General features: G+C 44.5%; 5 protein-coding genes and 1 long non-coding RNA gene across 8 annotated transcripts in view; 4 read left to right on the top strand and 2 right to left on the bottom strand.

The window, feature by feature from the left end:
• The window catches only part of SYPL2 (synaptophysin like 2), a 14,197-nt gene extending 3,976 nt beyond the window's left edge, over positions 1-10,221 (bottom strand). The window contains exons 1-5 of the mRNA XM_037500399.2: positions 9,940-10,221; positions 9,696-9,770; positions 2,365-2,489; positions 1,148-1,349; positions 79-270 (exon numbers count right to left, since the gene is read on the bottom strand). Coding sequence (XP_037356296.1) covers positions 79-270; positions 1,148-1,349; positions 2,365-2,489; positions 9,696-9,770; positions 9,940-9,993 — 648 coding nt within the window. The 5' untranslated portion in view covers positions 9,994-10,221. The remainder of the gene's footprint in view (positions 1-78; positions 271-1,147; positions 1,350-2,364; positions 2,490-9,695; positions 9,771-9,939) is intronic.
• Positions 10,222-22,710: 12,489 nt separating this feature from the next.
• On the bottom strand, positions 22,711-31,027 carry LOC119236566 (uncharacterized). The gene is made up of 3 exons (XR_005123098.2): positions 30,941-31,027; positions 23,597-23,689; positions 22,711-22,991 (listed from the first exon to the last, which is right to left on the bottom strand). It is a non-coding gene; the product is annotated as an uncharacterized LOC119236566 (long non-coding RNA).
• Positions 31,028-31,163: 136 nt separating this feature from the next.
• PSMA5 (proteasome 20S subunit alpha 5) lies at positions 31,164-49,612 on the top strand. Its single transcript, XM_037499197.2, has 9 exons — positions 31,164-31,291; positions 34,406-34,472; positions 40,931-41,057; positions 43,262-43,329; positions 44,261-44,368; positions 44,502-44,560; positions 45,122-45,224; positions 46,197-46,283; positions 49,371-49,612. The coding sequence occupies exons 1-9, from the start codon at positions 31,263-31,265 to the stop codon at positions 49,446-49,448; spliced, it is 726 nt and encodes a 241-aa protein (XP_037355094.1). The 5' UTR covers positions 31,164-31,262; the 3' UTR covers positions 49,449-49,612.
• A 3,873-nt stretch (positions 49,613-53,485) lies between these two features.
• Positions 53,486-114,203, top strand: SORT1 (sortilin 1). Of its 3 annotated transcripts, none has more exons than XM_037501457.1 (20): positions 53,486-53,837; positions 75,688-75,747; positions 77,393-77,466; positions 84,728-84,830; positions 85,610-85,774; positions 89,210-89,283; positions 92,111-92,160; positions 93,590-93,720; positions 96,344-96,488; positions 97,588-97,743; positions 99,566-99,672; positions 102,794-102,896; positions 103,199-103,367; positions 103,926-104,116; positions 107,912-108,101; positions 111,306-111,422; positions 112,027-112,135; positions 113,400-113,506; positions 113,776-113,899; positions 114,088-114,203. In XM_037501457.1, exons 1-20 carry the CDS (start codon positions 53,529-53,531, stop codon positions 114,100-114,102), a joined length of 2,499 nt encoding a protein of 832 aa, XP_037357354.1. In that variant the 5' UTR covers positions 53,486-53,528; the 3' UTR covers positions 114,103-114,203. The 3 variants fall into 3 exon arrangements, with proteins under 3 accessions (XP_037357354.1, XP_054546849.1, XP_037357355.1); XM_054690874.1 differs by lacking the exon at positions 53,486-53,837 and adding an exon at positions 54,217-54,265; XM_037501458.2 differs by lacking the exon at positions 53,486-53,837 and adding an exon at positions 54,566-54,584 and having other exon boundaries at positions 93,593-93,720.
• Positions 114,204-121,633: 7,430 nt separating this feature from the next.
• On the top strand, positions 121,634-134,922 carry MYBPHL (myosin binding protein H like). The gene is made up of 10 exons (XM_037499539.1): positions 121,634-121,638; positions 122,016-122,176; positions 129,594-129,682; positions 130,175-130,370; positions 130,595-130,734; positions 130,873-131,032; positions 131,133-131,269; positions 132,150-132,336; positions 133,119-133,164; positions 134,841-134,922. Exons 2-9 carry the CDS (start codon positions 122,032-122,034, stop codon positions 133,127-133,129), a joined length of 1,065 nt encoding a protein of 354 aa, XP_037355436.1. The 5' UTR covers positions 121,634-121,638; positions 122,016-122,031; the 3' UTR covers positions 133,130-133,164; positions 134,841-134,922.
• Positions 134,923-137,550: 2,628 nt separating this feature from the next.
• On the top strand, positions 137,551-140,669 carry PSRC1 (proline and serine rich coiled-coil 1). Its single transcript, XM_037500309.2, has 7 exons — positions 137,551-137,654; positions 138,004-138,061; positions 138,151-138,208; positions 138,648-139,089; positions 139,428-139,614; positions 139,705-139,953; positions 140,572-140,669. The coding sequence occupies exons 2-7, from the start codon at positions 138,043-138,045 to the stop codon at positions 140,667-140,669; spliced, it is 1,053 nt and encodes a 350-aa protein (XP_037356206.1). The 5' UTR covers positions 137,551-137,654; positions 138,004-138,042.
• Positions 140,670-141,795: the final 1,126 nt, after the last annotated feature.

Raw genomic sequence — 141,795 nt, 5'->3', positions numbered from 1 at the left:
ACCTGCTAATCGGGACAGGACTGAGCAGCCAGAACAGCGCAGCCTCCCCCAGACCCCTTCCGTGGACACAGGTCTCACCACGGAGATGTTGGCCAGCCCCATGGAGGGCGTGGCCCCAGCACTGCACACGGCTTCCTCTCCATGGCACACGGACATGGCTGCAGTCAGGCTGGATGGCCGCGTGGCCCCCTTGATGTCACTGAGGCCCTTGCCCCAGGCAGCTGCAGCTACCAGCCAGAAGAAGGTGAAGGAGACTGTCACACAGAAGTCCTGGGGGGAGCGGAGGGACAGGAAATACTCTCAGCGAGGGTCCCATGATTCCTCTTTTCTTTTCTCCTGTCATGTGCTGTGATTCTGGGGTCCCAGGAAAGCTGCTTCTTCCCATTGTATCCCACACATAGTGCTCAGGAAGTCTAGCTCACCCTGGGGATTCTGCGCATTACCACCAAAGGGATCTTGCCTTCTGGGTTACCCCTGCCCGTGCCTTTTGAACTGAGGACAGGAGACAGCATCTGCAGATCAGTGTCACCCCAAACCCAAGTGACACTTAAGCTTCCACTTCTCACCTGCACCCCCCAGCCTTTCCATTGTTCATCATTGCTCAGCTACAACTGGTTTACAGAGTGAGGGTAGACTGTTAGATACATGAGGTCCCCTATAGCACCCCTTCTACTTTGTATGCCTGGGGTAGGGAAAGAGTAAAGGGGAGACATATTAACAATAGCTAACACTTATTCTGGCGCACATGTACCAGATATCTTACAGGCATTTTCATTTTTTTTTCCTAAAATGCTATGAGATAGGTATGATCCCCATTTTATAGCTGAGAAAACTGAGGGTTCCAGAGGGTAAGTTACTTGTCCAAGAGCACACAGCTGGTAGGGAGCAGTGCAGGGATTTGAACCTGGGCAGTCTGACTGCAGAGCCTGCTTCCTGATCCTGCCGTTGTGCTTCTGAGAGCAGGGACGGTGGTGGGAGGCTGTCAGAGGCAGGGCCCTGATAGTGAAGGGAGGAAGGGAGATTCTGGAGGTCCCACGGGTGGGTGTCAGGGATCCAGGAAAGCCCCCATGACTGTTGTCCCCTCTAGCTCAGCCCCAGAACCTGCGTCTCCTCAGCTTCTCCACCCCACCTTCCTGGGCCCACTCACCACCAGCGGGAAGCGCTTGTTCTCCGCGTAGAGCATGTGGAAGCGCAGGTAGAGGACCAGCGCGGCCATGGTGTAGAAGAAGGAAAAGATGCCCAGGGTCACGAAGAACTCCGCGGGGGCAGAGAAGTCCCCCATGAGGTTCATGGTCTTGGAGGTGGAGTCCTCGTCACAGAGGGGCATCTCATATTGGACCCGGTTCAACCTGCAGGTGGCAGGAGAGGCCATCTTGAGCTGGGGCATCCTTTCCCTGGGGAAGCAGGGGGTTGCCCCTGCCCCGGAAGTAGTCTGGTGTTAGCTCTCACTCTGGGACTCTTGCTGAGACAAAAGGGGGCGTGTTGGGGGGGGTGGAAATTGTATCTGGAGATAACCCCAAAGTCAAGAGAGGAGCTTCCCTAGAATTCTGGTCACACTCTCTGTCCCATTCAACCATGACCCCGCATTCATCCACCCTGCTCAGAGACAGTGATGATGTATGTCCAAGGAGCTCCAGGGCCCCTTAGGTCACAGCCACTCTGTCCAGCCATTTCTGGCAGCCAATCCAGCAGATGAGCTTCATTCAGCCCTGGGAAAACACAGGCCCACAGTGACCAGGTTAAGGTTGGAACCCCAGTGAGACCATATTGGACAAAATAAAGAGAGAAAAGCAAACAGCTTCTGCCACTAGGAATTTCTGGAAAGTTGAGCATTATTCCCTTTCCCTGAACACTTGGACTTCCCCCTCCCTAAGCTCCTGTAGGAGCTAGGAAAAATGAACCTTCTTCCTCCTGGTCAGGTGAGCCTCCTTATGTTCTGGTGGTACCAGGTAAGCACCCCACATCCAACCTTTAGGATCTTAGTGATAACAAACTTCCTTACCTCCAAGGCAGGGAGGAGGCTGAGAGACCTGCCCAACCTGCCCTGACTCCTTGCCTCCATCCCACATTGCCTGGGTTCCTTCTCTAGGAGCTGTAGTTAGCTAGCGGTTACATGGACTGGGACATTAACATAATGACTAGCTGAGCTTCTTGTATGTTTTTCTCTCGTCAGGGTGTCTGGGATTCCTAAAGGGCAGAACAGACCCCAGTCTTGCAGTTCTATTTGAATCTGGAGTAACACATACAACACATGGTCTATAGGTGTCTGGAAGAGAAAGAGACCAAGCAGGTCCTGCTAGTCCAGTGGGAGGTGGGGGGGAGCGGGGGTGGAGGTTGGGAGGGGCAGAACCAACTCCTGCTCACCTGAAGGGATAGCCGAACAAAACAATGATGGAGCTCACATCCTTGGCTTCGTTGTTGCAGCGGACCATTGCTCCTGTCTCCCCGCTGTAGGAGCCGCAGGACCCGAAGGCGAAAATAGCAAAGAGCTGAGGGAGAGTGAAGCTTTGTTGAGTGTGAGAAGGCCTCAAATGGCCCAGCTAAATCCCTTTCAAATTGTCCTCTGACACTCAGCCCATGCAGTTATGAGTCGGGGACATGATTCCCTTTAATCAGTTTCCTCCTGGGCCTCCCCGGTGGCGCAGAGGGTTGAGTGCAGTGCTATGAAGCTGTCAGCAGCCTCTGCAGTGTGGGTTCAATTCCTGGCCAGCCAGGGAGAAACCCACACGGCACGGCAGACCTCTCCTGCCTTGCCCACTGCTCCCCTGAGCAGTGTATTTCGGTCAATCTGCCTGTTCTGTTCCCCACTCTGTCTCTGGTGAATCCTCTCGCCCCCCAACACCTCTGGCCTGCATTCCAGCTCTTGTATGCATAAATAAATAAATCTAAAAAAAAATCAGGTTCCTCCTGGGCAGGCGCCCAGCCTCAGGGTGCTGTGTCCACTGCACAAGTTGCTGTGTCCACTGCACAGGACCTAATAGCCAAGTGCATAAAGTAAGGTTGACTTTGAGCGGTGCCTGGGGAGGAAGATGAAGAGAGGAGACAGGAGACAGTCTCCTTGTTGGGTGCAGCATGGGGGACCACAGAAAACCTCCTTAAGGTGGTAACTGACACAGAGCAATTTAAGCTTCTGGAAACTCCGATCTCAACGCTGGACTTGCATTTCCTCCCCAAGGGAGAGGCACCCTAGAAATACATTCCCCTACATCAACCTAGATCAGGCACACAAGGAATTCTTTCTATTTTCCTTTTGAAGCAGTCACTTTATTGCTAATTTCCAGTGGCTTCTGCCTCAGTGGAGATGTAGCTGGAGGGGCAACTCCTAACAAGCTCTCAAAGGGGCCACGCAGGCAGAGGCCACACTGCTGCCCTAAGGTGCTGCCAGCCTCACTCCTCTTCCCCCAGAGGCACGTGTCCTTTCAGCCTCAGTCCGGGCAGGGTTGATGCTGACAGATCTGGCTCAAGCCCAGAGGAAAATGCCCCCGACTTGTCTTATCAGCCTCTGCTATTTCCCCAGTGGTGTTTTCCTTTGTGAGCTGTGGATGCTGCCATCTCTCAGTGTTAAGAAGCAGAAGCATTTCAGATCACTTGAATTGCTTTCCCCTCCACCTTTCATCATATTTTGCTAAAGCTCCTGTCTTGAGTGAAATGAAATTCCTTCATCCTATGATTTTCAAATATCTTTCTGGGGAAACATACTTCTGTTCAAAAAGGAGGTGAGAAACCGGAATCTCTTCTCCTCCCACACCATCCTGTTCAGGTCCAGTTTCCCGTGCACTTCCCAGGGGCTTGTACATGCTGTGCTCATTCTTACTAAGCAGTGAGCTTTTCTGTGAGGTTTCTCTCCGGCTTGGACATTAAGCACCTATGAGACTGCTAATCTATGTCCCAGTCCTGCAGCCAGAGTTTAGAACAGTTGGAGGCATGTTATTTTGCTAATGCTTGATATGAAAAGGGACCTGGACTAGTGTCTAGAAATCTGGGTTCTAGTCCTGGCCCTGTCACTCATTAGCTAGGTGACCTCTAATAAGTCACTCGCGCTCTTGAGTCTCAGTTTTCTTCTCATCTGAGAAATGAGGGGTTTGGAGGAGATCTCTAGAGGCCTTTTCCAGCTCCCTAATTCCCTCCCTCTGAGGATAATGCCAGCAGCCTTCTCTTGGCTGGGCTGGCCAGCAGCTGCGCTCTGCCCCTGAGTGGTATCCGGTGCCACTACCCCGCCTTGCTTTGCCTGGCCTGGCAGATCTTCTTCATCCTGCAGTTATCGACCCCTGTCTAAAGGTCATAATGGACACCTGTCTGTTTCCAGGAGGTTTCGTTCAGACAAATGAGACTGTCTCCATTTAAAAAACATCCAGGAAAGGAATGGTATAATTTCTCTAGAACCTCCCCTGGGGAAACACCTAGTGTTTCCAATATCCATTCCCAGATCCCCACCTCTGGGACTGATTTAGGCCATCCCTGTGGAGCCTGGGAATTTGCATTTCAACACCTTCCCTGATTTACTTGGACATGGAACCAGAGTTAAGAGCCACCAGTGTAGGGCCTCCCTGGTGGAGCAGGCAGTTGAGTGCCACACTGTGAAGCTGTCCGAAGCCTCTGCAGCGCGGGTTCGATCCCGGCTGGTGAGAATCCCACATGGCGAAGCAGACCTCTCCTGTCTTGCCCGCTCCTCCCCTCAGCAGTGTATTTCAGTCAGTCTGCCTGTTGTGTTCCCTGCTCTGTCTCCAGTGAATCCTCTCACCATCCCACACATCTGGCCTGTACCCCGGTTCTTGTATAAAAATAAATAAATCTTTAAAAAAAATAAAAGAGGGCCTCCCCTGGTGGTGCAGAGGTTGAGCGCTGGGCTGCGAGGCTGCCCGCAGCCTCTGCAGTGCTGGTTGGTTCCCCGGCCACCGGCGAGGGCCCCCCCCACACACACACACACAAAAAGAAAAAAAAAAAAGAGCCAACAGTGTAGTTGTTCATAATTATTGTCTTCCTTCTCCAGCTCCAAGAGTCAGTAACCTTAGACCAGTTTGGCTTGACCCCTGTGCCTTGGTCCCCAGGCTGGGGTTGCCACCTTGCTCTGATTGGAAGTAGTTGTGAGAGGTTTCTATGTGCTAGGCACTGTTCTAGGCACTATTATCTACCAGTGAACAGAAGCAAAAAAAATCTCTGCCTTCAAAGGGCTCATCCTCTGGAGTTGCACTAGCCATCACTTAGCTGTAGGCAACTGTGGCTATTTGCACTTAAATTAACTAAAATTAAATACAATTTTAAATTTAGTTGGTCAGTCACCCTAGCCATGTTTCACATGCTCAAGAGTCGCTTGTGACAAGCAGGTATCATATTGGAGGACACAATTTTAGAACTTTTCCATCATTGCTGAAAGTTCTGCTTTGTCTTGATGATAACCTTGAGCTTCGGAAACTCTTAACCTTTGCTTTGTGATTCCTCAGAGGATAAACTATACCCACCATAACTTCGATATTAACTGTTTTCTCTTCTCTTCTGATTCTTTTAACATCAGGAACCTTTAAATACCTTCCATAATTCATTAGCCAGAATATATGATTAAATTTGGACTTCACACAGTCAGACTTTTCCAAGGTCACTTTTAGCCACTGTGAAAACCAGGCTGAGCATTAATGTCTCCTGATTCCCTGTCCGGTGCTCTTTCTCCTCTACTCACTCATTAATTAACAAATTGTTGGGCCTCCCCTGGTGGCGCAGGCGGTTGAGCACAGCATTGTGAAGCTGTTCGAAGCCTCTGCAGCACCAGTTCGATATCGGCCAGCCAGGGAGCAGCCCACATGGCGCGGCAGCCCTCTCCTGCCTCGCCCACTGCACCCCTCAGCAGTGTATTTCAGTCTGCCTGTTCTGTTCCCTGCTCTGTCTCTGGTGAATCCTCTCACCCTCCCTCGCATCTGGCCTGTACCCTGGTTCTTGTTAATTAAAAAAAATAGTTATTGCCCAGTTATTTTGTGCCAGGTGCTAGAGACTTGAAGATGTGTAAGACCCATTGCCTGCTCTCAAGAGTTTACATCCTGAGAGAAGCATGTCATGCTCAAAAAGCAAAATAAAACACGTCATCACAGAAGCTGAAAAAAAAAGAAAAGAAAATCTACTGTTTGCAGGGAGTATTGTAAGAAGGAAGGAAGTTGCCCACACCTTTATATAGGAGCAGAAAAAGACACCCTCTTTCAGTCCCCTCCATCTTTCTGCACCAGATGTGCTTTCTTCCCTAACTTTGCCAGGTGACTGAGCCCCAGGGAAGAGCAGGGAAAAACTGAAGCCACCCCTCTCACCACGCACCAGACTCTGAGTTGAGTAAACTGGCCATAAAGAACAGGAGCCGAGAAGTGAAGGAATGCTGCTGCCTTTCTAGGCCTTTCTTCTTCTGGAGCTGATTTCTAGGGACAGTGAGTGGTCATAGACTGTCCCCCGTCGCTGCCTCCTCCAGCCTCTGTAACTCTTTTGGAAAGATGCTAGAATAACCTTGCCAGTGGAGGGATGAGGTTGGCGCTGACTTGTTTGTTGGTGATAATCCCGTGTCGGTCCGGAGAACATTACCATCCCCAGTTAAAGTGCAGGGCACAAAGAAGACAAATTCTGCCCCCCAAATCCTACTTCCACAAGCATGTCATGGCTTGTATGGACTCTGAGGGCTTGTGTGGACTCGTTTGCATTCCCCACACTTGTTAAAATAGCTTGTTTTCATTACAGAGGCCCCCGGGCCAAATAAGTGACTTGGACACTCTGAAGATTAATTAATGATCAGGGGCACACCCAGTTACCGATAATATGACTTCTTATGGGAACAGGGTTTGAATAATCTAGTCCCTTATCCTTAAAGTGAGGAGTTGGCAGTGATACTTGAATAATCTCACCAAAGGACGAGTCTCGCTGACAGTCTGTGTAAGGGGGAAAGTTAGGGGAGAGAGGAGGTTCAGAAATAGGAGCAAAGGGAGCCACACTCACTGAATTCCTTCTGGACTGTGAGTCTCACCGTGGCCTGTGGTCTTCCTCAATGCTTGGATGCTTTACAGATGCTCTCTCCGTAATCCTCCCAGTGAGCCCTGACGCAGGTCTGACCCTCATTTACAGAAGTGGAGCATGCAAATAAAGATTTTGTCCCCTGCCCTAGGTTTCACAGCTAGAAAGCAGAGGAGACTGAATTTTAACCAAAGCCATGTAACCTCCAATTCTCCCTTTTTTCCTGCATTTCAAAAAGTTAGTTATCCAGTAATTCATCTATGCCCATGATATTTCACTGGGTTAATGGAGACTTAACAAGACTCCAGAATTGGAATTGAGGTAAGATTACTTAATGGCTGAGTTTTCAAAAGACACTCTAAGCCAAGCTCCTGATTAGTAACAGAATGACATTACTTTCTGCTCAGCAGGGTTCCAGTAAAATCATTGCCTTTTGGAAATAATGACAATGAAAGTTTTCAATGATCATTACAGTAACTGCAAGATTTGTGGTCCCCACTCCACTTTGTTTTCAGGAGGTTTTGATCCCTCCAAGCAGAAAATAAGTGACAGTCCCAAATGACATTTTCCCTGTTATTTTGGGTGCCAGCTCCTGCATACTTTCATATCAGCTCATCTACAGAGGCTCAGGGCAAGTAAAGCTCACACTCTGAATCAGGCCAGCAGGATGGCAGTAACACGTCTCCTTAGGATGCTACCATTTCAATGGAAGCTGAGTTCATACTCTAGCTCCGGCCTGTGGAATGATGAGAGAAAGACATAACCCCTCTGTAAGAAGGTGAGGATCAAAAAGCCAAACGGTCTTAATTCTTAGGCTATCAATGCTGACCTTTGGAGGAGACCGAATAATTTCCCTAGATATTGCTTTGTGCAGTCTTTGTAGAAACATCGAGGGCATCGGGGGTGGGAAGGTTGAGGAGAGCGTTGAAGACCGCACTTTCTAGAGTCCCCCCCAAAAAAGGTGATTCCATGATCTAATAACTTCAATAACTTCATTGTGTCCCTCGTCTCTTAACAGTCTCTCTCAGATATCTCTTACATCCATTTGTCTGGTTTAATGATAAAACAGTACTTCCACATTTCAGGTTCTGCTCCTCTGGATAACTCGAAATAGCTCCCTAGTTCTGGATTGCAGTCCCATGGAGTCTTAATATCAGTGCTATGTGGGCCCCTCTGGTACTCAAGGAGTGAGTCAAAATGGGGAAGTGAGGGTATTTGAGAGAGCTATGTCAGCACTTGGTACTACTGCTCTTGAGGCAGTAGGGAGAGTGGAAAGTCCCCACCAGGTGCCAGAATTTGCACATGGGTGCTCCCTAGGCTGGCCTGTAACCCCAGTCAGGGTCTCAGATATCCAGAGATAACCTCAAATGAATTATTGTCCCTGAATTCCAGATTTATTGATTCTCATTCAAACAGTGATTTAGAAATTTGTGACAGTGCTAACTCCTATCTCCAGTGAGTTACAAATCCTTTAGAACACAGTCCTTGGTATTATGGTGACTTAGTCCCTAGCTGGATTTTGTGCTGAGAGCACATGAATTAAGTGCTCACTTAATTTGATATGTGAATTGTCTAACTTAAATTTATTTTATGATGGTGCTCTAAACGCATTATGACTTAAATTATTTGAGAGTGACTGCCCCTGTCTACAACCCTAACTTTTACGCAGCTTACTGGGGTATGGGAAGGACAGAGACTATATCAATGTCTCAATGTACCAGTGAGGCAAGATGATATTTCACCCACATCATTAAAGGGGAAACTGAGGCCATGGCAGAGTGATTTCTTCAAGGCTCCAGGGTAAGTCTATTGAAAAGTGATATTCTAGCATTTCCAACAGGCATGGGTCAACCTACTTGGAGCATAAAATGACCCTGGGGTGATCTGATCAACATTTGACTAATATTGGAAACTACCCTTTAAAGAAGTGACTGGCTGAAGGTCACATAGCTGGAAAAGGCAGATCCAGGGTTGGAACCAGGGCTCCAGCTTCCCACTTCGATGTTCTACCTTATTCCACAGGACACATTTTAGCCACGCTAATTTTTATTCTGTCTTGATAGTTTTTCTTTTATTGAATCTCAGAGTCTTGAACTTCATTCATTCACCCTCCATCTCCCTCCCTGCAGCCACCCACCCAGTCCCAGTCTCAGTTACAGGAATCTACATTATTACTCCAATGACCTCAACAGGGGTACTGCCAGCCAGGACCCTGTTCCCTGAGTTCACATGTAGGATAGGATCAGTCAGGTTCCGGTGGTTTGGGGGAGCACCATGATTTCCATCGCCTGCTGCCTCCTTTCCTTTGCCCTCTGCGGCTTTGCTAGTGGTGGAGAGCGGACCTCGTCCCTCTTGTCCTACCCCCCCCCCCCCCCCCCCGCCCCGCGGCCAAGGAGTGGTATGTGCAGGATCAGAGTTCTGGAAAGGTTACACCCGGGTCCGCTTGCCCGGATGAAATGTGAGCGCCCTGGGCAAAGGCTCCTTGCACATAGAAGGGCCGAATCCGGGCCTCCACATGCCTTGGTCCTCACCCTCTTGCCATCAAAGGCTGGAGAAGCCACCCAGCGCTCCCCTCCCCCGCCCACCTGTTGCGGGGGGGGGGGGCCACCCTTCCGTGGTGGCAGCACCTCCCCACCCCCCACCCCGGCCAAGATTGCTTGGGGTCAGCGTCACAGCCTAGGTTCCCGAAATAGCCGGCGGTCGGGGCAGCTACTCACCCACTGGAGAACTTTGATGAAGCCCAGCGGCTCCTCCAGCCGCCGCCAGCGCAGCCCCACGAGCAGGCGGTCCACCTGCGGGGAGAGCGGGCGGGGGTCAGGGCGGCGCGGGGGGCGGGAGAGCGCCCCGGCCTTGGTCTCCTCACTCACAGGGGCACAGGGGGCGGGTAGGGCCGGCCCCGGCGCGCAGGTGGAGCGCGCAGGTGGAGACCCTCGGGGGAGCGCGTCGGGGCGCGGGGCGTACCTGCTGGCGCGGCGACTTGTCCGCGGCGCGGCCCGCGCTCTCCGTCGAGGACATGCTGGCGCGGCGCGGCCGGGGCGCGGCGCGGGGTCTCGGCTCCCGGGCCGGGCGGCTGCAGCGACCGCGGGGGCGCTGGGGGCTGCGCAGCCGCGCGGGGCGAGGCGAGCGGTCCCGGGGCGCTGGCGGCCCGCGGCGGCGCGGGATCCAGGCTGGCGGGCCGGGGCGCGGGCGCGCTGCTGCTCGGGCTGGCGGAGGCCGCGGCCGCCGCGCTGCCCAGCTGGCCGCAGAAAGCCCCCGAGTCCGCTGCAAACTCCTGTCAAACTCGCCAGCGAACTTGGCAGCCGAGTCACGTGGCGGCGCGGGCGCGGGCGCTGCCTCCCGCCCCCTGCGCGCGGGGCTCGGCCGCGGGGCTCCTTAAAGGGCCCCGGGGCGTCCACCCCAGGCCGCCGCGAGGGGGCTCCGGGCGCGGCCGGACGCCGCCGGGGCCCGTCCCGAGGGAGACGCCGCCCAAGAAGGGAAGGCGAACCTGGTGCGCTGGGACGCACCGGCTCCTGGTTTATCTTTCGCGGCGGTCCCTTTCCACACCCTGATACCCAGAACCTGGGAGGATTTTCGCCAGGCACTGTCGTCGGTGCTGAAATGAGGTTCCCAAGTTTATTGTTCGCAAACTACTTCCAAAATCTTCAGAGGAATGGAAGGCAGTAGAATACAAATTGCTCACTTTTTATTCTTTCTAGTTAGGTGCCGCCTTCCTTTTTTTTTTTTTTTTAATAATAACAAAAAGTATTTGCATGTTAGTGATTTAAAAGTTACTAATCTTTAAAAGCACAAACTCAATCTCTTTTACAATTGCCATTGCCAAGTACGTGAGCGTGAAAACAGTATTTGAGGACTGGGGAGGGAGGTTCAGAAGAAATTTGTACCTGAAAAGCTGATGTTGTTGCCTTATAACTGACCTTAAATAGATCCTTAATTTTCAAAGAGTATTTGGCAGGAGCCCTAAGTGAACAGTCATGAAAATCCCTCATTCTGCTTACTGGAATGCAAATGTAAGTCGTGAGAGGTTAAGTGATTTGTCCAAGGTCACTGAGTCAGCCAGCTTGGGGGTGGCCAGGAGGACAGACCTGTGCTTCCAAAGAAATGGCTTGCAAATTGGTATCCACTTAGTTACAAAAACCACTGACATTCCCTCTGGTGCTTCAGCTTGACAGCTTTTAGAACAAACATTTAGCTAGTAACACCATTCACTCCTCCATTGAGTAACTGGCTTCCCAGCATAGGGATGGGGAGAGTGGCTGGGGTCAGGGCACTTGAACTTGAAGGAAACTTCTAAAGTGGATTTCCATGCAAGTCTAGGCTAAGCAAAGAACAAGTATGAGTCATTCCCTATCAGTCCTTAAGAAATTGTTCAACTGTCTTAGGTTCCTTTTCCATGGAACAGGGATAATAATTTCTGTCCCACTAACTTCAACTAACTTCTCCATGACCATTCAGGGGTGCAATATAGGTAAATACCCAACTACATAAAATGAAATCACACTATTACTAATGTCTACATCAATAAGCATAGAACATACTCAGACAAGAATGAGAATAATAAAGCAAAAATCCACCTTATTAAATTTTTTTTAAAAGATTTATTTATTTATTTATACAAGCACTGGGTACAGTCAGAAGTGCAGGAGGGTGAGAGAATTCACCAGAGCCAGAGCAGGGAGCAGAGCAGGCAGAAGGACCCAAGTACACTGCTGAGGGGAGCAGCGGGCGGCAGGAGAGGTCTGCGCGCCATGTGGGACCCTCCTCCAGTGGCCGGGGAGCAGCCGGGGATCGAACTGGCGCTGCAGAGGCTGCGGGCAGCTTCGCAACCCAGCACTCAACCGCTGCGCCACCGGGGAGGCCTGTCACAAATATATTTTAAAACAAAATGAAGACCGCATATAAACTCAAAGCCCTGTGTATGTGTGTCCCCTACATCATTCCCTTTCGCTCTCCTTCCTCCCCAGAAGTAATCACTATCTTATCCTGAATTTATTCTTTGACTCATACATAATTTAATACTTGTACTATATCTGTGACTATATCTAGAGGCAATACATAGAAATCCACCAGACATAGTAATGTCTTTCAATTTTTTTAAAAACTTTATTTAAAGAATATTATGTTTTAGGTAAACTTCTTTAGGTTGCTTTTTTACATAATGTGTTTATGAGAGTTATCTAGCCTGAGGCATGCACTTTTAGTTCATTTATTTTTGCTATATAATTCTACAACATATATATATATATATATATATAAACACACTATATAAACACACACATTCGCACACACATACACACATACCCCACAGTGCATTTATTGTCATATTGATGGGCATATTGGTTATTTCCAAATATTTACTCTTACAGTGTTGCACTGAATGTGTATACATTTCTCTGTGCGCAAGTTCATAGATGACATTCACAATGAATGTCCTACTTTTTTTTTTCTTAAATACAAACCCTAATAGGAAAGAAACTTTTATGCCATGATCCGTTTATAAACTGAAACAAAAGTTTCACAAATCATTCTCATAGTTTCTATTTCACTTAAAAAAAACAAATATCCAGAGGCAGATCCACATTTTGTGGGACCTAAAGTGGATACAATTTGGAAACTCCCTCTGGAAAAAGAATACAGGATTACATGATTAGTAACCAGGTCTTAGAAGAAGCTTTACAAGTCAGGGGGCCTGAAGCTTAAGCTTCATTAATTTTAGGATAAATACCCCTCTGGGTAGATATGAGACTGATTTCATGACTCCCTAGTAATGGGCCCCTCTCAGCAGTTTGATATATACATCACACTATACCCAATAGTGAAATAGGTTAGGTTGTAAGATGTGAACATTGAGTTTTGATAATATACCCACAAAACTACCACCATGATCAAGATATAGAACATTTTCATCATTCCAAAGAGATCCCTTCTGCCCTGATCTCCTTTCTGATCCTCTGCTCTCCTTTTTGTCTTTATAAATGAATAATGGCTATTCCAGAAGTTCAAATAAATGGAATTAGGTAGTGTGTATCCTTTTGTGTCTGACTTCTTTCACTCATTATAATGTTTTTGAGATTCATCCACAATCATATGAAATATGATTCATTGTTGTTTATCTACCTACTGGCCAAAGTATATTTAGGATGTTTCCCTTTTTTTTGTTCTTTTCTTTTCCTCTTATGAGTAGAGCTGCTAAAAACTTTCTCGTGCAGGTTTTTGAGTGAACATATATATTTATTTCTAGAGTAAATTCCCAGAAGTAGAATTTCTAGGTTATACATAAATAAATGTTTAACTTTACATGAAACTACTAACCTGTTTTTCAAGAGTGATTGCACCATTTTGCTTTCCCACCAACAATGTATTCCAGTTACTTTGCATCTTCCCCAGCACTTGGTATTGCTATTTTTTTCCCCTAGACATTCTAGAAGGTATGTAGCAACATCCCCTTGTGGTTTCAATGTGCATTTCCTCAATGGCTAATGATATTGAATGTGTTTTAATGTCCATATTTGCCATCTGTGTATCTTTGATGAAGTGTTTGTTCAAGTCCTGTTTTTTAATTGGATTGTTTGTTTCTTACAATTAAGTTTTGAGAAGTCTTTATATATTCTGAATGCAGAATATTTGTTGGATATGAAATGTGCAAAATTTTCTCTCCCTCTGCAGTTTGTTTTTCCATTCTCTTAACAGTGTCTTTTGCAGAGCAAAAGTTTTGTTTTGGTGAAGTTTAATTTATATCTTTTTAAAAAATGAATCATATCAATATTTTAGGCATTGTGTCTAAAATCTCCTTGTCTAATGCTTGGTCAGAAACATTTTCTTCTATTTTTTATTCCAAATATTTTATAATTTTATGCTTTACATTTAGATATCTTTGAGTTATTTTTTATATAAGGTGTGAGATTTAGGTCAAGGTTCTTTTCTGAGGGGTATGAGAGGGGAATGTAGATATCCAATTGTTCTGACATCAGTTTTTGGAAAGACTATTCTTTCTTCATTTAACTGCTCCTGCACTTTTGTAAAAAAAAAAAAAAATCAATTGGCCATAATTGTGTGAGTCTATTTCTGGACTCTTTAATCTATGGGTCTGTACCTTTGCCAATATCACATTATATTGGATATAGTAGTTTTAATAGTAAATCTGAAAATAGGGTAATATGATTCCTCAAACTTTGGTTGTCTTCAAAATTCTTTTAGCCATTCTAGTTCCTTTGCTATTCAGAATAAATCTTAGGATCAGTTTATATCTACAAAAAGCTCTGTTGGGATATTAAAATTATATTAAACCTACAGATCAATTTAGGCAAAATTGACATCATTTACTATGCTGAATTTCCCAATCCATGAACACAGTATATCTCCCCATTTGTTTAGGTCTTCTTTGATTTATTTCATGAGCATTTGTAGTTTTAAGCATACAGATCATATACCTGTTTTTGTAGACATATCTGAACATTTAATTTTGGGGTAGCCATTATAAATGTGTTATACAATTAAGTTTTCATGTGACAACTACCAGTACCTAGAAATACAATTGATTTTTTTCTGTTGACTCTGTACCTGGTGGCCTTTCTAAATAATCACGTTTTAGTTCCACAATATTTTTACAGATTCCTTGGAATTTTCCATGTAGGCGACTGTCATTTGCAAATAAGGAGTTTTCTTTCTTTCTTCATAACCTGTATGTGTTTTATATGTCTTCTTGGGGTTAATGATAGTACCTACTACTACAAAGGGCTATTATGAAGGTTAAATAAGATAATGTATGTACAACCTCATGCCTGGCGCATAGCAAATATTCAATAAATATTAAATAACTACCTGGTCAGAGCTATGCTTCAGGAATATTAATCGGTTTTCAGTGTTTAAATGATACAGGCACATGGCTTTCCTTTTAAAATAGAATCAGAGTCTTCCAAGGCATGTGCCAAGAATATTTCAGAAAGCAGCAGCTCTAGGTGGAATGGCATGTCTCTGAAATGGAATTAACACAAATTAGAGGCTACTCTAAGTGAAGGTCAGGGAAGAGGGAGTTGTGATTGCATTGCTGATTTTTATATTCCAGTATTCCCTTATACTGGGCTATTTTGAAGCACTGAAATTCAGGTCTTTATGTTGGTGTAATATGTAATTTTAGACATTGACCATCAGCTTCACTTACTCTCCTTACCTCTCTTCAAACCCTCCTTTCTTCTGCTGTCCAAACACCCTCCCCATCACTATCAGTACAAGCCCTTCCATCCCTTCTGTACCAGTCAGTTCCAGAAACTCCCTATTTCTTCCAAACACCTTCATCCTCTACTACATCCTCTTAAATGCAGAGGGAGGACTAGGCAGAAGTAGGAAATCTATTGTGGCTTCTAATTTGCTTGAACCAGAAAGCAGATGAGGTAACACTGGTTTACCTTGGTTAATATTGTTAAGATTTTCTGGGTAGACACCCAATTCAAATAAGCTTAAGCAAAACAAAAAGTAATTCATTGTATCCTATAACTGAAAAGTGAAAGTGTTTTACTCATGACAGATTCCAGTGGCCCAATGGTAACGTCAGAAGTGGGTTTTGTCTATGTCTCTGTCTGCCCATGTCTGCTCTGCTTTCCTCTACTTTATTTCCCTGCTGGATTCTCCCCCATGACAGTCCACAGCAGTCTGGGTTTACATCTTAACAACCTAGCACAAACCCACAAGAGTTGCAGGCAAAGTAGAGCTCTCAATACCCTAGCTTGGGCCTCATTCCCATCTCAGAAACGGCCACTGTGGCCCAGGACTGGCCACATCTTGGTCATGTGGCCATTCTCACACTATGTGGGCAGTATCAATCCCACTGAAACCACAAAAGTGGAAGTGAGAGAGAACTAATATCCAGAAAGGAAAATAAAGGTACTTGCCGAAAGAACAGCCAGTGAACAAGCAAAACCAGCATATGTTCACAACATCAGATAACTAAACCTGTTAGAACTCTAGAATCATGGCAAATTGGCTCTAAGTGAAGATCTAAGAATGTTTCCCATAAATAAAGCCCATAAACTCTGATGCATAAACTCTGTGACATCTGTTTTGGTAGTTCTGCATGGTTTTGCATAACTGAGGGCATAGAGACATACTTTTGTAGGATCATCTCCCTCTGTCAGCTCTTTAAGTGTGGGCATTTCTTAGGGTTTTATATCTGAATAATTAAGTTGTCACATCAATGATCTCTAGAGAAGATGACTTGTTACTATTATCTGAAAAGCTATATTTCTCTTTTGGAACTGCACTAGCAAATCATTAGGTTGCAAAGAGAATCTCACAGGATACTTAAGCTATCTCAAGTATATAGATAGAACAACTCTTAAGTATAGAATTATGAACTAAAGGACTATGAGATTATTTTCCAGAATGAAGCTAATTTTCAAAATGAGGAATAAATTTGTAAATAACAACTGAACATTCTAGTGGGCATTACTGAATTGCTTCCATAGTATTCACTTCCCCATTTTCCCAACAACAGCACCAGATTTTGCTTAAGGCAAGGCATTCACAGATAAATGATTAGGAAAAAATAAATCCTACCTCTAGTTTTAGAAATCTGATTTATGGCAATACTCCTGGTCATGAGGAGTCATTCAAAGATGGGCATGTGACCCAACTCTGGCTAATTATACTCAATTCTTATACATCTATTTGAGTGGATGAGTTTCTCTTCTTTCTCCCTCCCACCTCCCCCTTAATTGGATATAAATCCATAAGCACAGCAGGAGGTACTGGCAGCCATCCTGTACCAGGAAGGGAGTTTACTGAGAATGATGTCAGTCTTAAGAAAAACTAAAAGAAAGAAACCAGGTCCTGGTCACATTATTTGAGTTGCTGGATCAAGCCATACCTGAAGTCATATACCTTGGACTTCTCAGTAAGGTATATTAATAAATTCCCTTCACTATTTAAAGTTAGTTTAACTAGGATTCTCTGTTACTGTAACTTTGACATCAGCCTCAGCTGCAATACAATTCTGGCACTAACTACCTGGGGTTAACTATTCTATACATTTGAGGGCATAGTCTTCAGCCATTCTGCCCTTACTTTAGACATTAGACAAACTTTGGGAGTCCCTAAGCCACTCCCACTGGCAAAAATTCAGGGATTCTCATTGCTCAATTATTGAACTTGTTCAAGTTCATAACTTACAAAAAAAAAAACTGAAAAGAAATCAGGAACATTTATAATTTCAGTTTTATTTGAAAGACACAAATAATTGCCAACCAGATGAAGACTGCCAACAGGGCAAAGTCTGGGAGGGTCTTGAGAATGCAACCTCCCTGTGGGGCTGGGAGGTGTCACTTTCTGAGCACACAGTGTTCACAAACCAGGAATTCCTCTAAGCTTCTGAGTCCAGAGATTTTATTGGGATTCCACCACATAAGTATGGATTCACTGGATCACTGCTGTGATTGAACACAATCTTCAGTGTAACAGATTTCCTCAAATTCTCCCTCCCCTCCTTCCCTTTTTTAAAATTATTTATTTATTTATTCATTTTTTTCCCTCCTTCCCTTCTAATTGCATTAGTTTAATCCCTCATCAGCTCATTTGAACTTTTATTATCACCTCTTTGTTCCCCCAACAGGGGAAAAGAAAAGAACCAAAGCGTCTAAGGCCCTTCTTTTTTTCTGAAAAGTAGTCTAAAAATAGAAAATTTGATTGCATTTTTTAATTTACATTTTTTTTTTGTGTACATATTATTAGGGGTCAGTTATTTCTAATAATCTCAGATGACCAAACCAATCTTTGGAGTGTTCTCTGCTCTACTTCTGACTTTACTTGTGGTGTTACCATGCTTGTTATAATCTCAGAGTTGGAGAAAAATCTTGTAAAAGAGTAAAAAGCAAAACAACAACAGAAAAACTTATTCCTAGCACTCCTGCAACTTTTCGTGTATGTTCTGAGCTGTAGCACAGGTAGTTTGTTTGTGTGAGGTGTTTTAAAAGGCCAAAGATAAAAGGTTTCCTTTTTTTGTGTATAAAGTTGCTGTTTATTTTATTTTGGGGCCTGTTTGACGTATGTTGTCTAAAATGTTGTCTAATAATAAACTGGATTTTATTTTGCTGTGTTGTTCTAAAATAAATAAAATGAACGAAACCTATTTTTAAAAGTTTGGCTTTGGACATGCTTGGTTTGGAATATTTTAGGCATCTGAGTGGAGCAACTAATGGAGAAATGCATGTAGAGTTCAGGAGAGAGGTTGAGGCTGACATTGTTAGCACTTAAGTTTTTTACATAGATGGTATTTTAAATGATAGCATTGGTTAATATTTTCTAAGACGCGTGTTAGTAAAATCTGAGTAGAAGCCCAAGGGTAGAACACAAAAATATTTTAATACTTAACGGTTGAGTAAAGTAAAGGTTGAGAAAAGATCCAACAAAGAGGCTGAGACAAGCAGCCAGGATGCTGAGAAAAAAAATCACTAAAGGGTGGAAGTCAGATAAACATTGCCTTTAAAGAAGAAGTAATGATCAACTGGTCAGAAGCTACTTAGGTCAAGTAAGGGGAGAATTGGATTTGGTAATTTGAAGGCTATTGTTAACCTTGATAAGAAAAGTCTCAGAAGCAGATAAAAGAATCATGAGAGGTCTTTTGTATCCTAAAAAGTTAAGATACAGTAAATGGAAAGAGAGTGAGAAGTTTCATCACATAAAGAAAGCAAAGAAGTGGTATCCTAGCTGGAGAGACATTCGATTCGGGTTGCAGCCTCTAGAGGGAGAATACTCAAGATCCTGAGTAGGTGAGTTTTGTAGATATTGGAGTATTTAGGCCTGGAGTTCAAGAGTGAAAAGCCTGGAGATACTGATTTTGAAATAACTAATTATATATGATTCGAACAAATATGGGAGTAGATGAAATTGCTTAGAGACAATGAAAACGAGAGGAGTCAAAAGATGTAATGGAAGAAGATCCAGTAAGGAAGACTAAGTACTGGCCTCTATTTCCCAGTTATTTTTATCCCCATAGCACATGGCACATGGTTTCACCTCTCATATTGGGAAAGCGTTCCTTTCCTGGATCCTTCCTCATTTCTCACAGTACTTTATGCATATCTTTATTAGCACTTATTTCCCTGCATTTACATTATATGCCTGCTTCTTCCAACAACCTGAAAGCTCCCTCTGCCAAAACCTTTTTCATCTTTGTGTCTACAACTCTTAACATAGTACATAGTAGGTGCTAAATGAATGATGCATGGAAGAGGGGGAGGCTAAGCTACAAATAGAGTGTGTAATATATAACCATTAGAAAGTGTGAATACGCCTTTCTAAAAGCAATATACATGTTGGAAAGAATTCACCAGTGAAGCCATCTGGAGTTTTCTTGTAGGAAGGTTTTTTATTATGAATTCAATTTCTTTAAGATATAAAAATATAGATTTTTCCGTTTATCATTGTTTCAGTCTTGGTAAGTTTTGTTTTTCAATAAAAATTTTCCATTTTATCTGAATTGTCAAATTTATTGGTATAAAGTTAGTTGGAGGATCCTGTTACATTTTTAATGTCTATAGGGCCTGTAGTGATGTTCAATTTTTTATTGCTGATATTAGTAATGTGTGTTCTTATACTTTTCCTTGATTTGTCCTGCTAGGAGTGGACTGATTTTAAACTTTCTGAAGAGCAGTAAATTTTGGCTTTGATAATTTTCTTTCACATCTCTGCTTTCTGTTTCACTGATTTCTGATTTTATCGTACTTTTTTTAAATTTGAATTAAATTTGCTTGTTACTTTCTCTAAATTTTCCTTTGAAACTCTGAATCCTGTGGGTGAGTTCTGTAACCAAAGTGGCTCATTAGAGAAGTCTCAACTCTTAAAAGAATACACCTTCCTTAATACACTACCATGTTCTGTCACTGGCTGGAAACAGTTTATAGGAAGTTGTGAACACATCAGTGGATCCAGAAGGCCAGTAGCTGGGCTCATCAGTTAACTATGCTCTGCAGAGCAGGAAATCCAAGGGGCCCATTTTCAGAACCACAGACCATTTTTGGTCTTACAGGTCTACTTCTTCAGGCAGTTTTGGAAAGAAGGTTTTCCATAGTTCCTATGGGTCTCTCTTCTTGAAGGGAAACTTAGAAGGGGAAGCTTAGTGGAATGAAGTACATTTGGTCTGGAGGCCACAACTGATACTCACCCTCTCCTTTCCACTATCCACTCTAAGTCACCCTTATCCTCAGTGATTAGTTTAGTAGGTCTTGGGGGCTTGTATGGTTGTATGAGCCAAACCTTAATTCTTGAGGCTTCTGAGCTCCTGGTAATCATACCTTTCTTGAGCCAGTGTTATTGTGTTCATTCACAGTTTCAGGGGGGCAAGAGAGTAACAAAAGATGCTTAAGTGGACCACATGGGTTCTGTAAAAGGCAGTGCTATCTCCTCCTACTGATCAGGTTAATTGTCCCTCTCATAATGGTGACACCTCCTTTGGCCTACCAATCCCTGGACATAGGAATCTAAAATACCCCAGCAGCAGTCAGAGCTTATAGCTCACAGCACCTTTATGGGAGTACAAACCTTTTGGGGACAGTACCTTCAGTCTTACAGATCCCAGATATGAGTATGGGAAGCACAATAAGCTTTAATGGGTCATTAGGAGTGAACCTAAGTGGGGCTACCCTGCATCCACTCCTTGGTTAGTGGACCATGTAGTGTTACTACTGGGGTCATAAACACCTTTGCTTTAATGTCTCTAACACATCCAGACTGATAGCACCCAATTCACTCAGAGTGTTACTTCTAAGTGCTGTTTCACCTGTGCCTTTGGAAAGTAATTTAACTCTATGTTTTTCTGGATGATGTGAATCCCATAGCCATGGGTTCACTTCCATACCTCTTTTAATGTGAAGCACCCTGGTCAGGTGCTATTTTATGTAGTATCCTATGCTCATGGACCAGGTATTTCATAAACACACATAGTAGTGCTGGTTGAGGATCCGTGAGTAGAATGGAAAACCCATGGACAAAATTGGTATCTACCACTGTGAGAATGAACTATTGGTCCCTCCAGAATGGATGACTTCACTGAGTTAACTTGTCACCAAGTAGCAAGTTGGTCTTTTTGATTAACAGTATCATATTGGGGGCACAGCATTGGTCTCTGTTGTTCACAGTTTGGATAGTCATGTATCAGTAGCTAGATTAGCATGGAAGGTTGGAGTTCATTCTTTTTGGGCCCATATATCACCTCCATCTCTGCCACTATGGCTTCTCCATGGATGTGCCTGGATTCATTTCTTAGAGATGTCTTCAAGTTCTACACATTTGGTCATTAAAACAACAGAAATTTATTGTCTCACAGTTCTGGAGGTTAGATGTCTGAGATTAAGGTGTTGGCAGGCTTGATTCCTTCTGAGGACTATGAAGGAAAATCTATTTCAATTTCTTCTCTAGCTTCTGGTAGTTTGTTGGCAATCTTTGGATTTCTTAGTTTCTGCTGCATCACCCTAATCTGTTTTTATCTTCACACGTATTCTCTCTACATATCTGTCTTCACCTGGCTGTCTGTTTTTAAGGACCAGTCATACTGAATTAGGAGTCTACTTTATTCCACTATGAACCCATCTTAACTAACTACATCTACAATAACCTTATTTCCAAATGAAGTTACATTCTGAGTTATTGGAGTTAGAACTTCAACCTGTGGATGGGAGTGGGGAGACATAATGCAATCCATTAAGAGTGGCCATCACACTGGTTTTGGGGTGGCCAGTTTTTCAGGCTGATAATGACAACTGGATGAATCATTTGTCTTCTTGATTATTTAGTGCCTCTTTGCTGGAGGATGCAAGTGTGCTACAAAAATCTTCACCATTTATGCCCACTTCTATACATTCATCCACATGAGTCTACCTCAGAACTCCTTATCTTTGGCCTTCCAGTCCATAGGCCTCTTACCAGAGGGTCAGGCCTTTGATACCTGCCCAAGTAGCTATCTCTTATACTGATCGGCTTCTCCTTACACACAAAGTAGACTATCAGGGATGATGCTTGCAGCCCCACCCACTGGGAAGGTTTTCCCTTTCTGATGTTTTTCAAAGCTCCTCAAGAATGTGGCTATAGGACCTCCTCCATGGTGGCACAGTGGGTTGAGTGCAGCGCGTTGAGCGCAGCGCTGCGCAGCTGTCCGTAGCCTCCGTGGAGCCGGTTCCACTCCTGGCCGGCCAGGGAGATTCCCACATGGCAAAGCAGACCTCCCCTGTCTCGCCCCCTGTTCCCCTCAGCAGTGTATTTTGGTCCTTCTGCTTATTCTGCTCCTTGCTCTGTCTCTGGTGGATTCTCTTACCCTCCCACGCCTCTGGCCTGTATACCAGTTCTTGTATAAATAAAAAAATCTTTAAAAAAAAAAAAAAGAATGTGGCTGTAGTGCAGCTGCCATTTAATTTTGCCTTGCACCCACATACTAAGCTGACTCATTCATAAACCAAACTCAGACTTTCCTCTTTTCCTTCAGCAGGTCATGATACTGATACAGCTATGTTGGGTGAAATGGGGGGCCTGGGCTACTTGGTGGTGCAGTTTACAAGTATCCTCACCACATTTGCACTCCATCCCAGGCACCCCATATTATAGTAGATGGTGCGTGGTCCAGCTGCACCAACAGAAACCAGTCTATAAAAGGTAGTTCTGGATACTTGGTCACTTGGTGTCCTGTGGCGAAGTCTTCTGTCTCCACCAAGGACCAGTGTCACACGAGTAGGTTTCTAAAATGTGTATAACTCTGCTGCAGGTGGTGTGGCTCACTCCAGAGTCCCAGAGACTGCACTGTGATTTTTCCACTGGGGTTTGCCATAAGCTCTGTGTGCTCTGCTGCCATACAAAACACCATAGACTGGGTTGCTTAAACAATAGAAATTTATTTTCCCACAGTTCTGGAGGTTGGAAGTTTGAGATCAGAGCACTAGCCTGGTAAACCTCTGGAGTTAGTGCTCTTCCTGACTTGGAGAGAGCCACCTTCTCGCTGTGTCCTCCCAAGGCGGTTCAAATTGGAGGTGTTTCTGCTCCTGTAATCCAATAAATTTTTTATCAAGTGATAACTCAGTCACAGCCTTGGTGTTCTCCTCAGAACCTGCCTTCTTACTTTTTTGAAATATGGGTAGGCTGAGAATTTTCTGAATGATCAAGCTGTGATTGATCAATTGCTTAACAATTTTTCAATTCATCTTTCTTCTTTCACATTTTATGGAAGGATTCAGGAAGAACAAACCTCATTCTTCAAAACTTTGCTGAGACATCTGAGCTAAACAGGCAAGTCCATCACTCACAATTTCCACCTCCCACAAAATACTAGAAAACACAGTTCAAACAAGTTCTTTGCCACTTTATAACAAGGGTTACCTTCCCTCCAGTTTCTGATAACACTCCTCATTTCTGTCTGCAACCTCACTACAGTATCCCTTAATGTCCATATTCCTAGCACTCACTAAAACTCTTCCAGCCTCAACCCATTAGTCAGTTACAAATCCATATTCAGTTTTAGCTGTCACAGCAGTACTCCACTGACAGCACCAAAATCGGCATTAGTCAGAATTCATAACCAATAGCAGAGAGACATAGATACAGATACTGATATAGGCACAGGTAGGTTTAGTATAAAGAACTGGCTCACATGATTATGGAAGCAGAGAAGTCCTGAGATCTGCAGTCAGCAAGCCGGAGGCCCAGGAAAGCCATGGTGTACTTCCAGGCTGAGCTTGAAGGCCTGAGAACCAGAAGAGCAGATGGTATAAATCAGTCTGAAAGTTGGCAGCCTCAAGAAGCAAGAAGAGCTAATGTCTGAAGACCAGAAAAGACCAGCGTCCTAGCCGATCAATCAGGCAGGGGAAGTTCCTTTGTGCTCAGTATTTTTATTCTACTTCAGATCTCCACTTGATTGGATGCAGCCCCTCACATTAGGGAGGGTGATCTGTTTTATTTAGTTTACCAATCCAAATGTTAATCAATGTCATCCAGAAATACTCTCATAGACACACCCACAATAATGTTTGACCAATTATCTGGGTATCCCCATGGCCCAGTCAACGTAAAATTCACCACCACAAAGCTCCAGCCTGCATTTTCCTCATCTGACACCTCCAACCCCAAAGGCTCCTGGAATATAAGGTTAAAGTGGCACAGATGATTATTCTGTAGACCGACCCTTTTCCTGTTCTGAACCCCAAAGTTGGAAATCTTCAGTGTTACTTGGTGTATGGGCTGGAGCAGTATTTCTAGATGTAGAATGTGATGCCCAGGTCATAAACACACCAAGTCCTATGCATCCTTCTCCATGGTAGGGGGTAGAAGATGCAACAGCTTGACTCTTACTTTATTTTTTTTTAAAGATTTATTTATTTATGCATTCAAGAACTGGGGTACAGGCCAGAGGTGTGGGGGGTGAGAGGAGTCACCAGAGATAGAGTAGGGAACAGAACAGGTGGACTGACTGAAATACACTGCTAAGGGGCACAGCGGGCAAGGCAGAAGAGGTCTGCTGTGCCATGTGGGTCACCTCCATGGCTGGGGATCGAACTCGTGCTGCAATGGCTGCCATTAGCTTCACAATGTTGATGTCTAAGCTCTTGCGCCACCAGGGAGGCCCCTTGACTCTTACTTTAAAAGGATATGCTGCACACCTCTGACCACCGGACCCTTAAAAACTTTACTGAAGTGACAAGTCCTTGAATCTTTATAGCAATTTCCTTCTACTCTCTGGGTCTTCCCAATGCCTCCAGCCTACTAGCCACCACTTACTTGTGCTGTCTGACCAGCCTTTAGTATTTTTGATGTAATGGATCAATGAATGTGACATTCTATGAGATGTTCTGGACTATATTATGGACCATATTAGGACAGATCTCTTTGGACTATATTATGACAGGGGGCAGAGAGTTAACCATCCAAAACTGTAAATGAATATTGTTATCTATCCCACATGTATGGGAACCATTTCTGATGATTCTATCTAGTCAGAATGGAAAATTCATTCAACAAATCACTCAACACATGCCCTGTCTCACTGGCCTCTTAATTTGCCCCAGCTCCAATGCTACACCCAGGACGGCAGGTGCCATTACAGCTGTTACTTGCTGAAGCCTGGCCTAGTCTACAGCCATTCTCCAGAATCTGCCTAGTTTCTGCAGGGGCCATACTGGCTGATTAAATGGAGATGTGAGAGGAATTATCCTTCCTTCTCCCACATCCTTTGGGTCTCTAATAGTGGTGCTCATTTCCATCATGTTCCTTGTATGTGATTTTTATGTTAGAGGGTTTGAAGGGTCATTTTCAGATATTTCCACTTGTCCTTTTCCACTATGATAGCTCTTACACAGGTCAAGGATTTAATTTGGGTATTACTCCAACTGCCAAGTATATTAATTCCAATTATACACTTAGGAACTAGAAGTATGACCACTTGTGGGTTCACAGACACAATAAACCTGTGATCTGGACTTTAGCCAGGACTCCATTTATTACTTGACCCTGTAAGAACCCACTCTAACCAGGTGCCAGGACAACACCTTGAATCTAAGAATGTTGACATCTTCTGAGTTCCTGAGTTTAACAGTTCTCAAATTTTCTGGTTATACCTCTTCCCCAATGTGTACAGTCATCCAAGGAATGGCAACAGATAGGGGAATAATATGTATACTTGCTACAGTGTTGCAGAATCTGCTGCAACACTAGGTCACAGACTGTTACAATGGGTTACAGACCTGAAAAATGGCTTAAGTCTGGCCCTTGAACAAAGGATAATGACTTTTTAAAAAAAATTTATTTATTTATTCATACAAGCACTGGGTACAGTCAGAAGCACAGGAGGGTGAGAGAATTCACCACAGATAGAGGGGGGAACAGAACAGGCAGAGTGAAGAAGTACACTGCTGAGGGGATTAGCGGGCACGGCAAGAGAGGTCTGTCACGCCATGTGGGACCCTTGCTGGAGGCCAGGGATGGAACCAGCACTGCAGAGGCTGTGGGCAGCTTTGCAGCCCAGCGCTCAACCGCTGCACCACCAGGGGAGGCCCAAGGATAATGACTTTTTGAGGGTGATGTTTCTCAGTCTCTTGCTCCTCACTTTTGGCTGCCTTTTTTGTTTTGTTTCTAGATGTTAATAGGCCTTGCTGACTCTTTTTTCCCCTGGAGAAGCTAAGATCTACATCCATCCCCACAATTCCCTATGTGTCAAACCTCCTTGGCTGCCACTCTTGTCAGATGTTGATCTTCAGAGCATTATGACCTCCTGGCTTCTGGTGACTAAAAGCACTGTCTGGCCTCTATTATTTGGGGGGGGGGGAGAAGGACATTATTCTCATGGTTATTAAGAGCCCCAGCTCTATGTCCAAATTTCCTTTTTATAAGGACACCAGACAGATAGGATTAAAATCCTACCTACTTCATTTTAACTTACATACCTCCTTAAAAACCCTATTTTCAGGGCCTCCCCTGGTGACGCAGTGGTTGAGCTCTGCCCGCAGTCTCTGCAGCACCAGTTCGATCCCCGGCCACTGGCGAGGGTCCCACAAAAAACAAAACAAAACAAAAAAACTCTATTTTCAAATATAGTCACATTCTGGGGAAGCCTTCAGAATGGTTTAGGGCTTCAACATGAAGTGAGGAGGGCACAGTTTAGCCCATAACAATATGTAAGAGATTCATTTGGGGAAATATCTGTGAGAGACAAAAGAGAAGGGAGCAGAGGTGGGAGAGTCTGTAAATTGTGACACAGGTATGATAACATGTTGAAGCAGGAAAAGAAAGGAGGGATACACAGTGTCTCAGACCACAGCATGGTTCTAAGGTTTCAACTAGGCTTATGGGTAGTTCTCAAGTCAAAGCTGCCTGTCAGAGGGGTCCCCAATACTGCAGCAGTGAAACTGCATTAGTTCTCCTGCCATGCTGTCATTGGCCAGGACTGGCCAATTACTATTTCTAGAAAGACTTGCAACAATCAAAGCTAGTTAAACATCCCAATTACAAAACAATGGAAATCAAATAAATCATATACAAGGTGAAGCAGGCAAATATAAAATATTTTTTATGTAAATAAACTGTACCTTTTAAGTAGTCAGATGGATGTGGGGGACATAACATTTAGGACAAGCAGAGACCTAGATTAGACTGATTTGAAATCACTTATGAAATTCTCCATACATTTTCTACGAATTGTCCAGGAATGTCTGACACAAAGTGACCAGAGATGACATCTGCTAACAAATTGAGTATGTTCAATACTTATTAAATATACGCCAAACTATGTCATTTACTTCCAGTAGACTGGCAAGGAAATTATCATGCTTTGTTGTAATATAATTTAAAGCTCTAAAATAATTACGGCACGTTTCAATTCTGTATCATTTTCCTTTCTTTGAAAAAAAAAAAACCAAACCTACAACACAAAACAGTGCCAAAATATCTGACAGCGCTCACACTGTGGGTGAATGGAGAACTTTCACAATGTCCAAATGATGTGCATTTCTATAGGACAAAACATTCCTTCTCATCAATCAGTATTTTACAGAAAAATGTGTGAAAACAAACATTTCTCTATTTTATGACTTCCCCTCCAAAAACAAAAGAAATAAAAGAAAATGAAAAGTGCCAGTTTTAAATTAAATTTTAAGAGTGGCAATTTGAGATTGAGATTGAATTTTTTACTTACTCTATTTCTCCAAGTGACACATAAATTAACCTAGGATGTTTAAAGCAATCAATACTTGTCTACTAACTCTACAAATATCTCCAAAGCATCTGCTACATGCCAAATACTGTAAGTCACAGTTCTGGTCCCCAAAGAACTCATTTTTCAATTGCTTTCATGTTTTAAAATGTATTTATTTTTACTGTGACAAAATACAGATAATATGAAATTTATACTTTAGCCATCTTTTTCTTTCCTTTATTGTTTTTTCCATTCTAACCACTTTAAAGTGTATAGTTCAGTGGCATGAAGTACATTCATTGTTGTGCAATTGCCAGAACTTGTCATCATTCCATTCTGAAATTAAACAATAATTCTTCAACCCTCATTTTGCCTCCTGCAGGTAATCACTATTCTACTTTGTGTTTCTATGAATTTGACTATTCTAGGTACTTCATGTAAGTAGAATTATACAATATTTGTCCTTTTTTGTTCAGCTTGTTTAACTTAGCATAATGTGTTCAAGTTTCAAGCATGTTGTAGCATGTATCCAAATTTCCTTTCATTTAAAAACAGAATGTTACAGGGCCTCCCCGGTGGCGCGGCGGTTGAGCGCTGGGTTGCGAAGCTGCCCGCGGCCTCTGCAGCGCCGGTTCGATCCCTGGCTGCTCCTCGGCCACCGGAGGAGGGTCCCACATGGCGCGCAGACCCCTCCTGCCGCCCGCTGCTCCCCTCAGCAGTGTGCTTCGGTCCTTCTGCCTGCTCTGCTCCCCGCTCTGGCTCTGGTGAATTCTCTCACCCTCCCGTGCTTCTGACTGTACCCAGTGCATGTATAAACAAAACAAACAAACAAACCAGCAAACAAATAAATAAAGCATGCCTCTATAAAAAAAAAAAAAAATTGCATTAAAAACAGAATGTTACATATTATACATACACTATATGTATTATACATATATATACACCACATTTTGTTTGCCTTCAATTAATTTACTTTTTATTAAATAATCTCTCATTTTATTTCTTCCAAAGAGCTACCACTAAGCTTTTTAAATTAATTTTTTTTATGATAGTGTCTAGAGCATCACAGTCACTTTCCAGATGCCAGTTTCTTGTTTTTGCTGCCAATACCCAAAATATGAGATGCCTTCTTTTATGGGTAGGGTCCTGCAAAAAAAAACCCTTTTCTTCTGTATTTCTCTTAATAAGTTATCAGGGCAATTTTACATATTTTCAAGTATCTTTTTCTTAAGTAATAATTTCTAGTTTATGTACAGTCAGAAGTATCTGCAGTCAGGTAATGACCTAAAGAATTTACTTTGGATATCATCAATTTTTGGTTTCTTTATTTGGGTAGTATCTCCAGTTCACCTTGACTAATCTGCAAGTTTATTTTGCTCCAGGATCCATGTGCCTAGCTTGCCCAGATATTTACATACCTTTCTTAATCTAGCTCATTCTCTCATGTTTTACTGTATTCCTTTCCTTTCTGTTTTCTATGGCTACTTTATTATTTGTCTTAAAAGGACACCTAGTTCAGTTTTTAATGAACCAGTTACTACTAAATTGAACAGATTATAGGCAAGAAACTATACTGGGTACTGACTATTTATGCCATCATGATCCATTTTCTTTCAAGAAACAAGAGTTCCTTACCCAAATTAGTTATCTGTGCCTACCCCTCATTTAATACAGGGTACAAATATTTATAAGGAGATTTGACATTCATGACCATATCTGATATTAGTAGTCTGCAGAGCACTTTGCAACACCAGATGTTCAGGAAATATTATTATGCTCTAGTATAGAGGTAACATAGGCATGGAGGCAGTTACTAGATAGTAATTTCAAAAGAACTTTGAAGGAGTAAGCATAGTGAATTTAATCAACATTTTTTCAGTTGAAAAGCCACATTAGCTGATCAGAAACCTGAAGGATACCACTTTTTTTTCCCTCAGAAATCTAACATACCCAGGGATTGCTATGGTATTCTCCCCAGTTTTACTTGGGTGTCAAACATCTGATGTGGCTAAGCACTACAAAATGAAATTCCTATTGAATTAATGAAGGCAGAAAAAGAAATGATGGGAAAGTTATCAACACCCATCAGGCATGTTTCCACATGTCCTCCACCACAGATACGGTCCTCCACCATTTTTTCCACTCTAGGGTCAGATATAAACTTGAGAGATAAAGGTCTGGTGACCGATGGTGTCATATTAACTGAAAATAGAAATGCGGTATTTCCCTTTCAGTCATATACTACCCATTAAACGACTTAACTGTTTTTTTAATTTTATATATTTTTTACATCATTTTTCAGTTTTGCACAATGTATGCATTTTCATCTTGGTTACAGTCCCCATACAATTCCCACCCCCCTTGTTTTGATCCTACTCCCTCTTCCCTCCCCCCACCCCCAGTGTATCTCTGGTTTATAGTTGCTTATTGATTTTGATTTTTACTTTATTATAATTAATCTTTTTCCTCGTCCCTTATTCAGGTTTTCTAAATTCCTGCTATGACTGAGACCATCAAGTATTTTTCTTTTTCTTTCTGGCTTATTTCGCTGAGCACTATTTACACTAGCTAAGCTATGAAAACAACCCAAATGCCCAAAAATAGATGACTGGATCAAGAAGATGTGGTACATACCCACAATGGAATATTACTCAGCAGTCAAAAAAGATAAACTCATGCAATGTGCAGCAACATGGATGGAGCTGGAAGGGATCATGCTTAACTGGTCATTTTTCTTGAAAAAAACAATTCATTTACAGTGTTTCCATGAAGCTGTGAAGTTGCTTTTCTACTTCACAGTGAGGGAAGCAAGATGCACAGCAAAAAGCGTCACCATCAGCTAATTCCTCACCAACAATGGAAAAAGCCGCGAACAACATGAATTCCGAACCCACTTCGGGGGACAAAATTGCGGGGGGGGAGGGTGGAAGGACGTACAGGCAAAATTACCTTAATTAGGCCGAAACTTCAAGACTTTCCTACAGCCTAAAACCCACCAATTTTCTGAACAAAGAAGTCACGCAGGGGTGGGCTGAAGCGAATGGCCTCGCCCACCGCGCGGCTGAGACCACTGAGCGCACCCCATCACCGCCTAAGTCAGTCTTGGGGGGTCCTGCACCCGGCCCCTGGGCACTGACGGCTCCGGGGCCGGTAGAGCTGCAAGTTCCGCCAGGCGCTCGGAGGGCGGAGAGAGTGGAGGAAACCGGACCTACGAGCTCTGGCGGGATTACGAGAGCGGGCGAGGAGCCTATCACGTCAGCCCAACTCTCCGTACACGCTCTCCCAGGCGCCCAACTAGGCTCCGGCCCATACCTTCCGCCCAGGTGAATCCCCACGGCCAGCGCCGGGCTCCGAGCGCCCCTAGCAACCACCTGTAATTCAAAGCGGAAGGACGGCCCTTGTCCCGCCCTCCCTGGCCCGAGGGGCCAGCACGTTGGCCCAATCACCTCGGCGGGAACTACGGCCAACCAATAGGAGGCAGGCGCGGAAGGGCGGGCCGAAGGGGTCGCGGCGGGCGCACGCGCAGTCGGGAGCAGGGCCTGGGGAGTGTGGCGGGCGGCCGAGTGAGCGCTGCTGGACTCGTGTGGCCCTCGGACGCCTGGTGTAGCGGCTCCCGCCTTCGCCAGCCCTCGCCATGTTCCTCACCCGGTCTGAGTACGACAGGTCTGTGCGGCTGGCGGGGAGAGGGTCGGTGTTCTGTGTGGGCAGGCCCGGGGCCCGGCCGCGGCCCGGGTTCTGCCGTGTCATGGGGCGCCCCGAAACCCGAGTCCGGCCCGGCCCGGGGCGCCCCTGCCCCCCCGCAGCCGCCCGCCGGGAGCCCCTGAGCCAGGCTAGCGCCTTGTCGGCCCCTCAGCCTGCCGCTGAGTCACCGCCGGGCCCTGACTCGGTGCGGAAGCGAGGAGCTCCGTTTTGTGCGGGGGAACCCGGGCGCCCGAGGGGCCGGACTCCGACCTTTAACCCGGGCCAGGCCGGGGGTCAGCCCTTCCCCGCCCATCCTTGCGTGCTGTCTGGCTGCCTTTCAGAAGATGTAAACGTCCACCGGGGAGGAGGAAACAACTGGAGATTGGGGGCTTGGGCATTTCCACTCCCTTTTAGGAGAACAACCTCGTTTCCCACCCCTTAGGCGGGGGCTGGGGGAACCTTCCCTTGGAGATGTACTTGGGCGTGCTGGGATGTGTGGTTCCTGCAGAAGTGCAGAGGCAGCCTCGGGTATGCCGGAGAGAGAGTCTGGGGTCTGACTGTAGGAGCTGGAATTTAGAGTAAGACTCAGGAGTTTGCCAGTCACGCTGATTTCCACTAGACCGGAGCTTTTTCAAAAAGTTTGAAGCAAGTTAATTACAGTGTGTGTTGAAGGCCAGATCTAATGTTTTCGAAAATCAGGATTGGTGATTGTAGTATTTATTTTAAAGAAAAGCTTTTCAAGGCTTCGGGGTATTAAGTGATATTAAATTGTACAGATTCATGCTGTAGACATTTTTATTTTCAGTTTCAGTTTTGGTCAGTTAAATTTGCACATGGCTGTTAAGTCCTCCCCCTCCCAGTTAGGAAAGGCAGATGTTTTCTTTGAACTACATAGCTTAAGAAGCTGCATTTGGCAAGCATATGTTGAGCTTGTGAAAAGTTTGATCACTGGGAACTACCGCTTTTTTACTTGTTTGCTGACTTAGAGAGGCTGTATGTGGCATTTTAAAACTGGCATTTTCCTCTACTGCCTTACAAATAACTTTGTTAGTCAGTATTTAGCTTCCAAAGCGTGGAATATAATTTTGAGCTAGAGTATTTATTATGATGGAAATTGCTATTCTTATCAGAAAGCCTTCATTCCATTTTTGTGTTCGTTTACTCAGCATCTTTATTGATTTGTGTTTTCAATTTTTGCCTAAGAATGCCTTATATACGGCCCTTTTTATTAGCTGATGTGCTTGAATGCCTGCTGTGTATAGGCACTGTTTTAGGTGCTGGACACACAGCAGTGAACAAAGTGAGGACCCTTATTCTGATATGGGAAGCTGACTTACAGAAATAACTAGTATGTTTTAGTGTCACCAGAAAAACTTAAATCAACTCTATGGGAGTTTAGATGAAAGGTTGCACTTAATATCAGGGGAGTGTGGAAAACTTCACTGGAGCTGATATTTTAAACTGAGTTTTGAGAAAGAATAAGATTTTAATAAACATGTATAACGATGGTCAGTAGTTTTGAGGCGTAGAATATAGACTGAACAACGATGGGGCAGTGGGACAGCACAGTATATGGAAAATTCTGGTCTGGTTGGTACATGTGATACACATATATGGGAACAGAAAAAAAATAATATGTGAGAAACAGGATAGCATTAAATATTGGGTGGTTTTTAATATGTTGTTAAGGAGTTTGGGTCTTAGGTAGGTAAGTTTGGGTCTTACTCTGTAGGTAACTGAGTGCCATTAATTTTCATTTTTAGAAGTTACGTAATCATAAGTGTGTTCTATAGAGATTGATGAGATTAGAGCAAAGAGCATGTCAATACCAGGCAGGCTGTTATAACGGGTGAAAGGTAATGAGGACATTGAGAATGGAAGGAAGAGAATGCTAAGTTACTGTGGAGGGGAAGTTGATATGAATTGCTCTGATTTGGTATATGATTAATATGGGCGAAGTCGGAGTAGAATGAATCAGATCATTCAGAACTTTGTAGCTTGGGGAATTGGAGGGGCTAGAGGGCTTTTAAAAACAAAGTAAAAATGGCAGGTGGTAAAGCTGATTTTGAAACTGTTGAGTGTTCAGTGCTTGTGGGGTATCTTATAATAAGTGGAAATGCTCAGGAGACTGTATAGATAGGAAAGATGTCAGGTTGGTAATAAGTATTTGGAAGTAGTTGGCCTCAACTTTCTCGTCTGTAAAATAGTATCTGTGTTAGAGTACTATCTTATTTAGGTGTGTTTTGAGGATTTGTGAGTTAAATTATTTAAGAGTTTTTAACAGTACCAGGAATATCATAGATATGTAATATGTGTTAATTTTTATTTTCTGTTCTGTATTTTGATAAGTTTTTTTAAACAAATTTGAAAACCCTGTACTATATCTAATGTTACATGTTATAAAATCTACACTCCATAAACCAAGAATCATAACTTTCACTCACTTTTTCAAATATTTTTAGCTGAAAGCTTTTATAACACAGGCCATGATTAGTGCTGCCAAGAGATTTCCAGCACAGTGGAACAAGGAAAAGTGGGGAAGTATTTTAGAGAGAAAAGCATTGTGATGTGTAATTGGTATAAATACGTATTGGGTGAGTGAACCAGGTAACCAGGTTAAGTTTGAAGAACTACACAGATGTCAGCGTATTGTTAAAAATAACAATACTAATTCATACAAAGAAATAGAGAATTATACCCATAAATGACTTTTCCTAAAAAGTAAGTTATTAACATCAGATTCACCTATGGTAATGTAATAAGGGAAATGCACATTGGAGGGGGGAGGGTTGCCTGATAGTTTGGGAGCATGAATTTGCCAAAAGAATTCTAGATTGAATTGGGATTGAGACAGAAAGTCATCAGCTATCACTTAAATAGTTTGAAGTCTTCCTGGGGAAAGTATGTCATGTATAGCTTCCATTTCCTTGAAAAACTGTTAATGTACCAAAAAATAGCTACAGATTATTGTGGGCAAAGGAGGATAATATCAACTTACACATCTTATAGCCATCTGAGCTGGATATTAAGGAATTTGAGTTTAGTGTCTCTGATTTTTTTCTGGAAAAAAAATTATGTATTTTTTCTAAATTATAGGGGCGTGAATACGTTTTCTCCTGAAGGACGGTTATTTCAAGTGGAGTATGCCATTGAGGCTATCAAGGTATCGTATCAAGTGGCATCGTTCATGAAATTCTGTGACAACATAATGCTTTATTGACAGACTATTTGGATTCAGTGTGCTTTAACCATTCTCTTAGGAAATGTATTTATCGCTTTAAGCAACCATTTTCCATCATCTTTATAACAATTTCAGTTCCATTCCTAATATGTTTTAAAACTTTTTGAACAGATAGCTGCTTCATAATTTTGTAAGTAGCTTTTTTCTCAGTGTTATTGGAGGGACAAGTTTATGTTCATAATCTTCTTGGCTATAAGAGAAGAATATGGAAGTCCAGAGTTAATACCTGAGAGATATTTTGTGGTCTTGAACAAATCATTTAACTGATCACCTTTATTCTTGTTGGTAAGTTGTGAATTTGTACTAGACACTTTCAGGACTGAATAAGAGATGTGTTCTGTAATCTAGTAATAAAATGGAATAGTTCATACCAATGTTCAAAAAATAAGTTAAAAGTAAGATATCTGTACTTAAAGTTACTTGTCATGTAGGAGCTATAGTTGCTGAATTATGGGCAGTCTAATTTAAGTTGTCTATGATAGTTCCAGGCATCTGTATTTTTAAGGAGTCCCCCGGTGATTCTCGTGTCTAATAAGAGGTGAAAATTACTGATCTTGTCCAGACCGTCTCTCTATGCTTCAGTCTCTTCTGAATTTCCAAACAACCTTTTATTACTAGATAGCTCATTTTGTTTGAAAATCAATCATAATGATTTAGAAATTTATCCTTGCATTGTATCAAAAGTCTGGCTTTTTGAAGTTTTCTTCATTTGAACCTAGTTTTGCCTTCGAAGAACACAGGATATTTAAACCTCTTCCATATGACCATTCTTCCCATAGTTAAAGAAAGCTGATGTTTCCCTCTAAGTTACCTTTTTAAGGAAATGTGTAATTGGGGAAATGGTTGTATGAGAGTCTGGAGAAGGGCAAAGTGATTCTGAAGAGTTGACATAAAAGTGAAGGTGGCAGCACTGTGATCAATAGTGAAACAGAATAGGATGGGCCAGCTGCAAGTACCTGTCAGTTTCTGATCTTTGCCCAGTATCACAGTCATACATTACTATGAAGTGGAGACTATCTCAATTCCAAGCTATGGCATTTATTTTGAGCCTTAGCTAAGACAACAGATCTGCCCAGATGTGGAAAGCAGTAGTCCTCTGTTTTTGGATTCTGCTTTAAGCCCCTCAATGCTAGTAATTTTGGGATTGCTTTGAGATAATAGGATGGTACCTGATCTCTGTAACACCAGGTTGGGCTAGGATGGAAATGGTGATGTGTCCTTAATGGATGCGACTTAACCTTTGTGAAAATGTACTCTTTGGCATTTAAACTGCCTTTTGCTGTGCTTAATTTACCAGTAGCCAATGAAAAGGCAATTTTCAACAGGTTTAGTAAGTGTGAAAGATGCTGGAGAAATCAGCCAAAAATGTCTGACAAGTAGAAATTGTCACTTAGAGATACTGTATGGATGGTATTGGTAAGAGATAGCCAGCAAAGGTGGGGAGAAAATACCTTTAGAGTGGATTTCTTGGGGGTGAGAGTGAAAAATCTGTGACGGTCAAAATTATTATACTTAGCATCTAGACATTGGTTATTATGCTAGTGAGTTTTTTTTAAAGAAATACCATGTGGAGTCAGTTCAGATGTTCCTTTTTCCCGAGTACCCACCAAGGGGTTTGGGGGGAAGGAGAAATTGTAAGCAGAATTGTAATATTGAAATACCTGGGGTAAATGTAAGTGCAAAAGAAAATAAAATTGATTTTAATTTTTAAAAAAATAGCCTGTCTCAAAAATATTGACCCTCTTTTTGGAATGAAAGTTTAGGAATTTATTTAAGTTGGAGGCCATATTGAACAGACTGAGAATTTATTCTTGTGGTGTGAAGCACTTCCTCCACAGAATAATAATAGTATCCAGGGAATATTGACTTTATAGAGCAGATAATTCTTTGTTGTGGGGGGCCATGTCATGCATTGTAGGCTGTTTAGTAGCATCCTTGACCTCTCCTCATTAGATGCCAGTGACACTCATCCTTCTAGTTGTGACAACCAAAGATGTTCAAGACTTTGTCTAATATTCCCTAGAGGGTAAAAAGGGTCCTGGTTGAGAACATCTCTTACGATAAAATTTAAAAGTAATGTGAATTCTTTCCTGCTCTGTTCAGTCTTCGTGATTCAAGATAGTACACTACATAAAACAATTAGGAAACAACTAAGTGCTAAATTAAATTCTCTGGCAATGGTTTCTGATGTGTTCTATTTTCTTTTAAGGTATGCATGCAAGTAGTGTTAAAGTCAAAAACTAAAAGTTTTCTAAACCTTGTAACAAAAGTAACTGTCCCTTAAACCTGCCTTCTTTATTTTCAGCTTCTCAAAGACAGCACTTTCATAGCCTTTTAACTGATAATTTTCTTGGCATTTATTCCATATCTCTAAAATAGACTTGAATTTTTTTTGTTTAGGTAATATCTATAGATGAAGATTTCTGCTTGCAATCTCCCCCCCTCCTCAAAACACACACACACACACACACACAGAGTTTTCTGTTGGTGTGTGGGTAGGACAACTCTTATTAACTTAAAGGTCTCATAATTTTACTAGATCATTATTCAGCATTTATATTTGTATGAATATGTAAATGCTCTTCCCAACTGAGCCATTTTTCGCTTTCTGTACACTGTTGTTTTCCTGGGAGTTAATACTTCTCTTTTTTTAAAAAAAAGTTTGCTTAGTTTAGCATGTAACATATCAATAATTCATCCCCCAAGTCTCAGTGTACCTCTCAAAATATCCAGACATATTAAGTATCCCATTAAAGATTCTTACAAAAGTTTTTGAGCCTTCAGAGCTCTTTCAGTCTTGACTAATTGTTCTCTGGCCCTCTGCATAGCTGTGTACCTAGGTGCTTCTGTCACCATAATCTTGGGTATCGCCTTCAGCTCTCTCTTCTATTACAACTATGTCATTTTCTTTTTTGATGTATTCCTTCACTTTAGTAGGACCCATTCTCTAATAGTTTCATAAACATATTTTTAATTTCTAAGGTCCTTTGTTTCCTGTTCTTTTATTGGGGGTGGGAGGATGAAATGTCTATTTTTTTTTTAAATTGAGGATTAAAAATTGATTTTTCTTTAGTTTTTTTTCTTCTTGAACTAGTTAGACTCATAAGAGCCCTGTCTTTCAGAGTGTAGGTGTTAACCCGTTAGTGGGCATTGAAATCAATTTAATGGGTCATGGGAGCATTTCCTTTTGAAGAGGAATAGAGGTGTGGCTCTCAGAAGGCATAGTCTTGGCTGGTATTTTTGTTTTGTTAGCCATGAAATTGTGTTTCTGTTACATTTATTTATTTGTGTATTTTGGTCATGATTTGTAATTATGTATATTTTTTAATTGAAGTAACATTGCATTATAACATTATATAGGCATCAGATGTGCTCATTAAAAAAATTATTGTATATTTATGGGCCTCCCTGGTGGCACAGGGAGTTAAGAACCGCACTATGAAGCAATCCGCAGCCTCTGCAGCATGAGTTCGATCCCCAGCCGGCCAGGGAGATACCCACATGGCGCAGCAAATCTCTCCTGTCACGCCCGCTGCTCCCCGGAGCAGTGTATTTCAGTCAGTCTACCTGTTTTGTTCCCCACTCTGTCTCTGGTTGGTCCTCTCACCCCCTGCATCTCTAGCCTATACCCTAGCTCTTGTAGGCATAAATAAATAAATCTTAAAAAAAAAAAAAATCAATGTATATTTATGACATTTAATTTGCCACCAAAAGTTTCATGCTGTTTTTCACCATACAGTTGACCCCTTTTACTGATTTATTCACCTTTCTTCCTCTTCTCCTCTAGTAACCTCTAATTGGTCTTACAGTCTAATAGTTTTTTTTAAATAAAATATATTTCTTAATGTAGAAATTTGGTTCAAAAGTTTGAAAATCACTGTTCTAGAGAAAACTGCCTCTTCTCATTTCATGCCTGCAGGCAGGGGATTTCTGAAAACTGAGTGGGTAAAGATGCTGTGGTTCTTAATATTAAGTTTGTCATTTTTTTCTTAATCCCTTTCGTCATTGTAGTTCTGTCTTTGACTGTGCGTGGTATCCCCCAATCCAAAAATCCTGTTTTACCCTCTCGAGAGTCCTGTGCAGGAGTGAGGCTGGGGGCTATTATCTATTGAATAGCTTTAGAACATAGTGGAGGGGATCTGAAAATCTTTTTTTTAAGCAGATATTAAACTAATTGTGCAGTTTTTAGCTTCTCCATTTCTTTTTCCACCATTCCTTTTTGGGGGCCTATGATATAAATCAGGTTGTTTCTTGACTTTCTTTACTATTGATTTAGGATTTGGATTTCTCAGGTCTACTATGTAAAATATTACTAACCCATTTCTTTCTTTGAAATTTTAATGCTGTCTTTGTCCATGCTCTTTGTCTTAGTGGGTCTGGCTCCTATAATTTTATGTTATCAGGCTTCGGGAAGCAATAGAGCTAATTTATGTGTTTAGCCTACCTTTAATTAGAAGTACGAGCACATATTTTTTACATAAAATTCTTGGACAGTTCATCTCCTCTCGTTATGCATGTATCCATTGAATTAAGAAAATATGCAGTAAAAAGCTGATATACACATTAAATAACACTTCTAAATAAAGTGCAATTTTACTCATTTGAAAAATAATACATATGTGTATGACACATGATTTTTCAGTCTGCAAATGTGTTAAGCATGTTAACAACCTAATCCCACTTCTCTCATAACTTTACTATTCATTATTCTCCAACAAAATTCCTCAGGTACAAGCCCCACCCATTTTCTTATGCCACATTGCCCCCTACTCTTGCACTGCATTACCCCCTACACTTGTACCTCTGCTCATGCTATCCACCCTGGAATATACACTTCCCTCTGCCTAATCAATCTCGGTAGAAAGATTCATGGAGGGCCTCCCAGGTGGCGCAGCGGTTGAGCGCTGGGTTGAGAAGCTGCCCGCAGCTTCTGCGGCGCCGGTTCGATCCCCGGCTGCTCACCGGCCACCAGAGGAGGGTCCCACATGGCGCGCAGACCTCTCCTGCCGCCCGCTGCTCCCCTCAGCGTTGTGCTTCGGTCCTTCTGCCTGCTCTGCTCCCTGCTCTGGCTCTGGTGAATTCTCTCACCCTCCCGCACTTCTGACTGTACCCAGTGCTTGTATAAACAAAACAAACAAACAAATAAATAAATAAAATAAAACATGCCTCTATAAAAAAAAAAAAAGAAAGATTCATGGAATTGTTTGAAATCTATTGCAGTAACAGGCTTTAGGAGTTTGATGCCTACATTTGCAGTCATTGCTTTGTGGAGTAAACTAAGCATCATGTAAATCAAAGGAGACAGCACCTACAATCACAAAAGGCTTTATGAATGATGGGTGAGATTGATTAGGCAGAGGGAAGTGTATATTCCAGGGTGGATAGCATGAGCAGAGGTACAAGTGTAGGGGGTAATGCAGTGCAAGAGTAGGGGGCAATGTGGCATAAGAAAATGGGTGGGGCTTGTACCTGAGGAATTTTGTTGGAGAATAATGAATAGTAAAGTTATGAGAGAAGTGGTATTAGGTTGTTAATGAGGACTCTGGTAGCCTGTTTAGATTTTATGTTATGGGCAATACAGGGATATATTCTTCAGAAAAGTAGTAGTATAATGAAAATAACATAAGATCTGTAAGACCATAAATGAAAGGTACATTGGGGGAGAGTAAGGTTGTTGAAGTAATCTAGGCCTATAATAAGAATAACTAAAACTTTGTTTACTTATTGTTTTAGACAGCTATTTTAGGAGCTTTTTGTGTAAGTGTGTTTACCCTTCGTGATGTCGGTATTGCTATTATCCCTTTTGCAGATTAAGGTAACTGCAACATAGAGGGTTGAATGACTGGGATGGTAGTGTGGAGATGGAGAGATGAGATTAAGCTATTGTGGACTACTGGTGACCTTAAAAGTTAATATTTTTATATTGGTGGTATTCCTTTTTCTTATTTTTCTTTGTTTTTGAAAAGTAAATTACTTTTCTGAAGGTCACATACATTTCAGGATTATCACCTTTTGAGACAGTTCAGATAGCAGAGATGACACCAGGTCCAGAAAAAAACATTCCTTTTATTTCTTTCTTGCTCACTATGTTTAGCACTTTAGAATCTGCCCCTCATTCACATTAGAGTCGATAATTTCCTAGATGTTTTCAAGATGTAATTGAACTTAAACCTTTAGAAGTACAAAATTCTGTAAATCAATGCTCTTGCCATTGACAGTGACAGTACATTAAAACTCATTAGAATGTTCTTTATTCTCTCAGCATATTAGATATGGCTGATTGAAGCGTCTAATGTGTGAAAGTACACAGAAACACTCTGGGTGAGTAGGTGAGACTGTTCTTTGACCAGTATGTGATAACCATACTTGTTTTACTTTAGCTTGGTTCTACAGCCATTGGGATCCAGACTTCAGAGGGTGTGTGCCTTGCCGTGGAGAAGAGAATTACCTCCCCACTCATGGAGCCCAGCAGCATTGAGAAAATTGTAGAGATTGATGCTCACATAGGTAAGGAGTAGGGAAGAGTTGTTCTGTAGGATCTGACCTGGGTGAATTAAGTCATCTTTGAAGGTCCAAGGGAAGCGTCATCAGATGAAGGTCTTGTTCCCTTGTTAGCTGTGGTATTCCAGGCAGTAGGCCAGTGCATTATATAGAGAGTAGGGAGCAGTTGCAGATTCACTTGGATTTAACTTGGTCCCAGAGGTAGGTTGTGTTTAACCTACTCCTTTCTTCCTCACATTTAGACTTGGCAGATATGGTGGTGGTTGAAATATGTGAAGGTTGAATCATAGACCAGCTCCCCGTGATGGCTGATCATTGATGCATAGTTAGCTCTGTAGGAGGCCAACAGGAACAGAGGAATTATACAGAAAGCTAGGGTGTGCACTGAGAAAAGAGGAATGCTTAAAGATCTTTGGGGTGACTAAGGTTCAGAAAGTACAGAATAATAGATTTTGCCCATATCAGTCCTTCTTCGCTATTTCCAATTTTATCTTTTTATTCCCTCTTCCCCTCACCCATACTCCCTTTTTCATCTCCCTTATAATTCCTGTCTTAGCTTCTGGCACCATTGTAGCATTACAGGATGAGTTGTTCTACTTATTTATAGCATGGCATTTTAGTTGACTGTCCATATTTTTTTTAACCTATCTGACCATCTAATTAATGCCACATAGATAAGATAATTGCTTGAAGGCATCAGAACCCATGGTGACTCTGGGAGCTTGACATCTCTTTCATAGATATTTATGATGCAGTGATCAGATTAAGATTAGAATTTTGTGCCTATTTTATCTTCTGTCACCTATCCTGGTGTAACTCAGTATCACTTTATCCAGCAAATTGAGAACCTACCTATGTGCCAAACAACACAGAATCAGAAGGAATGAGACATGGTCCCTGTCTTCTTGGAGCATACAATCTAATCGTGAAAGTGGACATGTAAATAAGTAAATGCAGGTGTTAGGAGGGACTGTGGTATGTTCTCAGTGGGGGTGCAAAGGAAGGAATAATTAGTTTTGTGTGACACTGTCAGGAAGGTATTCCATGAAGTTGGTGCATGAACTAAGTTGAATTCTAAAAGCCAGGGAAGTGTTTATTAAGTGAAAAAATGGGTGGAGCAGGGTAGAACATTGTAGTCAGAAACAGAAATGAGCAAGGCTTTGTTGGTATAAAATATAAAATACCATCACACAGGTAGTTTGGTATGAGTGGGAGATGAACTGTGACAAGAGATGAGTCTGGGATTATGCAGTGGAAGTTCTTTTTACGGTGCTAAAGAACTTAATCCTTTTGCACTGATAGGAAAGGTTTTAAGCATTGAGGTAACATGATGAGATTAGGATTTTAGAAAGACCTTTGTGATCACAGTGTTGAAGATAGAGTGAAGGGAACTGAGGATGGAGTTAAGAAAACCAGGTAAGAAACTTTTTTTGCTAGTCCAACAGAAAGATGATAAGGATGTTAAGGTGCAGTGACCAGAAAACGGAGAAGTAAGGACTAATTCCAGACAGGTTCATCAGATGGAGACCTATAGAATTAGGAATCTGGTTAGAGGGCCAACAAAGATACTGACGTCTAGAAGGGAAATAACTTTGAGTTGAGTCTGTGGTATATGCAGGTAGGTGCATTAAGGGAGTCATTGGCTTTATAGGTCTGAAATGTGGGAGAGAGACAGGCTGGAGATTCAGGTTTGAGTTACAGCATATGAAGAACAGCCATTGACTTGGCATCTTGGACCATCAGGCAGGCTTTATCTCTGCTATAACAAGTTGTTTTATATTTGGTCAGGGAGAAGATAAATCTTTTGATTTTTAATCTAGGATCTTCCATTGTAGCTCAATGAGATGATTATTTTTTCCTTGTTTCTCCTTTTGGGGTGTTAATGTTTGTTTAGTTCAAAAGTGCTCTAGAAGACATGGCCAACGGAGAGTGCCAAGGGGACGTCTAAGGATGTAATATATGGAAGTGCGTATTCGAGTAGCTGTTCTTCTGTCTGCTGCTATCTTTGTCTTGTGGGTAGTTTTTATTTATTGGTAATATAATTTATTTGTGCTCAGTGCTGATAATTTCCCATCTAATCTCGTGAGTATGTTGCTGTGGTATTGCTGAATTACTGCCATGGTTCCATTTCAGAATTTCAGTATTTCTTGAGTGGATAAAGAGTTGTACCAGGATTTGGCCACTGGGTCACTGTTACTTTTACATTGCAGGTTGTGCCATGAGTGGGCTAATTGCTGATGCTAAGACTTTAATTGATAAAGCCAGAGTGGAGACACAGGTAAAATTAGCATCATCTCTCCTTTTTTACTGTGATGCTTGAATTCCTTGTTTAGTGATGATGCAGCTGCCTGGGCTGTATTGCAGGTCTCTGTGTTAATATTAGATATAGCCCTTGGGAGAGATTTTTGGGTAGAATTTCTATTTTTAACTTTCTGAGGCTTGGAGTCTAGCCATCCAACCATTGAACTTTTAAGGCTGCCCTAGTAAATAGTGCTGACAATCCATTGCCTTTTTTTTTTTTTTTTTTTTTTTTAATTTACCTTACATAAAGCAACCTTTACACTGCATTCTGTACCCTAATTGACTTTCTGTGGCAGCACCATAGCAGGTGAACATAGCTAAAGGACATTTCTCCCTCAACCCCACCCCCAACTGCCTTTGCTGCTATACTTGCAAATAACAACTCTCCTGTAGTGAGTAGTGATAGGTACCAGCTGACAAATACTGATTAGGAATACTGATTGTGTTGTTTTAATACTGAACTCCTGCATTCAGGCATGAAGAATAGACTAGTAAGGAAAAAAAACCTGATTGGTAAAATTTTTTGTACTTATTTGCAGGTCTGCTGTCAGTACTTGCATAAGAGTAAGTCATTTAACTTAAACACCAGTAGAGTGATGAAACGATTTTTTAGAGGACGTGGCACTCAATTATTAGCAATCACTTTATGAAAAGACTAACCTTGGTGCTTTGAGGGGTTAACTCCGTTTTCCCAAGGGAGTATCCTTCAGTTTGTCATTGCTTCCAGTCCTTTTGATACAAGTTTTTGCCAGAACTATTTCTCTTCCTCTCAGGCAGGCCAAGCATTCAAGTTTAGAACTAAGGAGAGCATACAGGAGCTTGAGCTACTATTCAAAGGGATATTGTAGTGAGATGATGGGCTGTTTTAACTTATTTGAAAGGTAGACCATGCTTTGCTCCTCTTTCAGAACCATTGGTTCACCTATAATGAGACAATGACAGTGGAGAGTGTGACCCAAGCTGTGTCCAATCTAGCTCTGCAGTTTGGAGAAGAAGATGCAGATCCAGGTGCCATGGTGAGTGTGATACTCATGTCAGGTTTTTTTTATTGTATTTGGAACTTAGGATATTTGTCCTTGGGACATACCTTGCCCAGCCCCTCTTGCTTCATAGCCTTTTGTCTTACTACCTCTTGCATTTTGTTCCTAGTCTCGTCCTTTCGGGGTGGCACTGTTATTTGGAGGAGTTGATGAGAAAGGACCCCAGCTGTAAGTAACATTTTGCCATTTCCCCCCTGCTTCCTTTTTGGGAGAATTATTTTAATTTGGGATAGGGACTAATAGTTTATATCAACTGAGAAGTTTGTTACAGAATACAGTGATTCTATACTGCCCATGCTCTTATGCTCCCCCTATTAGAACCATTGTTTATTCTGGAAAGAAAGAGAAGTAACTTTCTTGTGTTTGAGAACTTTCATTTAGAGTATTGATTTGATCCCTGTCCTCAAAAACTACTTAGATAGGCATATTCAAATGCCATATTTACATATCCTATGCTATACGTGAGTCTAAATTTCTGAGGAAATTACTAGTTTTCTTAAACACTTTTTGAAGACCTGGTTTAACCAAGCATAGAACATCTTCTGGATCTGTGCTTCAGTATTTTGGTGGAGTTTCCTGACTGCAGGGCAAAACATTCATATAGTTTAGTGAAATTATATTTATTACATATTATATTAATTACATATTATTATATTATTACATATTCATTACATAAAATGCCACATTCTTAAGCATTTTAATCCTCTTTTGGGGGCGGTGGGTTTACAGATTTCATATGGATCCATCTGGGACTTTTGTACAATGTGATGCTCGAGCAATTGGCTCTGCTTCAGAGGGTGCCCAGAGCTCCTTGCAGGAAGTTTACCACAAGGTAATTAAACATTCTGACAACTTTTATTTCTTAAATGAAGGTATAATTTACATAACAATAATATGTGTAAGCCTTATGAGTTTGCTTCTATGAATTTTGACAATTGTATATCCTTGTAACCACAACTAAAGCAAGCTACAGAACACTTCCATCACCCCCCAGAAATGCTTGTCTCCTCTCCATCCAGTCTTTCCGTCTCTTGCAACCGTAATCACCACTATAGATTAGTCTTGTCTGCTCTTATATTTTTAAAAAATGAAATCATAGAATAAGTATTTTTGTGTCTGCTCTTTTTTGTTCAACACACTGTTTTTGAGACCCATTCATGTTTTCCACACGTCTATAGTTTCTTTTTATTGCTGAATGGTATTAACGTGGTATAGATTTACCATGATTTGTTTGTCTTTCATCTTCACAGCTTTACTTAGCAGTTTGTAATTCCTAGTCTGGTTTTTGAAGCAGTGTGCATTTCGTACTTTTTATCTCTGGGGGATGGAAAGTCCCAGTTTTGGTTAACTCTTGTGGTTGAAGGCTGCCATACTTAGCATTCAGGAGGCAAGTGAATTAGGCACAAAAACAGAGTAAGAGAGGAGCAGATTTTCTAAATCATTGGACTATCTTCATAGATCATTTGAGAATTATTCAAAGTGTACATCAATATTATCTTACTTCTAAATTGAAAGAAAGTAATAGAGAAGTATAACCTTTTTTCCTTCAAAGATCACTTACCATATAGAAGTTGGTGAGTTTGTTCTGGTTCAAAATAAAGCTTTTCTTTTTTTTTTTTTTTTCTCTGAGTAAATGTATCCTACTTGAGTTCTGGATATATGTGTAAATGCACTGTATTTATTAATATCTTTGGCTTATTAATGTTTACTACATTATTTCTTCAAGGAGATACAAAGGAAATCTTTGATAAAAGAAAGGGTTATATGTAATTAATGGGTACTCTCCTTGCTCTTTTGTTTTAAGTCTATGACACTGAAAGAAGCCATCAAGTCTTCACTAATTATCCTCAAACAAGTAATGGAGGAGAAGCTGAATGCAACTAACATAGAGGTATTTTTCTGTCTTACTGATTTTTGTTCCAGTGTCATGTCCCCCGTTACTGAAGATTGAGTAGACAAAAGATAATCAAATTTTTGTATGCTCAGTTCATAAGAAGTTATTGATATACTTTGAATTAACAACTTTAATAAAGTGATAATGGCAAAAGCAGAATTCATTTTTGAAGAGTGAAAAGGAGGTGATGAAGTGGACTAGAAAGAAAGTATGCAGCTTTCTTGAATAAGTGTCAGCAGAAGACAACATTAAAAGGATTTTTGTCTTTTTAAAGTTGGAGAAAACCTTGAAAATATCATTAGCTTGAAAAGAAACATGTTAAAAGACATAAAAGCAGAGGTTAGATAGTGATGGGAAAGTTCTAGAAGAGGAAAAGTATGGTAGAGATGGAGGAATTAGTTTCAAAAAGTAAAATTTATTCATCATTATTTTGAGTGCCCAGTTATGTGCCAGATGCTATACTAGATGACAGATTCGAGTCCCTATGCAGGTAGTATACTGCATAAGATAGGGACGTACAAATAGTGACAGCTTGGGGTGATGATTCTGTAGTAGCAATGAGAACAGATTATCATGGGAAGATGTAGTGGGGCATTAGGAAAGGTTACTGGAAGAGGCGATGTCTGGACAAAGGAAGAGAAGGGTATTTCAGGAAGATGGAACTATGGTGTGCAAAAAATCAAAGATATAAAATAACATTGTACAGCAACGGAACTTTGAGGGTTTGTCTGCATGTGGGGTATGAGCTGTTTATGATGTGGGGAGGTGGCAAGAATCATGGATCAGATTCCGAATGCCCTTATTTAGGGTATTATGTGCAGACAGGAGTAAAGGAGGTAATGATAAGGTAGGTTTGGAGGTGAGTTGGGAGAGAAGTCCTCTATTTCCCTGGTGATTGTTAGATCTTTTGATGATGGTAGGTGAATGCAGCAATGAAAATAATGAGAATGGAAACTGGAGAATCATTACTGTTGGGGAAAAGGGAAGACAGGCATTGGGTACAAGAATTGCTGGACACATTAAAATACTAGCTGAGGCTGGAATCATTGGTCTCAGGAAATGAGGCTCAGTTACCTGTTTTTCTGAAATCTGGTGATTCTGGTAACTGGTCTAGTAAGTTCAGGCATTTGGGAACTGCTTTTCTTCATAAAAGGAAAATTTCCAAGTTGCATCTTTTTTTACAAAATCAAAACCAACAAAACCCACCTCTGTTAACCCCATCCTTTACCTAGTATCTGGCTTTTTCCTAAAAAACCAACTTTGTTGAGATAATAACATACATATTGTTAAATGTACCCATTTTAAGTATATAATTCAGTGAACTTTGGCCCCTGTATCCCTGTATCTATCACCGCAATCAAGATATAAAATATTTCTGTTGGGCCTCCCTGGTAGCACAAGGGGTTAAGCACAGCACTGTGAAGCTATCTGCAGCCTCTGCAGCGCGAGTTCACTATCCAGCCGGCCAAGGAGCTACCCACATGGCTCAGCAGATCTCCCCTGCCTGGCCCGCTGCTCCCCTCAGTCAGTCTATATGGGAAGGAGTAAATTGTTTAACATAATTTACAAAAATATTTGACATTTCATGTAATTGGGTAGGTCTTTTGGGAAGACAATTTTTTAGTATGTTCCTAGATCAGAATGTTCACATTTTTAAGATGTATAGTATTTTTTTCCCCTAAATTTTATCTGTAGATGAATCGGGGAATAGTAAATACAGTGAGGTTATATTAATTCCGGCAATTTTGAAATTGTATTAAATGTCAGTAATGAATGTTACTCAAAAAATGCCTTAGTATGTTTACTGTTAAAGTTTTTTTTTTAAGGTAGTACAAGGAAATAACATTTAAAATAAATGAAACAAAAATATTTTTTTTTTTTTATAGAGGCATGTTTTTATTTATTTATTTGTTTGTTTGTTCGTTCGTTTTGTTTATACATGCACTGGGTACAGTCAGAAGCGCGGGAGGGTGAGAGAATTCACCAGAGCCAGAGCAGGGAGCAGAGCAGGCAGAAGGACCGAAGTACACTGCTGAGGGGAGCAGCGGGCGGCAGGAGAGGTCTGCGCGCCATGTGGGACCCTCCTCCGGTGGCCGGGGAGCAGCCGGGGATCGAACCGGCGCCGCAGAGGTCGCCGGCAGCTTTGCAACCCAGCACTCAACCGCTGCGCCACCAGGGAGGCCCGAAACAAAAGATTTTTAGGCAAATGTGAAGTGGAATCTATTCCTGAGTATTGCCCAAAGCCACAGGACTATGTTCAGTAGGTAGAGGTGATGGAAAACCAGGCAGTTTTAGTTAAATTTTAAATTAACCATCTTCTGACCCTAGTCTTTTATTGCTTAAATATATTATAACCTGGACTACTGGGTATTATTAGTATCTTCAGCCACAACTGATTTTTTTATTATTAGTGTTTGATGAAACAAACCAGGTCATGACCAGGTCTTCCAAAAAAAATGGAAACAAGGGCCTTTTTGTTGTCCAGTTGCCCCATGGACAATTTTAGATAAAGTAATACCTAACAATAATAGTTAACAATGTTTTTGTGCTTATCACAGTGTTAGAGGTTTTCTGTTCTAAGCACTTTCCATATATTAATATATTTAATCCTTATACTACTCTGTAAATGTGGTGCTATTATTATCCCCATTTTACTGATAAAAATTGAGGCATCTAGTGGCCAAGTAACCCAAGGTCACACAAGTTTGGCTGCAACATATATTGTAAATATATTTCTGAAGGAATCTTTAATTAAAAAAAGAGAAAGTACTGACACCATGTAATTTACTGCTGTTTTTATAAGATCCTTGTGAAATATGTTAAAGATGTGACAATGACATCAGGCATTTGGTTAATTATTATGTGGTGGGTTAACCTCAAAATAGAAATTTTGGTCAATAAGAATTTTATTTTGGAGTCAGAGAGCTATTTTAGGAAGCTGCTGCTGGAAAGGATATCCCTAGGACAGCAGATCCCTTAGTTCCTAATGAACAGCTGCATCTCCAGCAAAGCTTCTCGCCATACTAGGGTTAGCAGCAGTTTAATTGAGCCCAGCTTGTTAACCCTTCTCTGTTTTCTTTCTAGCTAGCCACAGTGCAGCCTGGCCAGAATTTCCATATGTTCACAAAGGAAGAACTTGAAGAAGTTATCAAGGACATTTAAAGAAGTGTGATCCTCAGAACTTCTCTGGGACAATTTCAGTTCTCCTGATTGCCCTTAACTTTTATTTCCAGCAGTTATTCCCTGGAGAGTCTCCAGTATATGTGCATTTTTTTTATGATGTCTGTACATAAAGGCAGTTCTGAAATAAAGAAACATTTAAAATATTTGTTAATAGACTATCCTAATGCAGTCTTTTGTTCAAAATGTTTGTGTTAGGAGGTAAAAAGGACAGTGGTATTAATATCTCTATCAAGAGGATCTTTCTAAAGTTGTTTTAGTGACCACGACATAATGAACTATATCATGAATCCCTGGGTGTTGGCAAATGAATTCAAACTAGTCCAGCTCCTCTCAGTGCCTTATAAGTGTTAATATCACTGTAAACCTATTTCTACTCTGTAGTTCCTCTTGAGTAAATACATATTTTTGCTGCTTTCCTTAAATGCAGGAGATGCTAGTCATTCATCATCAAAAGAACACATTTTGAGAGTTGGGTTATAACAGCTGTTATAACAACAGCTATAATGTTGTTAAGTTTTTGTGTCTTAATTTGGAAAGAGATTTTATGAAGCTAAGGACCATAAAAGAATTCATGATATTGACCTTCCTGACACTCAGTTGTACATCAATAAGAGAATGGTATAATTCAGAAGTAGTTTACATTAGACTATGAACTTTCCTCATTAGAGGCACCATCATGTGTAGTTAAACAATCAATTTTTGAAGCCTCAAAAAGGGCCATATGAAGTAGATACTGTTCGGCTTGACAGATGAATCTAAGACAATGTGAGCATGAACACACAAAATTAAGCTGTTGGGACTTGAACTCAGATTTTCAGGTTTCAAATTACCACCTCTTGATGTTACAATGCCAAGTCTCTTGAAACCGAGTAAAAGGAAATTCTCATTGAGGTTTGAAATGTACTATCCACAACATGGTTAATCCGTATGTGGATAATGCAGAATTGTGTATTACCGTCATTAACATTAGTGGATAGTTAACGATATCAAAGTAAATTCTGACTGTTTGAGTAAATTCATACTCATCCTGTAGTTCCCAGTCAACAATTGATGCTTATATACATTTGGAGACTGCAGTGACAGGAAACATTTGGGAGAAAGGAATTTGCCCTAGACATACACATAAGGAAACTAGAGAACTAGAGTATGTTGTCACCAACATTCTGGAAACTTTCTAGAGATTTAAACCCTGTTAAATTAACTAACGTTGATCATGAGGTTAATTAGTTTCATGTTTGTCTTATCAAATCCTAGTTTAAAAATGTCATTGAAAAATCCTATCTTGGGCCTCCCTGGTGGCACAAGGGGTTAAGACGCAGCCTGTGAAGCTTTCCGAAGCCATTGCAGCATGAGTTCCATCCCTGGCCTGCCAGGGAGCAATCCACATGGCGCAGCAGACCTCTCCTGACTCCGGCTGCTCCCCTCTGCTGTGTACTTTGGTCAGTCTGCCTGTTCTGTTCCCCACTGTCTCGTGAATCCTCTCCGTGCCCCTGCCCCCAACCCCAACACACATCTGTCCTATACCCCAGCTCTTGTATGCATGAATAAATAAATTTTTTTTTAAAAAAAGAAAAATCCTATCTCAATTTCAAATGTAATATTTATTGAATACCTGCCTACTGTATGCCAAGTTAGTTAATGTTTTAGGCATTGGGGATAGAGCTGTGAAAATATTCTATGGCCTGTGCTCCTTGACATTTCTAATGGGGAGAAGTAGACAAGAAACAATCCCTTTAACTGTAGGTTAATGCAGAAATGGACAGAAGTTGCTCTAGGGAGAGGTGAGAGTTGAGTCTGAATCACATATTTTATGTATGGGGAGAATACTAAGGAATAGCTTTTAAAGTATCATTCTAGTTTCATCTTAAGTTTTCCCTCCCAGGCCTAGCTTGCGCCTTTGTACCTTATATGCAACTGGTAAAATAGTATTAACACCCTTTGTAAGCATAATGTGCATTCTTGAAAGAGATAGAACATTGATTTTCTGTAGCATTTTAAAAGTTTCTGCAAGATTTCCTGTGTCCATATAATGGAATCACAGAAATTATCTTACTAGGAAAAGCAGTGTTTTTGTGATATGTAAATGCTTTCTATGCATTTTTCTGCTATGGAATTAATATTGGAGAAAAGTGGCTTTTAGTAATAAGGTAAATTTACATATTTTAAGTCCATAAGTGAGCTAAGATGGGCTGAATTTCACAAAGGACAACTGATAGCACAACTATATTTAGTGCCTGTGTTACTAGATGGAAGTGAAAAACTCAATTTATTCACTCATTTTCTCAGTGCCATATAACAGAGTACTGTGTCCCTAGCATCTGACACAGTCTGAGGTAGGAAATAAATGTTTTGAAAGCATTTAATGATAACTTTAAAAAAAGTAAAGGTACAGATAATTGCCACAATTTAATATTGATTTACGGTGTATGTGATAATTTCTCCAGGAGATGGCACTGTTGACTTTTTTCCTTTTCAGATAGTAAGACAATAGACCATTCATCTTTGTGTCACCCAAACAAAGAAATACTCCTGTATGGCCCCTTCTCTCCCCCCAGTTAATCACATGCTTCTGGAACTGACTGTCTTGTGATCTACTTTGTAGTTGGTGTAGGTTCAAAATCTGTATTTTAAATAATAATCTGACACAAGGTTAATGGAAAAGAACAAATTGTTCAGTTTTCGTCAGTTCTGTAGCTGAGAACTTGAAACTAGTGATTTTACTGTCTGGCTCAGATACCATTCAAAAGTATCATTTACTTCTCATATCTCACTCTGATTGTTCCGTAAACATGTACATTCGTAAATCTTTCTGTTTGCAAATGAACTTGACCAGAAGGGTTTCACTGTAAATTTTGGATCTGGAGCACTGCACCATTTTGTTCTGCAATGAATAAACACATTGTCATTTGGGTTCACTTCAATGTACAGTTAAAAGTAATTTTTAGTTACTTTATTCACGTGTGACATTTTGCATGCTTTGTATCTTTGTAAAGAACAACTAGCATTAAAAAAGATGGAGTCTGTGAAGTTAAGATGCAGAACTGGTTTTACTTGTGCTGCGTGTTTTAGAACTTATATGTGCTGAGTTTCCATCCCTTTTTTTAATTGGAGGGGGGTGCTCATTTAGGGGTCATCACATACTGAAAATCAAGCTTGTGCAATGCACTCACTGCAGAATCACTGCACTTTGGTGAAGCTAAAACGGTCGAGCCTAAAGTAGACATTGGGGCGTTTCCTAGCGCCCCTTTACCTGTGCCTAAGGTCTACGCTACTCTCCAACTCCTGGAGAACCAGTCTGCAATTCCACCTTTGGCCTAACTGCCCGCAAGAGCGGGAGGTGAGCAAGGCCTTACGTTCTCCAAGCTGCCTGAGTCATGGATGCCCTGATGTCCATCTGCCTCAGTAGGATTAGCCCACACAGCTCACATTCGCCTTGCAGGCCAGCAAGACGTTGCCTCTGCAGACAATGGGCGCGCCAGTGCGCGGGGGTTAAAAACCTGAAGCACCGGTTCGTGCCAAGCCCCCTTTTCCAGCTGAGCGAGCTCTGGGATTCCCTGGGGAGATTTTGCAGGCGCTGCCGCAACCCAAGGAATTTTAGGGGTGTCTCTGGAGCAGAGGCGGGGACTCGCGCAGCCCCGGCTTGAGGGTGCCGGGGCGGGGCGGGGGTGGGGGGAGCAGCAGCAGCAGCAGCAGCAGCAGCAGCAGCGCGGGGCTGAGGGGGGCGGGCTTCTCGGGGCGCAGGCAAGCTCCTACGTTAACTCTGGAAGCCCGGCCCGGAGCAGTCGGGGGGCGGGGGATGACCTCAGCCGTCTCTGCCACGTTCCAGCCAATCAGCCCCGCGTCTTGGCATCCGAATCCAGGACCCCCGAAGCCCCGGGCGCGCGAGCCAATGGGAAGTGGGCCGGGGAAGAGGGACAGGCGGCCGGCCTATGGGGCGGAGCGGCCCGGCTGCGCGTATCCAAGGAGCGCCGGGCCCCGCTCGGGGGTGTGGCGCGGCGCCGGCGGGGGTGGGCGGGCGCGCCGGGTGGCAGGTGTCAGCGGCGTCGGCATTCGGCGGCGATGGAGCGGCCCCGGGGAGCTGCGGCCGGCCTCTCGCGCGGGCGGCGCGGCCTTGGCGCCCTTCTCGTGCTCCTGCAGCTGCTGCCGCCGGCCGCCCTGGGCCAGGACCGGCTGGACGCGCCGCCGCCGCCCGCGGCGCCGCTGTCGCGCTGGGCCGGCCCCGTCGGGGTGAGCTGGGGGCTGCGCGCGGCCGCGCCCGGGGGCCCGTCTCCGCGCGCCGGCCGTTGGCGCCGCAGCGCGCACGACCCGACCGAGGGCTGCGGCGGGGCCCGGGACTCCGCGGCCAGGCTGGCCAACAACACGCACCAGGTGAGCGGGCGCCGCGCCCCGGGGCCGCCCCCGGCCCGCGCGCCCCGGCCCCGGCCCCGCGCGGCGCCCCTCGGGCTCTCCGCGCGCCTCGCACCCCCGCGGGGAGGCTCCGGCGCCCCCGCGCCCCGCGCGCCCCGCGCCCCCCGCGCCCTCTGCGCCCCCCGCGCGCCCCGCGCCCCCCCGCGCCGCGGCCCCGAAAGTGCGGGCGGGCGGAGTCCAGCCGGGGGGCGGCCCCCGCCGCTGGGCGTCGTCACAGGGGAGGCCGGCTGGGGCCGCGGCCGCGTTCTGTTCTGGAAGTTGTCGGGGTCGCTCGAGCGCCGCTGTTTTCCGTCTGTGTAAATAGCCGGACCCGGCCCCCGGCCCCACCTGGGCGCTGGAGGCGCGGCCACCTCTCCAGCGCCCGGGGAGCCTGGGCCGCCGGAGCAAAGGTGCGTCCTCTCGGGGGCGTCCCTTGCAGGCGGGCGGTCCCCGGCGGCGGGTGGGGGGCTGCGTGTGTTCTCGTGGTGAGAGGAGCAAGCGTGGCAGGGATGACAACGTGAGCTCGTGTAACACCGTCAACTTGACCTGCTGGGGCCTCCGACTCTGACCGGGATGTCCCGTGGTGACGAGGTTCCCATGAGTTGGAAACACACTATAGATGCTCTGCTGTGAACCGGGTCCTGGGCGCACACGCTGCGGTGTGTCCACTCTGCTCTTGAGGACCAGCAGCTCCACCTTTGCACACTACTGGGCTGAGTCAACCCTCAGGTGTGCCCTGGCTCCTAAGCTCCAGTGCAGCTTGTACCTCTTTCTAGTTTTTGTCACCCACCATGTAGTTATTGCTGCCCACATTTGCATAATGTATTTTTAGTTTAATGTATTTTCTTCGTCGTATCTTTGCCTCTTTCAAAGGGAGCTGCATGTGAGCACACAGATAAGTGCCCAGCCGCTCTTGTCTTTGTGTAACCACGTTGGCTATCAGCAGAATCTGTCTTTCTTGAGTATCTTTCTCCCTCTGCCCGGACCACACTTGTTGGCTGTGCATCATTCTCAGCTCTGGGGGCTCAGGACAGTAGTGGTTGAGGCGCAGGCAAATGAAGAATTAATCTGCTTCATGCAGTCCAAGCAGCAGCTGCCTAAAAGTGGCCAAGGTCGTGCTGAGGGGCGGGAGGGGTTGGGGCAGGTAGGGTGCAATGAGTATGGGCACGTCTTCCTATTCCATGAGAAGGAAAACTCTGTCCCTATTCACAGTGGGGAGTTGAGAAAGGCTTAAGGACACTGATACTTAATTTATAACAGGAGGACTCTTCCTTGAACCAACTGACACAGCTTTCTTACTCCATATTTCAGATTTTGTTCTTACTGGCTGATCTGCTTTTAGGTCTATTGCTACTCCTGGAGTTTACTCCTTTAGTTCACATCTTCCCTGCTTAGTGTGTTGTGGTAAGACATTCACAATGTGTTGATTTCTGAAACAGAAGTGGTTCTTAGGCCAAATCTACTCAAGAGCAGATCTGAAAGCTCTCATTCTCCAAAATCCATATATTAAGAAATTTCCCTCTATTTCTTTCATTTTATTTAGCTATTTCCAATAACTTTTAAGCTTCCCCTCTAGTCTCCTTCCACTGGACCGAATGTGAAATAGCTGTTTTTCTCTTTGTTAATCATCCTTGTTCTCTTCTCCAGAGATTCCCAAGCTTTTCATAATGTGGTGAAAGTAGTCTTGTAAATAGTCTTCACCTTGGAAATGGGTAACTAAAGTAGCTCCTAGAAATCCATGTGCTTCTGTTTACAATAGCTAAGCTTTGGAAACAACCCAAATGCCCAAAAATAGATGACTGGATCAAGAAGATGTGGTACATATACACCATGGAATATTACTCAGCATTCAAAAAAGATAAACACATGCAATTTGCAGCAACATGGATGGCACTGGAAGGGATCATGCTCAGCGAAATAAGCCAAAAAGAAAAAGAAAAATACCGGATGGTCTCACTCATAGCAGGAATCTAGAAAACTTAAATAAGGGACCAGGAAAATGAATATAAGAAAGTGAAAATCAAAATCAACAAAAAACTATGAACCAGAGACACTTTTTGGGGGGTGGGGGCGGGAGGGGAAGGATTGGGGTCAGAATGGGGCGTTTGCAATTGTATGGGGGAATATAAAAATAAAATTTAATATTTAAAAAAAAAAAAAAAAAAAAAGAAATCCATGTGCTTAATCAAGAATTGTTATGTAGTAATCTGATCTATTCTTTTAATTCTGTGTTTTTAGAAGAAGTCGTAAATCATTCTGAATGGTGTTGAGAAGATCTATTATTTTTGAACCCTTTGTAACCTGTATGTAATAAAAGTATCAGCATGACAGAACTTTTCATCAGAGATACTGTCTACTTTTATGTGCTAAAATTCAGACACACGTTTCCTACATTAGTTGACAGGATTCAGCTCCCAAGAAAAATAAAATACTCTTGGTTCTCTTCTTAAAACTTGATGTTTATTTCAAGCCATATTAATTCACATAGTCAGTGTATGTGAGTTTCCTCCAAACACCCAGATCTTGGCTAGATCCTGGGGGTGCTTGGAATGCAAAGAAAAGATAATTCAGACTGGAGAATGAAAAGTCCAGAAGGTTTTAGCAAATCTAGACCTGTTTCTATAGCTTATTTGCTTTATGAAACTGTATCAGTGTTTTATCTTAAGCCACACAGAACTCAAGCATGGTAGAGCTTTTATATTCTGGTTTTAGACCTGTGTCCTGAAGAGTGAGAACTCAGGTCTCTTCACTCATGTGATCCAAGTACGTGTGTATTTATAAATGTTCTTTTCTTAGACTCAGTAAATAACTTTCCTTTTGCCTTTAATCCAAAACTTTCATAGGCCTCCCTGGTGGCGCAGCGGGTTGAGTGCAGCACTGTGAAGCTGTCCTCAGCCTTTGCCGCACCAGTTCGATTCTTGGCCAGCTGGGGAGAAATCCACATGGCGCGGGAGACCTCTCCTGTCTTGCCCACTGCTCCCCTCAGCAGTGCTTTCAGTCCATCTGCCTGTTCTGCTCCCCACTCTGTCTCTGGTGAATCCTCTCACCTTCCCGCACATCTGGCCTGTACCCCACTTCTTGTACAAATAATCTTTTAAAAAAACAAACAACAAAACTTTCATGCCACACTTTTCATTGACTGCTTTCAAGTGTTGATGCCATGTATAACCTTTGTACACGAGAAAATTAAGCAAGCCTAAAAGTTCTTACTCATGTTGGATTGCTTCAAAACATTTCTTCTGTAAGCACCCCTTTGAGATTAGACTCGAAACTCGGTCTTACAGGAACAGATGAAATGCCTTGGCCAGCGCTGTGGTGGTGGCTGACATAATTTCCTTACTTTTCATTCCTGTGTTCAGACAGTTTGACATTTTCCTTAAAACTTTTAAAACTTAGGATTAAGAAAGCCAGGAACTGTTGCTCATTCTCTTTCCTCCCTTTCCCCCTGTCTTTAACTATTTCTTTACACGTAACTTCCCAACTTTTACCCAACATCAAAGCATCTGGTTTCTTAAATAAACAGGCCTGTAGAGAGGCCATGTTGTATGGGCTGTCAGCTTGAGAAGAATGTGTGTGTTTGTTTGCTGGTGCTGGCAGGGCTGGGTCCAGGCTGACAGGACTGAATGTGCCTGTGAGAGGCTTCAGGAGCTGCTGTCCTTAGCCTGTTGTTGTGGATCTCTGTAATAACCGAGAACTCTGAAGGTCAGTGCCTGGAAGTGCCTTGGAACTTCCTAACTGCCTAATTTATTCCACCTCTTTTCTTACTGCCTTCCCAGCAATCCCACCCTCACCCTTCAGTTAATCTTCCCTCAAATTCTCTTTCATCCATTCATTTTGGAGTCAAGGAGAGGAATTCTGTAGGATCTCCCTGGTCCTGGTTGAACAGAAGGTATCTTTCATGCAGTATGCCAAATCAAACCTTTAACCTCCGAGGGATGTTAAAATGATTGCTGCATTGGGGATAAAAGTAGTTAAAAGTAGCAACAGGTTTGATAAGGTATGTTTATTTAGGGAAAGGTTAGCCTTCATTGAGGTTTGGTTGGGGTGAGAGGAGAGAGCTAGCCAGGTAAGACAGATGGCTCAGAGGGAATGCAGTGTAACTATTAGATAAGTTCTCTGCTGACTCCAATACTTGGCTTCGTGCATGGTGATTTTTAATTAGAAATCTTAGTCTCCTGTCTGTGGAAATAATTTGAAGAAGGCTTATGTTCTGCTCAATTTCTAATGACTATTTTCTTTTTGTAACGATGATGATAATAATAATGGTAGGCTCTCCATCCTGCAGTATTGAGCTGATCTTTTTATGTCAGGTTCACAGAGGCTGTTAACAATTTCTTCTGCTTTCTGCTAATTTCCAATCAGCTTTTGCCAACAAGCACTGGATTCTCAGTGGGTGACTGTGAGACTTGCTCTCCAACTTTGTCCTAGTTGGCCTGTTTTACCCTTGTGATTCTCACACACAGAGCAGTGCCTGGGCGTGGTTCAGAGCAAGAGAATGACATTTCCTCTTCTCCCTCCACCCCTACCTCTCAATTTGACTTTACATATAGCAAACTGTTTCCAGACTGGAGAGATGATGCTTGGATGTTTTATATGCTTAGAAGCTAATATTAAGGTAGATTAAAAACCATCAAGTCTGACATATAATTAAAAATACAGCCTTTTTTAGCAAAAGGCTGTGTGGTAATGGCTACAGAAATACGAAATAGATACGGAAATATGAAGTAGATCTGCTGTTAATAAATTTCTAAATGCTTCAGTTTCCTTTCTAACCATTTGTTGCCAGTGTTTCTATTGCATTTTTTTCTTTTTCTAAACTTGGTGAAAACTTGTTTTTCCCACTGTCTGTGTGATCTCCCGGATGTGTATGTAGGTGGGTTTGACAGTAATGGGGCTTGAGGAACAAGCTGGCCAGTGTCAGTCAGTTCTGGCAGGTTTCTTATTGCCATTGTAAGGGTGACTACAATGACAGTGGGGTAGCAGTCTATGTGGCTTTGAAATAGCCGGATCCAGTGACTCTCCACACAGCCTGTAGAGATTGTTGTACGAGTCCTGGACTTGGGGCTTGGTTCCTTCCCTACCTTCACCTACCAGGATTGAGGCTCTTTTTCTCTCAGGACCCTTAATCCCAATCTCAGGAAACTACAGTAGGACAAAAATCTTCCCTTTGGAGCCTATGGTGTTTTGTTGAGAAAGTTTCCTATGAATTAATCATTTCAGTTTTGTATCTGGTCCTCAATTCCTCATGCACAACATGAGAAGTTTTGGACTAGATTTAAGTATCTGAAAATTTTTGATGAATCATATGGAAGAAGAGGCTGGAGGTTGTGATCCCCAGTGTTTATTGGTTGATTCTGAATTTAGAAGCTAATTGTGGCTCTTCTGCTTCCCACTTGGACTTGAACATAGTCTGGATTTCACATCTGGGGGTAATTTGTTACCACCTCCAGAGTCTTGCTTCAGTGAAACACTAGTGTTCTTAAAGATAGCAGAAGTATTTTTTTCATTTAATTATGAAAGACATTTGACTCTTATTTATTGGGTAACACTTTTCATTCCTTGTGGGCTGAAAAATCCAAAGCTAATCAAACCTACTAGTTTGGATAGTTGAAAAGCAAACCCAGCAGATAGATGGCAGTAAATTTTTTTTTTCCTTCCTTACAGTACTTTGCCAAAACTGGCTGTTTTTCTTTTTTCCCCCCCAGGAGGCAGTGGGTGGGGGGTTTCTGGCTGCCTGTGTATTTGAAAATAAATGGTCAGCTTACTGTTAGTATACTCAGTGCTAATTAGAAACTTAAGTGTGATTAAATATCTTCATCTTCATTGTTTTCATCAGAAGAAAATGTATGATTTTTCCTTCTAAGATCTGTGAGTCTCTTACGTTTGCCTTTGTTAACAGTTTTGTTCTTTTCTTCCTGTACTAAAAAATTAAGTTCTGATAATTGTACTCCAGCCAAGCTGCAAGTCTGATTCAACAGTAAGTTCACCCTTTACTGTTACTTTCTTTTGTTAAACCAAAAGAAACCTGGGAGCACTGACTATAGAAAGGGGCCCCTTGAGGGGGAGGAAGGGAGGAGAGGACCTAGTAAACTGTGGTGGAGGATTAAGTGTACCTTAGAGGTGGGTGTGGCAGGGCGACATACATCTGAAGCAGTTTGAAGTGTACCTCTAAATCATTTACAGCATTGCAAAGCAATGTTATCTCAATTAAAAAAAAAAAAAGCAGTAATGTCATCCTGAAGGGTCAGGAGCAATTGAACCAGGAAGAAAAATTTTAATTAACCTTACTACTTCCCAGACAAATTTTCTGGTGCTTGGTATTTGTTAGTGAAATTCAAATCATAGATATGTTGTATACAAGATTCAAAACAGCTGTCTCAATACCCAGACTTGAGTCCTGGCTCTGCTACTTCAGTTATGTGATGATGGACAATTACTTTACTTCTCTGATCTTTATAATATATATATTTTTTTTAACTAGAGACAAAGCTTGAAGATTATTTGAGATGTTTTATCAAATGAGAAATTTTATTAAACTTTAATGATTAGTGCTAAGTTTTATCAAAAAAATTTTTTAAGTACTGTGTAGATAGGATTCATTTACACCCTTACTATATTACCTAGAATGGAACCTAGGCCTATACAGAAGCATCAAAGTTAAACATCAAAGGTATCTGCATCGGTGCCACCTTAAGGGTTTATATGTTCAGAGATGGCTTGCTGAGATGGTGGAAGAAGTTTTGAAGAAGGGTAATCTCTGCAGTGCAGTGGTGCGAGAAGGCCCCCTGGATGAAGTGTCAAGGAGTGGAGGCAGTTCTTAGGGTGATCTGTAAAGGCGTGGAGGTAGGAATACCCAAGTCATGCTTGAGGAATGGTCAATGGCAACTTTGTTTTGAGGAGAAGTAGTTCATGATAAGTATGATTGAGGTTTCTGGAAAACATAGGGAAGCCAAAAAAGATAAGCTCAACCCACCTCCCATAAGAGCTATTTTGACTTCCCTGTATGTTTTCCTGGGTGGGAAGTTTGGCACTAGGACCTACGGGGACAGTATTTTAGCAGGTAGTAGCGGACATGAAGCTAGAGCCAGAGAAATCAGAGGTGGAACTGGGGACCCAAGAAGAGTTATACCCCTTTTCGAGGCTGTCGCTGCTGTGCTGAACCCCCAGCAGGAGAGCAGAGTAGAGGGAGGGCTGACCCACTTTCACACCTAAGTGCTAAAGGCTCCAAGGAGCACCCCCAGTCTCCCAGACCTTACAAAGGACAGTGCAGGCCACGGCATGAGAAACCCAGGCTCTATAGAAAGGCGAAGCCCATGAACAGCTTTATTTTTTCTGAACATTTGTGAACAAGGATAAGGTTGAACTTTTGCTGATAACGTACTTAATAATCATGCTTTTACTGATGAGGCTAAATGACTTGCTTGATGGGCCAAGAGCTGGGAGAAGAACACACGTGTCTGGACACGGTGCTAAATTTGGAGATGTTTCATAAGTGATGGTATAAATCAGTGTGCTGACTTTAGGGAAAAGGCAGGTTTATAGACCTCATTACAAGTTATCTAGTTATGAATTCTCCTCTGCTCCTTAAGGTCACCCTTAAGAGAGCTCCATAAGCCTTTCTAAGCCTCAGTTCTCCATCATGTAAAACAGAGCACTATTAGGAGGCTTTGAAGTGAAAACGTAAATGAAAATGTGTGAAAACCTTCAAGTCCCATGTACATATGATTTGTGTCATTTCTTAATAAGCTTGTTTATTTGTTACTGAGTCCATAGAGCCCAGTTGTCAGTCAAATGATCCTGACAAATGCAGCCCTTGAACCAACTCCAGAGGAGCGTGTGCATAAAACAAGACAAATGAGGCATACATGTATTTGGTTTTTATCACTTGGTAGAGTTGGGTGACAGGCTTGGACGGGGGTGGCGAAGATGAGAGTGAGTCAAGATTGGCAGCAATGTCAGAAGCGTATGTGTTCTATTAACTTCCATGATTGCATCAAAATTTTAATTTGTTAAAATGATTAATATTTATTTGAGACCGTGGTTAGGAGGAATCATAACCTCAGGTCAGACCTGGATCCAGCCGTCAGTGGTGACCTCAGGTGAAACTTGATCTTTAAACTAGCAGAGGTGCCTTATATATCAGAAGGACTCAGTAAAAGTTCAGATAAAGACTATAGGTTTTTCATCTGTAACAGGGATATTCTAATATCTTCCTTTTAGGGCCATTGTGAATATTAAATGTGGGGTTTAGTACATATTCATCCTTTCTTGAAGGCATCCTATAATAATTATCTCTGCAAATACGTTACCACTTAGATGCTCAAATATTTGTTTATGCACTTGACTTTTTTTCCTATAGCTGTAATTTTTCTTAAAAATTGTTATGGGTTCTCACAGAAACCAACACTGGATTAAGGGTATGTGCTGGGAGAGCGGGGCCTCTTATTCTTCGGGCCTGCGGTAAGGTGAAGGCGAGAACATCCATCTAGTCTTTTTTAAAACTGTGGGAGATGAAGGAGAAAATACAGTCTTGCCATCATCAGACACACGGTCATCGGGTTATATAATAATACTTTCAAGTATATGTAGTTATTCACTTAAGAGTTTTAAAGAATTGATAATTATGAAAAGTAAAGCTACTTTAATAACTGTTTCTCTCTTCTTCAGGCTTTAGTGTACTAGACTTAGTGACTGTGGGTTAGTTGACAGCCCTGGGATAATAACACCTTCCTTATTTCACTCCCAGCTGAACAGCCGTCCTTAGCGTCACACTCTACTCATCTCTGTGAAGTTTTAAGAAATATTAATGAGATGTGATTGGTGCATCTCAAGAAGTTTGAACAGACTGGAATGTTGAAGGAATTAATTTCTATTAATTGCTTACCTCTTTAAGCTAACATTTCACCACTTTCTGTCCTAGGGCTAACCCCCTATTCCAGTTACAGTGACTTGTCACCAGTCCCTTTAAATCAGCTGGTGGTGTACTCTGCTGCTGCTCCGTCCTTGTCCACACGGCATTCTTCCTGTCTGAACGCCCCTCTGGGTCTGTTGTTTATTTTCTGTTCTTTCCTACAATATGCAGCTATTCCATGTAATCCATATAGAATTCAGTCTTGGATTCCGTTTCATTTCTTGAATTTTTATTCCTCAGATTATAAACATCTTAAAGGTAGGGACCGTCTGCACTTGTAGTGTGAGTGCTGGAAAAAGTAATCATGAAAAGTGTAGTCTGGAGCCAACAGACGTGAGTCTGAATCCTTGCTCTGCCACTTAGCAGCTGTGTGACTTTAAACAAGCTACGTAACCTTCCTGAGCTGCCTTCTTCATCTATGAAGTGATGCCTATGTATCACAAGTTCTCAGTTATGATTCAATATCAGTATTTTCATTCCTTAATTCAAGTATGGCTTATGGGGCACCTACCATGTGTTAGGCATTGTACTGGGTGCTGAGAATGATGTGGAACTCTGTCTTTATGGAGCTTCATGGACCCTTAGAAAACGGGTGTAGTGCCAGGAAGGCACAGAGCTGGTTCTCTTATGATTCGAGCAGATGGGTAAAGGAGAGTCCTGGAGCCCATGGTGGATTTCTCAGGCTTTTATTGAGCTTTTGTATGTAGTGCAGCAACCAGGTACACGGCAGGCAGGCCTGCCAGGGGGCCAGGAGGCTGGCAGCCCCCAAGTCCCAGGTGAATCGTCACTCTTTCCTGGGTTCTCTGTTGTTCTCTCTCCTGTGTTCCTGCAGCGTTTTCCACTCTTCCTGTAGCTCCTGGACTTTGGCCACCACCAATACTGCCATGGCACATCCAGCGTTGTCACAGGCAAACACAGTCTGCTACTCCTCAGCCCCTCCTGAGGTCTTCGGAGGGCTCCACATTGATCTGCATCAAATCATCCTGCCAACTCATGCCAGTTGTAGTGCCAGGAAGGCACAGAGCCGGTTCTCTAAGGTCCTATGCAGACCGGTAAAGGAGAGTCCTGGAGCCCTCAGTGGCTTTCTCAGGCCTTTATTGAGCATTTACATGTAGTACAGCAACCAGGTACACGGCAGGCAGGAGTGCCAGGGGGCCAGGAGGCCAGGGGGCCGGCTCAGCCCCTGGCAAGTTTTCACTCTTTCCTCTTTCTCTCTCTCCTGCCTTTGCCTCTCTTGGTGAATATATCAATACTGCAGCCATGGCCCAAGGAAGTCAACAACACAACTGAAAATAACAATGTAACAAAATGCAGGTGCCCAGATCAGGCATGCAATCCTAATGGCAGAGGGCAGAAAAGCCTGTAAATCATTTATGCACAACCAGTCCTTAACAAATACGTAATTGTAAAACGGTAAGTACCACATAGAAAAGAATAACTAGGGAGAATAATTGACAGAGGTCCTTTTAGTCTGGGGCATTAGGAAGGACTTACTGTGACATTATTTAATCTGACATTTGAGGATGAACAGAATTTTGTCAGTAGGAGCAGCATGTTCAAAGGCTTGGGCTTGAGTTTGGTGTGCCCAAGTTTCTGGAAGAAGGCCGGTGTGGCTGCACCAGAGGGAGAGAGGGATGACCCAGTGGGTGACTGGTGAGCCCTTATGGTTCAGGCAGCTGGCAACTGGGCACATCTCTCCATCACTTTCCTTTCTGTGAAGTGGGACCAAGCTGTACCAATTAAGTCCTAACAATTTTTAGGTCAAGCTATTTTATTTTGCATGATTCATCATTAGAAATGAATTATTCCACAAAAGTGAAATTTTCAAAAACCGTGCCACCCTTTTAAGTGCCAAGGGTTGTTTCGTTTGCTTCTTCTGAAAACTTCCCCAATTATTTCTTTGCAATTTTAGCCACCCTTCTTAATGACCAGGGATCGTTAAGCGATTAAGTTATACTCTACCATGATTTGAATTATTTTGATGTGGTTTAACGCTGATGCCTTCAAGGGCTGTTGAGACATGTGGAGTTATTTTCTCCCACTTCCCGCGGCCCAGGTTTATACCTTAGTGTCACTGTCTGCTTGTTTACTTTTTTCCCTGAAGAAATAATCGCACCCTTGCAATATTCCACTCCTTTCTGCTGTCATTATCTCTAAATACACTGTCCCCCAAATTTTATTTGCTGCATCTGTAAACTAAGAGAACAGATGAGTAATTTTAAGTCATTCTAACAAATTTAGCAAATTAAATTATTGCGATCTCCTCTTAGATGTAAGTGCACGGCTTTGTATCATGGGTAAGTGGCCTCAGAGATCGCCCTTGCCTTCTTCCAGGGAGTGCCCAGTGTTGGGGCCTGCAGCTCACGGAGGTTTGTTACCCGCTCCTTTTAGCCTTCAAATGTTGTGAAACAGGGAGCTGATTCTCCCCCACACACACCCCCCCAACAAAGACAGTAGTGCAAAAAGCAAACTGAGTGGCTCAATTATTGATGAGTCATAGAATTCTAAAGCTTGCAAGGATTAGAAAGATTGTCTTTCTAGCCCCCTTTCCTTGGCAAAATTACAGTTAGATTGTGCTGTTCAGGTTCATACAGCCTTTGGCGGAACTGGAAATAAAATTCAGGCTGCCTGGTGATTAGCCCTGTAGTCTCCTCTGTATCATCCTGCCTCTCAGAAAACTCTGAATATTTGAAGATTTCAAAACTTCCATATTTTATGCTTTGCTTTTTCATTTCTAAGAATAGTCTCCATGTGAACTGGAACATTTTTGATCTTATTTTTGGCTTGTGTTTTATGATCTTAGGCAGTGACTTATTTAACAGAATTCTATTCTGTTGAGATTCCTTCCTGCCGGCTAGAGCTTCACCCAGTTCATGTTCCAGACCTCCCTTGCTCACCGCTGAGTCCTCCCTAACCCGTGCTCCCTAGTGGGGTTGGAAGGCCTAACCTTAAATTCCCAGACTTTATGGGGACACAGTACTTGCTTTTATATGTAATCTCATTTGATTCTTCTTATTACAGTGAGAGAAAGCACAGTTCACTCTTACTCCTGAGGAAATACATTCCCCAGAGAGAAAATAATTTGTGCCTGTTTCCCCATCCAGGTAGTTATTGGAGTAGCTTTCACATCCTTCTGTAGTTTTATTTTCACTTTGATAGGCTTAATTCTACAGAATGAATGTTGAGCATTTGAGTGTGATTTTCAGGCTCCTGTGAGAAGGTTGCTAGAGCAGGAACGGCAGGAGCACAGGCTTGTGGTCAGTGTCGTCTCCCCCGAGCTCAGCACGCAGCCACACTGTGGAAGAAGGAATGTGTGTGAAGGACACTATCACTGAATCCATTCCCGGGTCTACTTGCCAGAGAGGTGGTTCCTGATGGGAAGGTAGTGCCCCCACATGCGAAACTGACCCCTGCTTGGCTGGGCCAATGTTAGTTCTTTCAGCATTTACTTTCGGTTTAAAAGATGTGAAGGTAAAGTTATTTCTGTGAAGAATGTTATGTTTTGTGGGCTTTCTCTTTTTTCCAGCTGGCACTAGGAATTAGTCACATGACCACAGAAATTGACATTTGTGATAATGCATGATTTCTAAAATGTGGAGGGGGGGGTGGGAAATGTGTGGAGCCCAAAGTTTAAAATGGGAGGCAACAGGTATGTGGCTGCATCAGCTATCAGGTGATTGTATTTCTGAGAAGGTAACACAAGCTCGTTCCTGTTTTCTAACCTAATGAGTTCCTGAAAAACAATTTGGTTGTAACTCTGCTGCCCAGAGCTCTCTTATAAGAGCAACGGTGCCTGTGAGCGTCATGGGGCTTTAGAAATCACTCTTCAACAGGTGAGGAACAGAAGCCTGAACATGGTTCAGAAAGACTAGTGTGTCTGTGAACATTGGGGATGTGGTGTTAGTAAATATACTTTACATCAATACAAGCTGCTTGGAGTGGTGAGGGCCCTAGACCCTGTCTTTATGTCCACCCACCTATCAGCCATTGTAATAGAAAAATAAATGCATTCTATGCCACCCATTTAAATACATATCTTTTTTTTTCTGAAATAAAAATGACATGAGATGAGGTGCAGAGTAATTCAAGTAGTCTTTAAAAAAATCATTGTCATGGCAGGATGGGCACAGTGCAGAATTTCTATGATCTGGCAGACGGGTAAAGGAGTCCTGGAGCCCTTGGTGGCTTTCTCAGGCTTTTATTGAGCTGTTACATGTAGTGCAGCAAATAGGTACACGGCAGGGGGGTCAGGAGGCCTTCAAGCCTAGGGACAAGTCTTCACTCTGGGCTTCATTGGTGTTCTTTCTCCCCTTCTCTCTCCTGTTTTTAATCCTGGCTCTGCTTGGCGAATCTCTCAATACTGCTGCCATGGCCCACAGAAGTAAACAATATAACTTACAACAATGTAACAAATAGGTAATGACCATCACTCATGCAATCCTAATGGTGGGAGGGCAGAAAAGCTTGGAAACCATTAACCATACATCATAAAAAAAGAAAGTTCTACTATTTAGAAACAGTTACTGTTAATATTCTGAAGTTCCTCCTTAGTCTGTAACCTGTTTTTTACTGGTCAGGTTATCAACATCTTTCAATGTCAGCAAATAACTTGAAACATCGGCAGCACCTGGTCTGTTGTTTCAATGCGTAGCACAACTTAACAAAGCTTCAGGTGTTCATCTAAGATATACAGGTATAAAGTAACACCATGGGGTTATTATAAGGATTAAGTGATAATGTATGAGCTGTCTGGCATGGTCCATGGCCTCTTATATATTATAGAATAGTTTCTAAGAGTGGGAGAGCTGGGTCCAGTGTGGCATTTTAATCCATTGTGATTCAGATGAGAAATAGCTCTCTGGAAGTTGTAACTGCTTATATACTGGCTACTCTAGTCTCCAGGCCCTTGCTGGATACTTTTTGTCAAGCTTCTCTGAAAGGTTGAATGTGTGATCCCTTTATTTTCCTTGAATTTACTTTTGATGATATTTGAGATTAAATAGCCTCTCATAAGTTTGTCGGCCATGTCTATATCCTTTAAAGTTTTCCTTTATTAACCCTTTGTTTTGTATCATTTTGGTAGCAATCTTCTCTTAAGATTATTAAAATGCTCATGCATACCTCTAGGATTTTTATGTTTATCACTTTCTATTGAACTCTTCATGTGGAATTCAGAGTAGGGATAAAAGAGGAGTTAGAAATCCAGCTTTTCATTTTTTCCAAAAACCAAAAAGTATTTTTTCTAACACTGTTACCATTAACTTTATTTTTTTTTTTTATTATTTTTTTGTGTGTGGGACCCTTGCCAGTGGTCGGGGGAACGAACCTGTGCTGCAGAGGCTGCAGGCAGCCTCGCAGCCCAGCCCTCAACCTCTGTGCCACCAGGGGAGGCCCACCATTAACTTTAAATCCTGGCTTTATCACTCACTAAATGAAATCTTGTCCACTCTTAAAATGTGTTTTATTCATTGATCCATCTGGTCTATGCCTGTGCCAGTAACTGTGCTAGGGCATTAATGAATCTCTCTAGAGGTGGCAAATTTCACACTCATTTGCTCCTTACAGAATAAAGCTTGCATTTTACATAGCTGATCTTCAACTTCTTGGCTTCCGAGCTTCCTATCCCAGGGTATGATTAAGTAATCTCAATTACTGTGTTTACTCTGGCCTCTCCGGATACTGGCTCTAGGATTGTCACACAAACAGCATTTTACAGGGTTTCCTTTAATTTTGGCCTATTTCTAGGTCATACATTTGGCTAAATGCTTAACAAAATGTTGTGGCCAGATCAGGTTCTCTTTGTGCTAAATAATCTACCTCTTAGGCACATTACAAAGGAACAACACAGCTATTGTTTACCAGAAATAAAACATACTTCACCTCCCCCCCCCATGTCTCCACCCAACATAGTATCTTTCTTTGTAGCAGTCTGGAGGTAGACATTCACTCCACCATGTATTGAGAGGCTTCCTTGATTCCTACATGTTTTTATTGTTCAGTCTTTTAATATTGTGGGATATTCATTGGTAATATTGTGTTGGAGGCTTGGGGTTTTTCCTAATAAAGGGATTATTCTGCCTTTCAGTTCTTTCTAGCCACAAAGCTCTGTCTTTTGCTCATAGTTCTTTTATTCTTCTTACTCTACTGTGATTAGAACAATTGAACCATAACTTATTGGTTGATTATGCTCAGTTGAATATTCCATTGGGAACCATGTCTGCCTGAGTAAGTGATCCCTCTCCCTTGTCTCAGCTACTGTGGGTATTTCAAGCAGAAGTACTTTTCTTCTTCTATGCACTTTTCTCAATTTTTATGTTCCTGTTATTTCCTCCTTGACTTTGTTTATCCTGATCTTGAGATTATAATTTAACAAGTACCTATTAGCATTTACTATATACAGAACACTTTACTAGCTGGAGATATTTATTTTGTGTTACCCTTTAACATGTTTTGAAAGACTGGCGTGTATCTTTCTTTGTTCTACCTGCAGACCTGTCTTCTCACCATCTTCTGTTGCTTGTATCTGCTCCCTCCTCTGTGAGCACTGCTAAAATCCCAGTTTGTAGACCTCTTTTTCTTCATATGCAGATATCTGAATTTCTCTTCTGGCCAGTGCCTCTAGAACACTTTGATGTGTTCAGGGCCTCTTACCAATTTCTGGCAACGTGGAGTTAATGGTGAACACAATGGGAAGGTCACTATTATATGTGTGAACACCCAAGAACATGTACTAATGTTTAACAGTGTTTTCTGACCGGTAGTAAAGGCATAGGGATAAACCTTATTCCACCATTGTTTATTGAAATTGTGTAACCACGGTAGAAGGAGGTCACATACAGATCAGTAATGTTTTGGTAGCAGGGATGTGTGAAGACTTTTATAGAGATGTTTGTGGGGCACTTAATATAGTTAAGACCTGTGGTAGACCTGATGGGTAATACCAGATGTTAGTGTCTGCCATCTAAGAATTCCTAACATAATTTGAGAGGCAGCCAAATGCGTGAATAGCTATAGTATAAACAATGACCATTAAGTGCTGTGAGAATAATACCCAGGAAGAGATCACTCAAGCTGGGATAATTCGGAACCAGGATGGTTGGGCCCACAACAGCACGTGGAGCTGTGGCTGCATGGCAGGTCTTGCGCCTGGTGTCATCCCTCTCTTGTATCTGCCAGACATGCCCACCACCCACTGCTGAGAAGCAGTGGATATGTCAGAACAGAACCGCTCTTCTTTAGCCTGCATTTTCCCCTCCCCCTTTTTAAAAAATTATTCATTTTTATATTTTAATTTATATAATTCTTATATCATTTTTCATTTTTGCACAATGTATGCATTTTCATTTTGGTTATATTCCCCTTTTCCTTCCCTTTTTAATGCAATAATGTTGGTTTACAGCACTATTTAAGTTTTAGGAGTACAGCTTCACACTTCTTCAAAAGTTTAATTACTTACCACTCACTACTGTCTAAATAACCCCAAAACATCAATTTTTAGGAGTTGTTTTTTTTTTTCCACTGAGTATAGTATTCTAACTTGAGAGTTTTTCTCCAGTTCTTTAAGGATGCTACTGCTCTGGTTACCTTGTTTCTAAGAGTCTGCTGTGATAGTTTGCTCCTCTGTATGTAATGCAAGTTTTTCTTCTGGATGCTCTTTAAGATTTTTATCTATCACTGATTTTAAACAATTTGAATATGATGTACCTTCCAGTAGTTTTCATTGTGTTTCTCAAGCTTGGGGATTTGTGAGCTCACAGATACTTATCATTAAATTGCAGAAATTTTCACTATTTCTTCAAAAAAAATTTTTTATCCCCAGTACTCCCACACATCCTGCTGATACCCCAGTCACACATATAGTAGCTTGCCTGAGGTTCTATAGCTCAGTGGTGCTCTGTTCATTTTTTCTGTCTTTTCTGTTTTTCATTTTAGATAGTTTCCATTGGTATCTTCTCTTCTGCTATATCTAATCGTCTACTCATCTTTTTCAGTTTAATTTTCATCCCAGACATAGTAATTCTTATCTCTAAAAACCAATTTATTCCATTATTTTATTTTTTTTTAAGAATTATTTATTTATACAAGAACTGCGGAACAGGCCAGAGGTACGAGGGGTGAGAGGATTCACCAGAGACAGAATGGGGAGCAGAACAGGCAGACGGACTGAAATACACTGCTGAGGGGAGCAGCAGACAAGACAGGAGAGGTCGGCTGCGCCATGTGGGCTACCTCCCTGGCCAGCTGGGAATTGAACTCATGCTGCAGAGGCTGTGGGTTGCTTCATAGTGCTGTGCTTAACCCTTGCGCCACCAGGGAGGCCCCTCCATGCTTTTATTTTAACATGATCTATTCTCTGACTTCTTGACATATGAAATGTAATTATGATGGCTTTAATGTCATTATTTATAGATCTATTATCAGTGTTGTTTTGGGTCAGTCTGATTTTCTTATTATGAATTCTGTTTTCTTGCTTCTTTGAGTGTATGGTTATTGGAGTGTTTGGTTATCTATCTTTAAAAAAAAAAAAAAAAGAGGGCCTCCCTGGTGGCGCAGCGGTTGAGCACTTGGTTGCGAAGCTGCCCGCAGCCTTTGCAGCGCCAGTTCGATCCCCAACCGCCAGGCGAGGGTCCCACAGGGCGCACAGACCTCTCCTGCCGCCTGCTGCTCCCCTCAGCAGTGTCCTTCGTCATTCTGCCTGTTCTGTTCCCCGCTCTGGCTCTGGTGAATTCTCTCACCCTCCCGTGCTTCTGACTGTACCCAGTGCTTGTATAAATAAATAAAATCTTTTAAAAAAAAAAAACTTTAAAAAAATAAAAATGAATTAAAAAAAAGATTTATTTATGCATACAAGAACTGGGATATAGGCCAGAGGTGTGAGGGATGAGAGGATTCAGTAGAGACAGAGTGGGGAGCAGAACAACTGGATCTACTGAAATACACTGCTGAGGGGAGCAGCGGGCAAGACAGGAGAGGTCTGTTACATGTCGGTTAGCTCCCTAGCTGGACTCGAACCCATGTTGCAGTGGCTGCTGATAGCTTCATAGTGCTGAGACTTAATCTTCTGCACATTCAGGAAGGCCTCCTGTTTGTTTTTTAGCTGAATGTTGAACATTGTGAATTTTATCTTGTAGTGCTGGATATTTTTATATTCCTATAAATATTTTTGAACTTTGTTCTGGGACATACTTAGCTTGGCAGTTGATTACTTTTCAGTCTCGCTTTTAAGCTTATTTATGTGAAACCAGAAGAGCATTCAGCCAAGGGTCAATTTTTCTTCATTACTGAGGTCAGACATCTCTGCGTACTCTAGTTCTTGTGAAATGTGGTTCTTTGGAACAAGAATTATTTTATTTCTGGTTCTGTGTGAAGCCAAGATGTTGTTTCTTCCCTTCTTTCAGATGGATCCTCCCCTGATTTTAGGTAGTTTCCTGACAGGTTTGTGCTGAGCGTGGTGGGTAGCTGGGACCTCCTGTCCAGAGCTCTCTTCTGGGCAGCTCTCTCCTCGCTGGCTCGCCACCCTGGGAAGCCTCGCCCCTGCAGCCTTCCCAGACTGTCAGTGCTTCTCTGCAGCTGAGGGAGCCCTGGACTCTGCCTGCCCTACCCTGCCCTGCCCTGCCCCTGCCCTGCACCTGGCTTGCAGCTCCTCTCCAGATAGCGACAGCAGTATGAAGCCCTCGTTCATTCCCTGCCTCTCAGGGATCATTGTCCTTTGTCCAATATCTTGACATACTTTTTCATGTGTTCTGTGTTTTTAGTTGTTTCAGGTGGGAAGGCAGATCCTTCTTACTCCATCTTGGCCAGAAGCAGAAGTCCTCTCAGAAGAAAACTTTTGCATTTCATACTTACTTCTTTTTTTAAAAAAAAGATTTATTTATTTATTTATACAAGAACTGGGTTACAGGTCAGATGCATGGGAGGGTGAGAGGATTCACCAGAGACAGAGTGGGGAACAGAACAGGCAGACTGATGAAATACACTGCTGAGACGAGCAGCGGGCGAGACAGGAGATGTCTGCTGTGCCATGTGGAACCCTCACTGGCTGGCCGGGATCAAACCAGTGCTGCAGAGGCTGTGGACAGCTTCACAGTGCGGCGCTCAACCGCCTGCGCCACCAGGGAAGGCCCTTCATACTTATTTCTATCATGGGGAAATTAGTGGCTGTTACCGTATCTTTTTTTCTTCCTCGTCCTCCCTTCAGAGCCTCACAAGTTGTTCTTAAAATAAGCTCGGTATTTATTGAGTGTCTACCAGGTGCTGCGTTACATATTAGTCACTAAAATGAACAGGCTCAGTCCTTGCACCAGATGGGCAGCAGGTCCTATGAGGGGGTAGACAAGCTCTTGTTGCTCTAAAAGTAACACAAATTTTGAAAGACCTAAGCTCCTTCTGCAGCCATGTAGCATGCCATGCATGTTGTGTTGAATGCAATAAATGATTCAGCATCAAAATGGACGGCCGTTGCTGACACTTGTGAATTTATCTCCTTGCCATGACCAGGTTATGTACCCTTTTGGACATCCACTCTCCCTTCCCCACTGAGGGGTAGGATTGTATCTGTGTTCTTGATACCCCACTCTCCTGGATCTGTCTCCTCATATGACCCTTTTGTCCCCACCTGAGCTTTGGTCTATTGTTAGATCTCATTTCACTTCACTCTTTTACCAATGTAAGAATGTGAAAGACCGATATGTAGAATTCGCTGCATCTCCTGCGGATGGATTTTTTCGTTTGTCTATTTTGAAAGTAAATTTTAATGGATTATTGGGGAGGAGTGAAGGTGAGGGGTAAGGGTAGTAGAGAGCTGAATTATATTTAACAAATGACTTACCTTTCAAAGAAATTCTTTGGATAATGAGTGAGATATCTACCCCTTGAGTTGTTTTGGTGAGGCTGAGGCGCCCTAATGACATCTGATATAACCCTTCTCCTTCTGTGACTGAAGTAGGAAAATGTGAGCAATGTCCGTGGTGTGCTGCTGGGCCAGATGTGTGCAGCGCTGCCTGAAAGGTGAAAGTTGCAGGTCCTGATTTGGTTTAAGAATGACTATATTGTGTCCAGACCAGGATACCAGAACTCCAGCAGTAGAACTTTTCTTTTGTCGTAGTCTAAGTTGTTATGACCAGAACCTTCCTCGGAAAGAGAGCCTATGTTTAGGTAGTGCTCAGCTCATGTGGTCCCTCTGTGCTCTGGAGAGCCCTGCTTTTCCTCAAGGAGTGCCATGTCATTTCAGACATTGTATCCTCGCTCAAGAGAACATGCCTTTTTGTTCCCTGTGAGAAATCTTAGAAGACACATTGCTGTGTCAGTTTTCAAGCTTCTGGTTCCAGATGTCTCTGGCAGCCCTGCTTTTCTTAGACGCTTGGCCAGCTTACTACATGTATGAATAGCCTTTCTGTCCTGAAGAAGCTGTGAGAAGCTCTGAGTGTTTGAGAGTTAACCAGCATTTACTGAGCACGCCCTCTGTGAGGCACTGGTTGTACTATTTGCAGAGATTGTACAGGAGATTCTACTGACCTCAAAGTTACTTGCAGTCCAGAGGGGGATAGCATGGGTGAATTCAGAGGCCTGTTCTAGAGGTCCACGGGGAAAATTAGAAGATAAGCAAACCAGTTCATGTTTTGATTTTTGTCTCCACATTTCTCTGTTGGGATTGATGGTTTGAGTCACTGTTGGTGGACATCTCTCCGTTTATAGACATGTCCTATTTTGAGTTCAAGTTTGTGGTTTGAGAAGGATGTATAATCATTTTCAACAAATACTTATTTGAGTGTGCAAGCTGTGGTAGTAGGCATGGGGGATATAGAGGGGTATACACATTTCTATCCTCTACTCCTAAGAGACCGCTCTTATTCGGAAATGCCAAGCATGTTGAAAATAAAAAGAAATCTTAATACGCTATGTCTTTGCAAGAGAAAAAACATAATTGCCAACACTAAGTAGAAATATATACTAAACTCTTAACCCCTCTGGGTGTTGGGGCTTGGGATGATGGGACACGTGACAGGGGGGAGGAAGGACCTCCATCTTTTACTGTATGAGTTTCTGTGTGGTTGGAAGTGTTTACCAAGTACCAGTGTTGCCTTTTTTGGAATTTTTAGTTTTTTATCAGCTGAAAAAATGATGTAGAAGATTACACACATAATGTTAACCTTGAAGAGCTCTGTGTGATAGTATGACTGATTTATATTTTTCTCATTATCCCTTTCTATTATTGTTTATGTTTCCTCTAATGGATATGTATTATTTTACAAAGAGACAAAGTATTTGAAAACCAAAACCCCAAGATAGTAGAACACTGTTTCCATGTTGACCATATTTTGGGTATTTCATTCCACTCTTCCTGTTTTTCCTCCTCACTCTCACCACAGCTCTGTTAAGGTGGTTCTGTTATTAACTGTTGTTATTAAATGAAAGGATGAAACAAGGGCCTCAGCTCTTTTCTTTTTGTCCCTTGCCATTTTGCACAAGTTAGTCTAGAAGCAAAAGAAACTCAGCTACTAGCTGTTCAGCCATACTGTGAAGGCTGCCTAGAAAAATTTAACTTATGCTGATGGGGTTACAATTATATCTGTCAGTGTGGGCTGTGATCTCTTGTTTTAAAGCACCCTAAGAATACTTTCTATATTTTTATATTTAGTTCTGTTGGAGAAAGCAATTACATTATCCCTTTTCCCCATCTGGTGCAGTGAAGAAAACTCTGCTTGGCTTACTTCATATGAAAGAAAATGAAAATATCTAAGTTATTTATAATTCAGGTTAAGTAGTTAAATCTTGTCTCTCCCAAATTTTGTACTTGGAATCTACATCCTCTTATATGCATTTAATTCCTTTGAAATAGTAATGTCCTAAATACTCTAAGGCAGAGATTGAAAGAGAGATATCATTTCTAAATGAATTTCTTTCCCTCCTCCCCCTTTCTAGCACGTGTTTGATGATCTCAGTGGCTCCGTATCCTTGTCTTGGGTTGGAGATCGCACTGGGGTAAGTAATACTTCGAGTTTGTTAATACAGCCTAGCAAGCAATGATGTATTCTCCTTTCTGAGCTAGTCTCCTACCTCAGGTGCAGGAAATGCATGTTTGCAGAACACTTTCAGGAAGTTGCGGTTGGTTTGGTTTTGCTTTGGAACTGGGAGCATCTGATGACGACTGTTTAGCCCCAGGTGATTGCTTGGCATCAGCATGAGCAAGAAGAAAGAAGAAGGAGGGTGCTGAGTGCTGAGAAGGGAGCCTTGCAGTACTGGGGGACCCTGTGTAAAAACTGGAAACTGCCACTACACATCTTGGCATTTTCCTCCAAATTGTATTGGTCCTGGATCATTTCCCGCATTTCCCACAGGGGATATTGAAGGACTGTGGCACCCACAGGCTAGTGGTTGTTCAACTCCATCTCTTGTCCCTTCACCTTCCACAAAGGAGGTACTGCCGGGATTGGGGGAAGGGAGGGGAGTCAGTCAGCTCCTCTCCTCTTCTGATATGTGGCCCATCTCCAACAGGAGCGTACACTGAGGCTGTGTTGGCCACAGGGCTTGAATCAGTTTGGTGTTACCTGGCTCTGTTACTATGCTGCCTGAATGGAGTCAGAGACCATAACTCTGTTTGCCCTTGGTATTTCCATAATGCATGCATCACAGCTTCGAGGCACATGATGACTATATCAAGAGTGGGAAGAAGTATAATTCTGGTGCCAAAGAGCAAGTTCCAAATTTCTTACTCTAATTAATTTTTAAATATCCGATAGAATTTCTTTAAACATGTCTCAGTTTTTTCCTAAAATTCAAGTTGTGCTCTAATTTCCATGATTTGTCTACTTATCAAAATAGTTGGTATATCAAGATTTCTTATTATATGGCTATTTGAGACTCTTGCTGCTTACTCTAATCTATCAGACTCTTCTCCTTACATATTTTTTCCAGAAAAATATTAGTTTAAAATACTAACTTCAGCAGGGAGAAAGAGAAAAGGATAGAGATATGTGACATAGTGACCTCTGTCAGACCACTCACAATATTCTAGTTTCTGTAAGCAGAGGGTGATTCTTGTTTGATAATATTGTACAGCAACATGGATACAGTATAATTAAATCCTTCCTTTGTTGTTAATGTGAGTTGGTTAGATGTGTAATGGCAGCACCTCAGCTGAGTTGAGATCTTAAATGATTGTAAGTTGCACCTTCCTTGTTTTTGGATATGTTACAATGTAGGCCATTCCAAAGGGACTATTTGCAGTCTTCCAGCCATTGACTTAATTCTGTCACATGCAAGTGTGTAATTGGACTATCTTTCTTTTTTTTTTTTCTTTTTTTTAAGATTTGAAGATTTTATTTTATTTATTTATACAAGCACTGGGTACAGTCTGAAGTGCGGGAGGGTGAGAGAATTCACCAGAGCCAGAGCAGGGAGCAGAGCAGGCAGAAGGACCGAAGTACACTGCTGAGGGGAGCAGCGGGTGGCAGGCGAGGTCTGCGCGCCATGTGGGACCCTCCTCTGGTGGCCGGGGAGCAGCCGGAGATTGAACTGGCGCTGCAGAGGCTGCGGGCAGCTTCGCAACCCAGCGCTGAACCACTGCACCACCAGGGATATGCCTGGACTATCTTTCTTATTGACTGTATACTTTTGTCTTCTCCAGGTCATTCTAGTCTTGACGACCTTCCATGTACCCCTGGTAATTATGACTTTTGGACAGTCCAAGTTATATAGAAGGTGAGTCAAATGCCATGTAACTGGAGCCAAATTGTGACTGTGTTACTCCATGTTGATGTGATGAAGACTAACCATAGAAAGATCTAGGCATCTTAAATTTTCACTGGGCTCATACTCAGCACATTTTAACATATAACTTAGCAACATGAAGAAGCATGAAAAAGGATTTACTTCCAGGGAGTGTATGCTGATCTAACTGAATGACAAACAGTAAAGAAAGATGAAGGAAGCATCTAAAGAGATGGGTGTGTGGCTTAAAAAGAGTTATTTATGGGACAGTAACATGGAGTTCAACCATCTTTCTATTTGTTATGAAAACAAAATGTTTTTTGTATCCCTGAAGTAAAAATCCTCACTATACCTTCCAAGTAAATATTGTTCATGTAACATTTTAAGCCTCAAACAAATTGTTTCTATATTAGGAGGAGGTTCTCCAGTAAGACCTATCAAAGAGCCTTGTGATATTCACATTGGTGATGATGGTGGCAGCATGTGTTCTGGAACCCAACGTATATACTATGACATTCACAGAGTTTCAGAACTGTGTTCTCAAAGGGACAGCTTGTTAACTAGGAGATTCTTTCCTTAACCATAAGATTCAAGACTGGCTAATTCCCAAAAATTGTTCATTATCTTCTCAATCATTTGTGTCTTACCTGGAAGACCAAAAGAAACATGACATCCCAGCAGATAACAGAAACTACCCCAAGGACATGGAATTTCCCAGGAACCAAAGAACTTAACTTGACGGTTGGTTTTGGCCCATGTGGGTGTGAGCCCATGTTGAGACTCTGACATAAATCCATTCATGCATTGGATTACACCTACCTTCCCTAGTAGCTTACGCCTACCATCCTTGATGGCTGTTCCCGCATCTATGCCCTTCAACACAGTGCTGTTGGCCAAGAAGGAGTTGCCTTCTTGAAATTGCTCTATACTCCATGAAGACAAAGTTCTAGACTAACTTAGGGTTCTGTAGTAACTAACTGAATGCCTGACTGGCAGGCAGCCAGTACATAGTAACTGAATGAATGAATGCCTTGATTTCTCTACATTTTTTAAACTGATTATATTTTTTGTTCAATAGGATTGACAATGTCTTACGGAATCCTAGTGCTACTAGAAAGGCTGTAATTTATAGGTGACCTTGTTTATTCAATTAGAATAGTAGTTGAGCCATTTCAGATAGATGAAAAGCATCCTGTTTGGGAAGGAAAATATTACATCTACAGGGTTTTTTTGTAATTTCAGTAACTTTCCTGTGTTTAAGAAACATCACTGTTATAAAATCTTTCCTTATGATATAGTTTTTCTTACCAATTTTTCTTTCATTGTAAAAGTGACACAATTATAAAGCATTTGGAAATTTTAAAGGAAAGAAACATTTCATCATAAAGTCAAGCATGACTTTGCAAGCAGAACGAACTTGAGCAAGTCATCGGTAGAAGGAAAATGACAGTACCGTCCACTTGAAAGCTGTGGGCGAGTTATACTCTGTAGCACCTGAATTGCAAGTGAGAACTTGGCACTGCTACCTGCTGCCATGCCAACGCTGAGGGTGGCGTGCTGCCAGCAGAACTGGCACTGTGGTACCAGTTGTTCAAATGAATTGAAAGCCTTCCTGCCAATTGGTAAAATGTGATTGCCTGCCCCCAGACGCCACAATGACTTCTACAAATACCTACATCCTTGCCCCTGCTAACATGCAAGAGTTACTAACACCTGACATTAGACCTACATCCCATCGGATTGTTCAGTGCTTACTAACCACCTTGATAATTTTCATATCCCTTCTGTTAGTATAACCCATCATTTTTGTTAGACTGACAGAGTTTAATTAATCATTACTCTTTTGGACCACTGATGTCATAGATAACTTTCTTACTCACCTCAGAAATATTGCAGGTTCAGGTCCAAACTACCACATAAAGCAAATATCGTAAAAAATTGAGTCAAGTAATTTTTTTTTTTTGTTTCCCAGTGCATGTATAAAAGCCATGTTCCACTGTACTATAGTCTAGCAGTGGAAAGTAGTATTAGATCTTAAAAAACAAGGTGCACACCTTAATTAAACGTGACACAGGCCAGAAGTGAGCACCAGCTTTTGTAAAAATGGTGCTGATAGATTTGCTTAATACAGGGTTGCCACACCCTTCAGTCTATAAAAAAGCAGTATCTGCCAAGTGAGATAAGCAAAGCCCAATAAAACCAGGTGTGCCTATATCATTAATGCCACCATGATAACTATCACACACATGCGTCATGAGGATGCTTTTTTAGTAACAAATGAAAACCTCTTTTCTGGCTCATCCCTCCTGTCTGGAGGCTGTTTACTAAACTTCTTCTCCAGGATGAATAATCTTCAATACCTGTTGTTTCAACTGCATTGTCTTGCCTTTGGAATTTATTTTTTATACCCTGCATTGCGTTTAATTGTGTGACTGTAACCGGACCTGACAGGTCCCTATGTCATACCCCTGGGTGGTGAATTGTGTTTTCATGACTTTTCCCCCATCCTTCTGCTTCTCAATCTCGAGTGGCTTTAAGCAAACAAACCCAAACCCAAATGGGATCACGACGTTGCTGTTCACACACTAACCTCCTACCGACGCCTGACTCGCCCCATTTTCATCCTATATTTCTCTAGTCTGTGAGAAACCCCTAACATTTACTGTACTAGAGAGGAGACCTGTTTGTTTCTGGTAAAGTCACAGAAACAAGGTTTCTGTTATTAAGGTTTTTTTTCTTCATGTTGCGTAGCAGATTTTTTGGTTTGTTTATTTTTACCAAGGTCATTTTGAATGTTATTTCCTCCGTGCTGTGAAGTGAAAACTTCCAGAGCTGAGGTGGAAACTGTAAACATGCTATGTTGCCTCTTCCACTGGCCCGAAGGGGGTCATGTCGCACAGGCCCGCCAAGAGGCACGTGTTGCTTGAGAAATGGGGAAGGGAGGGAGCAGTTGGGTCAACATGAGCTCTGACCATGCTGGGGTTATCTGACTGGGAAATAAAATAAAACCCTGTTGAAGCTATCCTGAAGACTCTCGTGTTTTCCACAGCTTCAGTGGTTATATAATTTATTGGCTCTTATGTAGTCAAAGGTTTATTTGGGCTTTAAGTAAAAAGAGCTGATCACCACCTTCTCCGAGTAGCGCAACACACACTCATGAGGCTACGAGGAGTTGTGTTACCTGTGCCGAGTTAGAGGGAGAATAAGCCACCTTTCGGTTGTGAAAACAATTGTTGGAAGATCTGGGAAATAATCAATGAAGTCCTTAGGCATCAATGATCAGGGGGAAATTGGATGATTCAGTAATACTTTTGATTTAAAAGAGCCATCTTTATATAGTATAAATTTTGATTCTGTTATTTATGTTTATTTTTATTTTAAATATAAATTTATACAACTTATATAATAGACTATAAAGTACATTTGCCTCTCGCAAATGCAAAGTTAAGAAGGAAATAAATTAGCTATAGTTAACGTGATAACTTGATTTTTATCAACTAAAAGATGTGCACCTTTTTGCTTTATGCCTCTTGAGTCTTAACTTTTCATTGTAAGATGAACTTGATGAGGCACATGGCATGTTATTCAACACCAGGATTTTGTACCTGCTTACCACAGAACTGTTGGCCTGGGAGTGTGAGATTTTTATTTCTCACTGAGAGTTGTTCAAATCTTGGAAATTAATAAGGGAATCTGTAAGAGATAAAGTTAATACACTTTAAGAAACATTAAAGTTTATCCCATAGTCTCCTAGTTTATTCCATGAGTTTTTCAGGATGTTACTTGAGGGTTTTTTTTAAGAATTAATTTATACAAGAGATATTAAAGCAAAGTACAGTGAACCAGCTTCTCTAAGGAATCGTGTATGATAGCCTTCTTAATGATTCAATTTTTACTGCAGATTATTAACAGTGCCTGTTTTAATTAACATTAGCGTAAACTCCATTTATAAAATTTATTTACCTGCAAAAATGTTTATTGAAACATCTGATGATAGCATTTTACTACATCTTCACTTTATAAACTCAGGGAATATAAAAATCATGAAACTAGGTGGTTTTCATCACTTAGGAAAGACTCCCTTGAAACTCCCTGTCCTTAGAGTTGTCTTGCCAATCACAGCAAAATAAAATCCCAGGTACATACTCATGCTCCTTATGATAATAAGTTCTGTGATTTCATTTACAATATCTTCTTTATTTCCCCACTTTTCATAATTGCTACAGAAAACATCCTTTTTCAATAAGGGTAAATATTAAAGACACAAGAAAGCATTAGACAGATGGGGTAAGTAAAGAGGCTGAAGTCTCAGAAGCTCAGATTAATGTAAGTTCAAGTTCTGTCTGTCTCACCTGGCAGCAATTTCAGGTCTATGATTCCTTGGGCACATTTTAACAAGTTGCATTCTCTTCATTGGTCCTTTAACTGGAAACTTCAATCCAGTTGACCCCCGTTATTCACGACAGTTATGTTCTATAAGGTCTCCGTCAGGAGGGATCTAGTGACTGCAGATATTTAAGGATTCTTTGACTGTCACTTTTCATTAAATGTGAGCAGGTCAAAACCTGGTGTCACAAGTTCCAATATATTGTAAATAAAATATGGTCAAAGCCAAGGGTATAAATTTTTGACTATTGACATTTGGGTTGTATCAATATGGGAGTTTCCTGAAAAAAATCCCATTGAGAGTGTTTCATCTTTCCAGGCGTTTTGATATTATCTCTTACCAGAAGTCCAGGTGATGATTATTTTTTCCCAGTTATTTTAATTATGTTTAGGCTTTTATTTTGGGAGGTATTAGACCGTATGCCAAAAATATTTGTATTTTCAATTTTCTTGAGTTACAAATGTGCATGTTCTCATGCATGTTTATACTACCTGCAAAAGCTACCATTTATTTTTGGTAACCAGAAAGAGCAGTAATATATTTGGACTGATGTATAGAATTGTTAAGAAGACTTGCTTCTAAAGCAGATGGCGCATAGTGTTTAGTTTTAACCGTTTTAACTGCTGTTCATAACTCTATTATTGTATGGCATTTGAAAAGTAGATTTATTTTCAAGGTGCTTCATTGACTTATTCTTCATGATGTATGTTGTATGTTGATATGTATGGTGATGGAAAAATAAGTTTAAAGCACAGCATTATCTTACTGTGTATCCTTGGGCCCAGTGAGGCCTAAAAATCACCCCACATAAACCCCAGCAGGTCGACACTAGTCCACATGCTTTTTCATTTCTTTGAGTAGATAAAGTATCATTGTGTATTATGATTGGTGATTTCTTGTTTTGGTCACATTCCCTTTTATCCCTGGAGCATAGGGATGTGTTTGTTGCAGCAAGTTCTTAAAAAGCAAGTCTGTTTGCCAAAAGGCCTGTGAGGCCTCTGGGGATGTCATGGAGGAGGATTTGTGAACTGGTGATGACCGAATTGCTGCAAACCCCCTCAGGAGACTGTCTGAGCTGTCGATGGCGAGCATGCTGGTGAAGCAGGGAACTGTTTCTGCACATCCCTTGGCCTGCTGTCAGGAAAATAAGAATTGGTCTAGCCCAGCAAAGTCCAAAAAAGGATACTGCAGGAACCCGTTGGGCGGCGCGTAGTTCCTATTTTGTTTATCTAGGAAGTTTCTGTCTGAGGAGTCACCCAGACACTTTAAAGTCACATGTAGTTTGCTTTAGTGTCAGGGACCTTATAAACACACAAGGATACGTCCCCTCTTGTCGGGCCTCAACTTCTTTTTAACTGACCTTTGCTACCAAGCTATAAGCCTTATCCAGATAGAGAAAGACTGGAGGTTATAGAGGAAAAACGCCTCACACATAATTAGAAGTTGACTCTAATCTGGGGCTGCGAGGTAAGAGAACTGGATTGTAAATTTAAATTTTGCCCTAGATTAACTGGATGACTCTTGATAAATTGCCTCTCCTCATACTCCTCATCTGTGAAAATAAGAGAGTTGGGCCAAAAGTTCTCTTCAGCTCCTTGCATCTCTCATGTTCTACAGCTCTGTGACACTATTTTTTGAGGCTGCTACCAAAATGTGTTCCCTCTTTAAGTCACATATTCTCTCAGTGAAGACCACTGCACATCACATTGCTCACTGGGCAACGCCATGCCATACACAGTGCACTTCACAGACAGACACTTAAATGAATGAACACTAAGATTTGACATTCTGTATGATGTATCTGAACTGTACATAGGATTAAGCCTGTCAGGGTTAGACAGCTACTGATTCTTTTGCTTTTATTTTTCACAATCTGAACATGGATTCAGAAACCACTCAAGATACGGATAGAATGAACTTTAAGGAAAAACTTTGACAACTCAAGTGTTGAGATTAAGTTTGTTTATTTTTTTCTAGTTTGTCTGCTGTGTGCACTGGAGACTTGTGCCTGGTGATGATGATCTCCTGGGGGGGACCTGGGACTCCTGCTACTTACCCTTCAGCTCTCCCATGATACTGCACGTTCATAAACTAATTAGGAGGCCTTAGACCACATTTCACAGAGACCCAAATTACACTAGCTTAAATAATAAGAGAATGATGACTCATAACAATACAAAGGAAGGACAGACTTCCAGGTCAGCTCAATCCAGAGCCATAGGCTCGACTTCTCTGGAATCCAGAGTTACGTAACAGTGCTAGCCCCTTTTGCTGGCTTCATCTTCAAGTTACAGTCTCATTGTGTCCACAGAGTTCTGCCCTCACTGCTGCAGTGTTAAGGGTCTGTCAGTCTTGGAGCTGTTGATATTTGGGGCCAGAATTTTTTAAGAATTGCTGGGAACTGTCCTGTGCATTGTAGGATATGTGGCAGCATCTGGGGCTCCTACCAACTCGATGTTGATAGTGCCTCAGTCCTGAGCTGTGGTAACCAACAGTGTCTCCACACATCACCAGATGTCTGTGAGGGGTCAGGTGAGGGTGGCAGGCAAAATACCCTGGTTGAGAACCACTGGTCTAAAGGAAGACAGACCATATCATCTTAAGGGTGAGGAAGCCTGTTCTTTAGTGTTACTTAACCTGGGTCTCTCCCTGTTTTCTGACTCCATCACTGGTGAGAGGGTGGAACGTTCCTTCAGACTAATCAGGCCACCAACAGCGCTCGGGATGGAATTTGCTCTCCTGAGGTGTGTGTGGCTGTTGAGGAGAGGGTGAACACCTCAGTTATAGAGGCGGGGATGGGAGCTAGTTGGGCTTGAATATGCTGTGACCACCACATTTCAAGTGTGTCTGTTTTCTTTCCTTCAGTGAGGACTATGGAAAGAACTTTAAGGATATTACAAATCTCATCAATAACACCTTCATTCGCACTGAATTTGGCATGGCGATTGGTCCTGAGAACTCTGGAAAGGTGAGAGTCATTTGTCCCTATAAAGCTGTGCTTGGTACCACGTGCAGGTCTATCAGATTTTTTTTTTTTTTTTAAAGATTTATTTATTTATTTATACATATAAGCCCTGGGTACAGTCAGAAGCGCGGAAGGGTGAGAGAATTCACCAGAGCCAGAGCAGGGAGCAGAGCAGGCAGAAGGACCGAAGTACACTGCTGAGGGGAGCAGCGGGCGGCAGGAGAGGTCTGCGCGCCATGTGGGACCCTCCTCCGGTGGCCGGGTTGCAGCCGGGTATCGAACTGGAGCTGCAGAGGCTGCGGGCAGCTTCGCAACCCAGCGCTCAACCGCTGCGCCACCGGGGAGGCCCTCTATCAGATATTAATATCAGAATGACCCAGCTAGAATATTCCTGCATTTTAAAATGAAACATTATTTAATATTCATAACAAAAAATGGAATTCGGCACAGAGATTCTTTTTTTGGGCCCTGGACAAGGTGTACTTAATCATGTCATCATCAGTTAGCTTTGAAATGTAATCTTTAAGACAGTGTTCTCAGTTTTGGGAAACTAGCTAATCTCAGACTGACCTGCCTCAAATTTATAGGTTTGATGCCCTACCTTGATTCTGGAGAACAAATTTTTTGAGGAGTGGAGTGCACCAAGTAATGTTTTTAAATAATAACTCTTCTTACTTTTGGAACCAAAATGTTCCTAACTAATACCTGATGAAAATGGCACAAGAACTTCTTGTGCTTTTATAGTGCTACACCCTCCATCTGAACTTTCTTCTCCTCCTCAGGTGATTTTAACAGCAGAGGTGTCTGGAGGAAGTCACGGAGGAAGAATCTTCAGGTCATCAGACTTTGCAAAGAACTTTGTTCATACCAATCTCCCTTTTCATCCTCTGACTCAGATGATGTACAGCCCTGAGAATTCAGATTATCTCTTAGCCCTCAGCACTGAAGTAAGTCTAGTCCAGGAACTTGTCTTGCCTTTTGTATTTGTATGGGGCGTTATAGTCCTTCGTGTTGGACTGCTTTCTGCTGACTTCTTATGGCAGAAAGTGTAATTTTTGCATTCTTTTACTTATTAAAAGGCACAATTTTATGTGCTATCTATTCCAGGTAAATGTAATGTCTAGTTGTCATTACATTTTTTAAGCGTGAATAGATGTGTGTTATTGGAGTAAACTAGAAAATAGGTTAATGTGGTCATTCTTGTGCTTTGAGAAATACGTATAAATTGTCAAACTCTGATTGTTGTCATTGTTCCTTTCCTGTGGCCAAACCACGGACTTGTATCTTTTTTATTAGTTCTTTAGCATGTGTGGCATATTGATGATTACCCTCCTCTCATCTGAAATTCCTGAGGAACTTGTTCAGCTTTTTCTTTCTTGGAAAACCCGTCTCCTTCATCACGCTGCTACGGTTCCAAAGCTGCTGAGTGCCAGCCAGTGATGATCATAATTATACTTTGCATTTATATAAATCTGCTGTTGCTTCTCAGAGTATGGTCTGTTAACCAGCAACATCAGATAACAACCTTGGGAGACTGGTTTAGCATGCACATTCCTAGGCCCTCATCCAGCTGTACTGTCAGTGACTTTGGTTGCAAGGTGGCCCATATTTTTAACAAGCTCCCAGTTGAGCCTGCACATTTGATAGTCGTGGTGATGACTACCCTGAGGGCAGACAGGATCATCTCATGTGGACAAGTTGGGGTGAACAAAGGGGTGGCCTGGGGAGGATGAAGGACACGAAAGGGGTGGTCAGCATTCTGGGCCTTCTTGTGGATAGATCTCTGAGCAGAGGTGAGGCTGGAGGACTCAAGGAGGCTCAGAGTAAAGCTTAACCATAGGAGGCCAGATGAAGGAAACTAGCCTGATGAGTGGACTTCAGATCTTAGGGCAACATTTCCCTGAAATTAGCCTCCAGCAGCTTGAGCCTCCAACCCTTCAAGGGAACAGAGAGACTGCATCTGCTTGGACAGAACCCCAGACGATGTCCTTGACCACCTGCACCATTACCAAGTCTAAAGGTTATTAACAGGCTGTCAGGAAGAGGCAGGTATAATCTGCTTTTATACCTGAAGTCTCTTCCAATGAAGGGTAAGTTTGAAGAACAAACACTGAGGTGGAGAAGATGGGCCAGTTTGTACTAAAGTGCAATCATGAGGTCAGTCCTTTCCTAAAGTCCTGTTTCCGTGTAGAATATAATAGATTAGATGCCGGGAGATGAGCATTATCAGAGGGGAAGAGTTAAAAGTGAATGGGGAGGTGAGGAGCTCCCTCTGCCAGGACATCTCTGTCCCACCTCCACTGAATCTGGCCCAGTAGACCTATTCCCAGGGTAACTGACACTGCCCGTCTCTGTCTTTTAAGTCTTTGCTGCATTTGGAAGTACTGGCCAGTCCCCACTTATGGCGACTCTGGGTGGCTTCTGTGACTCCACCCACTTTGTGTCTCTTCTGCCTTCCTGACCTCTCCTTCTTGTTCTCATTCTTAGACGCCTTCGACTTCCCTTACTGCCCATTTCATGCTGAGCCATCATTCCCATTCTGACCATTTAGCCGACCACTTACAATGTGTAAGATTTTCCCAGCCCTGGCGTCCCTCGAGGGCTTCAGATTACTATCTTGCTGCCCCCCTGGATATCTCTAGCTGGATGTTCCTTGGGCATTTGAAACTCAGTCTAACACCAGCTTCCATTCTCTTCCCTCAACATGCTCTTCTCCAGCCCTTATGCTTGCTAGAAATTCCACAGTTCTGCTTACCCCTCATCCAGAATCTTATCCGTTGGCCAGTGATCAGTGTTCTCTCTCTGTCTCTCTCCCCTTCCCCTCTCCATCCATCCTACAGGAAAAGTCATTCATTTCCACTGAATTTAGTTCCTCAATTCTCTCTGAGCCCTCATGGCCTTGGTTTAGGGCCTCATTAACTCCTTTTTTTTTTTAATAGAGGCATGTTTTATTTATTTATTTATTTGTTCGTTTGTTTTGTTTATACATGCACTGGGTACAGGCAGAAGTGCGGGAGGGTGAGAGAATTCACCAGAGCCAGAGCGGGAAGCAGAGCAGGCAGAAGGACCGAAGTACACTGCTGAGGGGAGCAGCGGGCAGCAGGAGAGGTCTGCGCGCCATGTGGGACCCTCCTCTCGTGGCCGGGGAGCAGCCAGGAATCGAACCAGTGCTGCAGAGGCTGCGGGCAGCTTCGCAACCCAGCGCTCAACCGCTGTGCCACCGGGGAGGCCTGGGCCTCATTAACTCTTGACTGTCATGGCAGTCACTGCCTTTTTTGCTTCTTGTTTGGACACTCGGAAATCCATCTTTCCCATTATTTTTTTTAAAGATTTATTTATTTATTTTATGCAAGAACTGGGGTACAGGCCAGATGCATAGGAGGGTGATAGGATTCACCAGAGACAGAGTGGGGAACACAACAGGTAGACTGACAAAATAGACTGCTGAGGGGAGCAGCGGGCGAGACAGGAGAGGTCTGTCCCACCATGTGGGACCCTTGCTTAGCTGACCGGCCGGCCAGGATCGAACCATCACTGCAGAGGCTGCAGACAGCTTCACAGCGTGGCGCTCAACCGCCTACGCCACCAGGGAGGCCCCATCTTCCCCATTATTATCCAAGTATTCTTCCTAAAAAAGTGAAACTGGCTGTCATTCCCCTGTTTGAACACCTCCTTTGACTACCTCGCATGAAGTAAAGACCAGCTCCTCGGAGTGGCACAGGAGAACCTCCATGAGCTACCCCTCCATACCCTCTCCCTAGGATCAGCTGCCCCCTTTCTTACCTTAAATGTGTGCTCCATTGGGGTCAGAGGCTTTAACTCCCTGCACACACTGCACTTTTTTTTATTGCAAACCTCTCTGCCTCTGCTAGAACTACTGTCTGTGGACAGTAACGTCACATCTCCTCCCCACTTGCTTTCTTTGGGTTAACTGCTTTTCATGTAAGACTCAGTTCCGTTGTCTTCTTCACAACCCATCTCTGATCCAGTGCCCTCTCCTTACTCTTATCCCACACACCGGTTTCCCCTAACAGTGACTACATTGTATCAGACTTTCTTTATATTGCACAGTTAACTGTGTCACATAGTCTTTTTTGTATCCCCAGCTGCAATTTCTGGTACAGTCCCTGGCACATAGTAGGCATTTCATAAGCATTTGTTATTCTGAACTTCCAAGACCCAAAAGGATCCAAATTAAGAGTGTGTGTGTGTGTGTGTGTGTGTGCGCGCGCGTGCGTAAAAGGCGCTCTGGCAGCTCGGATGGAACTTACGTGTGTGTTTTCCTGCCCTGATTGATGGATTGGAGATGAATTGTTAAAGATCATAGATGCAGCTGCACAGGATAAAGCTGAAATTTTGATAAGTCATTTATAATCTTTCAGAACGGCCTGTGGGTGTCCAAGAATTTTGGGGAAAAATGGGAAGAAATCCACAAAGCAGTATGTTTGGCCAAATGGTGAGTAGCAGACGACTCCCTCGTGCAGAACCCTAACCCTTCCTGACAGTGCTGCCAAAAGTCATATCAGTGAATGCTGAGCACTTATTGTGTGCAACCTGCTCCTCAGGGTGCTATAAGGAATACAAGAGAGGGGTATGGCACAGACCTTGACCTAGAGGAGCTTCTGATTCTCCAGGAAAGAAGAGACAGTCTCCTTAAATGTTAGACTAAAAATTAAAACAAGACAGGAGTAGCTGCTGCCTACAAATGGTTTATTCTCCATAAATGATAATTGGAATAGCATAAAATACAGCTTTGACGTAGGGACTTACGTTCTCAGTACCCAGATTCACATTCCCTCATCTGGAGATCCATTTCAGTTATGTGGAATGTAGTGAGGAATCAGGAAGAAAACCCAGAGCTTCCAGGCTGCCAGAGTCACACTGGCCCCCAAACTTCTTTGCTTCTATAGGTGGACCTCGCCCTCACCCCACCTCACCAGGTGCCTACTTGAAGATGAAATAGTGCGGGGTGGGGGAGGGGGGGTTACTGGGTGGGGCTTACTTGGTATCCAGTGACTTACCTCTCTGGGATTTAGTTTTTTTCCTTCTGTGAAAGGAGATTTATTTAGAGAATTTGGGGTGGAGGATTGAGTAAGAATTGAATTAAGAGCCTTCGTTCCTCTAAAATTCTGATCAGGCCCAGACCCTTGTTTAGACTCACTTCTTCCTCTTTGGCTAATTTCAACAAATTTGTTAATGTGGTTTCCCAGTTGATAGCTGACTGCTGCCAGAGGTGGGGCGGGCGTGCCAACAGCAAGCATGGCTAGCAGGGGAGTCCATGCCTGAGCTGGGTGGAGGCAGAAAAACCAGAGAAGCACCTAACGCCATGAACTTGCCAGTACCAGCTCAAGAGCGCGTGCACCACAGCAACTTCCAAGGGGGACCCTGTGTTAGCGTCTCCTGGGGTTGGTGTTCATGTGATGACCCGTAACCCCAAAGAAGAATCTACTATTTACTGTCCTCCACTTAGGGGGTCTGGGACATACAAGACATTGCCCATATGTCTACCAGAATTAACTAAGATATAACAAGTTGCTTGACTACAGTGGGCCTTTCCCAGAAAATGCTGACTAGATGAGCTTTACAGCACCGCTGTGGTGCACACGCCACATCTGCTTCTGCTTTATGTATTATAATGAGTTGTGTTTGTGTCGTTTGTGGTCTTATAAGGAAGTAATTCTTTTTTTTTTTTTTTTTTTTTTTTTTAAAGATTTATTTATTTATTTATACAAGCACTGGGTACAGTCAGAAGCGCGGGAGGGTGAGAGAATTCACCAGAGCCAGAGCAGGGAGCAGAGCAGGCAGAAGGACCGAAGTACACTGCTGAGGGAAGCAGCGGGCGGCAGGAGAGGTCTGCGCGCCATGTGGGACCCTCCTTTGGTGGCCGGGGAGCAGCCGGGGATTGAACCGGCACTGCAGAGGCTGCGGGCAGCTTCGCAACCCAGTGCTCAACCGCTGCGCCACCGGGGAGGCCCTAAGGAAGTAATTCTTAAAGTAACTAAGTTAGCAAATTGTTTTGCTCCTGATGGATTTAAAATATGTAGGATGTGTTCAAGTAAGGCTAATAATTTTGATTATTAAGACCCACCTTTACATATGGATCTCACATGATCTCAAGGTACACTTTAAATAGCTTACAGTTTTTTGTCAGCTCATGTTTAAAACTAAAAATGTGTTTTACATGGTATTTTGTTTTGTATCCTATGCGAGGTTTTTTACTTTTGTCGCTCCTGTCTTTGTTCAGTGGTAAGTAGAAGGTAACTGGGCTGATAACTATTTGCTCTCTCTTAGGTCTTTGATTTCTGGCAACTTACAGCCTAAAGTTCTGAAAGAACTGTGCTCAGGTCCACCATCTTTTGCTGGTGCTGGTGCAGCATCTTTTACTGATAAATACCATCAGGGTCTGAGTCTTGTTCTCTACAAATTCCCTTCCCAAGTTAGAATTTAAATAATTCAACCTCTGACCTAGTTTCTATTTGAGATGAAAGAACTTTATTATTTAGCTAATGCAAAACACTGAAGTAGAGTCTAAAGAGAAATAACAAAGCATAAAACTTAGTCCCTGCCCTGAAGAAACCAATAGTGTCAAAAGCAAGATAAGGCATACATTGTATGATTAAAATTACTACAGGAGACGAAGGACTACCGAGTGGCTGGTGCAGATTGGCATAGTGATTTAGGACAGGAGTTCTCAACCTCAGTACAGATGATGTTTGGATCTTCCTTGTAGGACTCCCAATGCATGATAGGATGATTACCATCATCTCTGGTCTCTACTTATTAGATACTAGCAACAACTCCCCCTCCCACAGTCATGGCTCCTCGAAATATCCCCAGACATTGCTAACTGTCCCTCAATGGGGGCAGAATCACCCCTTTTAAGAACCACTGCTCCAGAAGTTTGCAGCATAGACGCTTTCAGATGAAGTGACAGGAAAACTTCATAGAAAACCTGGTTTTTAAGCTGAAGCCTAAAGATTGTGAGGATATTTGGTTACATAAGACAAATGCATTGTAAGAAGGAAATAGTATGAGCAGACCAGTCTGACCAGCTGGAAGAGTTTACTTAACATAGTGGATCATGGAAAATGCCTGGCACCAGACTGGGGAACCTTGACTGGTGAGGCTGTGCAAGAACTGGGTGTATAGCATCTGGGAAGGCTGACCTGCTAGTTTCTATGGATGCCAGACTTGCTAGACTTGCTTGGAGCTTGTGACTAAGGTTGATGCTGTCCGTTAGTTGTCTTGACCCTCGTTTTCCCCCTGTCTTTGCCTCACTATAGGGGATCAGGAAACATCATCTTCTTTACCACCTATGTGAATGGCTCCTGTAGTAAGTATATTTTAGTTTCAGAAAAGAGTGTTCTGTTGCCTGTTCATGGTAGAATGTTTTGGGTTGTAAGAGGTAAAAACATCAAAGGTCCTTGCATTCTACATAATTTTATTTTTTAAAAAAAGATTTATTTATGCACACAAGAACTGGGGTACAGGCCAGAGGTGCGGGGGGGGGGAGAGGATTCACCAGAGACAGAGTGGGGAGCAGAACAGGCAGATTGACTGAAATACACCACTGAGGGGAGCAGTGGGAGAGACAGGAGAGGTCTGCTGCACCCTGTGGGTAGCTCTCTGGCCGGGGATTGAACTGCAGTGGCTGTGGATAGCTTTATAGTGCTGAGAGTTAACCCCTTGCACCACCAGGAAGGCCCTTCACTGTAATTTTAATATCTAAAGATAGTGTTAATAATTTAAAAATTTTTGAAAGTAGAACCAAATTGTTATACTGTGCCTAGATCAAATAAAAATATAGGCTACACACAGAGACAGTGCACACTTACTCTTAGCACTGTCTTGTCTTTATATAATGTAAATATAAGGCTACAAATAATAACAAATTTAAATGAACAGTTATTTCTGCAGAAGAGCATGGAGTGATTGTAGACACCATTGGCTTTCCAGTCAGCAGCATGGTTTCAAAGCAGAAAGCAAAATCTTTCATTTATTGATTCAGCAAATTAACTTCTGTATTCATTCATTCATTCATTCACTTGAACACCTGTGGTAGTATGCTAACTACTCTGATCTGGAAGGAGAGAATACGACATCTAAAGCCTGCTGTCACGGAGCTTAAATTCAAGAAGGGAAGTTGAATGATCAAGAAAATTCCAACAAAACAACTTAAATTAGAATAAAGTCTTTTTTTTTTTTTAAGATTTATTTATTTATTTATACAAGCACTGGGTACAGTCAGAAGTGTGGGAGGGTGAGAGAATTCACCAGAGCCAGAGCGGGGAACAGAGCAGGCAGAGGGACCGAAGTACACTGCTGAGGGGAGCAGCGGGCAGCAGGAGAGGTCTGCGCGCCATGTGGGACCCTCCTCGGTGGCCAGGGAGCAGCTGGGGATCGAACTGGCACTGCAGAGGCTGCGGGCAGCTTCGCAACCCAGCGCTCAACCGCTGCGCCACCGGGGAGGCCCAGAATAAAGTCATTTTTAAACTGTGTCATTAAGAAAGCAGAGTTGGGTGCTGGCCTGTGCTACAACACTGTAAATTCTCCATCCAGTGGAAAACCTCCCGTGTATAATATAACCTGGAGGCACACTCCCTATGTCTAATGCAGGTCACGTTTGTATTGTCATTTGACTGACATGCATAGGACTAAAAATCCTTTAGCTATAAAATTAAGACCAATTCTCTAACGCATTTGTTTTGACCTGGAGGCTCACCAGTAAGTGAGATTTTAATTCATGTTTTGTCTTGTTTAAGAAGCTGATCTTGGAGCACTGGAATTATGGAGAACCACAGACTTGGGGAAAAGCTTCAAAACCATTGGAATGAAGATCTACTCATTCGGTCTTGGGGGACGTTTCCTCTTTGCCTCTGTGATGGCTGAGAAGGTAGGTACTTGCTTCTCTTCGGGTTCTGATAGTGATGTGAACTTGCCTTCTCTAGGTCCCTTTTGCGCTATGTACTGACAGAGCTTCTTGCCCTTTGCAGCATTTAATATCGCTGTGAGACTTGGGTGATGCAGGCCGCTGTCCTCTCCAGCCTTGCGTCACGTGAATGCTAGTGTCCATCTCATGATACGTTGATCCAGTAAATGGACTTGGCTCAGACATGGCTGCCTGAGCAGAGCAGTGGGCTTCTTCATTATCCAGCAATGTTAATAGAAATGGGTAAATAGGACCTCCTGTATACTGGGTACTATTCTACATCCCAAGAATATAGCAGTGAACAAAACAGATAAACGTCCCACTTCCAAAGCTTACATTCAAGTAGGGAGATAGACACTACGCTAATAAATATGATGGAACATCCCTGAAACTGCATTGGGATGCTGGAACAGGAACGGAGCGGTGCTGTGCGGTGCTGTGCGGTGCTGTGCGGTGCTGTGCGGCGGGGACCTGGTGGCACTTGGCACAGTCAGAAACGCACACTGGCTCTGTGGCTTCCCAGGCTGAGGGAACTGCATGACAGCCCCGGCCGGGGCATATTGATCTGCTAAAGAGAAGGGAGAGGCAGCGTGACTGGGGTACAGAGAAGGGTGGTCCAAAGTGGGGTCACATGGGGACAGAAGCCAGAGCATACAGGGTCTTCACAGGCCCTGGTGAAACTTGGCTTTTACTCTTCACATGATGAGAAGCTGTGAAAGAGTTGTGAGCAGGGGGTGGCATAATTTGACTTCTCTTTTGACAGAACAGATGTGTACAGAATAACCCCATGGGGCAGGAGTGGCAGCTGTGAGCATAGCTGGGGGGCTGTTACAGTAGTGACAGAGTGGCGGGTTGGACCAGACTGTTAACAGCGATGCGGGGAGAAGTGGTAAGATTGTGGATCTATTTTTAAATGTGTCGCCAGTGGGATTTGCTGTTGGATTAGATATGGGTTGTGAGAATGAGAGGAGCTAAGGATAACGTTAGAGTCTCTGGGCTGAGTAACTGGGTGAGTGGTGGTGCCATTTACTGAGATGGCAAAGACTGCAGGAGAAGCAGGTTTGTGAGAGGAAAATCAAGAGTTCAGTTCTGACTCTGAGGTGCTTTTTAGATAACCTAAGTGGAAATGTCAAGCATTTGAATATATGAATCGCCCAGAAGTAGATGGTATTTAAAGTCATGTGACTAGATGATATGTGCTGAAGGAATTAGTAGGTAGAGCAGAGGTGGGAGGACTGAACATGCCCTGAAGCACCCCAGCATTCACAGGTTGCAAAGAGAGGAGATCCAGCAGGCTGAGGGAGGCACCGGTGGGGCATGGGACAGCGTGAAGGCATGAAAGCTAAGTGGGAAAGTGTTTTAAGGAGGAGCAAGTGATCTGTTAAACTCAACTGAATTGTTGAGTTAGATGAGTCCTGAGAATTACCCACTGGACTTGGCACAGGGCAAGGTGTCAGTGACCCTGAACGCAGTTTCATCGAGTACTGACTTGAAAGGCTTGATGAGAGTGAGGGAACTGGAGATGCACAAGTAGACACAGTAACTGTAGGTAAATCCTTTCGGCAATTTTGGGATCCAGTTTCGTCATGGTCGTCCCAGCAATACTAAGAACTAATACTTTGTCTCAGTTTTTATTTCAGGAAATTGAGTAACTTGTCTGTGGTCGCCCAGGGGTGGAAGTAAACATTCCAGAGATAGCCTCCTCATAGCCTCCTTCACTCTCCTGCTATGTACAAAATTAAAATTCCACCTCGTTCTTTTGAACTTTAGGTTCTACCTGTAATGATGAGAATAAATTTCAAAGTAAACATGGAGGTATAAGTGAGAAAAAGAAGTGTACTTGTCACTCACCCTCAAAGAGCACTCAAGGAAGCTCTGGAACCTGGTTTCTGCTCTGGCTTTGTCCAGTAGCTGTTTTCAAGTGTTTATCAGAGTGTAGGTGTTACTTGTCTCCTTAACAGACTCTTTTTACAACTAAATACACCTTGATCAGCTTTCTTTTATTAATTTCCAGCTTGGGGCCGCTCCCAGGCGGTGCATATTCTGGCTATTGCGGTGGTTCTCTCAGACCTCCCTAAAGAGGAGGAGAGAGCCACGTAGTAACTTCCCCTGCCATCGCCCAGGCATGGATTCCACTTCCTAGACCCTTAATTAACTAATTCTTTGAATCACATCAGAACTGTCTCAAAGGCTCCACATTTTAATGCAGCTCATCCCTTTAAGAATGCTCTGAGCAGGTGTATGGAAAAGGATGTAAAGCCAAGCTAAGGCAAGCGATGGTCCCATCAGACCCTTCCCTCTGTGAAGGAAACTGGAGTGTCAGAGGCTGAGGGGAATATCTTACAGGGCATATAGGAGTGAAGAAGCCAAACAGGAAGCCAAGATAACCTTACTATCAAAATGGATTGTTCTATTGCCTGGAATTTTGCTAGAGATTAGAAATTGCTTTGGTAATTGTTACTGGGATCTTTCATTTGGAACAATTGTACCCAATGGGGAAATGAATAATGATACTTAGAGTTCTTAATAAATGCTGTTCCTAGTCATGTCATGAAAATTAGAAAGATAAAAATTGCATTTGTTCTAGGATGCGACAAGGAGGATTCACGTGTCAACCGACCATGGGGACACATGGAGCATGGCCCAGCTCCCCTCTGTGGGGCAGGAACAGTTCTATTCTATTCTAGCCGCTAATGATGACATGGTGTTCATGCATGTGGATGAGCCTGGAGGTGAGAGCTTTTTAGTGGTGTATTCTTACTGCATAAAGATTTAAGTTCTGAAGCTACTTTAAGTAGCTTTCCTTCTTAGATGTTGACTTTTCCTCTTATCTGTAAGACTTGATTAGTGAATGTGCTGTCTTACGGATAATAGGTAGCCTCTGTTAAAAACACCACTCCAATATACTTTGTGTGTGTGTCCAAGTTTCTAGAACAGGGCTTCTCAAAGAATGGTCAGAGGATTGGTGTTGATTCACAAATTTTTTGTTACTGAATACGGAAATTGAGAGCAAGCATTTAGAAACACTTTTTTGTAAAGATTTATTTTTATTTATTTATGCATACAAGAGCTGGGGTGTAGGCCAGTGATGCTGTGGGGAGGGGGTGAGAAGATTCACCGGAGACAGAGTGGGGAGCAGAACAGGCGGATCTACTGAAATACACTCTGAGGGGAGCAGCGGGTGAGACAGGAGAGGTCTGCTGCGCCATGTGAGTAGCTCCCTGGCTGGGGATCGAACTCATCCTGCAATGGCTGTGGATAGCTTCATAGTACTGAAGCTTAACCCCTTACGTCACCAGGGAAGTCCCATTTAGAAATTCTTATAGCCATTTGACAAAGTAATTTTATAGCTATTGGCTCTAATGATAAAAAACTGAAGGGTTATATTTTGTCTTTTATATTTTATTTTTCTGGTGATTTTTAGTTTGCAAAAGTATGGGTTTATGACATATTGGAAACTTTAACATGGATCATTCACCACAGATAGTTTGAGAAGCATCGTTCTAGGGTATAAAGACTTAAAGATGTGTAAGACATGAATCTAAATGCTCATCCCCTGCCACCAGAATATATCTGGGAAGAGCTTTTCAGTGGCACTGATTTATTCATTTAATAAACTCAGCATCTGCTGTACTCTGGGTACTAAACTGGGTACTGGAATTAAAGGTGGGCATGAAGTTGTTGATACCAAGCTGATTGAATCTCAGGTCTGTACCTCGGTCACCAGAGAGTCGGCCTATGTGAGCAGTCAGTCACCTGAACGGTTAGACTATTGTTTTTCTTTTTGTTCCATCCTCAGACTTAGTGTTTTTGTTTGTTTGCCTATTCCAGATACCGGATTTGGCACAATCTTTACCTCAGATGACCGGGGCATTGTCTATTCCAAGTCCTTGGACCGACACCTCTATACCACCACTGGCGGAGAGACAGACTTCACCAACGTGACCTCCCTCCGGGGTGTCTTCATCACAAGTGTCCTCTCAGAAGGTGAGCTTGGCACAGCTGTTTTTTCAGCTGAATGTGTTGGGAGCTGAGGTTTTAGGGGTGACCGATGGTCCTACCAGAGTCAGTTCTGGCTCTCTATTTTAAATAAGGTATGGTAAATAGAACCAACAAAGAGCAAAGCAATAGCACATAAAGAAATAGATTTCTTTCTCTAGAAATCTTTCTTTAGAAAGATCATTTGGCTTCTGTGTTTTTTGTCTTAATCTAAATTCAGACCTACAGGAATGAGGCCACTAGGAACCACTTCCTTGCTTCCTTGTTTCTCCTTATGGTGGGTAGAACAATCACAGGCCAAGATATTTAGTGAGTTCTACTCGGGAATCTGCTGTCCTGGCCTTTGCTAAGGCCCTGTGATACAAATAAGTACATTAATGCATAAAGACTCAAGCTTTTGTTTGTTTATGTTTGTTTGTTTGGGGTGACTATCTGTCATCATTTTGTGAATATCTTGCAATGCTCTGCAAGGTTCTGAGTGATAATGACCCTCTGTTTAGTCCCTGAACTCACCTCCAACTTTTCTCTCCTTCTTTTACTCTATTCTAGTCACTTTAGTCCTCTGCCAGTTCTTAAACATACCAGGTTTACACACTCGTGGCTTTGAAATTTGTACCCACTGTTGTTTCCCACATCTACAAGGCTGATACTTTCCTTCTTTGAGTCCTTGCATATTTTTTATTTTCTGAATGAGACCCACCCTGACAATCATATTTTAAATTTCAGTTTGCATGTGTTCATGCGCGCGCGCGCGCGCACACACACACACTCGGATCCTCTTTTGCTGTGCAAGTTTTTTCCCCAGAGCACCTATTTTCTAACATATAATTTGCTTATTTATTCTGTCTAGTGTTTATCTTTCTCACTCTACTAGAGTGTATACTTCACAGAGTTTTTGTTTTGTTCACTAATATATTCCCAAAGGCTTACAACAGTTTTCACATAGTAGGCATTAAAATAATTCTTGAATAAATTAATTTCCTTTCTTGTTTGTTTTTCCTTGGAAAACCCAGAGCATATCATCTCTGAATTTAAACTGGCAAGTCTTTTTTTTTTTTTTTAAGATTTATTTATTTATTTATTCACGCACCGGGTACAGTCAGAAGCACGGGAGGGTGAGAGAATTCACCAGAGCCAGAGCAGAGAACAGAACAGGCAGACTGACAAAGTACACTGCTAAGGGGAGCAGCAGGCGGCCGGAGAGAGCTGCGCACCATGTGGGACCCTCGCCCAGCAGCTGGGGATCAAACCGGCGCTGCAGAGGCTGTGGGCAGCTTCGCAACCCAGCGCTCAACCGCTGCGCCACCGGGGAGGCCCTAAACTGACAGCTCTTTAATATATTGAAAAATAGGTATAGGATATGTGATAGTGGAGAGACAAAAATTGGAAATTTTTAATTCATAGTCATGCATGCATACTCAGAGTCCCTACAACAAGCCTAGTGCCATGACTTGTCTGTGGAAAGTCTAGGATACCTTCCCATCAAGATTCTTCTTCCATGCAAGTGAGCAATGAGGGAGAACAAATATCATCAGTTTACTGTGTTGGGAAGGAGACAAAGGGAATCATTCTCTAGAGTATCAGTCTAGATGATTTCTGGAATTAGCTGACCCTGTGCAGGTGGGAAGCCTTTTTCAAATCCCACCTTGAGTGTGCTGCTCAGTTACTCAGCGACATGGAGCCTCTTTGTTGGGACTCCAGGGTTATTCTGACGTGTTCTGTAGGCTCAGGAGAGAGTTACGCAATGACCAATGAATTTAAGAGGGTGCTGCCAGTGGATCAGGCTTAATGTCATTCTTTTCCCATTCAGATAACTCTATCCAGACTATGATCACTTTTGATCAAGGAGGAAGGTGGAAGCACCTGCGGAAGCCTGAAAACAGTGAATGTGATGCTACAGCAAAAAATAAGAATGAGGTTTGTTTTACTCCAATTGTCGTGTGTACTTGGAGCAAAGCAGCCGTTCGTCCTGCTCTTAACCAGTTACATTTGAATAATGAAGTTTTGTTCTTGATGAAGGGTCCATGGCTAAAGCTGGAAAACTTGGAGATGAGAGAATGACATTAACTTAGAATGTAGGGAAAAGAAACTGAAAATATTATGGATTATTTGTCTTTTAAAGAAAAACAAAACTGAAGGCTAACAATGTGTGTTTCATTAGCTGCTGAATGAAAACAGAATGGGCACAAGGGCTGGTGGTTAGTTAGGAGTCAGCGTGGCAGCTCTGGGACTGAGAAGCCACAGACCAGGCAAAGCTGGGCTGGTCGGAAACAAGTGGGAGGCTCGCTGCTCCACCCCTGGCCTGGGATCCGCTTGGCTGATGGGTGTGAGCGGGACCCAGCCCTGACAGCAGAGCTGATCCCCCCCAGGGGAGGCTGAGAACTAGAAAACAAAGGCGTTGCAGGAGATCACAGATTTCATGAGTGACAGGTCTTGACAGGCAAGAAAAAAGAAAGAAAAAACAGCTCTGTGTCTGGCTTTTACAGACACAAATTTAAGAGGTACTTAGCAGAACACTGGAGGTTCTCTTAAAAAAACGATGGTGTTGGTAGTTCCCAAGCCCCCCTTAGAACACCTGTGGTGGATACACACTCTGCTGTTTTAGGCGAGGCATTCTTTCTTTGTTTTAAAAACCTCAGACAGTGTGAGATAAATTGCACCTGCCCATCTCCATGCTCTCCCTTCTGCCCCCTCTCACTGTCCTCTGCTGACCTTGCCCTGCACCTGCCCTCCTCACTTCTGCCTCCATGGAGAGGTACAGTGGCCTCTCACACCTCAGCACTCTTTGTGATTCTCCTTTGGCTGCGAATGAAGCCTGTGCCTCTGACATGGTGAATGAAGGTCCAGTCCTCCCCCATCTGGTTGAGTCCTCCGCCATCCAGTCCAGTCTGCCCCGTCGGCTTTCTTCTGCCTTTTCATTCTCATCTTGAATTTTTTTTGTGGATGTAGCCCTTATATCACCCTCTGCTGCTCCCTGGAGCCCCTGCATGTACCCCTGCCTATGTTATCCCTGGGGGAGCTGTGCCTCTCCCCCCGACCCCATATAATTAAGATTAGTGGAAATCCTAACCATTAAATTGAACTAATCATTCTACTTTATTCCATTAATAACTTGCTTGAACTTCCTTTTTTTATTGGAATAAAATATACACGACCTAAAATTAACATTTTAACCAATTTGAACCTCCTCTAAAGTACTAACTTTCTGCTTTATACCTCAATGTATTTCTGAAAAATATTTCTTTTTTTTTTATTTATTTATTCGTCTATTTATTTATATATACAAGCACTGGGTACGGTCAGAAGTACGGGAGGGTGAGAGAATTCACCAGAGCCAGAGCGGGGAGCAGAGCAGGCAGAAGGACCGAAGTACACTGCTGAGGGGAGCAGCGGGCGGCAGGAGAGGTCTGCGCGCCATGTGGGACCCTCGCCGGTGGCCGGGGAGCAGCCGGGGATCGAACCGGCACTGCAGAGGCTGCGGGCAGCCTCGCAACCCAGCGCTCAATTGCTGCGCCACCGGGGAGGCCCTGAAAAATATTTCTTAAAGACCACATTGGGTCTGATTTCAAATCACTACCACATCTTGTACAGTGAAATATGTCAAGTGTACATCAAGTTTACTTATGTGGAATCATACTTTAAATATTAATCAGAGGCTTTAGTGTAATTCAGGAATAAAATACACCAAGACTACACTTGAGAAAATAATTGCATTGTTTATTCCCAAATATACTGATGCATTTTAGAATCAGGAATATCCTACCCAGCCTCTGACTCATCACCACCCCCCAAAAAAAAAACCCTAATGAAAAAATGGACAAAAGAGTTGAATAAACATTTCTCTAAATGGCCAATAAGCACATGACAAGATGATCGGCATCACTAATTGCTAGGGAAACACAAAGCAAAACCATGCGATACCGCCTCACACCCATCAGGATGACTCTATAAAAAAAATCCAAAGTAACCAAGGAGGTAGAGAAATTGGAACTCTTAGCTCCTGTACGTGGGAGTGAAAAATGGCACAACTACCTAATGGATGAGATCTGGGTGCTGTGGCTGTAGACTACAGCCACTTCATGGAAAGCAGTGTGTGGTTCCTCAGAAAATTCAGTGTAGACCTATCATGGGAACCAGCAATTTCCACTTCTGGGTATATATCCTGAAGAATTGAAAGCTGGGTCTTGAGGAGGTATTTGCACACCCATGTTCACAAACAGCATTTTTCATAATAGCCAAAAGGTGGAAGCAACCCAAGTGTGTTTTGACAGATGAAGCGATAAGCAAACAGGTGTAGACATGCAACGGAATACTTCAAAAGTGAGGAAATTCTGACACAGGTGACAACATGGAAGAACTTGAGGCAATATTGGTCACAAAAAACAAATACTGTATGGCTCCACTTACGTGAGATACCCAGAGTAGCCGCTCCAGAGAGACATAAGGTAGAAGGGTGGTTGCTAAGGGATAGGGGGGTGGAGGGATGGGAGAGTTCTTTAATGGCAAGAGTTTCCGTTTTGTAGGATGAAAATGTTCTGGAGGTGGATGGTGGTGGTGATTGCATAACAGTGTGATGTACTCGATATACTGGGCTTTACATTTAAAAAAGATTGATGGTAGATTTTTTAAGATTTATTTATTTATGCATACAAGAACTGGGGCACAGGCCAGAGGTGCAGGAAGGTGAGCAGATTCACCAGAGACAGAGTGGGGAGCAGAACAGGCAGACTGACTGAAAATCACTGCTGAGGGGAGCACTGCTGAGGTCTGCTGCGCCATGTGGGTTGCTCCCTGGCCGTCTGGGGATCGAACTCGTGCTGCAGAGGCTTCTGGATAACTTCATAGTGCTGTGCCTAACCCCTTATGCCACCAGGGAGGCCCTCACTGTGTGTATTTTATCACAATTAAACAAAAAGTTTCCCATTGAGGTCTAGCTGAAGTTTTAAAACCTTATTAGAAAAGGATCTGTGAGATGAGTAAAAAAAAAAAAAAAAATGGTACCTTTGGTTTTAATCAAAGCTTTGATTTTTCTCCACAGTGCAGCCTTCATATTCACGCGTCCTATAGCATCTCCCAGAAGCTAAACGTCCCGATGGCCCCGCTCTCAGAACCTAATGCCGTGGGCATCGTCATCGCCCACGGTAAGCAGCCCCCTTGTTTCAGGGCAGAAGTAGCTGAGCTCGCCAAGCCTCAGCCACAGCCTGAACCCTGTGGTGTCGCAGGCCTCTCCGGTTCCTTGTAGAATTTCTTGCACGACCGTGATACTCTGGGTCTTTCCTAGACTCCCATCCGAGAGAGCAACATGACTTCGCCTTTTCCAAACTTTCAGTGGCCATTTTTTCTATTATAAATGGCACGATGGGGAATAATCAGGATAAATCTATTCACACTCTCTGGGCAATAAATCTCTGTTTCTTTGCTGATGGGTTGGATTGTGTTGCAGGCAGCGTGGGGGATGCCATCTCAGTGATGGTCCCAGACGTGTACCTCTCGGACGATGGGGGTTACTCCTGGTTGAAGATACTGGAAGGACCCCACTACTACACCATCCTGGATTCCGGAGGCATCATCGTGGCCATAGAACACAGCAGCCATCCTATCAATGTGATTAAGTATGCATGAGCTCAGCTCCACCACCTCCATGCAGAGAGGGCAGTTGGGGTGTCCTCAAGTTTGTTGGGGGGACGTTAGGGACCCTGATCCAAATTTACGCATCCTACAGAACTATGGGGAAGGTTCTTGAAGGGATTGCATTTAGAACAATTCAGTTTAAAAAGCTTTTTTTCTCTGATTCCCTCTGGCTAACACAATTTCATCACTTTTTAAAAATATTCTTCACAAGAATGTAGTGGAAGTTTCCCATACTCTGGATGGGAAATGACCTAAGTTCTTATAAAATACATTTTGTTTGTCAACTTAGGAGCCCACTTTTCCTGGGTCACCACCCTTTCTTTCCTGAAAGAATTTTCATATAGCAATATTTTTTTTCTACATGCTCATTGAATAAATTTCTTTCTTCCACCCTGTTACCAGTCAGTACTAAAAACTGATTGTCAGTCGGTAAGCCATCCCCTAGATGGGAGGTGTGTTTGGGATCAGATAGCCGGACAGTTTCCTGCTGTGACCATAGATGCTGACCCCCATCACCATCTTCTTGATTGTGGTCTCAGGTATTCCACAGATGAAGGCCAGTGCTGGCAAAGCTACACTTTCACCGGGGAGCCCATCTACTTCACCGGCTTAGCCTCTGAACCTGGAGCTAGGTCCATGAACATCAGCATTTGGGGTTTCACGGAGTATATCCTGAGTCGCCAGTGGGTGTCCTATACCATCGATTTTAAAGATATCCTTGAAAGGAACTGTGAGTATTGCCTCTGACCTTTTCTTTTTTTCTTTCTGGTTTTTTTTTTTCATTTTTTTTTTATTTTAACATTTATCATTTTTTACATTTTTTAACCAGAGACATCCTGCAGGGGAGGAGGAGGGAGAGGGGTGAGAGGGAGGGAGGGAGGAGCACAGGGGACTGAGGTGATGGTGCACGGTGCCTTGGGGAAGGAAATTCTATGGGGACTCAGTCTGAGGGAGGGAAGCAAATATTGTCTAAAAAATGTTAAAAATGATAAATGTTAAAATAAAAAAATGAAAAATAAATAAAACCAGGAAAAAAAAAAGATTTATTTATTTATACAAGAATTGGTGCCGAAGACCAGCTCTGGCAAAATGTCGGGTCAGGTGTCCCTGAAAGGATGAGACAGTGGCATTGGCCAAACTTGAGGGCTTAGGGGAGGGGGAGTGAGGCAGACACAGACACTCTCTTTGATGCAAGTGTCTCCTGCTGAGGGTCTCAGTGGGTCTTCATTTATACATTAAGGCAAGCAGTGGGATTACATCATCGTATGCATAGAAGCAAAACAGAAATAATAATAATTATTCAGTGTTCAATTTTTAAGCAAGTAATTCTCCGTGCCATGTGCTTACCATATTATTATACGTATAGTTTATTGCCCAATGTATATTCCAAGAAGTTTTTTCTATTATGACCAAGAACAAAAAACAAAGGGATGTTTAATCTTCAGCCCCACGGTGTGAGGCCCTTTTTGTCAGCCCATGGTGTGAGGCTCTTTGAGCTTCATCCCCACGGTGTGAGGCCCTTTTCTTAGTGCTTGCCAGTGTCTTATCTGGCTGGGGCAGCAAGGCACCCTGCAGCAAACTGGAGGACAGTCAGAGGCGCGGCGGGTGGGGGTGGGGGGTTGACAGAATTCACCAGAGACAGACTGAAGACACTGCTGAGGGGAGCAGTGGGAGAGACAGGAGAGGTCTGCCACGCCATGTGGGTAGCTCCCTGGTTGAATTGAACCTGCACTGCAGAAGCTGTGGACAGCTTCACAATGCTGCGCCACTGGAGAGGCCTGCCTGTGACCTTTTCTACCAGAAATTTGTAAACATTTTCCTATATAACCAATTTGATTAAATTTCTTTTAGCTGAAATAAGAAAATCCACATGAAAGAGGGTGGAAGGATATTCCTTGTTGGGTAATCAGAATGGTATCAGAAAAACAGTTCTTTGGACTAGCTCTGTTCAAGAGAATTAACATGAGGGCCATATATGTAATTTAAATTATTCTGTCAGCTACATTATAGAGGTGAAAGAGTTTAAAATTAATTTTAATATGATCATCTCAGTATATCCCAAATATTATTTCAACATGTTATTAATGAGATCGTTTGCATTCTTTTTTTTCTAAGTAAGTTTTCAAAATTTGGTGTGTAGTTTACACTTAACCCTTATAGTCAGTCTCAATTCACATCAGCCACCTGTGGCTAAGGCTGCCATACAGCTTTGCACTGGTGGAGCTCCTTAACACTTTATGAGACTTTTTTCTGCTTATAAGATTAGCACATGCTTGTGTTTGTCTAAAATTACATTTCAGGTTTATCGCCAATGATTACAGCAGAACCTTATAGAGAAAACTTGAAAGTGCAAAGACCATCTAATTGTGTCCCTTATCAAAATGTTAAAGTGAGTAAGTTTTCAAACAGTTTTGGCTTGATGTTAGTCATGACTGAGGCTCTTAACAGGCTGCCAGGTGAGCATGAAGCCCACACTGACTATTTCAGAGTCCTGTGAGTTCAAACTAGAAGGCACATTAAAGGCCCGGAAAACAGCTTCAGAAAAGGGGGTTGGAATGTTTATTGTAAGGTGTACCTAAGAATCAAACCCTTCGAGGCGGGTGAGAATTGTATGGGGTCTGTAACCAAGATGAAAATGCATACATCGAGGGCCTCCCCTGGTGGTGCAGTGGTTGAGCACTGTGCTGCGAGGCTGCCTACAGCCTCTGCAGCGCTGGTTCGTTCCCTGGCCGCCGGCGAAGGTCCCACAAAAAAAAAAAAAGGAAAATGCATACATTGTAAAAAAAATGAAAAATGATGTAAAAAATATATTTAAAAAACCCAGCCCTGGTACCAAAGGTTCTGAAATTGTACTGAAAAATATGGAACATAAAAGAAAAAGTGCTGGAGAATAAGCCCACCAACCTGTAGTCACTTGTTGGTATAATATGAGAGCGGACAAGCTTTCAGGATGCTTTGTTGAATTTTGGTCCTAGCTACTGGACAGCACTGTGGGTCTGATATCTTAGAATGCTAATTCACTGACTCCAGGAGGAAGCACACATACTCGGTTTAGACCTTACTTTCCTACTAGATTTTTTTTTTTTTTTTTTTTAGGCATGTTTTATTTATTTATTTGTTTGTTTGTTTTGTTTATACAAGCACTGGGTACAGTCAGAAGCGCGGGAGGGTGAGAGAATTCATTAGAGCCAGAGCGGGGAGCAGAGCAGGCAGAAGGACCGAAGTACACTGCTGAGGGGAGCAGCGGGCGGCAGGAGAGGTCTGCGCGCCATGTGGGACCCTCCTCAGGTGGCCGGGGAGCAGTCAGGGATCGAACCGGTGCCGCAGAGGCTGCGGGCAGCTTCGCAACCCAGCGCTCAACCACTGCGCCACCGGGGAGGCCCTCCTACTAGATTTTTAAATATGATTTAACACCAGAGAGTCATTATGTTCTAAATTCATTAAATAGGCTATTAATGGAGCTGGCTCGTGAATTTTCCCCTCAGCAGGCAGCTCTGGAGTTTCCCCTGAAGTTTAATGTCATTATAAGATTTGTTAAGTGTCTGCTCGTTAACAGCCTCTGTGCTGGTCTTCATATCCCAAAGGATAAAAACCTAGGGCCTCTCTGGTGGTGCAGGGGGTTAAGCGTCAGCACTATGAAGCTAACCACGGCCACTGCAGCATTGAGTTCGATCCCCGGCCAGGAAGCTACCCACATGGCACAGCAAACCTCTCCTGTCTTGCCCCTCAGCAGTGTATTTCCATAGATTTACCTGTTCTGCTCCCCACTCTGTCTCTAGTAAATCCTTTCACCCCACTGTGCACCTCTGGCCTGCTCTCCTGCTCCCCTCAGCAGTGTATTTCCATAGATTTACGTGTTCTGCTCCCCACTCTGTCTCTAGTAAATCCTTTCACCCCACTGTGCACCTCTGGCCTGCACCCCAGCTCTTGTATGCATAAATAAATAAATCTTTAAAACAAAACAAAACACCTAATTCACAACCTTTAGGCCATACCCTCTAAGTCATTTTTCTAGGAGGGGGAGATAGAATATACTCAGCTAGGTTAACTGTCACCAACATTTCTCATATGAGAGCTAGTTGACTAAAGTTAAAGTCTAGAAAAGGACTGTTTTCCCTTTTGTTTGGAGCAAACTAGCTCACAGTGAAACTGAGCACATTCTGACTCACCAGGATCTCGTCCTACCGTGAAGCACCTGCGGCTCCAGCTATCCAAGCCTGGGTGCAGGCCTGCACAGGGGCAGCACCTCTCGGTTTGGATGGAGCCCTGCGTGCAGCCTCCCATGCAAAACAAATAAGACTTTTCATGATACTCGAATGGGTGGTGCGGTGTAGACAGTCCCCCTTTGGCTCGAGGAAATGCCAGTGCTAGCGGCTCCAGACTAACATGTTTGCCATTCCAAAGTGAAGTGGCAGCGATAGCCACTCACGCGCCCTTGCCTTGTTCTTCCCGCAGCTGGCTGCCACCTCGTGGGTGGGCTCTGTGCCAGGCAGCTTCCTGAGCAGTCTGTCTGTCCGTCCTTTAGGTGAAGAGAAGGACTACACCATATGGCTGGCTCACTCCACAGACCCTGGCGACCATGAGAATGGCTGCATCCTGGGCTACAAAGAGCAGTACCTGCGACTCCAAAAGTCGTCCGTCTGTCAGAATGGCCGGGACTATGTCGTGACCAAGCAGCCGTCCATCTGCTCCTGCTCCCTGGAGGACTTCCTCTGGTATCGGCACCTCTCAGATCCCTGAGCCCCTTTTCCATGCTGGGGGAGGTGAAAGATAGTCGGCTGATAGGGTTGACAGATGGTTACAAAAGATCATTTTCTTCCCTTTCTTCCCCGAGAGTGGAGATATGCTGCTGCACAGAAAAGGGGAAGCAAGGTTGTTATTAACCGGACAGATGACATTGTCATTCCAAGCAGTTAATTATTGGGCAGAACCAACAACAACCCCCAGAAATCTTCACTTGGCAGTGGTGGGAAGGAGGAGGTATATAAGAGAATAAAATGTGTGTGTGTGTGTGTGTGTGTGTGAATGGTGGCAGAACAGAAGCCACCAGAACAAGTGGCAGAAGAGCTAAGAGGAAACTGGGCTTTAGAGAGCAGCCTGAAAGCTTGAGTTCACTGGGTCAGGCACTAGGTTTGGGGTTCTCTGCAAGACCAAAGGCAGGGAAAGTGTGGTTCTATCCTAGACAGGGGACATCAGTGTATTTATAGTATATAGATCCTGTAGGGTGTAGAAACTATCAAGGTGGACTTCCTGGAGTTCAGGATCATCCAGATTTAAGGATTAGTTACTGAGTTAAGAGTTAGCTGATTATCCCAGGGTAAGAGAGTTGCTGGGGCAAATAAGAAGCAGCTCTTCACATCACAGGTAGTAATCTGCATGGAACCTGTACTTGCAATAATTGCCACGAGGAGGTAAAAATGCATCCTGCAGACTTGGAGAAGGCAGGCAGGCAACAGTCACAGCCTCTCACATCATATTCTCTCACGCTGCAAGTGACAGAATGCAGGTCCAAGCGGCCCATGCAATTACTCTGTGTGGCCCATGTCTCTGTCCCGGGGGAGGAAATACCCCTCAGGCCCCACTGGTGTTACAGTAGGGCTAGAGGGAACAGGCTTGCTCCCACCCCAGTGTCCACATCAACTTGGCTCCCGCTTACCAGAGCTGCTGCTATTTTCCGAACAGCCGTGTCTCTCCAGAGCACTGCATTGTGGCCCCTGCTGCCTCCTCCACTGGAGAGCCCTCCACAGCTGTGCATTCCTACTTGACCTTTGACACCTCAGAAGCCTTCCCCAATTTCCTCTCTTATGGGCTCCCGCAGCATCCCTTTTACAGCATTTCCTTTGTTTTAATTATTGCTTATAGGTCTGGCTCCTCGCGGGCACCGCTGGTTCAGTTCTCGTGTAGTGGTAATGGCCAAGCTGTGTTTGCTGGGCCGTGCCAGGCACTGTGCCGGGCAGCTCACGTCACCTCACAGCCCTGTGGGATAAGTGCTGCTTTCGTTTCCATTTCACCCAGGCAGGGAGTGGCGGAGCTGGGATGTGAACCTGCAGGGCCAGATTCTGGAGCCTGTGTGACTCGTGCTTGAAAAATGTGCACTTTGTGAGTGGGAAGGGACTTCTCCTGAAGTTTTAATACTTAACATTTTATCAGAAGTTGCCCTGTGCTGTTGGAGGGGTGGTGTCTTCTGTATCCTTTTTCAGTTCTTCCTACCCTGCCTCTAAATATTTGTCAGAAATATCTTGTAGCACAAGTAGCATCTCGATCGCACCCAAATAGTCACTGGATGCTCACTGTGTGCGGTGCAGTGGGAGGTGCTGGTAGAAGGTTATGTTCCCACAGTCATGTTGTGAGACACAAGGTGTGTGTGCCACATAGTGTAGAGCAGGGAGAGACGAGCTTTAGGCTGAAAGGCAGCGGGTCACAAACGCTGGGGTGAGGAGGTGGCTTTTGCATTGAGCAGGGCTTGACCGCACATGTCTGGGAAGAAGCAGGCCCCTGAAGCCAGTGAGCTGGCGAGGCCACCGAACCCTGCTGTGTGACCCAGGAAGAGTGTTCTGGAAGATAGGACCATCTCCGCTGTCCTGATAAAGACGCAGGCAGTGCCCATGGGACTCACAGGCTAAGTTTTCCACTTAGATATTGGGAAGGAAGGTTGGTGTCGTGGACTAACCCAAGGAAATGGTGACAAGAGGCCTGAAGAGAAAACAGGGTGTGTTTGAACATACTACTCATTTGCGTTTCTATCGGTGTGCTTGGTGGTATTTAGAAATGTGGGATTAGAGCTCAAAAGAGAGATGAAACCCAGAAACCACAAATAGTTAAGCTTCTGAAGAGAAAGCAGATGCAGTGAAAATAAGAGAATTAGTGACCAAACCTTGAAAAATGTCTGCATTTGTGGGTCAGGAAGCCAGAGGAACAGCCGGTGAGCAGAGAAAGAAACGAGCACAGCTCTGCAAGGCTGGGTGGGTAGGAGCATGGTGGTGCAGGGCAGAAGGTGGGTGGGTGTTAGTGTGGGTGGTCGCATAGGGCGTGCCTGGGCTGGATGACTGGGAGGCCTTGGGAGGCCTCAGCCATTCATCTTCAAGGTGGCGAAGGGGGTCGGAGCTGGTGTGCACAGAGTAAAATGTAAATCACATAGAATGAGTGAAATGTCCTTTTAGAAGATTTGACCAGTAAGGGAGAAGGGGGGTAAAGGGAGAAGCCCCATGCAGGCCAAGGAGAAGCCACCAAGTGAGTGGACAGTGGTCCCTCTCGTGCCGTTGGTGAAGAAGGTCCCAGGTCACGGGGCAGAGAGGGCCACGGGCCTGTGTGTAGGGGGCTAGCCTTGGAGCGGGGGACGTCTGCTGATTCTTTGGGAAAAACAGAGAAAAGAGAGCATAGGGTGGTTCTGAGGTGATACATGGCTGGTGGAGGCCAGGGAAGGGGGTTCCTGTTGTAGGTAAGGGCCTCCAAGAAGCTGAAGGGAGAGACTTGGGAAGGCAGAAAAGGTCTGACACTCCACCCCCACCAGACAGCAGAACATGAGTTGTTTGGAGGTAAGTAAAGGAATTGCTAAGGGTCCCAGAGTTTAGGTCTGTTGCCGCCGCCACGGTTTCTGGGTCTCGGTGTGTGAGTCCCCCGCGCTGCCGCTGCAGCTGTGAGCCTTCCCCGGAAGCCTGGTGCCCTGGGCAGGGCTCCCCCAGAGCCTCCTAGTTACTGAGTCCTGAGTCCAGCAGGCCCAGTCCGTCAGCTTACTTCCCCCAGGAAAGCCCCTCGGTGATTGTGTGCCTATATGGGCCTTCATCAATGTCTGAGGCCCTCGGGGCTCTCTAGCCACCCAGGGCCAGCAGAGGAGCCGTCCGCTGCCCCCATCACTCATCACTTGTCACTACTATCTTATTAGCAGCTCTGAAAGGTGCTCTATCTGCTGACTCTTGCAGTGATTTTGGCTACTTCCGTCCAGAAAATGACTCCAAGTGTGTGGAACAGCCAGAACTGAAGGGCCACGACCTGGAGTTCTGCCTGTACGGAAGAGAAGAGCAGCTGACGACGAATGGGTGAGCTGGCTGCTTCCCGCATGGGGCGGAGGAAGCACCATGTTCAGGCTGGAAAGCTGCTTCTCTCCAAACAGAGCTGCATGATATTTTAGAACACTCCAGAAAAACACTGTCTGACAGACTTCCCATGAGGATGGAAATGGTTTATAATCCACTGTGTCTGACATAGCCGCCAGCCCATAGCTGTCAACACTAGTGCAACTGAGGAACGGAATTAATTTTAATTAATTTTAATTTAAATACCTCCATATTTAAATACCTCCAGATGCCATCTAGAGGAGCTCATTATGTCCTTCCCCTACGAAATTCCCCCTCCTAGGGCTGCCCCACATTAACATGCTTGCCCTGGTCTAACCTCTGCAGTAGTCGTTTAAGGCAGAAAGGCAGGCATGCCCCTCAGCGAGGCCAGCCACACTCGGGTCTGCTCAAGGCTGAAACTATACAGTATGCAGTCCCCCAACATCCTGTGGTCCTTCCCTCAGCCCTGAAAGATGGTGTGAGGATGAGAAGCTTCTCTTTTTGCTTTTCAGATGCTGTTTTCAGAAAATAGGCAAGAATCCAGGAATAGATTCTTGTATTTTGTTAAAGTTTCTCTGCCTTTCAGGTACCGGAAGATTCCAGGAGACAAATGCCAGGGTGGAGTGAATCCAGTTCGAGAAGTAAAAGACTTGAAAAAGAAATGCAGAAGCAACTTTTTAAGTCCAGAAAAGCAGGTATGTTAAGGTAGATGAGGCTTAGGTACAAATAGGGTCTTGGATCCTGCTAGACGAGTCAGAATCACAGCATCGAGCACTGTGTTGCTGAATACGAGGGACCACACTGCTCCTGCAGCCTCCCTTTGCACAGTGGCTGTTAGTTTTCCTACTGAAAACTTTTTTTTTGGGGGGGAGTGGTGTTCTGTAAAGTTGTTCCAAGTCTTAGAAGCATAGAACTGAGGATATGTCTGAGGTGCAGAGTCATTTAGGGGAAAAGCCAAGAGCTTTGGCTGCCAAGGCCAGGACCTGGTAGAGAACAATGGCCTCAGGAAAGGGGGGCTCTGTGGAGTCACGCAGGTGCTCGGGATGGCGACTCCGCTGGTGATGGTGGGCTGGTTTTGGTGGAGAAGCAGTTACTTGTCTGTCACCCTAAACTACCTGGCTGGGACCGAGGCTCTGGCAAAGCAGGAGCCTCTTGATAAAGAAGCATTGGACCAGTAAGGAGCCTGGGCCAGTAACCCTGGGCCGGGATCCCTGTAGGATGAGAGGGTGAGCGGGATGCTGCAGCACCCTGCCCTCTCCTGTGGGCGGGGATGAGGGCCTCACCAGCGCTGGGGGTAAGAAGGCAGTGAGAGAAGAACGTGTGGGGTTGGGGCTTGTTGCGGGCACGATCCTCCTCCTACTCGCCCACCTCTGCACTCCTGTGGCTGTCCTCAGTCTCGTGTCTAATTGCACAGGACTCCCACCCTCAGGGACACCCCTTTAGCCCCAGAATCCAGCGCCATCTCCTCTTGAATACACTGAAAAAACACATTCCCTATCTCCCACCCAAAGGCAGGTAGGTCATACTCAAACAAAAAGGTTTATTTGTAAAAACATACCAAAAATGAAATGAAAAAATAAACCCTAGTGTCCTGGTCTAGCCCTGCACAGCTTCTTCCGGGTGATGGCCTGCTCTAGGTCAGTCAGCCCGTTATCATCATAGCCTCCCTTTCCTGTTGCACCCTTAAGCTCCAGGATCTAGACAGTTCCAAGGCTTCCAGTGTAACTTTGACTGGGTTTGCAGCATTCTGACAGCTTCAAAGCAATTGGAACTCAGGTTACCTTCTGCCAGCTGTGATACTCTGGTAGAAGTGAGATAGTCCGACTAGGGGATCGGAAAAGTATCTGGAGTCTGCCGATTAGTCACCAAGAAATGTGAAGCAAATGAGCAACCTCTTTGAATTCAATCCTAGAATATGCACACTTAAACTTGTTTGTGATTGTGTTTTCATTTATCAAGAACTCCAAGTCAAACTCTGTTCCAATTATCCTGGCCACTGTGGGATTGATGCTGATCACTGTCATAGCTGGGGTGCTCCTTGTGAAGAAGTACGTCTGTGGGGGCAGGTAAGGAACATGGAAGTCAGTCAGAGGTACTGAATTCAAAGCAGAAAGTCAGCCAAGCACATCTGGCTGAGTCTTTTCTTAGCAAAAACTTAGCTAATTGAAGTGAAGTTCTTGAAACTTCAAGCCCAAGCCTCAGTTTTTGCATCTATGGGTTATGCTTCCTGTTTGTGTGGCTCACTCGGTGTGTATGTAAAGCTCAGAAAGGCCACTGTCTTCTGAAAGACGTGCCTCTCCTTACCACAGAGGACTAACGGAGTCTCCGCCCACAGGTTCCTGGTGCACAGGTACTCTGTGCTGCAGCAGCACGCAGAGGCCAATGGTGTGGACGGTGTGGATGCTCTGGACACAGCCTCCCACACTAATAAAAGTGGTTATCATGATGACTCAGATGAGGTGAGTCCAGAAGTATAACTAACAAGGGTGATTCTTCTCCTAGTCCTAACCAATATGGTACAGCAAAGAAAGGTATAAGCGAGAAACAGTAATTTAATGACTCTTTAAGATTTGGCCAGCCCCCAACCTGGGTAATTGCTAGGAATTCTTTCACCTACAAATAATAGGGCCTGTGTCTGTCTTTGCAGGATCTCCTGGAATAGCTCCCCGAAGGAGCTGGGACCAAGCGTGGATGATGGAACCACAGTACCTCTTACACTTCCTGTGGTTCGACTTAGGGAAATAAATTTCCCTTTGCAAGGGACCCAGCTCTGTTTCTGCTGCTTCCATCAAAGCCAAAAGGACCTTCACTAAAGAAATGCAGGGGGGGGACCCTAAACACTCTCACAATTGGCTCTGCGAAGAAGGGGGGGAAATTTTTAATTCTTTAACTTTATTTCCACTTCTGTCTTCCTGCAAAACATGGGCTGTTTTGGTTTTGGTTTTTAAGGGAAATGGAATGGATATTGAAGGGAATGTTTCACTAACCCCATGCTTGCGTATGCTGCACAGCACCTCCGCGGGCACCTGTCACCTCCAGCGCCGACTCTCACAGAGCACCCAGGGCTGCCCCTGGACTCTGCTGGCGACAGAGCAGCTGCAGAGATGAGCACAGAGCACAGTAACTGGCACCGCCCGGGCAGCCCTTCCCTTCTGGGCACAGCCCTGCTCCAGCATTGCACACCAGCTCTACACACTGATCCCTGCTTTTCCCGTTTTTATCAGGGACCATAGACCACAGTGGTTTTTCTTTTTCTCCTATTTCACTAGGCAGTACCCTTGTTAATTGCACTTTGGCAACTAACTTAACCATGTGCTTCCAAGACACTAAATCAGGAAAACTTAGAGGGCAATATTTTTAACTTGGGGCAGGAAGAGGGGCGCAGCAGAGAATTGACTACATTTAGCACTTCCTAAAGGAGAAATTATTGCTTCTTCTGAGCTCTCTCAAGCCATGCTTTGTGCGTGTGCCAGGGAACTCTCTCAAGGACTGGGTCGGGCTGGCGCTGGGTGCGTGCCCAGCCCTGTGCACCCAGCTTGGGCTGATGGCGGCAAGCGTGGCCACCCCCAGGAGCCGGCCAGCACCCTTGTCCACTTCCCTTCCTGCTTGTTGTCTTGGCCCGGGTCACTCACTGTACTGGCTGCTCATTTGCTTCCTTTTAGGTGATGGTTGTCCATGGAGCCAGAACTAGATGTGGTTTTAGATTTATAGGCTTTTTTTTAAAAAAAAAATCATAATTTTATTAGCAGGCTCTCCTCCTCACCCTATTTTCCCAGCTTTGCCAAGAAATTTACTGGCATAAAACTTTGACTTAATCAGTTAAAAACACTCTCGATGACGCTTTGTATGACACATTGAGCTCATGTTTTAAATTTTGGGAAGTTTTCCATTTGACTTTTTTTTTAATTAAATGAATTATGGAATATAGTGAGCTGGGTTTTGGGGTGTCATATAGTAATGGAAGACTGCAATGATTAGTTTTAATACAGCTTGGATATTTACTATACAGGAATATAGTATAGTAAGTTTTTGGTCTTAGTCTACTGTGCTGGTCACAGTTTCTCCCAATAATTAGGATTGATCAGAACAGTCTTTGGTAAATGCCATTTTGCTGCTAGTTCATTTTATGACTAGAAAGTCAGTAAAAAGTAAATGTGCCAAATTAACTTTTATCAGACTGTGAGCAGATGGCTAAGTTCTCTCACCAGAATGCATTAACAGCAGCAGGGAAAGTGGGGGAGGGAGCGGATGGAGAATTTTAGAGACTTTGTAACGGCAGTAAAATTAAACAAGTCAGGGAGCTTCAGTTAGAAAATTAACTTAGGGCTGTTTTTTGCCATGAGAATTAATACTTGTTAGAGCCAAAGCACTAGCCTTTTAGGAAAAGCGCATTTGTTTTGCATGTTTTTTTAATTAAAATAATTCCAAAGATACACCAGCTCACAGATGATGAAGTGGCAGCCTTGGTCCCGTCACCTCCTGCCCAGAGAAGACTTCCTCCCCCGCACAGGCCTGCCCCACACACCTGCCCGCTGAACAGATGCCCAATACTCTGGTTATTTTAAAATGTAGGAAGGGTCATATTCTTCTCTAAACGTAAGATTAGGCCTCCCTGCTCCCGAGGACATCTGGGGTCTGTAGAACTTGGCAGTGTCCAGAAACTCACATGCATCATGTCATCTGAACCTCACATGATTTTACAAGATTTCTTTAAACACCACTTTTTGGAAAATGGGGTTGGGATCCCTACTTTTTGGAGCGATAACTGAAGCTGAGGTACAAACACTGAGTTACTATGAGCAATGGCAGTTTCTGTTGTCTGTAGGAAACAAACATGCTTATGCTCGCGCTGAAACTCCTGAGCAGCCTCGACCGTCGCGGTCTAACTGGCTGTTCTCAGGACCAGGGCCCATGGCCCTTGTTTCTCTCAGAGCAGTATTTAGCACCTTGTTGCCACTTAAGTAAACAGAACATTTTATTCTCCTGCATTTAATGGCTGAAAACAAAAGTGGTGATTATCTTGAACATGTGTTTGGAAACTGCCCCTCTCCTCCCTGGGGGTCCCTAGTCAAGGACTCAGGAGTGGGGCCACCCCTAGGGAATGCCCCCTCTAGATCCCAGCCCTAGCTGCCTGGTTCTGCTGCCTTGAGGACACTAATAAGCCTGTATCCAATCCTTTATTGGCTGGTTAGTGGGATTTCTGCATCATCCAGCTCATTCACAAGCTCCTGTCCTCTGCCAGGGAGTCAAACGGATTAAACTCATGATTTTGAAGATCAAAATGATTTCTGATTTTTCTTACTGGTGTTAGGTTCCAAGCATTATCTTTGAGTATAAATCATAGCATACCATTGTGTAAATTCCCAGGCTACCTGGAGCAGGGGAGATTATTTTCTGGAAGTTTCAGCAATAGAATTTAGCATTGTAAGATAGCTAGACATGGCAGACTGTCCAAAGTAGCTTGAGTTCTTAAACCCAAGTGGAGAAGTCACCATCCTTCCTGCTGTATGAACAGGTGTCTTGAACCTAAGGGGACTTCAGTTTGCAGTGAGACTGGAGAGCAGACGTGCTCACTTAGGCTGTGAATCGAAAGGGAACACCGCTTAGAAGGCAAGTGTTTGGAGAGTTGTGACAGCTCTAGGGTGGGCTTCTGCCACTGCATGGCTTTCTATTGTGTCTCTTGATTTGCCCCTGAGCTGCTATATGCCCAAGCTTGGCCTGTTGTCCTGACACATGTGCTGGCACCCGCAACTCCTGTGCTGGCTTTCTAACCTGTAGCTGCTGCTCCCATGGCCTCTGCCACTAGACCCAGATAGACAGGCGTGCAGGCCATCCACAGCCTTCCCAGGTGGTGGGGTTGGCCTGGCCTGACTCCAGGCATTTATTTTCCAGGCAAATCAGAGAGATTCTCTTTCCTTCCTGGAAAGCTCTAGAGAGCTCTTCCCCTTCCCTCCCCCCGGCAGCCTAGAACGCATCTGCTGCTTGTCAGAGCAGCCCCTGATGCCATACGAAGCCTAATGCTCGGATCTGCTAAACTAGGAAGAGAGTCAGCTTTTCAGCTTTGCTACTACATCCCCTCAAGCAGGAAAATAAACTTGGACTCAATTTCCTTTGCACAAAACCAAAGTTTCAGATTTGCCAGATGATAAAGTGACAGGGGGCGGACTTCCAGCACTGGCACTCAGCAGGTGCGTGGATCTTGTCCCGTCATCTGCTACCTATTTGCCCAGCTCAGAGTGCGCCATCCTGCCCTGGCAGAGCCCACACCTGGCCCTCACGGAGATGATAAAGAACAGGAGCACACTGACTTGGTTATATTGCATTATAAAAATAAGAACCAGAACATTAATTTGAAGTTGTCTTCAACAACTTGCTGTATGCATTTTTTCACACAAGTACATTCTTAGCATCCTTGTTTTTATAGAATAACGAACTACTCCATATCTTTATATATATATATAGATGTGTACATATATACATGTATAAACTGTATAGTGTACATGTTAATGGTTTATTGATATGTTCCAAATCTTTAATGCCGTTCCCCTCCTCCGCATGCCCTCAGAGTGCAGTTGGGTAACTCGAACGTTCCCTGATTCTGCCCATCCCCTGTGTCTGGACGTCTAAGGAGGAAGGGTTCGGTCGTCCACTCATCCTCGTGCACAGAAATGCTCAGGGTCCCCATGTGCCTGTTGTTGAACCCTCTCTTGTCTCGTCCCCTTTCTGAGCATGTGGTCCCTCCCTGTTCCAGAACTTCTGCCCCCTCCCCAAGCTGTGGGAGAGCTGCCTTTGAACTCCAGTGTGAAGCAGTATTAAGATCATTACTGCATGTACGCTAAAACCCAAGTTTTCTGTTCTCTTGGAACAGAAATTGCATGTGAGGTGGGATAATCAATTTTCAATGGTGTGTGTCAGTTACACCACAAAGCCAGACCCCATAATAAAATTCTACAACATGGAGATAAAACTCAGATTTCTTTAGCATTGTGTAAATAAATTCGGATATGTCTAACTTTGTACTGGTAATTTTCTGTATATTTGCAATATTTGGCTTAGAAATAAAACAGATTGGACTTTGTTACCTGACCTATTGAAATGACTAAGCTACAATTTGTTGATATGATGGCTTTTCTAGTTTCCAAAAATTAAACTCCAGTGACCAGAGAGAATAAGCCAGTTAAAAAGGCAGGGCTGTGTATAGCATGAAAGATATTAGAAAAACCACTCACTTTTTTTTTCTTATTCGTTGTGCTTATAAAAATCTCCCTCCCATGGGAACTTGTCAGAGGAGCTTGCTTGTTCTCACCCCCAGAGAGTAGCTGAGCCACCCCACGCAACTTCCCAGCTTGCAGTTGCTGTGCTCGTCCTTCTGGACCCCACAGCATGTAATTACCTGAATTACATGTGCCTTGCAGCAGATGCAACGAATGACAACACTGGGCAATGTAACTGGTACTGTCCAATCTGCCCCTCGTGTTTCTCTTGCTGCTCCTACTCAGTCCTTGATCTGTTTCATTTAAGGACTTCAGAGACTTGCAGTTTTCCTCTCTCCCAAAATATTTCTTTTAGGAGGTTCCTGACCACTCTCTTTGAGCTTTTAGACAAGCTTTGACGTCTGCTGCTCACCCTGCGCTGATATTTCTATTGGGTACTTACTCTGGCGTTACAGTCTGAAGATGACAAGGCAAGACATTGCTCTTGAAGAGTCCACTGTGAGATTGTCTAGAGTTCTATTTTCAGGAATTTGACCCAAATCACTAAATTCATATATATATATATATATATATATATATATATCTTTTACATCATTGTAGTCCCCATAAAATTCCCACCACCAAGTCACCTGTGAGCCATCACCATAGTCCCTTGTGCTCTTCTCTCCCCTGTTTTGATCCCTTTTCCTCCCCCCCCCCTTTTTTTAAACACAGATTCCTGGATCCTTCCCAGACATTTCTAATTGCCAATCCTAGGAGTCTGCATTTTTAATTTGATTCTTTCACACCTTCATTGCAACAAAGACTGAAAGGGTTTACTATCTACCAAAGCATGCGTTAAGAGGGTGTAAAACAGGACATGCCTGCTGGCGCAAGAGGCACTATGAAGCGATCACCAGCCACTACAGCCTGAATTCAATCCCTGGCCAGCAGACCTGTCTCGCCCGCTGCTCCCCTCAGCAGTGCATTTAAGTAGATCTGCCTGTTCTGCTCCCCACTCTGTCTCTGGTGAGTCCTCTCACCCTCCCGCACCTCTGGCCTATGCCCTAGCTCTTGTAGCTCTTGCATGCATAAGTAAATAAATCTTTTTTTTTTAAAGGTGTGAAAGGGATATTTGAGGTCCCCTTGTTTGGGGACTGTCTGTCCTCAGGAGTGCTTTGGCTGAGTCAGGCAGAGAAACAGGTCGGAGAGGCCTTTGCACTAGTCCTGATGTGGCAGGAACACAGTCTTCACAGACATCCCCACAGGTTCAGCTCCACAGTGCCCCCTCAGCCATCCTCACTCCCAGGAACACATTCCTTGACCAGAAACGCATCTGCAGGTTTCCCAGGCAAGTTGCAAATAGGAGCTCTGTCTTCTATCCCCCACCGGTTCCTGAGATCCTACTGACTCTGCCCCTAAATTAAGGGACAACGGGGAAGGGAGGAGGGAGACATGAGTGAAAGGGTTCCATGCAACTATTTTTTTTCCATGAAAAATAAATGAAGAAAAGGGGAAGGATATATGGGAACTCTAGTTTCTCCTGAACTCTCCACTTTGCCGTGAAACAAAGAGAAACACACACACACACACACACACACACACACAGAGGGGATGCAGGCCTCTGGAAGTGACACTGTATGTATGACAAGATCCAGATCATTCGGATGGTGCGCGCAGCACACACACAGTGATGGGGCCCATATAGGATTTCTAGTATGTAACTATATCCACTATGAGTTGGCCACTTTCTTACATTTTTATCCTTTATCCCCAATACAATCACAGCATCATCACCCCTTGTTTCTTAGACCAGGGGCCTGAGGTTCAGAGTGGGAGAGTGGGTGATTGGCCCAGGGTCCCCCTGCTAATGAGTGAGCAGTGTGGCCGACAGTCATACTTGAACCCGCCTCTGTCCCTAGCACTCCTCCTTCTGTAACAGGGGGGTCCCCAGGAAAGGGGGAGGTTCCAGGTTCCCTGCCCCACCCAAGGGAGAAGTAGCTGCAGAGGAGACAGGAAGGGAGCAGGATGGAGCCGGGAGGAGACCTGGAAGAGGCGCATGGAGCCGAGAGACACATGAAGAAACTACTCTTGTCTTTTGGTCGTGGCCTGGGTGACACAGATGTGGGTGAGACCCGAGTGGAGGTGACCATGGCAGCTTTTATCTTGATTTTGATTTTGCTCTTTTCCATCTTGTTTTGGCTAATGCCTCCAGATGTTTTTTTGTTTTTTTGTTTTTTTTTTTTGGCTTGGACTGATGAACTGTTTTTCCAGGAATGGAGGACTTTTGCTTTCCACAATGGACATTACCTGGAGGGACTGGTTTTCTTTCACACTGGAACCCGGTAAAAATGTTCATCTGACACTACATCCCAACATCCATATATTCGATCTTCATCACCATGGAAATGGTGGCAAAAAGTGAAAGGGGGGAATTGTTAGGGGGACAAGGATGTCCCAAAGCTAATTCCATACAGGCTTTGTGGACTCCACCCCCACCCCAGGCCAAAGCCAAAGACACTGGGAACTCCAGATCCCATCACCACCCAAGGGAACCTGGAACCTCCCCCTTTCCTGGGGACCCCCCTGTTACACTTCCACCGCTGCTGCATCTCATTTATACCTTGTCTCCTAGGCGAGGGAGTTCAAGGGGGAAATGCTGGCCTGACCTGAAAATAGCTTCTATTTATCGAGCACTTAGTCAGCTGCACTCTGCTAAGCACTTTACACAGATTACCTCCTGTAATCCTCACAGCACCCCGCGGTGGTCCTTATCTCCGTGTTACAGATGAGGAAACAAACCTAAGAGAGACTGAGGTATTGCAACTAGCTGGTGACAGCCAGAGCGGAGCCTGCTTCTGCCTCCCGCTGCTTCTGGGGGGGCAGCAAAGTGGGAAGGGGAGAGGGACCACCTATGAATATGGGAACAGGGGCAAGCAGTTAAAGTGTGGCTGTGAATCAGCTAATCCTGAGGCCCCTTGCTTTGGACCTGAACAGCCTGTGGGGTGAGCTGGAGGTCAGGAGCCGGGATGTCACCCAATCTTCCCCACAGAAGCCAGAGGTTCTTTATGGGGGGGTGGGGGGTGGCTGCAGGGAGCGGTTCAAAGCTCAAGCTCTCCCCTCCCTGTCCAGTGCCATGTGAGGGGGTGTCATCTCTCTCCGAAGATAACAAGGGCCACCTCGCCCTCCTGCTGTGGCTATTCTGGGCTGTTGTCTGCTCCCCCTCTCTTCCCCTGCTTCATCCTTTCTGCTCAGAGGAGCGGGGTGGGGAAAGCTAACCCAGTTACATAACCCTGTGGCTGGGACCCCAGCAGCCTGGTTGGGGAGCAGGTGCTCAGCCATCCCTCACCACCGGCGGTGAAGCTCTCCCCCTGGGTTTCAGTCTCGGGGTGGCCCGCATGGAGACAGCCACAGGTCCAGAGGCGGCCACGGGATCCACGCCGAAGAGGAAAGAGGCCAGCCCGGCTGATGCTGCACGAACCCAGGCTTCCCCTGGACACGGAGCCGGCTGCCCCATCCCCCAGCTCCCATGCCCCATAGAAGGTGATCCATGGGCTTGGAGAGGGTGGGACGTGGGGTGCTGGGAGGTGGGGTGACATGCAGGGAATTCCTACCCCCTAAAACTGTGCTTCCTTAGACTTTTGCAGAGTTAAACTACTTCCTTGTTTTGGTGCTTAGGGGGAGAAGTATTTGATGGAGCCCCTCACCCCTTCTTTGATGCATCTTACTTGCTGCCCCAGTGTCTCTGCTGGGGTTTTGCTTTTTAGCTGAGAAGTCGGTGAATGGTGCTTGTGGCAATTTATGGTGACTAAAAATGATCTGCTGGTATTGCTGCCTTTGAAAGATAACCTGTCACAGGAGCTAGGTAGACCTGGCGTGCTAATGCCAGCCGGGAAGGGAATGAGCGGGAGAGGATGGCTGGAGGAGGAGCGGGAAGGGAAAAGGTTAGAGTGGGAGGCTAAGTGGGGAACAGGCAGGACACCCTGCCTCTCCTTTGGCAACCCCCCACCCCCAAGCCCCCGACTCCCAAGGGAAAACCCCACCTCTCAAAGTCTGCGTTCCATGGACACAGAGTCCTGCTGAGTAAAGGAAGCATTTGCTCCCCACCCCCTCACTGGTCACTGAGCCTCTCAGCAAAGAGGCATTTTCTAGCTAAGAGGTGGAGGGTGCCCCTTCTGGGCCCAGTTTTCCCCGACAGCAGTTCTGCCGCCCACTCCCAGCTGGCCCTGGCTGAGGCTGCGTGGCTCGCCTGGGGGGTCTCCCACGGTGCCCGGCTGGGCTGAACAGAGAGGCAAGGCAGAAGCCCGCGGGGCCGCACTGAGCATGTAAGAAACCTGCACAGAACCCGGGTTTCAGCCCCTTGAAGTCTCCAGTGCAGGAGAGCCAAAGGCCACAAAAGAGAAATCTGTGGAATCCCAGGTTGGGGAGCAGTGGGAGGAGAAGACATGATCTAGTCTCGATCCCCAGGGCTGCCCCCGCAGCTCTGGGATCACTGACAAGTCGCCAACTGCTCAGTTTCCATTTCCTCTCTGCAAAATGGAGATTAACTATCTCTCCTAGTGAGGCAGTTGAAAGGATTGTGGAGACAATACAGTGTGCCCCGGAGGAGGCCAGATCAAGAAGTGAATAGATGGTATTTCCAAATCAGGGGTGAAAACATTTACACCCGCATGCAGGGCTGTGTAGGGGAAGTTCCTTGCCTCTTATCAACCCGGTGTAAGAGGCTGGTTTGTCAGAAATTGCATAACAAAGGCAGAGTCTGCAAGCTTGTGCCACTGAACAAGCAGTAGAGCAAGCAGAAGTTATTGTAAATAGAGTAGGCCGGGGCGGTCTTGAGACAGAAAACCAGTTTCTTTCCCCAGAAGGCTCAGAGACTAAGTCAAAAATGCTGGTCTTGGCGAAACCCAGCGGGAGGACTCTCACCTCACCCCTTTGTTCCCTCTGCTGTGGAGGGGATGCAGTGAGCAGTCGGTTCCTGCAGCCCCTGTCCAGGCCCCACAGTGCAGCCTGAGGACGCCCTGTTCCCTCGCTCTGCACATTCAGGCCTCAGTCCCCAGCACCCAGCGGTTCAACCCAGCAGCGTGCCAGAGGTCACTACTAGAAAGGACTCCATGTGACACTTTGCAAAAAAGTATGTTCGCATCCGTTGTCTGCTTGGAAAGAGAAGACATGAATTCAAATCCTTCCTCTCTTATCTTCCTTCTTCCTTCTACAAGTATTTATTTTGTGCCCATTGTGTGGCAGGCACTGTTACAGAAATGACAAGCAAAAATAACTTTCCTTCTGGGGTCTCCTTATTGGCGCAAGGGGTTAAGTGTCAGCACTATGAAGAAATCCGCAGCTACTGCAGCATGAGTTCGATTCCAGCCAGCCAGGGAGCTACCCACATGGCGCAGCAGACCTCTCCTGTCTCGCCTGCTGCTCTCCTCAGCAGTGTATTTCCATAGATCTGCCTGTTCTGCTCCCCACTCTGTCTCTGGTGAATCCTCTCACCCCCCACATCTCTGGCCTGCACCCCAGCTCTTGAATGCATAAATAAATACATCTTTTTTTTAAAAAAACTTTCCTTCTGAAGATTATATTCTAGTGTAAGGAGAGACAAACAAACAAACTAAATAAATAATTTGTCAGATGGCGATAAATGCTATGTTGAAAAATAGAGCAAGGAAGACAAGATGCTGGGGATAGAAGGCATGTTGGCTACTTTAAACAGGAAATGCAGTGCGGGTCTCATTAATAAAGTGATATTTGAGCACAACCTAAAAGAGATACATGAGCAATGCGGGCATATACTGGGGGAATGCTTCCCATGCACACAACAGCAAGTGCTAAGGCCCTGGGGCAGAAGTGCCTTATGAATGGGGGCCACTGTGTCTATAGCAGAAGGACAGAGTGATAGGCTTTTGGCCAAGAAGTAGCAAGATCACTGTGGAGACTGCTTCTGCTGAGACACAGAGAAGGCCCCTGCTGCAGGTTTTTGAGTGAGAACTGACATGATCTAGTCTTTAGGTTTTCTGGCTGCTGAGTTAAGAACAGAGTATAGGCAGGCCTCAGACACGAGCAAGATCATAAACTGAGAGTGAGGATGAGGGAAAAAGTACAGAAGGTTTAGAAAAGGAAAATGTGCAATAGCTGCCCGGGAGAACAGGAGGCTGAGTGAACCAGCAAAGTCCAGGAGAATTGCCAGGGTGTCTCTGGAGCACAGATCATTATTAGCAACCATCAACTCAAAGTCAGCATAGTTTTGTGTTTTTCCTGAGACTTTAACCCCTGCGCCACCAGAGAGGCCCGATAATGTAAGTTTTCCTGGGCCATTAGCCACCTCTGTTATAGCGGTGGTGATGAGAGAGAGAAGCTTAGCATTCAGGTGATAGGGTGGCTGTAGTTATTGGTCGAGAGAATGACCATAGGCTCCAGGGGCTGAAACCAGGAGTGCAAAACCATTGGAGAGGAAGTGTGCCTGAATGTCAGGGGCCCTGCAGTGCTGTCGAGAACAACACAAGCCAGAACCAGCACGTTTCTATGTCATTTTTTTTAATGACCTTAGTTTCATGGTCTTCAGGAGATAAGGCTCTTGTCCTTCACAAGGTGCTTCTGAGGTCACCACACTTCTTTTCCATCCCACTCCTGCAGACAGGTTTCTGATAAGGCCAAGGTCACATCCTAGACATCTGCTTATGTTCCTCTGGAAATTGTTGGATCCCTAGAAACCTCTGTTTACATTTTTTAAAATTTTTTTTAAGATATATTTATTTATGTATACAAGAAGTGAGGTACAGGCCAGAGGAGCACGGGGTGAGAGGATTCACCAGAGACAGAGTGGGGAACAGAACAGGCAGACTGACTGAAATACACTGCTGAGGGGAGCAGCGGGAGAGACAGGAGAGGTCTGTTGCACTATGTGAATAGCTCCCTGGCCCGGGATCGAATTCGTGCTGTAGTGGCTGCGGGTGCCTTCATAAGTTGTGTCTTAACCCCTTGCACCACCAGGGAGGCCCTGGTTACCTTTCAACATCAGAGCTGGCCTGGTGCATTTGCCCTCTTTGGGGCAACCATTCATTCACACAGGCACTTGCCGTGTGCACACATGTGTACATTCACACACACTCACATGTACTTGCATATATACTCCCAAACATTCACACACATGCACTCACACACACAAACATTAACACACATACACTGTCACAATGTACTCTCACGCACGCGCACACAGACTCCTCCACTCTGTCAAAGCATCTGTCTTCTTTCTTTATTCTCGAGGCCTTAATATCAGTCTGAACTGCACAGACCTTAGAGAATTGCTAGAGGAAATTGTAATCATGGGAAAGGAAATTTCAAGAGAACAGGAACAATTATTTCACATGAGAAGAGGAGACAGAAATGGGCGTAGACTTCAGCGGAACAAAATTGCGCCAGAATTAGGAGAAACTTTCCGATCAGGAGGAGATGCGATTTTTGGACTTAGGAAATCTCCACTGATTTTAGAAAGAATTAGCACGCTGTCTGAGAGCAATGCAGTGCTGAGAGCAACACGGTTCAGAAATCATGACTCTCAAAGCACTTTTCAAAATGCCTTTTCCTCTAAGACTCTGTGAAGGGAGAAGGCCAAACGGTGACTGTCTCAAACTTGGTCTTAAAAACCTCGATTCTGCCTCGGGCTTGTCTTTGGTTGGCATCCTCCTGGCATCTGAGGGGGGGAAAGACCTTGGGCATCAGGGAGAGCCATGTCTCCCCAAGGTCAGCACAATTAACACCTCACTGTGGATGTGTGAAAAGATGTGCCCCAAGTAAGCCCTTCTATTAACGATCTTAGCAACGGGTCAGATGCCCTTGTGTGCTCAGGAACTCTGGGTGGAGCTGGGAAAGATGGGAGCCCTGCTGCCGCCCGGGCACCTGGGGCTGTCAAACACTCTTCTGCCACCTCCAGCACTTTGTCAGCAGCTTTGGCCTCAAGTCCATCTTCGGCCATCCCCATGAGGCCTGGAGCTGCTGAGAGCAGCGTTCTCGCCTACTAATCCTCGGGGAGTCGGAACGTTCTAGTAACTTAAGTCTGTCCGGTGTTGATTCATCATCGTGTCAGGGAATCCCAGTTATAAGCAGAGACCTGGCCCAAGAGGCCTCTCGGGAAGAAGAGACCACCTTGCTGCCCTCAGCCTTTCCCCTCATCTCTTGTCTCTCTGCCCCACTGCGCCCCTTCAGGGATCTTGGGGCCCATCTGCTCAAGCTCCTCCCAACACCCCCACCTGAGCTGATGTTCTACAAAAACCTACTTCTTTTTTTCTTTAGTTCAGGTGAAGCAATGCCAGCATTTTCCAAGGTGTTTTTCTTTTATACATATAAGTATATATATATATATATATATATATATATATATATGTATATATATTTACATCATTACCTGTACCCCTATGTTTTTCTTTTTTAAAGCATACAAGAACCGGGGTGTAGGCCAGAGGTGCGGGTGGTGAGAGGATTCACCAGAGACAGAGTGGGGAGCAGAACAGGCATACTGACTGAAATACACTGCTGAGGGGAGCAGCGGGCGAGACAGGAGAGGCTGCTGTGCCATGTGGGTCTGCTCCCCGGCTGGAGATCAAACTCAGGCCATAGTCTCATAGTGCTGAGACTTAACCCCTAGGCCACCAGGGAGGCCCTCCAAGGTGTATTTCTAAGAAATAAAAGAAACACAGGGTGGGAACGAACAGACAGCAGCGTGCACCTCTCCCTGCAAGCCTGTTGCCTACCAGAGATCTAAGCGTTCACGGGGCACATCCCTCTTGGGCATGATGGTCTGGGTCCTTTCCTCCCCTTGGCCTTCTCAGTCCTTGAGTGTGTCCCTCTGCCCTCCAGGGGCAGCCGAGCATGCCTTCCTGGATGTGGGAGGAGGCGGGGGAAGGGCTGGGAGTCCTTGCACCACCAGCACAACTCCACACTCAGCCCTGAGAGTTCCAGCAAGCCTGTCTCCCTCCCTCAGGCCTTTTCTGCCAGGCTTCCCCCGCCTGGGTCCTGCATGACTCAGACAGGCATTTCTATAGGCAGCACACAGGACAGCAGAGCTGGCTTCTCTCCAGCCCTCTCCCCAGCCAGAGCGAACAGCTATTTCCCCACCCAACACTGGGGAACCAAGCCCGACAAGATGAGGTTCTGACCCTCCTTTTCAATTGCCACCCTCTTTTTTTCAAAACCCCCTTAAGTCATATCCGCCTGTCCTCAACTCTTTGGTTGCCTGCCAAGATGGCCACAGCAGAAGAACTCATTACACAAACCCCGCTTCTGTTCCTCGAGCCCCGCCCCCCAAACTGCCAGAGTCGAACAGAGAGCAAGCAGAGTGGGGTCACTCGCTGCCTGGGGCCTGGCGTCGCTGTCCTGTTCTTACTGAGGGGGCAGACCCATGTCACTCAGGCCCTGCTTCTGTCAGGGCAGGGGTGATGGGAATCTAAGACAGCACAGCCTGGGTGAACCTATAAGTCACACAGCAAAATAGGAAACAGCACCAGTAAAATGGGCAGCAGGTGCTGAACGTTTGAGTATATGTTCATTTGTGAACGTCAAGAGCGAAGTTCTTGTCCCTAAACAATGATCTATGAGTTGGGGTGCAGGGAAAGCATAGGAGAATCTCTTTAAATTTTACCATTCATAATTTGAATGTGCATGTTTAAACAGTTCAGTGGATAAGTAAACATACCTATGTTGGGGGTGAATGCTCAGGAATGTGTTTACAGGGGAAGGTATGTTACCAGGAGGTTTGCAGTCCTCGATGGCGTCCGCTGTGGATTTCATGGTTGTGCGCTGGGGTGGAGGTTTTCCAAGTGCTAGGAATGAACTGTGGAAGGGGAAGCAGGGGACTTGGTGGGAGCTGTCACATTTCACTTATGACACCAGCTGCTGGGGACTATCTCTGCCTGAGAAAGAGAACCCCCCACCCCAGGCCAGGAAATGGTGTGGGGTCAGCCAGGCCCCCAAGGGAAGCCAGGTGGCACATTTGCACTTTGTCGGAGAGGAGAGAAACACACCTGGTCCCTCTTTAAACCTGATACTCAGCACCTGGCTGAGCATCCCCTGGAAGCCAATAAACATATTCTAATCTCTCTTCCCACTGGAACACGCAGGGGAGAGCCAAGGGAAGTGAACAAGGGACCTAATCTTTCCCAGATTCCGCTCGTACAAAGTGATTCTCCACAGATTGGGAGGGCGCTGGGCAGGGGCAGGCGCCTTAGCAGGGCAACTGCATAGAGGAAGCACCTCTGCCAGCTCCCTCTGCGATGGTGGGTGTCACCCCCAGGGGTCTGGTGTGCTGCCTGCTGCGCTACTAAGAGCTCCCCACTGCCCCCTGCATGGGGAGCAGAGCTGACACTTGGAGGTCAGGATTAACATTGCAAGTGGCCTTCATAAAACAAGGCTGTTACGGGTAAATGTAGAAAAGAGCTGGAAAGACAAACTGGACAGAGGGGACTGGTCTGTGCACAAACAGAAAAAAATCTTGTGAATGAGAAGTCAGTGTTTGAGAGTCATAAATTAAAAGAAGTAGCACTGGCGCCTCCCTGGTGGCCCATGGGGTTGGGACACAACATATGAAGCTGCCTGCAGCCTCTGCAACATGAGTTCAATCCCCGGGCCGGCCAGGGAGCTACCCACATGGCGCTCCCCTCAGCAGTGTGTTTCAGTCAGTCTGCCTGTCTGCTCCCCACTCTGTCTCTGGTGAATCCTCTCACCCTCCGCACCTCTGGCCTGTACCCCAGCTCTTGTATGCATAAATAAATCTTTAAAAAAGAAGTAGCCCCGGCTCACAATTGTGCTCTTTCTGCCAAGACCTTAATGCTCTCCCGAGACTTATCCCAGCAAGATGATGCGAGCACCTTCCCGCACCCTAGAGGACTTAATCCGCCAGCAAGGTCTGGGTCACCTACCCACTACATGGAGCTCACTCACCACCCTCTGTTTCTCTTTCATCACTCAGAGCACCCCAAGATCTGTCTCCCTCGGGCCCTGAGGCAGACCTACATCCGGAAGGTTGGGGACACAGTGAACCTACTCATTCCATTCCAGGTAATCATGCCAGCTGGTGCCAGGGTTTGATTTGGAAACAGAAACCAGGAGACCAGCTAGCGGGGGGCAAGTGTCTTGGGGGGCATGTCAGAAGTCTGAGACCAATGACCCTTCCATCTGCATTCCTGAGGGAGGGTTTGGGTCAGACTGGATGTGCCGCAGGCGACGAGGTGAGGCTGACCCACGGCCTCAGTCACTTTGGATCTGGGAGGTCTCCACCCTGAGCGCCCTTGGGAAACTACGTGGCTATTAGTCCCAACTTCCCTGGGGGTGCCTGATCTAACCCCTCAGACAGTGGGAAACTCGGACACCCCCCCTTTCCCCATGACCCTCAGCCTGTTTCTGCTAAAGGAATTCCCCTGGGACTTGCTCTCGGAAATTGCAGCTGTGAGTCAAGTCCCCCTGTGAACCTGGGGTGGATCTGACCCCTATGGCAGCAGGGAGGGTCAAGGGGCCTCTTGGGATTGCTCACAGCTTCATCCCCACTTCTAGGGCAAACCCAAACCACGAGCCACCTGGACGCATGACGGCTGTGCCTTGGATGCCAGTCGTGTGAGCGTGCGGACCGGGGAGCGGGACTCCATCCTTTTCATCCGAGAGGCCCAGCGGGCTGACTCTGGGCGCTACCAGCTCAGTGTGCAGCTGGGCGGGCTGGAGGCCACTGCCACCATTGACATCCTGGTCATCGGTATGATGGGGGGTGGTGGGTGGGGAGGTCCTCAGGGGGGCCCTCTTCAGGCTGAAATGAGCCATCTCAGAAGAGCTGGGAAAGCTGGACTGGCCAAGCCAGGAGTGTGGCTCTAAGGTGGGCAAAGAGCGGGGCAGCTACACAGACAGGGGGAAGGGACGCTCCTGGGGTGATTTCTGCCATGTGAGCTGCATGGTGCCCACTGCCAGGCTTTGTCCTTTCAGAGAGGCCAGGCCCTCCTCAGAGTATCAAGTTGGTGGACGTTTGGGGCTCCAATGCTACCCTGGAGTGGACACCTCCCCAAGACACAGGCAATGCAGCGCTTCTGGGGTACACGGTGCAGAAGGCTGATATGAAATCTGGGGTGAGCTAGGTGGAGAGAGGGCAGAATTGTGTCTTTGGAGTGGGACTCTGGGAGCACTGTGTGATGCACTGGAGTGAGTTTGTGGAGGGAGTTCACAAAGCGGGTGTCTCATTCACGGCATCTCCTTGGGCCCCGAAGCTGTGGTTCACGGTGCTGGAGTGCTACCACCGCACCAGCTGCATCGTGTCCAACCTCATCGTCGGCAATTCCTACGCCTTTCGAGTCTTTGCTGAGAACCAGTGTGGGCTCAGCGAGACGGCCCCCATCACGGCCGACCTGGCCCACATCCAGAAAGCAGGTAAGGCCCGGAGGCCCTGAGCTGGGAACCACAGAAGATGCATAAATTGGAGAGGGTGGGATCACAAGCACTAGATCACAGCCTTTCTTGATCCCCTCAGTTACTGTTTACAAGACTGAAGGGTTTGCCCACCGAGATTTCTCTGAAGCGCCACAGTTCACTCAGCCTCTGGCAGACTGCACGGCAATCACTGGCTATGACACCCAGCTCTTCTGCTGCGTCCGCGCCTCGCCCAAGGTGAGTGGGGAGCTCTGCAGAGCGCCGTCTGTGCTTCCCGCTCCTGCTCAGGCCGCTGTGTGGAAGAGCATGCTAACCAGCCACTTATTCCCCGCACATTCATTGCCTTTCTACAGCAGGATGTGTAGGGACAGTCAGGTACCCCAAGTCCCAGGCAAGCCGATGTTTTCCTTTTTGTGTTTACTCCTCACCTATAAGCCATCAGCAACTGGCCATAAATTCCCTTTGCAGGGGTGATGGAGTCCCTCTGACGTCTCCTTATTTACCCCACACCTTCTCTGACTGGCCACAGTCCTGAGCAAGACTGTCTGTTTACAATCTAATCACTGCCCGCCATACGTGGCCTAAATCACCTTTACCAAGTACCTTTTGTGTCATGCTACCTAAGTCAGATTACCCGGGGATAACACCTCAGAACGAGAATATCAATAAGCCCACTCCAGAAACTACTTTTATAGTCAGAGGGGACAGCAGTGACTTCTGAGCCAACAGGGGGGACAGACTTCGAATGATTCAACTATACATAAAAACAAGAAGAGATCTTGCTGCCCAGTACTTAGGATCCATGAAGGGGCTGCTAACGTTTGTAGGACAGAAGTTATCACCTTTTTTCTAACCAGGGATACTTGCTGAATGAGGTAAGGTTTGGGTGCTTGTTTCCACCAAGAGAAGGAGCTTGGGAAATCATTGAAGGGACTGAAAGAGGAAGCTGGGGGTCTTCCCAGAAGGCTGCTGTCACTTCTAGATCCCTGAACCATCTATTCTAAAGCTCTCTACTCCTCCTGCTGCTCTGGCTGCAGGCAGAGGTCCAAAGACTGAGCACAGGAAGAACAACTGGTTCTTGCCAACCTTGTTGCCCCCTCACATCTTTATCTTCCAGCCGAAGATCATCTGGCTGAAGAACAAGGTAGATATTCAAGGCAACCCCAAGTACAGAGCCCTCACTCAGCTGGGAATCTGCTCCCTAGAAATCCGCAAGCCTAGTCCCTTGGACGGAGGCATCTACACCTGCAAGGCAGTTAACCCCCTCGGGGAGGCATCTGTGGACTGTCGGGTAGATGTGAAAGGTAAGGGCAGGAGAATTTAAGCCACGATCGTCTCTTCCTCCACAGGTTGAAATGTCAGACGAGCTCTGATGGAGCAGGGCTTGGTTAGCTTGAGGAGCTGTTTTTATTATACACTATCTTGTTTCTCTCCATCCAATTCTGTAACACAGGAAGGATTCTTATTTCCATTTGCAAAGGACTAACGGGAAGCATAGGGAGGTCATGGGTTCACCCAAGTTCCCAGTTTTGGTCGAGGACTCACTGAGCACTATGGTGGGAAGAGCCCACATCTCCCGGTCCTCACACGGTTGTTCTTTCAACTGGACAATCTTCTGGGTCCAGGAAAACTACAACTGCTTGTTGGGCTTTTATTTTACTTTCTCCTCTTGCCTATTTAAAAGGAACAGTCTCTACCTCTTTTAAGTGATTCGTTCACTCATCCATTCCTGTCACTGTGTTCAGATCTCCATCACTGCATCTAGCACACTGCTTTAGAGTTGATTCTATACCGATCTGTTTCCCCATCAAACTATGAGTACTGGGGGTGCAGGGACATTGTCATTCGCCTTTGTCCACCCAGTGTCCAGCCCAGTTTCTGATACTCTGCCGGCACTCTCTAAACGCATATAGCGCCACTAAGGAATGAATGGGCACCACATGTTCTATTCTCCCTTATGTAGCCATTCCTAATTAGCCCAGAGACTCCTGAAACCCTGGGATAGACTATCCTTTCCCCGTGCTCCATAAGCAAGCATCTTAGAAAGGTCTGATATTAACATTGAGAAATGTCTGCATTCTTGCAGCTCCTCAGTGAGGCTTCCTGAGTGAACACAGGCAACGCTGAGGAAGGTAAGGAAAGAGGACAGAGTGTCCCGTGGAGTCTTTCATGTGTATGACCAGTGTTGCTGCATCTGGGACACAGGTGTATGCCTGAGCCTTTCAGTCACACTGGTCATCACATTTCTTTTAACCAGTCCTTTTCGTAAGTCCTTTCCCACCCCTGTGGTGGGAATCTACCACAGATGAAGTCTACTTTTGTCACATCCTCTGTCTAGCTGTACTTTTCAAGTGGGTGATTAAGAATTAAACCCAATGGTCCTGTGAAGAAGAGGGATACCAGCCATGTAATTGGAAGGGGGTTCTGCAGCAGGGAGGTGGGCAGGTACTGTATGAAAAGGCATCAGAGGCCTCCCTGGTGGTGTAAGGGGTTAAGACACACCCTATAAAGCTATCCACAGCCACTGCAGCATGAGTTGGATCCCCGAAAAGGCGCAGCAGACCTCTCCTGACTCGCCCGCCGTTGCTCCCCTCAGAATTGTATATCAGTTAATCTGCCTGTTATGATCCCTACTCTGTCTCTGGTGAATCCTCTCATCCCCCACATCTCTGGCCTGCACCCCAGCTCTTGTATGTATAAATAAATAAATCTTTTAGGAAAAAAAAAAAAAGAAGAAAAGGCATCAGGCGGGGCTTCCCTGGTGGCGCAAGGGGTTAAGCACAGCAGTGTGAACCTATCCGCAGCCTCTACAACACGAGTTCGATCCCTGGCCAGGGAGCTACCCACATGGCGCAGCAGACCTCTCCTGTCTCACCTGCTGTTCCCCTTAGCAGTGTATTTCAGTCAGTCTGCTTGTTCTGCTCCCCACTGTGTCTCTGGGGAATCCTCTCAACCCCCATCTCTGGCTTGTATCCCAGTTCTTGTATGCATAAATAAATATTTTTTAAAAAGGCATCATGGGGACAATCAGAAAAGGAGAATGGGGGAAGGTTAGCGCCACCTCCTGGGGCAGCATGCAAAAGCAGAGAGGAAGCTCTTCCTTTAAGTGAGGGATTTTAACTCAGTATCATAAGCATGGGGAGAAGCAGATTCGTTAGCTTTTTAATTTTTTCTTTGAAGTTTATGGATTCCTTTCCTTCCAAGTGAAGAAAGCCACCATCATTACTAAATGCCAGTAATAATTAAACATTTTGCTATGTGGTCCAAGCATAACATTACTGGCAAGGGTCATCTCAGAATGTGATATTTCCTTCAGATTCCAAATCATTTAGTAGAAATATTGTATGCAAACCGACAGGAGAGAGGAAAAAAGAAGTTCATGAAAGAATGAAAGAGAATTGGTTCCCAGTGTCTCCTCCTGCTTGCAGCTGCCGGCTGATAAAAGTTGAGAATGAATTTGATTCCAGAAGCCATTTATTTAAGGCTATTATTCATATATAGCAAATGAAAACCCCAAGGGACCCATTAAAAGCACAGACTTCTCAGGAGATCTCTCTGCAGTTGGCTTGCCAAGACAGTTCTCCCCCCATCCCTGCTCCTGTGTTGATATTCTGTTGCATTGCCATTAGTTTTGATAGTGCTGCCCTCTTACTTTTCTCCCAGCCAGTGTCTGGCAGGGAAACAGAGTAAATAGGGATCTCCAGATAGAGGCCCAGAGACCACAGGGAGGGGTTGCCTCAGTATCCTGGAGGTGCCCTGCTTGTTTTCTGTGACAGCCACAACAGCCCTCTCTCTCCTGTGCCTCCAGGACGCCTGACTGTAGTGAGATGGTGTTCTTAAGGAGCTCCAGCGCAGCATCTGGTTTGGACTAATTTAAATAAATGTGTGAATCCCTGATGCATAAACGTCTATTTCTTTTTTAGCCTTTCTACATGGAAAACCCATTTAGAAAGTCAAAATTCTTTAGCCAGACTGTACAAGACCTCAGGACCTGTGGTCTCCTCTCTCCCTTCCTCTACTTACATTCTCTTCCTACACGGGTTTCTAACATTTTCCCCAGGCAGCCTGTGACAGCTGAGCTCCATACCGCTCCACACTGAAGACAACTTGCTCTCTTCCTCTCTGGGTTTTCCAGCCCAACATATACATCCATCCAGAGATACAGAGAGCAGGGCACATAAACACTGAAATCACTGGTAACAGCAGATTCCTTCATGTTTTCCATTTGTGCACCCAACACTATGGAGAACATTCTGAGCCTTCCATGAGTCTGGGAGGGAGTGTAATTTCTTTGTTCATTCACCTATTCATTATTTATCTCAGATCTTAAACACCTGTTCATAAATATCATCTCAGCGTTGGGCAGTGAGGGAAACAAATATTTCTCAAACTAGTGGTCTTATATTACATGAGCAATTCTTGTGCCTGAAATCTATATCTCTGGCTGTTGTCATTCTAACAGAGGAGAAAGTCATTCCTTTTTTTTGTTTGTTTGTTTTCCTTTTTCTTTCTGGTATTACAACAGCTTTCAGAATCAGAAACTGATGACAGAAAATTAGAGATAATTTTCCTTAGAAGAAACGAACTTCTAATATGCTAAAATTCCTTCCCTGGTCATCTAAAGGTGGGTGAAAAATGAAGTGCAGCATTCCCTACCCAGGCTGCTCCCAGGGGAAGAAGGAACACAGTTAATAGTTTCTTCCCCTCTGATCTCCACTTTGCCACTACCTGCCTAGACAGAGGTAAGCTACTGGCTCTACCTTCCCCACCTCCACAGAACCTAAATCCAACTGACATTCCACTTTTCCAGCAAGCCTATGGAAAAAGAGAGGCACTCCTCTTGATTCTTGACATAGGTTGCAAGTTTTGGGCCTCCTCATTCTTCCTGTTATCACCCCCACTAAATTCCAAGGCTCCTTTGCTTCCTGTGGCATTTATTACAGTAACATTTCTTTCACTCCCACAAACCTCACCACCTCAGCCTCACAGTGAACTGGGAAGCAAACAAAGAGTCTACAAATGGCCCAAATAATGGTCATAAACTGTGAAGACTAAAAGCTCAGGCTCTAAGGATCAGGAAAGGTCTTCAGCTAATCTTTTAACTTTAAAATTTCACGGGATTTCTTAGAAGCCCTGTTAACTGGCCGCCCAGCCTATCCAGAGGCAGCATTTGGAAACAACAGAGAAATCCCTAATAAGCAGGCTTAAGCATTTTACAAACACAGCTTTAGAGGCTACTAGTTACAACACCCCCTCAAAACCCCTAAGGCACACAGTATAATACTTGATGTTCATAATTATCCTCCTAACCATATAACTATGACCATCACAATCCTTGCTTCATGGATGAGAGGTCAAATAGATTCAAGTCTGCCTAGCTTGTAAACTGAGGAGTGGCGGTTACATCTGAACCCAAATCCATCTGAACACCCCCTCGATTTCGTTACACCTCGGTTGCCTCAGGTTCCAAATATTCTTGCTTTAAAAAGCTATGTAACTCTGGCGGCGCATGGGGTCAAGACACAAACTATGAAGTTATCAGCAGCCACTGCAGCACGAGTTCGATCCCCAGCCAGAGGGGAGACCCACATGGCGAAGCAGACCTCTCCTGACTCGCCTGCTGCTCCCCTCAGCAGTGTATTTCAGTTGCTCTGCCTGTTCTGTTCCCCACTCTGTCTCTGGTGAATCCTCTTGCCCTCCACACCTCTGGCCTGTATCCCAGTTCTTGTATGCATAAATAAACAAATCTGTAAAAAAAAAAAAAAAAAAAAAAAAGCTATGTATGATGTACTTATTTTATTTTATTTTCATTTTATTTTTTTTACATCATTTTTCATTTTTGCACAACGTATGCATTTCCATCTTGGTTATATTCCCCATACAATTTCCCCCCTCCTTATTATGACCCTAATCCCTCCTCCCATCCCCCCTAGTGTGTTTCTGGTTTATAGTTGCTTGTTGATTTTGATTTTTACGTAAGATGTACTTTTATGAGAACTTCAATCACAGACATGCTTGGATGCTTCTGTAACTTGGAAAAATCACAACTGAGCAAATCTGGCCAACGCAGTATTTGCATATTTTGCGAGTCCAAGGATGTGGCTTTTTCCCTCTCAGAAGTCTAGTTACTTCTAGGGGTGAGGGCCGTGGGCGGCGATGGGGCGCCGGGCAGGTCCCCGAGCTACGTGCGCCCTGCAAGGCGCCGGGCGGGCTCCCCGGGCAGCCCCACGCGCGGGAGGCGGAGGTGGGGGGCGGGGCCCACGCTCATTGGCCAGTTTCTTCGCGCGCCGCCCGGGGCCCCGCCCCTCCCGGGCCAGGCTCCGCCCTGCTCGCGACGAGGCTCCGCAGGAAGATTCCCCGGCACGCGCGCGCGCGCGGCTCCCGGCCAGGCCCCCCGGATGGAATCTCCGCGGAACCGCTCTGCACACGGCCCCCACCTGAGGACTTCCGGCCGGCCGGCCGCGTCGCCCCGCCCCCTGAGGGCGGAGAATCTGCTGGGCTGCGCCAATCACCGCGCGCCTGTTGTGGGAGTGGGCGGGGCCTGAGAGATTCGAAAGGAGCCCCGCCCCCTCAGAGCTGGTTCCCGGGCTGCATTGTGGGAGCAAAGCACCTTCCGCGGGAGGTGAGGGGCGGCGGGAGGTGGAAGCCGAGGGTGGGCCGGGGGTGTGGCGTGGGTGTGGTGCGCGGGGAGCGGGACGGTGGCTTGGGAGAGGACGGACCGGGGGTGGTGCCGGCGGAGAAGACTGGACGTGCTCGCCGCCCCACTGGGAGAGGCCGGGCCGAGGGGGCCGGGGGTGCATTCTGCCCAGAGGGGTGGGGGTGCGGGGGCGTCTGCATGCCTCACCTGAGGTAGAGGGGGAGTTCCAGGGGCAGGTGCTTCTAGCTTTTCCACCAGCTGGACCCCCAGCCCCTGAGTCTCGCGGGGAGCCCTGGGCAGGGAAGAGACCTGAGCAAATGTGTTTCCTCTGCAGCCCAAGACTAGACGGACTGCTGCTCCTGCTGGCTGGAACATGGAAGATTTGGGGGGAGGTAAGGCAACCCCGGAGGGGGAAATGAGGCCCTGCGATTGCAAACTGTTACGGGTCCCTGTCTGCCTCTTACTCTTTCCTCCCCTGCAGATGTCAAGTTTATTGTGGATGAGACCTTGGACTTTGGAGGACTGTCCCCCTCTGACAGGTACCACCCTCTTTATCCTCTTTCCTGCAACAATGCCTGTTTCTAGCCGCTTACTGCTGAGTTTCTGGCCTCTGGCGTCTGGGTTGGTAGTTTAGCAAAGGTGGGTGCTCTGGGGCTGCTGGATGCTTGGTTGGTTGGGTCTTTATAACATTACTGGGGGAGGGGAGAAGCTGGAAGGAGATTTCAGGGTGTTAAGAACAAGGGTAAGTGGATTGGCTGCATCTTCATCCTGGCATAATTTCCAATGTCAGTAATTGCTGAAGGCCTTATTAGGCCTCATGGAACCAGTGTCACCCCCTCTGGAAGCCAGATCTCCCCACCAGCATGGACATCAGGGCTTGGGGTTATGTCCCTCGCGCTGTTGCTGGGCTTTTGAAGCCTCTTGCCATCTCCTGCTTTATTCTGTGTGAGCATGGTGCCGGTTTGTTTTCTGTCTCAGCCGTGAGGAGGAAGACATAGCAGTGCTGGCGACCCCAGAAAAGCCCCTCCGCCGAGGCCTCTCCCACCGAAGTGACCCGAATGCCGGAACCCCCACCCCTCAGGGTCTGAGGCTCAGCTTAGGTCCCCTAAGCCCAGAGAAACTGGAGGAGATCCTGGATGAGGCCAACCGGCTGGCAGCGCAGCTGGAACAGTGTGCCCTACAGGAGCGGGAGAGTGTGAGTGAGGGCCTGGGGCCGCGTAGGGTGAAGCCCAGCCCTCGCAGGGAGACCTTTGTGCTGAAGGACAGTCCTGTTCGTGATCTGCTGCCTACTGTGAGTTCTTTGGCTCGGAGTACCCCTTCCCCAAGCAGCCTGACACCCCGAGTCCGGAGCAGCGATAGGAAGGGGTCAGTCAGAGCTCTTCGGACAACATCTGGAAAGAAGCCCTCCAGTGTGAAGAGGGTGAGTTCTAAGGGTGGGGTTGGAAGTGTGCCCCCAGATACAGTGCACAGCAGGGCACAGGCACAGAGCCGTGCCCTTGCTGGCAAAATGAGGATATAGTAAGATAGAATTGTCGAAATTCAGTGCAATGCCATTAGCACAGCAGTTACCACAATACCTGTGCATAAGCTCTGTAATGTCTGATAAGCTCTCAATAAATGGTATTGGTGATGATGTTAGCAGCTAAGTTCTACCCTTCCTTCCTGGGAGCTAGGCAACTCTCCATCTCTATCCCTTCATCAGCCAGCAGAACAGATTCTTGCTCCATTTTAGGCTTTCCCCCCCTCTTTGTGTTTCAGGAGTCGCCCACTTGCAATATGTTCCCCACATCCAAGAGCCCAGTATCTTCTTCTCTTGCCCGATCAACTCCTCCAATCCGATCAACTCCTCCAGTCCGATCAACTCCCCCAATCCGATCAACCCCTCCACTGCGATCAACCCCTCCACTCCGGGGGAAAGCTGGGCCTAGTGCAAGAGCGACAACAAGTGAGAAAATCTGGGGAGTGGAGCTGTGGATGAATGGAAGTAGGGAGGATGTGGAATTCACCCTAAAATCCCTCCACTTCTTTCCACCAGGTCCCTCTGTCCCTATCAGACCAGTCACGGCCCCACAGTCTTCTACCAGCACCTCTCAGCGCCTGTCCCGACCACAGGGGGCAGCAGCTAAACCATCCAGTCGGCTCCCTCTTCCCTCGGCCATCCCCAGGCCAGCCAGCAGAATGCCACTCACCAGCCGAACTGTACCACCCAGCAAAGTGGCTCTACCTCCAGATTCTCTACCAACTTGGAAAGGACTCCCAAGACCAAGTGCTGCAGGGCACAGAGGTGAGGAAGCATGGACTTCAGAGTAAGAAGTCAGGAGGAAGAATACCTACCCTTGCCTGGCTTGACCTCACTCTTCCAGAGCTGTTAACAACCATGCTTTACTCCATCTTCATTTCAATCCCATTTGAAGATGGGGAGACTGAGTTAAAGAGACCATGTGGCCTGGGCAGAGTTTGTTCCTTGGTTTTCAAATACCTGATGTTTTTCACCTTGGGTATGAGGGAAGGGCACTGACCCCAGAATCACTCTGCATTCATCCCGTATATCTTTTTCAAAATATTACTCAAACTTGCTTCAAATTCATTTATTTTTTTTTAAAGATTTATTTATTTATGCATACAAGAGCTGGGGTACAGGCCAGAGGCACGGGTGGGGGTTAGTGAGAGGATTCACCAGAGACAGAGTGGGGAACAGAACAGGCAGATTGACCAAAGTACACTGCTGAAGGGAGCAGCGGACGAGTCAGGAGAGGTCTGCTGCGCCATGTGGATTGCTCCCTGGCTGGCCCGGAATCCAACTCATGCTGCAGTGGCTGCAGACAGCCCCACAGGTTGCATCTAAACTCTTGTGCCACCAGGGAGGCCCTCAAATTCATTTCTTCTATTAACCCCCTTCTAGTTCCTGTTTCCCAGCGATCAAATCTTGCTATCTCTGGTGCCACTCGCAGCAATCTGCAGCCCCCCAGGAAAGTTGCAGTTCCGGGACCTACGAGGTAAGACTGGTTGAGATGCTCTCTCTCTCTCTCTCTCCCTTGTCATCTGATTCTGCGCTTTTTTGCACATCCGCCCAAATCCTGTGTGGCAAGATGGGGATGAGGAGGGGAGCCTGGAGGACCAGGAGTCCCATTTCTTTCAGCCTTGAGGAACTTGAACTCAACTGGGTGACAAATGGGATTGAGGATGAAGGGTAATTCAAAGCAGTTCCTCCTGTCTCTTTAGGTAAAGAGATCAGGACAAGAAGCAAGAATTCAGTCGCAAACCACTACAGTCACTGCCTGGACTCAACTTCACTTGGCCTCCAATCCCTCTTGTTGGACACAGGCCCTGACTCCAGCACATTCTGGCCCGGGAACAGGAAGAAAAGATGCCACCAGGGCAGGAATGGAAACCATGGAGAGGGGGGTGGAGCAGGGTTGGGCTGGAGGAGAATCATACTCTCTGGGTTGAAAGATTAGGGAAGGAGGGTCGCCTCCCAGCAGTGAAATTAACGAACAAGAAATGAGAAATGCGAGAGTGGTTTTCCTCATCCACCACTCTCATGTACAGCCCCAGAGAGTTTCATCTACTTCCCAGGTATTGGTTCTCTGGACATTTATATGAATGGCCTCTGTAGCTAACCTCCCTGCTCTCACATCCTTGCCGGGACTTGGACCTATTGGCAGAGACAGAGGCAGGCACCTGGCCTCCAGTTTCCTGTGAATTCCGTGACTCCTAAAGACCAGTTTGATAAGCTTAATCCATTGGTCTGCCTTTTTCTAAAATAAAATGAATGTATTTTTATATACTCTAAATATGTGAAGACCTTGTGCCAATTTCTGAAGTAAATTTTGTGTAATTGCAATGAGAGAACCAAGATAGGCAGGGGCCTGATTAGGTTCTATGGCCTTGAGATTCCAGTGCATGAGGCTGTGACTACGCCCCTGCTTGGCATTAGATGGGAACTGTCTGCCTTTTCCCAGGATTCATGTTATTAGAAGGTTCAGAGCAAAGTTAAATATAGTTGAATTCATGTTGTGAAGTTTCCAGGCTAGGGTCTTGGCAAATTATTTGTCCTACACTTGGGTGTCCTTTCCTCGCAAGAGAATGGCCCTCCTAGGAACTCCTCAGTTCCTTGTGCTTACAG

The sequence above is a fragment of the Talpa occidentalis genome, unplaced genomic scaffold (assembly GCF_014898055.3).
Source record: "Talpa occidentalis isolate TD23 unplaced genomic scaffold, MPIMG_talOcc4v2.1 talOcc4.9, whole genome shotgun sequence".
Classification (NCBI taxonomy): domain Eukaryota; kingdom Metazoa; phylum Chordata; class Mammalia; order Eulipotyphla; family Talpidae; genus Talpa; species Talpa occidentalis.
Note: the sequence above shows the minus strand (reverse complement) of the source record. Positions and strands in the feature narration are given on the sequence as shown.

Bases quoted from the DNA above. Each gene is read 5' to 3' on its own strand.
- MYBPHL (XM_037499539.1), top strand. From the start codon at position 122,032: ATGGAGACAGCCACAGGTCCAGAGGCGGCCACGGGATCCACGCCGAAG. The intron at 130,735-130,872 runs GTGAGCTAGGTG...TGGGCCCCGAAG, and splicing joins AGGCTGATATGAAATCTGGG to CTGTGGTTCACGGTGCTGGA. The intron at 131,033-131,132 runs GTAAGGCCCGGA...TGATCCCCTCAG, and splicing joins GGCCCACATCCAGAAAGCAG to TTACTGTTTACAAGACTGAA.
- SORT1 (XM_037501457.1), top strand. From the start codon at position 53,529: ATGGAGCGGCCCCGGGGAGCTGCGGCCGGCCTCTCGCGCGGGCGGCGC. The intron at 85,775-89,209 runs GTAAGTCTAGTC...ATAATCTTTCAG, and splicing joins TCTTAGCCCTCAGCACTGAA to AACGGCCTGTGGGTGTCCAA. The intron at 89,284-92,110 runs GTGAGTAGCAGA...GCCTCACTATAG, and splicing joins GCAGTATGTTTGGCCAAATG to GGGATCAGGAAACATCATCT.
- PSRC1 (XM_037500309.2), top strand. The intron at 139,615-139,704 runs GTGAGAAAATCT...TCTTTCCACCAG, and splicing joins TAGTGCAAGAGCGACAACAA to GTCCCTCTGTCCCTATCAGA. The intron at 139,954-140,571 runs GTGAGGAAGCAT...ACCCCCTTCTAG, and splicing joins AAGTGCTGCAGGGCACAGAG to TTCCTGTTTCCCAGCGATCA.
- PSMA5 (XM_037499197.2), top strand. From the start codon at position 31,263: ATGTTCCTCACCCGGTCTGAGTACGACAG. The intron at 44,369-44,501 runs GTGAGTGTGATA...TTTTGTTCCTAG, and splicing joins ATGCAGATCCAGGTGCCATG to TCTCGTCCTTTCGGGGTGGC. The intron at 45,225-46,196 runs GTAATTAAACAT...TTTTGTTTTAAG, and splicing joins TGCAGGAAGTTTACCACAAG to TCTATGACACTGAAAGAAGC.